The following is a 144,179-nucleotide window of genomic DNA, read 5'->3' as shown; positions in this document are numbered from 1 at the left end:
AATCAATAACGTCCAAAACTTTCACTTTCTACAATATCGACACATGGCAACTAGGCGGGGAGCGGCGCTGATGTCGTGCCAGCCATGTCAGCAAAGTTGTTAACTTGCTTTTTTTTTTATCATTCATAAGTAGGCCTAATGTAATCATAAGAATTACACTCTCAAACTGTAGGAGTGCTAAATCGCAAAAATACTGATTACTACATAGTGTTGCTTTGAGAGATTAAATGTCTATACATTTTTTATTATGTCAAGAGGAACGAATCTCGTTTGAACCACAAGCATGTCAAACTGAAGAAGCAAGTCTCGACAGACAACTCTTTGGTAACCGCATGTTGAACAGCAGGTGTTTGTCAGGAACTTGGATCAGATGTATCACTTTAACCCGCTCCGCTCAGGGACAGCACTTTGTATCATAGTGCATGAAGAGCGTCTACACTATGTGTGTACGTGTATTGTGTTTTTTTAGACAAAAACCAAGGCACTCTGACAAGCCTGGGAAGCCTTGTGGACAAAAGTGATTACAACTTGCCCAAATCCAGGATTGATTGTCCTGGATCCCCAGCGGAGTGATTCCAGTGAACAAGCTTCGTTCCGGCGACGGCAGTCATCCAGTACAATAAACTCAACGGGGACCTTCGCAGGACAAATCGATAGTTTCATTATCAACCTAATTACTTGATACCGTGATATCCTCTACGCCGCTGTCACTGTTGTCTTTTGCTGTTTTAATGACACGGAACTTGTTCCAAAGAGGAATGAAATTACTGTAAGCAATATCGCTGTCAAACTAAATTGAATCTACTGTGTGTGTGCCACTCAATCCTTTTCTAATACAGCTGCTCTTAAACTGAATACTCTCGTTTCAACAAAATAGTAAGAAAAGCTGCTGTAGCGTCTGCTGCATAGCGTAAACTGTGGCGACATGAGGGGTCCAGGCGCATTCAAGTTTCAAATGTGGCAAATGTAAATGCAAATCAGAGATAGCTGAAAAAGTAACCATTACTGAGCAGCAGCCAGCAACTATTTAAGTACATACACGATCAACTGATTTGCATCTCAAACATTGTTCTCTGAATTTCTCTCAAAAAATGCTAGGTGCACTTCTCTGCTAGTGGCTCCATAATCTAGATAAGAGCTTTCTGCTGACCTTCCCCGCCCCGGGCTGTCAGGGCGACAGATCGTTACCATCTCTAATGAATTCAGAAGCAGAAAAAAATGGTGCACAGGCATGTAAAGTGCACATTAATCTTGCAGCCTCGATGCAGGAGGTCTATTAGTAGCATAACTGCCACATACAGAGCTAGAAAGATCATGAACTAATGTGGTGTTTGGTTAAAATGGCAGTAGTTTTCTCGTATGCAACATCTTAGTGTTGCCTATAGAAATGCAGTTTTACCCTTTATATTTGAGTTCTTTTTACAAATACTAAACCCTATAAAGCTGATCTTTTAAAGTCAGATTTCTGTAGTTCTGCATTGACTTTAACACACCCTAATAAAATACGACTACCTAGAACAGTACTACCTCACAGACCCTTCTCAGCAGTTGGCAATGCGAAACAGAAAAGTTACTGTAATTATTTTCTAACTTAAGGGGACTTTTGCTTCCCTCCCCCCCATGAAAGAGCCAGTAAGCACATCTGAATATTAATGGATCAGTTGCCTTGAACAGCAGGCGTTTGTCAGGAACTTGGATCAGATTCATCACTTTAACCTGCTCCGCTCCGCTCAGGGACGAATGATGACTTCCCACAGCACAGCAGCTGGCTTCGACTTCACAACTCACACTTGAGCAGTTCCAAAAGGATGTGAACTTGAGTGTAAAGTAAAAACATAAGTTATTAAAAAACTTACTTTTAATATATGTTATCTTAAAAACAAAAAAAGCTAGTTAGACAGACATGCTAACAATTGCAGCTTACACTAAAGCCAACACAGTTTCATTCATACCTTTACAAACAGTCAACTGCAGTGCTGATCAAATATCAGCTAATTATTATAACATATTTATGTTTCTCAGCTGTTCCAGATCACCGTCTCCCTGTAGGAACATTCCACACAGTGCGTGAGAATGTGGGAAGAACAAACTTGACGCTTCTCACAATAAAGACCTTCCCTGTTGGCCTGTTAGAATCTCAGCTTCATCAACATTTACATACATGTCCTGCTCTACTGTCAACAGACTGTAAAACAATTAGACGTGGCTACTCAGTTATGCTAACAACCATTAAAGGTTGACTAATGGCTGTGTGGAGGTGTCTGTACCCTGCCTGTGCCTGGGTGGCTCAAGTGTATGCGTCAGGGAGATGCAGAGCTTCACAGCACCTCTGATGAATGTTGTGCAGTATACGGTACCTTATCGGTTATGATGAGGCCTGGATCTTTTATGTCTTTGTCATTACACCACATGGCCAAAATGATGAGGTCACCTAAACATTACACCCGTACCGTATGTGATTGTTTGACCTCCAAACCATGGACATTAAGTTAATGCTATAACAGACTTTCCACAAGATGTTGGAAACTAGGGGCAGGTATCTGCTGCCATTCAGCCACAAGAGCATTAGTGATGTTGGACGATAAAGTCCGGCCCGCAGTCGGGAGGTTCCAGTTCGTCCCAAAAGCGTTGGATGGGGTTGGGGTCAGGGCATTGTTAGTACAGTGTAGTACAGTAAGACAGTGACATGTAGCGCCTCCCTGGGGGGGAGGAGCTGGAAGAGGTGAGGGGCAGGATGTCGTGGGGTCAGAGATGATCTTCTTTTCTTTTCTCGCGTTACAGTTGTGTAAGTATGTAGAGATTCAACTGATGGGAGTGGTTTGCCTTTGATTTTGGATGCCTCACTAACAATACCCTGTTGTTTATTCAATGTTTGACTGTCCGTGCTGCCACACCATACCGTAAGAGAGGATGTGATGATGGATCAATGACTTACGGCTGTATTCTTTTAAACTGTCTGTAGAGTACAGCTGTTGAACATGTGCAATGATGTGATCAGTGTTAGTTTTCCACTTCAGGTCATTGCTAATGTGCGTTCCAAGGAATTAAATAGAGTTGGCAGTGATGACATGGTCTCCATTTATTTGTATGCACTGTCCATGGTGCTGTCCATATTACTCTAATTTAAAATGCACGTCTTGCTCCAACTTCATTTTTCTGTCTACGCGCGCTTGACTCAGTTATGCAGAAGTAAAAACATGCAACAATTTGAGTCATTAGTTTCTAAAATAAAAGTGGCTTCTATTACACTTAATGTTAAATTGGTTTTGCAAAACTTTATAAAAATGCTTATGTCAACGTCACAGTCATGACCCAAAAACGCAATTAAAGATGGCAATTGAATATAGTTCTTATTAAAAAAAAAAGCCTAACTAATCGTTTCCCAGCGATAACCACGTGGCATTGTGCGGTTTAGTAATGCAACAGCCCGACACATTTCCATTAGGAGAAACATGCTGCAGCTTCAGAAACAATGCAAAGACAAAAACAACATCAGAAATGTGCTACAAATTAAAGAGTGTGCTGCAGAGAGCCAAAACAAATACATTAACAGCAAACACGGTGCAAATACAGAAAGGATACAAAGTCAAGAACACACAAACAAATGCAACAGGAAAATGCTTCCCCTTGTTGTATTTGTTTTGGATTTCCGTATGAGTTTTTGACTTTGCATCATTACTGAAGCTGCAGCACGTTTCTCCTAATGGAAATGTTTTGGGCCGTTGAAAACGTGAAATCCAGTGACATTTGGTCAATTTCCATATCCAAAAGTGTGGTAAAGACTTTGAAGTCTATGAACAGGATGCGTGTGTAAGTGTTTGGGGATTCCAGGTGTTGCGAGATGTGGTGAAGTGCTATGTACACTGTTTCTTCTACAGACCTTTTGGCTTGGTAGACAGATTGATATGGGTCCATCAGTGGAGAGGTGCAGGGTATCAGATGCTTTCATCGCCACACGTCTGAAGTCACTGAGGCAGATGATCTTTGAAGACTTTGGCACAGAGATGATGGTGAAGCACTGAGGGACTGCACATTGGCTTAGAGAAGGGTTGATTATGTTGCAAAACAACAACGCCAATTGAGCTGCACGGTGGCTCAGCAGTGCAGGACTGAAGCATTTACATGATACGCTTACATTTTCTCCAAGACCGCAACAAATTACTGGGCGTTCCCGTCGTAGTTAAGGTTGTTCCTTTGCAGCTTATTTTGCAGGTGTTACTGCCACTGCGAGTGTGCGCCGTGCGCGTGCGGCTGGGACGTTACTGTTCTTCTGTCATGTAACCTTTTACTTCTCAATATACCTTCTTCATGGGTCGTTATGAAATGACATCAGTGCTATTATCAAACAGCATCTCTCTCTGTCTGTAGCCATTAAGCATTCTGTCGTTTCACAATGCCTCCCTTGAGTTGCCACTTTACCGGCTGGCATTATGATATATCAACAGGATTAATTCACACACTAATTTTCTATCATATATCCACACAGTACTAGGATCTTACAAGGAAGTTTCTACACTACATCAGTGAATAATGAAACATGCCAGCAAAGCTCCCTTTCTGTCATCCTCTTTGTAATTCCTGCTGCTTTGAGATGAGCTGCATTCAGACGTGCCACTGGAAAAGGCTGTCTTTCATTACCAGTCCAGGCCCGTGGATGCCGGATATCTTCTGTGGACGCCCATTTGGGAAGATTAACTACAGGAATATGCTTTAGTGTCTGATAACGGGAGAGTCATATCACATCGCCCAAGGTGGTTTCTGGGGCAACAGCGTGGCCATCAATCAGCTGGGTGTAATCTCACTAGAAATCGTTGTCAGCATGCAAATTAGTGTCACAATTTCACACACTGCCTGTGTGTACACGCCAGAAAAATTGAAAATGTCTGGTAAGTAACACTGTAAAACTACACAGGGCATGTTGTGCACTGTATGTGCAGGCAGATGTGTGATGTGGAAGTGCTTTTCCACAGAGATATTACATCAACTGGAACTGGAGTTAAAAGGGCAAAAGTAATGGAACACTGGCATCAACATGTTCAGTCGTTATAAAGCATGGCACCGGTTGTGCAGACATTATCGTCTAAAAGGCCTAATTGACTTGTATGTTGCAGTGACTTTCAGCTGCAAATGTTTGTGTGTATGGTCAATATCAGAGTGATGGATAACAGGAACACTCTTTCAGCTTTTTTTTTTACCTTGCAAGATGCATCCAGTCTACAGACTCCAGGAAATGACTGTGGCAGGCAAATAAATAGTCAAGCACATAAACTACAACATGTCATTTTCATACTAAGCTAGAAAGCATATAAATGGCATATTTGTTCCATATTGGAAAAACCATTTTCCTTAATGATACAAGTCTCAGAGTACCATTCAGAATGACAAGTGTATCAATCAGAGGAGCAGCAAACAAGCCTTGAGAGGCTACTCCTTACAGTGCGCCCAAACAAACCTTTTGGCTGAGATGAAGCATTGTACGAAGTTGTTTTAATAAAAGATGCCATCAATGTATTGGTAATGGTAATACATCTAATGTTGTCTTCCACATGACAGGAATGCTGCATTCTCCAGCATGTGCCTGCACCACAGACTCCACCACTTCCAATGAAAACTACGAGATAAAGGAGGTAAAGAAAGATGAGAAATACAGTGATGCTGGAAAAAAAAAAACATCGACAATAGATCGCATCAAAGATGATGTTTGAAGATCTTAGTCTAGAACTTTAAACTCCAGAGTTCTGGTGCCACAGTGCACTCATTAAGACATATTAACTTTTTTTATTAATGGAAGAGGTAATGATGCTAAAAGATTAATCCCTGAGGCACCAGCTTTCGGAGAGATATCATGCAACAGACTGCACACTTGTATGCACTGCAGGTCTATGCACTAAACCAGGTTAGCCTAAAGGATAGGGCTGAGTAGGCTGTTTCTTCAACATTGCACCTGCATATCTGTCCCACTTTCTGCTGTTGTCTACAGCTTGCTGCTGGTTTTAGATTGTTCTGTCTCTGGAGGCACAAAACCCATTAAGTGAAACTAATACAAACAGGCAGCAAGGTGAGGTTCAGCAGTAGTGAAATTTCAGAAAGTATCATGCTTTTGTCCAACTTTAATGATGGCTCAACTTTTGAATTGAGTCGAAAAGATGGTTGATGGCTTTACTGATCCCTTCATCTCTCTGATACCCTGACATTTAGCCACTAAACCGCTCATTATTATGGTCTATCAGTACACAGCATTGGCCCTTTCCTCTTTATCTATCTGTATTAATTTGCCAGTGTGTCCATACATGCGTTGGCTACACAGAGTGTTTTGGCTCCTCCCGAGGATGATTTATAAAGCATTGATTTGGAGGCTCACAAACTGGAGCACAATAAAAGGGTTGTTTATATTCAGGCGGCGAGTGTTCATTGTCAACCGGAACAGCATCCTGTTTTAGGGCAAAGTAGAGCACCATAGGAGTTAACAAGACAAATAATCGCTTGTTAACTGCCTGGAATGCGGGGACAGATGAAGCCTGTGCGATCTGTTATTCACCAGCTTTTTGCAATAAGTCAATAAAATCACCTCCACCAGTTATATGAAAATGGGCCGTGGCAGGGCCATGCTATACATTTCAATAAAGGCTGCAGATTGGAAGTGCACTCAGACAAGGACAGTGCTTAGAAAACAATATGTAAAAGTCATGGCCAAACCAGCAGAGTGCCAAGCAATCAGGCCAGATAGGCCTAAATGACTGCCTTATTTCAAACCATTATGTACAGCACATATAGAAGAGCGGAAATCTAAATTTTCAGTTTAAAATTCAGTTTTTAAAAAATCCACACTGGTTGCTTATCATAAGATGTCTGTTTTCTTCCTGCTCCTTTGTTTTTAAACCAGGAACTATAAGTCCTTGTTTGTGCAACACACATTCAAATGTGAGGGTTGCAAGCATGTTGGGGCTTAACTGATCACAATCAAAGAATGTACAAAGCTAATATGCTTTCACCTGAAATCAAGTGAAGTGGTTCTAATTAAAAGGATTTGACCCATGGGTTTCTTTTGTTGCAGAGACGTGCATGAGCAACCAGGAGCTAACATAAGGTCTTCAAGAGCTTAGTGCCGAAAGGCTCAGCTTAGGAGAGGGATATAAAAAGGATTTCAAAGACCTAGATATTCCCTGGAACACACTTAGGACCATAATGAAAAAAAAAAAGAGGAATTATGGAATCACCAAAAATGGTTCCACATAACAGGTCTATGTGGAAAGGTCTTTGTAGAGAGCCCTCGTGGTTCTTTAAGAACACACTCAGGAACAGAATTTCAAATCAAAGTGCAGAAATAGCTGCACTAGAAATAAATCCTCTGCCTCAACTAAAACACTGTTGAAGTCAGTGCTTGCATGATTGCTTAATTAATAGACCAAATGTCCTCAGATCAATAACAATACATCAGCTAATAATAATAATATCCAGTCACAGATTGAAGATTCATCAGCTGATAAACTGCCTTTATTGATTGTTTTTTTTTTCCGGCTGCCAAATGTTAACTTAAACATAAATCTTCTTCCAACAGAGCCTAAATCACAATTAAGATATTTAGTTTCACAGAAAATGACCCCGATCAACTATCTGGACGTACGTATTTGTTGCATCCGTATCCGTCAGCGGCCTCAGAAAGCCAGCCGACACATTTCACTTCACTCATCGTGGCTTGGAACGGCTCAATGTGCAAGTCTTAAATAAGCTACCGGCGCAGTTACAGATCCCACTCGGATAATGGGCAGAAGTGCTGTGATTCCACCACAAAACCTCTAAAGTTTAAAGGGAAGAATCCACCAACAGATACTTTGTTCTGTTCCAATTATTTTAAATAGGCAAGTTAATATCCCCGACACGATGGCCCCTGTAGGGTGGAAATCATCACTTCAAGTGACTGATATTATCCAGTGCACACTCTTTGCAATTGGTCCACTGACACTGAATTTGACATTCACCGTGTTAGCTCAAAGAGTTGTGTTTAACATACTCCATCCGAATCGGCTCGAATTGAATGTCCCAGCTTTCGATCAGAGAATGCTCCAGTCCAAAGCCCCGGTCATAATTCTATAAGAAGACGAGAGCGAGTGCCGCGAAGCAATGTGGGGGGGGGGAAAAAGAAGGGAACTTTGAGGCGGCACAGAATGAATGCAGACGCAGGACACAGATCTCAAAGTCACTGAATGTTTTAATAGACACTGTATTGTAATGTATTGACCCTTTGCAGCCTCTCGTCCCCTACTGTCCATCTTCAGCTGTACTATTATTAAAAAGACAAAAATTAAAACATATATACTATATATATATATATATGTGTGTGTATACCCTCTGTATGTTTTACATGCAGAGCCATATGAGTCACTTAGGGCAGGAGGGTGAGAGGTGATGACTGAAAGAAAGAATTACAGTTTAAAATACTAAACTATTTTGGAAGAACAGATCCGCTGCCGACTGAAAAACACTCCAGTTGGAGATGACTTGTTTTTAAGTGTGATAACTGCTCCCGCTGCACACAGACAAATCAGATCCGTATCCAGGAATAATACATTCAATGCTCATTCCCCATATTGAGCATATGAACCGACATGTTGACACATTCTGGAAGACTGAGTAATTGTCTTACACGTCTGTCACACTGCATAACTGTCAATTCTGACAAGTAATTATGGATTACATTCTTCAAGTCAAATGTGCATTTCTAGACAATGCTGAGGCAATTTCAGAAATGTTGGCCTTCAGATTTTAGTAAACGTCCACGAGTGTGTGCGAGTCGAAATGATAGAAGACTGTTTAAATAATGATTTTTCGACATTTCAGCATGGAGAACTAAAATAAACCCAGGAAGAGGTATGGCTATTTGTATACATCTCTCTGGATATCTGACGAAGGACATTCAACACATGAGTTTGCCCTGAGTGTTGTTGCGTGGGTTTAGGATTTATAAAAAAAAGGAGGAGACACAGGGTGACTGGAGAAGCAGAAAGTGAGTTTCCAGTCCCAGCGCATGTGTACAATACAACACAAAAGGATCTTTGTTCTTTATATAGTTGTAGTAATGCTCATTACATCCCGACAGCAATCAATAAAACTGCTCGGCATAAAAAAAACAACCAATCCTGTATCTGTGGCTGTCGCAGGACTGCTGTGTAGAAATAGTTGCAACCCTGCTTTGCTGTGACAGTCTATGCAAATCTTTTTAAAAAACAGCCTTACGCAGCCCTAAAACTAAACTCTTTCTGATGCAAACCACTTAATTTTAGCCTCACCATTAAGAAACCATTAACGTAATGGTTCAGAATCAGACGCGTCATTATGCACCAACTCACTGAAGATCATCTTTCATCCAGTAGAGGGCAAACGTAAACCCGACATGGAGCCCTCAGCTCTTTGCATGTCAGCACATTGCAATAATGTACTGAAGCTTTAAAGGGTTAAAGGAAGTGGTAAAAAAATCTACTTTGACAGACTCTGACAGCATCAGATACTTTACATGCAGCACGTTCAGTCTGGTTTGATGGGCACTGAGGCCTCTGGAGGCACGTACATGCTTGTGATTTTAGGTATGGCACAAGTGTCTATCTCCCAACCAGCAGCGGCCGTCTTCTGTGGAGCCATTTGTCTCTTAGGGCCTTGTTGACTGCTCGTGATACGCCACCAGATGGGCTGGTCATGACCCAAGCATTTTGCCGAGCCAACCCCTTGCTCAAAAGGGCCAGGGAGGTCTCAGTGACTCATGCAATTACATTCCCCGTGGTGTCAATCATCCCGAAGAAAAACAGAGCCTCAGCCGACACGGTGTTCGATTCCCAATCTGCATTCACGTTGTGTTGCATGTTTTTCTCACAATAACACAATAAGTAATAAAGCTACTGTTTCCTCAAGGACTTCGTCTGTGTAGTATGAGCTCAGGCAGGGGGACAGGGGGTCGGGGGAAGCAGCACCTGATGATTAGTGGTTATTACACACAGAAATGCCACTACAGCAAAATTAGCAACCTGCAAAACATTTAAGAAAAAAAACCTTCACCCAAGCGTTGTTAAAAGTGAGAAAATCTATTCTCTCTAAGAGTTGAATTATTCATTTCATAGGAGGGAGAGCGCTCAGATGTGGCTCCCAATGTAATTTCATTGTGTACACTCTAAACAAGTACGCACAGAAATACAGAGACAAGCAGGAGGTGTATTTGCTTTTCCCAGACACAGAGTCAAGATGGTCTTGATCACATTGCAAACAGACAGCAGCTTTTATGTCTTGGAGACCAGCATGAAAGAGCTACTTCAAAAAACAAAGGCTCTACATTATAGTAGGAGTGGTTTCAGTTTGACCAACAGCGGGGGGGGGGGGGGGCCCCGTCCTCAGGAGGCATCAGGATGAGAAAAAGATTGCAAGTGCTAAAGAGCGGGTAGAGGCTCCACGAGTACACAAATTCAAAAGCGCAAAGATGATTGAGATAGGCATTCTCCTGCCATTTTTACTAAGAGTGCAGGAAAAAAACAAAAAAAAGAATCAATGATCATTTCCATAGACTCGAGTGAGGGAGTTGGAGTGATAACCGTGCATTACAATGGGCCCGCAGTGTAATGAGAGCAGGGATCAATACTTGGCACATTCATGCTGGTGTTTGCCCTGCTGTTAGCCAACAAAGCCGCGGTAATTAAGAAGTCTACCCTCAATCCAAAGTACCTCTCAGTTTAGCTCCTATTATCCTTGAAATATCCATTTAGTACTTTTGCACAACCACAATAACTGGGTGCCATGTTTATTTATTTTCTGATGTAAGCTCAATAACTGCAGAGACAAATGAGTTTTAGTTTTAAAAACACACAAAATAATCCATGTAGTAATTAGATAGACAAATAAACCTCAGGAATTTCCAATTACTTGACGTGACAAGTCCAATATTTTCAACTGACAGATTGAGTCAAGTGATCAATTTTATATTTGGGCAGCAGCACTGCAGCAGCAGTGAATACATATTCATTGCAGGGGATTGTCAATTTAGTTGTTTTTTTGTCTGTGTCTCAACTGAGTCACACAAATTAAACTTTCATATTCTCATTATGAAACTATAATCAGAAGAATTGGGGGATTTTCGTTGGTCTTGCAGATGCAGAGATTAGCATTGTTGCAAATGGTACTGAAACTGGGGTAGCTAATTGGGATTTAGTGTGCGCAGCACTGCACTGCAGGGCTGTCAAGGCCAAGATAATCAGACAAGCCTGCTGTGACCGAGACAAGACAAAAGAAAAAAGGAGCAGCTTGCACCACAGTGTCAAAAGTAAGTTAAGCTCTGATTTGATCTCAGATCAAAAGGACATCTTACATATCCTAGATGTATTACATGTAGCCAAAATACAACTGCAATTTATACAGAACAAATAAGAAGTGCATATTATCACGGAAAGACCAATATAAATGGTTAATCAAGCTCAACTAAAGAAGAGACAGTAAAGGATTAAGGCAGTGGATCATGAATACACTGAAACAAAGCAGCACTCCCGTACAGGTACACGTATAGCGGTAACATACTGCCCTCTGGTGGTCATTTCATGTACAGACACTATTTTCATAGCAAAACTTTTTCTCCTCCTTATTCTGATATGCCAAGACAGCCAGTTAAAGTGACCATTACTAAACAGCTAAACTGCTTATGAGCTGCAATGTACTTGTGTTAATACTTGCTTTATTTATATATGTGGGCTGCTCTCAACAGCACTGTGAACTACTGTACAATGCTTAATATGAACTTGTATATGATCCTAAGTAATACAATCAGACTATATACTGATTTATGTTAGAACCGATGTTACTGTGGGAGGCAACATGTGTGTTGTCTATTACAAGATTTAAATATGAAGGACAAGTCACCCACTGAATCCATCACAAAGACTATCCCCACTAGATATTAGTGCTGCGTCGAATGATTATATTTAAAACCCCAAAATATTCAGTTTACAACATACACAAGAGAAAAGAAGAATTCACATACGAGAAGCTTAAAAATTAATCAAGGTATTTTAAGTATCATCAATTTGTTATTCTGAGTCAAACGTTGTATTTGTATGTGCACCTCTGCTGTTTTAAACTACTTCATGTCTAAACCCCCCCTCCATGGAGGATCTATCTGTGCATTTGTGTGCAGATAGAGCAATAATGTGAAAGGGAGGCACAACAGGAAGAAGTGTGATGGTTGCAATTACAAGAATGAGAGGCAATATTGCTGCCACAAAGCTCCAACATGTTGCTGCACTGCATGATGGTCTTTCGAAGCGACTGTTAGTGGAGTAACTGCCCGTCTCTTAAATTCTCCCTTCGCCTTTAGAAAAGCTGCTGATCTGTGATAAAAATGGCAAGTACTATTGATAACCGGATCATCATAGATGGCCAATAGCTTCTTAAAAGTGTCATTTGAAATTTCTCAGGGTCAGCCATGCAAAACAAGACGTGCACACTGCAGAAATTGCATTACATGGAATTCTCAAGGATCCTAAAATAATCTCAAAACACAGCACACTTGCTCATCTCTCATTTCAGGTGTTTACAAACCTGTCAAAACCTGTCACAAGCTGATGACCATGACCATGAGAGGCTTATCCTGTTGGGAGGCCTGCAGAACACATGCAGACCTAATCAGAGTGTCATTAATCCACGGAGAAATGTCTCTGTGGCCGACTGTCAACATGACTGGAAATAGAAAGTCCACAGAGAGAGAGAGAGAGTGAGGCAACTCATCAAAGAGAAATTCTCCGCAGCACCAAAGCTTTAAAAAAAAGGCACAAATAACAAAACCAAAAACAGTTTTGAATTGCAGACAATCCTGTCGGAGGGCTAAACGTGGCCACGGGACACATAATACAAAAGGACAATGCTGTCTAGAGACAAAAGTGTCTTGAGAGGCGTTTAGTCTAAATCTATTTTCTCTCTCAAAGTTGATGTGTACAAGGAGATGAAACAGCCCAAAATTAGAACAAGCATCGAGTTAAGTACTTGCAAATATTAAAGTATGGACACTCTGCTGAACATGCAAACAAAGACAGGACACGACAGATATCTCACAAAGGACAGTATGTAAATCCAACAGTAACAGTGAATATAGAATATTGATTTATGGATTATGGCAGGTGTTTTTGCTCATGTACTCCAACAACAATGTCAGATGAACTCAAACAATTCTCTAGCCCTTAATTTCAAATACTATTGATTATATAAAAGTGAATATTCTTATTTTTTAGCTAGGCCTGTTTCATTACTTTTAGCTAGCTGTTACACTTCTCTCCTCAATTGCTCTTATACATGCAACCCCTGGCACAAATACAAGTTGCCTGCTACCAATGGGTGGAAAACACTTCATTATGGGATAACAAATCTTTACGGTTACAGTTCTGGCTATAAGAAAAAAGTTGACATGACATTTTATAACACCTATGCTATATTTGATGTATTTAAAAACCGGACTTCACCAAAGACCTCAAACGTGCAAAACAATGCATGATTATATATAATCATATATGCATCATGTATTTTGCAGGGTCTCTGCATGCCCAGTGTGAGCTGTTAAATCCTGCATCATAAGACTGTGAAAGAAAAGAAAACTGTCAGAGTCAATTAAACAGAGCGTGTTAACCAACACAAAGCAACAGTGTGTGTTCATTCACGTCCACAACCCATTAGGACTCATTTATCAGATCATTGCATCAACACCTCCATGAGCAAAGAAGCACTTTCTCCAATCAATACACATAATATCCAAATATTTGTAGCCCGAAAATCAATATTTGTAAACACTGGGAAATCGGCTGTGGATATTCCATGTGTCATAGCTGCAGGAGATGAATTAGCATTAATACTTCATCCTCTCCACTGTAGGTGATTGTTGACAGAGCCATATGTGTTCTGGGGAATGAGAGACATCCCGGAGCTTCTTTCTCCTCTAATGGTTTCACTGGAAAGACTCTAGCATGCAGTCCCCTCCTCACTTCCTCCAACATTCTCCAGTTTGTCTTCCCTTCATCCCACCTCATCTCTTACATCCTCAGCTCCCTCTTTCTCCCTGTTGACTACACATCCACACAGCTTCAGCAGCCTTTTAATGTCACAGGCTTGGTAAAGCACTGGCAGTGTGGTTCAGTGCCATCATCTTGGGTAGGTGATGAAGAGATGTGAGCAGGAAGATACATCAAGATGTTGAAAAATTGCAAGTGAGCATCCACATTATTTTAAATTGCGTTGAGGAAGAAAAAACAAATTGGATTTACTTTGCCGTGTGAACTACACAAATTGGCTCGTCTTGCCCAAAAGCTTCCAGTATGCGTGTAAATATACGAATATATTACACTGTAATTAAGCTGATTGCTGCATCCAAAACATTGTACCCGAGACAGAATTTACAGCATCTGCAAAGCGCAGAGACGCGCAATAACCAAACAAGCTTAAAACAGCGTATACCAAAGCTTTTCCGAGGCTTGCAAGCAACCAGTATCACTGCCATGCTGCCTCATGTCCATAAAAGCACCAGTCAAAATCACAACTTCTCTGAATAAGTCTTTCTCACCTTCCCTGCCTTGGAGCATCTGCGATATGCATTTGTAGCTCCTGCCGTTTGGTTCATGGCGAAAAACTTCTGCGAACATAAACACAAATAAAGTAATGCAGTTATTTGGACTAAATTGGAGTCACATTGAAGAAGGCGAGCATGCACAGCTGATAAATGTTTGGTTTACCCCGGTGTGCTGGAATCGCCCACGCTGTCGGTCCTCTTTGTCGGCTTTCAAAGAGCTAGTTTGGTGTTCAGAGAGGCGTTATACGGTCGAAGGTTTTCCAAGATGTAGTCCAGAGAATTGAACGATATCTTCTGTTTGTCGTTGCAGGCAAAGTGCTGCTGATTAGTCACGAAGTCAAATGTTAATCCGAAGAGGACTTTTCCACCCAATCAACTGGTAAAACTGACGGTTTTTAACTCCACTTACTGTATTTTGTGACATTAACTCATTAATATTAACGCACTTCCACGATGATTTTTGAATATAACACTAATCTGCTCCCACTGACTGAGCCGTATGTGTGTGTGTGTGTGTGTGTGTGTGTGTGTGTTCGCGCAGCAATTGCGCATCCAATCTGACAGCCCTGACTACACGGGGTTGAGGAAGGAGTCTGTCAACGTTGCTCGCCCACTCCAGAGAATAAAACAGCAGTAGGTATGTGTATCATGAGGGGAAACATAATGCCAGACTGTGTAGATATGTTTATTAAAGACAACAAAGTAAATCACTGTATGTTTATGTTCTGATTAAATAACAACACCACCGCAGGTTGATTTGTCTCATCCTTTTTTTTTAAAGAGAGTGACCTCGATCACATTCAAATAAGATGACTGACACCAGCAATTACAAAGTGACAAATTGTTTGTGACAATTACAGTCATTATCCCCACATGAGGAAGTCAAGTTGTTTAGTTTCAATTAGAGCATAATAAATGAATGTTGCAAGGGCAAGCTTCTAAGCTACTGAAGTGTGACAATTAGGTGGACAGTGTGGTGTTGAGCTGTGACAAAGTTGCCGTCACTGACTTTCATAAAGGTTTAGAGACTACTTGACTGATGGAAATGCATTTGTGCACAGATGGGTGTCATGTTAAAGTGAAAACGAACAGAAAGCGTAAGGCGTTCGGCCACCATGAGCCCCCAGAAGTGCTCCTTGGCATAGATTCTCCAAGTCTCTGTAACACCACCAAAAAGTATTCCCTCATATGGAAACTGAGCGCTGTGCTACACTTCTCTCCAACATCTCCCATAGATATTCAGTTGAGTTGGGAGCTGGTAACTGTGAAGGCTAAAGCACAAGACTATTATTTTCATATTCATTGAAGCATGAGGCGGCCACTCGTGCCCTGTATGAAAGCATCATTTCTTATGTTTTTCCTTCAATTCGTCATCCATCTGTGAATTATACAGAGGCAATATCTGTCCAACACATTAATACATTATCATAAAACGTATGTTGCTGTATATTCCTTCATGCAACTCAGAACAAATCAAACATAAATCATGTAGGAAACCCTCCAAACAAGCAATACATCTGTACAACAGATTTCAGATGGCACGGAAAACAGTATCTGGGACGAGGTTTGGGTGGATGGATGGATGTTTTTCAACAAGGTTAACCAAGTAGGTTTAGTTGACCAAAAATTAAAGAATCACTGCTGGTCTTCTGTTGATGTTTTGGTAATTTGGTGCACATTTGTGTGGGAATTTGCACCACTAGAACAATATTACAAGTACACAATCAACTGGGTGGTATCCTTGTGGCCTGTAGAAGTCGCTTTATTATTTTAGTTTAAACTGTGTTCACATGGTGCTTTGTCTAAATAAAAATGTAGTTCATTAAACTACAACAAGCTGACTGCTGGGGCCAGGGAGCATTCCAGTGTTGGAGCTTTGGTAGGTTTCAGGGTCTCTGTGCAAAACATAATAAAGCTGTGTGCACTGTACTTGATAGCAACCTGAAGGCAAACAAGATTTTTTTTGCCACCAAATTTGTATGATTATGCAGCAGTTTGTCCTTTTAAAATAAGACATTTTGTCCTTTCATTTTAGTAAACCAAGTATAATCTATGTATTTAACAACCACACTGAATGTGTCAATTGTTTACCAAAATCTCACTGCTGGCATGTGATAAATTATTTCATTGTACACAATCGTACCTTATGTGTAATCACTACAGATATCTCAATGTGAACTGCTGTCATTTTAATTACATTGGGGTTCTTTACTGGAGCTGCTGCCCCCGCGTCCCGACCCCGGACAAGTGGTAGGCGGTAGACGATGGATGGATGGATGGATGGACGGACGGATGGATGGATGGATGGATGGACAGACGGATGGACGGATGGATGGATGGATTTACGGACGGATGGACGAACGGACGGATGGGCGGATGGATGGACGGACGGATGGATGGATGGACGGATGGATGGACGGACGGACGGACGGACGGATGGATGGACGGATGGATGGACGGACGTATGGGCGGACGGATGGATGGATGGACGGATGGACGGACGGACGGGCGGACGGATGGACGGGCGGACGGATGGATGGACGGATGGATGGACGGACGGACGGACGTATGGGCGGACGGATGGATGGATGGACGGATGGATGGACGGATGGATGGACGGACGGACGTATGGGCGGACGGATGGATGGACGGACGGATGGATGGACGGACGTATGGGCGGACGGATGGATGGACGGACGGATGGATGGACGGATGGATGGACGGACGGACGTATGGGCGGACGGATGGATGGATGGACGGATGGACGGACGGACGGACGTATGGGCGGACGGATGGATGGACGGACGGACGGACGGGCGGACGGATGGATGGATGGATGGATGTCATAATGCAATTTTTAAGAACTATTATTGGCATGATAAAATACAGCCGCCAAAATGCACCTCAGTCAACATCACATAGTGTCTGGGACTGTATTTGAGTGAGTATTATTATCACATGGGGCAGTTAGATGTATTATGAATGATGAAAGACAAGAACAGGTCAGCTTTCACCAGCTCGCTCAAGGACACTTCAGTAGGCTACCTGGCTGCTGATAGACATGCCATGGGTGTTTCAGGGATCTAAGACCACTAGTCTTCTGGTTGCAGGGCATCTCCCTCCCCTTTAAATGATCCTGTTGACAGAATCTATCAGCAGACCATCAGTCAGTGTTGAAGTCCAGTTGTCAGTATGTGGACAGTGTTGACCTACACTGAAAGGCAAGGACATCTGAGACTCCGGTACGCTACACCTGAGCTACGCTGTCACTCCCAGGATTAACTCTGACCTATAGATCGTCTCATAGGGAGGCTTTGGCTTCACATTAATTCCTTTCATCATCAGCTTTTCCCACAGGGGCTGAGGCAAAGTGAGACACAAACTAAAACTTTAACGAAATGATGTGTGAATTAAAAGAATCATGTCGAAGCACAATTTAAAACCACATTAAGGACATGCACTTTTGTTGTGTTTATGCTCCATTTGGCACAACTGCTGACTTACAGGTAGTTAGCCTGCTTGGTATTCCTTTTCACTATAGTGAATGGGAGTCACCATTACAGCCTTATTGATCGGTAAGCTTATGATTTTTCCCTGTGTGCAAATTTCAGTGTGAAATCAGCTGGTGCCCCTTGAAGCCAAGCATTTAATTAGGGGCCAATCTGTTCACAGAAACATGCATTCATTGGAGTGTAATCTTTGAATAGACTTTAAAAGAAAAATAACTCTATGCTCTCCAACTGTGCAAATGTAGAAAGTAAAATGTAGAAAGTCAAGAGAACAATCTCAAAAAGCTCAAAAAGGTAAATGGCCACAATTATGATAACTGACAGCTGCTGCAGCTGTTAAGGGTTGAAAACTGTAATCTTCTGGCACTCACAGGAGAAGGAATGAACTATGAGAAATAGAATAACAAGCATTCATTGGCAAATGGACTGCATTTATATAGCGCCGTTCCAATCTTTGCGACCACTCAAAGCACTTTTAAAACACATTCCCCCACACTGTGCTGCTCATCAGGAGTGGTAGACATTCACCCCCTCACTGGCCAAGCCATCGACATTCATTGGCTCATTGGGGTTCAGTATCTTGCCCAAGGACACATGTCATGTTGACTGCAGGGGATCAAATCACCGACCCTCCAACTGGTGGGCCACAGCTGCCCATGAATTGGACGTGTAGTCTTAAATCAATAGTCAGGTGTCCATTTAAACACAGAAAGTTTTTCAAAGTGGGTATCTTTCAATGTAAGAGATGATTACAGTCTTCGTTCTCAACAAATATATATTTAAGTTTATCTGAAGCTAATTTGAATCGTCAGCATTCGGACTTAGATAAATCAAGTAGTTATCTTAATAATTTAGAACCTAATTACCTCTGCAGATGGAAACAGTGTATGGGCAAACACAGAGGGAAATTGCACAAACTTTGAATTCAAATGAAATAAAACACGCAATAAACACATTCAACACTACCAAAATAACTATATAAGGTGTTAATAAAGTGACAAAACACATTACTCATGTCTTCCGCAAAGATGAACTAAATGCAAAGCTTGGAAAAAAAAAAAAAAAACCCACAATTAAAACAGTATTAAAAAAAAAAACCTCTGGAAAGAATTGTTCGACAGTGAATGTAAAGAAATTAGAAAACACAGAAGACTGTTATCTAAACAAAAAAACTCAGAAACCAACATGACCAAATACTACTTTATGAGTTCTTTGAAACTGTAAAACAGTACCATTTTCCACGCTTGCCACGCTTCAGGAGATTGAAAATGCAGTAGACCACCAGGGTCGGTTCTTGGAGACTTAGTACACAAGCACCCAATGGAGGCCTTCCACACTGAATTCTGTCAAATAACTCTAAACGCTCAAAGGAAAACAATAAATAACGCCTGTATGATATACAAAAATGGGCATAACATTTTAGAAACATCTAAATTTAAGTCCAAAACAAACCAAGAGCTAACCCTGGAAACAGTCCCCTCAGTCAGCTGATGATGAAGCTAACCAAGCAGGCTCCCATCAGCACTGATTCAAAACAACACAACAGAATAAAAGTAATTAAGAATCAATCAACAGATCTATATTTAGGACATTGGACAAATGAAACAAAAACCCAAAATAGACTAAATTGTTATTTGAATCTAAACAGAGAATATAAATTGGGTGAGATAGGAAACAGACCAAATACAGGCTCAGTGACCACCACCTGGGAAACCATGGCTGCCCAGAGAGGATGTGGTCACTGCTCTACAGGGAAGGTAGTATCTGCCTATCTTACCCTGAGGGACTCACAACCAATACAAGACCCTCCAAGTTAAGGATTTTTATATTGTTATGTCACTTTATTAAATTGTATAATTAAATTGTAATGTGACACCTAAGTATTTAATATGTATTTATAATGTTCTGCAAACTGCTTTGGTAAACAATGTGTGTGTGTGTCCATGCCAATAAAGCTAATTGGATTGAATTACATTTTGTACTATTAAGACAGCGTAGGTCTACTGAGTTCACCGCAGTATTCTAAGGCTGAAAAACAATCATTTATATCACTACATAGCAGATAAAACGTCACAAAACTTCCTTCAGCCACTGGAGAAGCTGCTGTAGTTGTAATGACCCAACACAGCCCGGCTGAGGCTACATTGACGAGGAACAAGCAACACATTTCACATCAATTGAGAGCTAACCCTACAGTTGCTTTAGTGTATGCTGCATTCGCCCAGATGTAATCTGTTGTAACTCTGAATATAGTAAATATCAATTTTCAGAAAAGTTTTCAATTTCAAGAGGTAAGATTCAGTGTTTAATAAAATGGGTGGGTGGGTTTCATACGGGAATCCTCTTTGCCTTCTGCAATTACCATGGTAAAGATTATCTCGATTTGATCACCTCTTGGTATGCAGGTCTTACGGTATATAGCAAATGTAATGTGGGGTGCTGCTTTCTGTGTCGCTGTAACTAGATAATGGATTTATGCATAATAATGTTCAGTTGGGATAATCTCATCGCTTTTTTTTTTCCCATAATAGCATCCTAATGTTATTAAAGATGCTTTTTCTGGATTTCCGTACTTGTGCAATGACAGCTTTGCAGATGCTTCAGAGAGTATCATTAAATACGTTTGATTTGAATTGGCTTAGATATGATGAGCAAGCATTTTAAACCTCAATACTGATATTTTCAGATTATGTGAGGCAGGTTTTGGTTCATAGCACATCATTTGAGGGTTGAATATGTGCACCAGACCTTAAATTAAGGTAGATGTGCCCTCTGCAGTTATTATATATCATTATTAGTATTGCTATTATATTTTCAAGTTGCACAACATAAGGGGATTCTAACAGATTAAAACAAATAATTAGGAAGAAAATCCATTTTAGAGTTCGTTATTCCTGTGATGCTGTGCCATGTTCCTTCCACAAATTAATACCAAAATATCCAAGTACGTGCCATTTGTGCTTTTATGTTTCCCTGTAACTTCAACTTCGCCTGTCTGTTCCATCATCTATAAAGTGTGCTCACCTTTTCAGCCAGGAGAGATATAATTCAATATATCTGAAATAGTAATGTGTTTGTTTCAAAATGTGTTGAATCTGAACCTAACCTTAACGGTGACTTAGAAATGTTAAACTTTCCCGTTTAACCCAATTTGAAATGTTTGGCTAATGATGTGCACTGATGTTTCCCACAGCAGTGTGTGTGTCCTTTGCAAGCCTCTTAGCTTCAGCTCCATCAGAAAAGGGATTCAAACTCACATTATTCAGATTGATTTCACCTATTTCACTTTGAAATATGAAACGCAGAGGAACGGTGCAAGCTATTTCTGAGATATGGGCCACCAAATGCTATAATTCATTTTAATAACTTCAAATTCACCTAATGCAGCTTTAAAGCTGAAACTTCTTTCTGTTGACCTATTTTATTGCCATAAAATGATGTTAAAACTTACAATTACTATTCAGTGGCTGTTATTAGCTGTTTGCTTGCAGCTTGGTACCTTTACGTACAATGATGCGCTCTTATAACAAGATTAAGGTCATCCCATGTCACTTTAGGGTGTCATTTCATAATTTTAGCAAATAACAAACATTCCCTGCATGGTAGTTTTAGTGTACACACAACTATGAGGTGATTCTCTGAACGATATACAAAACATTTCAGCTTTAAAGCAATAATCAGAATATCTGCATGCACATTAATATTCATGTTTATCTGACTTCATGGTCTGAATGATCGATACAATGTAACAGTGATTAGGGAGTTACAGGAGTTACCTGTTTATAGTAGTTAAAAGTTAAATACATAATATTTTAGAGACTAAAAAACAAGGTTGGCAGAGCTACTGAATGATGAACTGCAAGTTAGTAGAAAATGTTGTGTTTTGAGTCTCTGATCTTGACTTTGAAATGAGTGCACAGGAGGAAGAGGTCATTGCATAGATTTAGGGATTAGAACAGCTGCCGGATGAATCCCTGTCCAGATATGTTGCCTGCCGTCCTGCCTGCTAACACACCAGTCTACGGACGGCAGATTGCATACTCCACTTTATGTCTGCATGGATTCAAGGATAATTTATTGTCATTTTTGCAATACATGGTTGCACAACGAAACGCAGTGGTAGCCTAGTTTATTATGTTACACATGAAAAGCAGAACAGTCAATATGTCATTGCAAAGTACTATTTGTATAACAGATCACTCCTCAGAATGACAATAATGTCCGACCAAGACATTCTGCATCTCTGCTTGACACATCTCCTTTGTTGCAGGAACTGTAATCTGTGTCATTATCAATGTGTGATGAATTAGTTTTTGAAGCGGTGCCTTTGGAAGAATGGCTGTGAAGGGACGGTTGAGGCACAATTTAAATTTAGCTTTTTCTTTTGTAGAAACACCTGCGAGGAACTGCTCTACACAGTAGGCTACAACTTATAGTCTTCACCAGTGAGAGTCGTGTCTTAATGGTATATTCATGTGTGCCTTCATTGCATTTACTTGGTATCACAGTGTGCACATAGGAAGTCCCAAAACATGGACAAGAAACTAAAAGGGTTCTATCAAAAGAACCGCAAGGAGTCTACAGCCATGCCAGGCACAGTGGGGCTAAATGTTAACATTAGCTTGCTAACATGCGCACAATGACAATGTTGACATGATGATGCTAAGCAGGTGTATACCATTTTCGCCATCTTAGTTAAGAACATTTGATGATTTACACTTAACATAAAGTACAGCTGATGTAGTATTTGGTCATTAACCAAAGTAATGGAGAAATTAACATGTTGACCTGATGATGGTGCTAGATGAAAAGTCAGGAGATCCCCAAAGTTATTCATCCAGAGGGGAACATGAAGCATCAAATTGAACGAGCATCCTTCCAGTAGTTGTCAAGACATCTCGCTAAAACCACAAATGTGAACCTCATTGTGGTGTTAGAAGAAAAGCTTTATACAATCCAGTCGCAAGTAAATCTTTAAATATTTCATAAAGTAGGACACATTAAAAGTTTGACCTTCTGGTGGCGCTAGAGAAAAAGTTAGGTGACCGCCAAAGTCATAAGGCTTCACCTGTTGGGGAACTTTGTCATGACAATCTCAACAGATAATTCAGTATGGATCAACCAACAGAGGGACATTGCTATCCCTACAGTGACCAAGCTAGAGTATGGGGATTGAGCTATTGGACTCAGTTTCCCATAATCCATTATGTCTAGACGTTCCTTCTTTTCCTGGAACCGGATATCACCTTTCGCACCTAGGTGTGAAAACTCAGCTGATAAAACCAAAACACAGAGATGAGTTCTCTCTCTCTCTCTCTCCTTCTGCTCTGCACTCTCCCTCCTCGGTGCCACGTCCCACCGTAGTGTGGCATTGGCCTGCTGAAAGCACGCCACCGCAGCCCGCAGCATCGTTTGGCTCAGCTGATCACTGGACTTTTAACAGTACAGTTGCGAGCACTTGCCTAAAAGACTTCCAGTTAGCAAGCACTGCTAATCTTCAGTGGCAAAGTTTAGTGCATGCAGTGGCTCTCCACAACCAGCTGGACTTCACAATAGGTACAACGAGTAGACAGCAAGGAACTAACTGTATTCTGCAAGATGATCATTGTCTAATATATTTTATGAGCCACTCCCACCTCATCAGCTCACCTGGGCTCCAGCTGCATCTTGTCTCCAATCAAGCTCACTTCCTCATTGCCAGATTGTTCTTTGACTCATGAAAGACTGTCCAGCACTTAATGAACTGATTACCTGCCACTGACATGCCCTTCTCCTCTGATTATTGATTCCTGATCCTCTGCCTGGTCCACAATCTACCTGCCTGTCCCCCACTGGTTCAGTCTGCTTGGACTTTGTACTTACCTGTGCTCATTATCTGTCATTCCCTGTATCTTACGAGCACATAGTATAGTGCAGATTCCCCAATTTCACCCACTAGTCATAATTAGCTTTTGCACTCCATGACACACTGATATCAGCACCATCAATCTGCGGTGTTCCTGTAGAAGGCTAGTTATTACTTCAGATCAGTCAGCCTTTTCAATCTCATTGATGGAACATCTTGTGAATTGTCAACACACACAGGCACATTTTTGGTGATAACCACCTTCACACTTGGTTGAAAGAGTGGATAATAGATTCACAGAAGATTCTCAGCATGGGTTTAATCGAAGAAAAATATTCTGCTTCAATCCTAATTAAGTTGGTGTTTAGTTTTTCAAAAAACAATATTTTCACTGCGGTTAACACATCTGTTTGTTGTCCAGCTAGCAATCTTGCAGCACCATAAATTGTATTTATATAACCACAATACCAAAACATAAAAGCTATTTGAGGTACAACCCTATTGTATAGCAATTTTCAGCATGCATTTTGTATTGTATTTTTCTATATTGCGCATATCTAAGCAAATAGCGCTGCATGGACAACAAAACCGTTTTGCATTAAATGTATTGAATCTCTCAATTGCTCATTATGTAGCAATAAAAGGTGTCGTATGTGTTTATTTAGTTTGGCTAGTATTTTATGTATTTTAACTCTATGTTCCCTGCTTTGTTTCCCTCATTCTTACTTTCTTTCAATTAAACGCTAAAAATTAAAGGTGGACAACAAAAATGATCAGAATCGAGTCGTGCTGGAAGCACAAATATCTGCAAAATAACCTGTATCCACACTGCACATTTTGGACTGGAACAGTTTCACAATTTCACCTAGAGAAATCGCTGGGTTTTGCAAGGCAGCTAGTACTTAGTGATTAGGTCTTGTGTGTTTGAACTATAGTTGGGCTTATCATGCTTAGTGTGAAATGCTGCTAACACATTGCTGGAGGTGGGATACATCTGGTACGCTACACTAGTCTGACAAAACCTGACAAATATCTGAAAGAGACTTAAAGTGGTATTTGAGAGATTTAGAATGCCCTTTCATAAAGACAAAAAGGTTCAAAAGTAAAGCAACAAAGGCCAAAATATTTTTTTTCACCCTTGTCAAGCTAAAATAAATACTAGATACTACCATTCCCATAATGCAACCTGATAGTAAATATTTGAAACAACCTGCTTAGTTAATTAATGGTCATGTCTTTTAAACCCTTTGCCCCCCCAGGACATCAGCCAGGCTAGTTTATGATTGGTGGAGTTTACCTTTAAATTAATAGGCAGTTTTAAAAAAAATTAAACTTGAACATAGAATATTGTTTAGGTCTATGAAATATTAAAAAGTATTTGATACTACCTTTCAGTCTTCCTCCTCCTAAAATTCCTTTAGATGCATTTGGCTCTGATGTGCAGACAGTACAATAAGTCAGAGTCAGACACATCCTTGATATGAGAGCCTTGTGAATTCTGAAATCTAAAAAGGATAACCAAGGTTAAATTAATTATCACATTGGTCCTCAATGGAAACTGCCGTCAAACATTTGTTAGAAATTCCCAGAATTGATTCTGCTTAGAGAAGACGTGGTGCTCTGCAATTTAAGATTAAATCAAGACAAGGACGAAAGCTTTGAAATCCAGTTTATTGATCGACTTGAGAAAGGAAAATGAATAACAGCCTCAGACAAGGAGATACAATTGTTTCTAATTCAGTTTGAAGAGGTTCTAAAGATTTCTTCTTTGCAACCTTTTAGCTCACACTTACTTTTAGACAGACAGTTTAATGGTGGGACATTTACAGTAAAGCGTTCTCCTGTTATAACAGTTGCACCTGGGATTAAATAATAACTCGCTAGTAAAAAAAAAGTGCATATTTAAATAAAACCATTTCAATTATATTTTTTTTTAAACATAATGTATATGTTAATTCCACAGTGATGTCAGATGTGACACATCTCTGTCATGGCTTTCAGCAATTGCCTGTGGTTGATGTCATTGTGTGATTATATGTGGGTGTAGTATTTGTGTTGTACGTGGACAGGCATAGATTTCACTGAGAGCTAATCCAATTTCCTTAGCATCATTTGCATAAAGATTGTATAGTTTCCTTTTGAGGTCACATTTATTTTTCTCAGTTCTGTGTGCAACACATCACCGCATTAATAAAGTCCTATCTCACACAGATAGGACTTGAGTATTCAGGTCACTTTGCAGAAATGTAGAAGTGTTACGGAAAACAGTCACATTAAGGAGAATGTGTTTTATCAATTGGTTAGAATAGTGTGAAGTGTAATTGGGCAATGTGTGATCATATGTGATGTGTATTTATTTATTTCATATGTATGTGGTGTTAATATTTGCCCGTATCACTTTCAGAACTTCCACAAGTGTTTTAAATTGATTTGGATGGAAGTCATAAAACCCAAACAAGACCTTCATATCTGCTAGCATAGTGCAAGATTTGCTTTGTAGGGGGAACCGGTGGTGCAAGTATTTCGATCATGTGTTTTTGAGTTAGTGACAAGAATGTGTCAAGAAAGAGCGATGTCATCATGATGCCCCAGCAGAGTCAGAAGCAGCACAGATGATGCATCTTTCAGCACTTGCACTTGCGTTGCACTGTAACAAAACAGTGATACTAGCTGAGCTGTCAGGCTTTCTCCTTCTCTGCTTCATCAGTAACTTCGGCAGCTGGCATGCTAAAGAAAAAAAAATGAGACACTTACAGAGCCATGACGCAGATTAGTAATGGCTTTGCAAAGTCAGCACACTGTTGAGTCAGTTACTGTGCCATACAGCCAAAAGTTAAAAACACCACATAGTTCAACAAATTCCTCAACGGTGCCACACAGCAGTAACATACAGTAGTTAATATTTTAATATTAGTTCAGTTAATCAAACAATATTTGCTTAGCCTATTTCTAAACTCAATAGGCCTATCCTGCACTAACAAACAAGGATTGGAATCAATTACAATGGGCACAGCCCACACCGTCTATCCTTTAGTCGAGCAGCACAATTCATTCCCTGCTGTAGCTAGCAAGCTAACAGCTGAACATGCTAGCACCTGAAAACTATAGACTGTAGTGGATGTAGTCACTGTGACATCACCCATTGGTATGTGTTTTGAAGCTTTGAGTTTGACGTTTTGGCTGTCGCTATCTTGTTTTGTTTTTTTTGCAACCAGATGGGACTCGAGAGCGTGGAGCAAAGTACAACCGAACGCTGAAGAAGACATTTTTAGGCGTCCAAAATGTTGCAATTAACTTTCATGAATTGAAAACTCACTGTAAAGGGTTAATTCAGCGAAGCAAACAAAGAGAGCACTCACCAGACAACGGCGTGGTAGCAACCTGTCACTCACAAGGTAGTCACGGCCAAACGTGTATTGCCTATTTTTGCTCTAAATTGGACCATAATTTGTCTAATTGTGAAAATTTGAAAATGTTTAGTGAGGTAATAAATAAAGTTAAGAAGCAGGGTAATTTCCTAAACAACCAGACTTCTTTTTAGAGCGAACACAAGTTTAAGGCATTTCCAGTTAGGCTTCACTTTTCAGACCCGGAGGTTGCCGCCTGCCCGTAACATGCTACAGCTAGTCAGTCACAATATATGCCCTAGAAGCTTTTACTTTCTCGGTAGACTACTTTGCTGTTTCACCTTTTTAAATGCTGGTGTGACTGGATAAACTCTTTGATTTAGATACGAAAGAAAATCACAACCCATTTTTTCTCTAATGCACTCTACTGAACTGAACAATACTGCACTTAGCTGAAAAGACTGCAGTTTCTTTTGTATGTTTTAAGAAATGTTTGTCAAAATAGGGCTTGAAGCACTTTTGCTGAGGCAGGTGTATGTGACCTTTTACAGTAGCTCCAAAACATCCATTTTTAACTAAGTGACAACACATAGTCCTACTGATACTAAAATTAGGACAATGATCCATTCCTCTTTGACGGTGGTAAAAGCCTGTTTCTTGATTACATTTGCATTGGCGGAGATGTGACAAGACTTTGTGAAAGGACATTTGATGACAAGAGATGATGAGTCAAGATAGAGAGGAGATTAAAGTGTGTCTGATTTATTCCACATTGCTTGAAGAATAAAATAAAAGAAATTGGCTTTTATCTCGGAAAGTAAGCCAAAATGACTTTCTTGTGATATAAATGATTCTGAATACACAGACGGACAGGATTTGTTCTATATTAAACCGACAAAGTTGGAAAAAGTAAATTGGGATTTTTTTTTTGTTAGAGGAGCTTTGCAGGATTTGCTGGGACTCAGTTTTGAAATCAAAACAGCCTTTTATCAGTGCCTGAAATGGAGTCTTTTTTAAGATAAAGACTTTCACTCTCCGCCTCATATCCTCCATCCCCCCCCCCACCCCTTCAGCTGTGGTATCTCCTATCATGGTATTTTAATGGCTCAGCAGTTCTCATGCATGATATTGATGAGAAATCACGTCACAGTGTCATCTATACTGTAACAGTGATGGATTGTGCTCGGGAAACTCTCTATTAAACGAGGGGTTAAATTAAATGCTGGAGCCAGCAAGATGAATCGCCACTTGCTGCAGCAGAGTCGTTACCATGGTGACCACTTTATTGGCAAATCATAATGTTGAATCTGAATATGCATCTCTGGGCTCACATGCTAATATGAAGACAGCACAGGAGAGGTGGCCCTGATGGAGAAACACTCATAAAGCATACAACGATGCTGATATGACGATATGAAACGAGACAAGGCAATCAGAAACATATGTCTCTATAATTCTAAAACGGTGTTTCCCAAAATATCTCCTGTTGAGTGAGATATACATCAAGTCTGTTATAATGCAGGATGTAGAACAGATTTTAGGAGCACAATAATGGATTTCTTCAGCTGTTCTATTTTTGCATTGAAGTGAAATTACGTCAATTGATACCATTAATCTCAGACTTTATTCTCTCAACAGATTATGTCTGAGAGTCTGGAAGTTGCTTTATTGCTTTTCCATCTGCCCACATGAGAACCTTTTATGGCTCACTTGGCAACTCATCTCTTTTAGTTTCTGCATCAGAATACTTCTATAAAATTAGGATTTCATGGATTTCCCAGCTCTAGTTAATCTAACGATCCCACAAAATACATGAATCCTTGCTATTGACTCGGAGATTGAATAGTATCGAGTTATTTTTTTAAATATTAAAGCAGCTATAATTGATCATTTTATAATAACAGTGCATCACTATGACAATGTGAAAGGGGTAGCTCCTAGTGCTGAGCATACAGAGAATTATTAGCTGAATCTGCAGCTCCCCTCAGCTTTATGGAGCTTTATTAGTGAGTTTCAGCCGTCCAGCTGCATCTGTGTGTTTCGCTCACTCTCATCGCTTAAAAAAAAGAAAAAAACATGAAAACCCAATGAACACTACCTGCTCAGCACCAAACAGCAGACAGAAAAGTTAGAAACTAAAAAACAGGATCCAGGAACGGGTTGGGCATCAACAAATTAGACGGTAATTAAAAACAACCGTATTTCCTTCGTCAGTATCTTATTCTTAAAAGTAGCTTTACCAAAAATAACGTTTGAAATCAAACTGATGACCAGCAAGTAGTCGTACTAGTGAGTGTGTGATTTAAAAAAGCACTTATGAGGCTGAGATTTGCATAGCTGAACATTTATATTTACATGCATTTTAGAGTCACCTTGTTTTATAAAATTCTAACGTTTGATCATCTGTAACTTTTCTTAAGCTTGGTAGCGGTTGTTGCTTGCTAGCTAGCTAACGTTAGTTGATAACCTTTTGCCCCTTGTTAATAGCTGTAAATAGGACTATAAAAAACAGAACAAAGATGATGGTTGGAATGGTGATGGGATCATTTCAAATAGAAAGGTGAAAAATCTTTGATAGGAGCTGATAGTGTTTAAATACAATTAAAACATTCATTTCTTTCAAGAGAAATATATTATATAAATATCCGTATGACAGAGTCCAAATACGTCCAACGTCGGATCGGAAAAGTGAACATATACAGATACGCATGTCTAACCTATTAATAGCCCTTCACTTACTTTTTCAAAATGTATCAGACGAATGCCCAATGAATGCATAGCGTATACAAAAATATGGTGGATACAAAATATCGGCAACACGCATGGTGTACGTAGATATAAGGTAAGGTATAAGTATTATTCGTTAAGAGCTCACTGTGTTACGCTGGGGTGCGTTGTTGAACGCTGATGTTTTGAGCATGTTCAAAATTACCGGACGTACCCGACGTGTGCTTCATAAGATATGCAGACGTTACGTTACGTTAGACATACGTGAATAAGGAATAATTACGTGAATATTTACCTACGTAAATACCTACGTGACTACGTTAGAGGTATGTTAGATATAGGCTACGTCGGCTGACGGTGAACCCTACAGGCAATATATTGATAACGAGTGGATAACCTATTCCTACCCTATGTTAAACTTATGCCTGACGACGGAGTAACTTATTAAACGTGTTTCTACAGTACAGCTAGCGTTCAGCATGTTAGCCGTTCTCCAGCATCAGCATGACGTGAACCAGAGGGCACTTTTCCAGCTCCGTTGGCCAGACGCTCTGATACGTTTTAAATAGGTAAGTGATACACTATCAATAGGTTAGACATACGTATAATAATTCCTTATGTTATCGTTATGTATACAGCTACAACACCGCTGTGGAAAAGTTGGCCTCTGACAAATTTTGAGCTACTTTTCATATACGTACATACGTTTCTACCATCGGAACTGTGTGACAGGGCCTTAACACACTAAAAACATATTGAGTAATTCTGCTGCTTAATGCTCCTGTCCGATCTCTCTATATCTTAAAAATATTTTCTTTGTTGAATAACGCTAGTCCTATTACTACATGATGGAGCCAATTCTCATATCACGCTGTCCTAAAAGCTTGAATAAAGGCGTTATATGTGATCGGGCTCCATTGCATAGTAATACACTGGCAAAATACAGCAAATCAAATAGATCCAAGATTTAGAAGGGTCTGCATCAAGCAGAGAAATTCCACAAAACATCACATGATATCACAACCTGTTAGTAACTCATATAACCTTATCTTAGAGAACCCAAATTACCCCTTTTTAAGACTAATATTGTGTTCCTAATAGAGACTAGCTGGTGAGCACAGATAATCCTTTAAGACAGCGGTGTCAAACTCATTTTAGTTCAGGGGCCGCATGCAGCACAATTTGATCTCAAGTGGGCCGCACCAGTAACATCACAGCATAATAACCTATAAATAACGACTCAGGAGTCGGTAGAGACCAAAAACAGAGCTTGAAGAGTTCATATTGAATTCAAGTGAACACAAACACGAATGAATGATAATGTTGCTCTGTGGCTGCTGGTTGTGTAAAGAAAATGTTACAAAATGTGCCATTAACACGTTAAAAAGGCGTTAACATGTTGGAGTTTTGTTAACAACATGTTTCTGCTGCTTTAATATACCTCTCTTCTCTGTAAACTGTTAAAGTATTTTTAATAATGACTCATCTTGAACTTAAGGAGTTTCATATATTAATTCCATCAAAAAGGATTTAGGATTTGGCATCGACTTCACTGTGCTTTTACAATTGGTAGATGGGTTTTGAACACAGCGTCTCTTTTCACCCGTGATAAGCAGCTATAACCGATGCACTCAAAGAGGTTCGAATATAGAAAAGAACAAACTGAAGACTTTGCCTCGGCCTCAGTGTATACATTGTAATGTACATTGCTTACATTGGAGACTTTCACTACCAAATGTACTCATTTGATTTGATGTTTGGTCTTTGATTCCTGAATGTGAACTGAACTAATATTTTTCTTAAATCTCCCAGTTGGACAAGAAAATGTTATTGTGGCTCTGTTAATGTGACCAGGCAAAGAAGGTCTCTCCGTTGCATGTCATGTCATTTCAGAATGTCCCCGTTCCCTCTGCTTCTGGAGGGAAAATAAGCAACGATGCTCTAAATAGTTGGTGCAATATTTTCTGTTGAAATGGAAAAATACTCCTAACACTGTGTGACTATGAGAGCACACAAATGTCATCTGAAAGGAATAATATGTTTCAATGTCAGTGCAACTTGTTTGTTGCGGGAGAAGAGCGAACCACGCTTTTCATATCCAAGATCAGCTTTACTTGGTTGTGAGGTTTACATGCAATAAGCAAGTTATTTGGGGAAACTATGCTACATGTATGTAAGCTCAGCCAGTGACTTTAAACAACGAGTCTTCAGAATCATTCGTTCATCAACATCACATTATCTCTTCATGACTTTAAGTGTGCACAAAGCAAAGATAAGATCTCAGAGGACAAAATATTGCAAAACATATAAGCACCACTATCTACACTCTAAAACTCGCAAACCCCTTAAATGTGCCATAAATAGATTTTGGAACATAAGACGAAACGGATAAGGCTAGTGATATTCTATATTATGTTGGGGCTTAGTTACATTATTTTAGTTTTTGTAAATAAGAGATGAGAGAGATTTGATGAATTAGGTTATTGGTGAAATCCCACGACTTCAAACCATGTTAATCCTTTACTCAAAATAATACCTTAAGTTGATTCTCCCAGTAACAAAAATAGAATTCACATAAAATCTTTAAATAACAAGTACATTTAAATCGGGGGACGTCATACTTTATTGTAATGTCTTTTTGCTCATTTCTCTTCAAGAGAATAATACAAAATAAATAGAAAAGATTATATTTTGTCCTTTCCTCCAAAGAGTTACCATAGTTCTGTGACAACATACTGTCCTTAGTGTCCCTCCGAGCTACTACTGTTCACAGCTTCTGAGTGCATAGGCTCTCAATCACTGTGAAAACATCCTCTGTCACACTCACTCTGATAGGATTAGCACAAAGCTGTGTGTAGGAATGTGGAAAACTGTATTTTACATAATGTGTTTCTGTGCCCGAGATGTTTCTGAATTGACATGTGGTAGCTTAAATGGAATGTTTACACAAATGCCTCATACACCTCCTCATGGACATGTTATCAAAGATGATACCTTGTTCCTGTGGGTGTTGGCGGTGTGCAAACAGCAGTGAGAATGAGCCAGAATGTCATGCCCAGTATATTGAGTTACCAGTGGCTTGATAGCAACTGGTAACTACTGTCGCAGCTGCCAGCTTTGGGACAAAATGATGAAACTGTGTCCTACTTTCACTGTTTCTTGAAAACTACTTATGAAAAGTAATGTTTGATAATACCATGGCCTTCCTCAGCCATTCTTATCCTCCCCTCCCTTGCCATGCAGCCATGGTTTTGCCCCTAAATAAAATTATTTTCGTTTGTGTAATATATTCATAGCACAGGAAAACAGGCAGAGGATCAAGATCAAGCAGCCCAGAGAATATCAAATGGGATTTATTCCTGGGGCTGTGTAGGGTCTCTCTGTGGCAGGCAAAGAAAAATCAAGAATATTTTATATATGGGATACACACCAACACTACTTGGAGGCTGTTACTGGTATGTTCGAAAAGCAAATAACCAGAATATCGCACCATATCAGCTGCGTTGATCGAGAGAGATATTTTTGAGCAGTCTGGTTTTATATTTATGTAAAAATGTGCAAAAATGAAAGCTCATTACTTTTATAATCACTTATATGTACAGTCGAATTCTCTCAAAATCAGAATAGTCTATATTATAAATGTTATATTTTTATTGGTGAAATAACCATAATATGCAAGTACAAATGTATGTACATTATAAGATTTACATTTGATTCCAGAGTGTAAATAAGTCTTAATGACACTTTAGGTATTCCCCAACAATAAAGGCCCGTTATAGGTTTCTAAATCTTATTTTTCTAAGAGCTAGAGAAGGTGTAGAAAAGATGACGCATTGATTTGAAGGAATTTCATTATATGCACCAGAGTGTGTAAACCCTCCATCACTGCCTGTACCTGTAACTTGATAAAGCCGCAGCCCCCGCTGCATTCCCCCTCTTGTCTCTTCCTCTTGTCTCTTCCTCTTGTCTCTTCCTCTTGTCTCTTCCTCTTGTCTCTTCCTCTTGTCTCTTCCTCTTGTCTCTTCCTCTTGTCTCTTCCTCTTGTCTCTTCCTCTTGTCTCTTCCTCTCGTCTCTTCCTCTCGTCTCTTCCTCTCGTCTCTTCCTCTCGTCTCTTCCTCTCGTCTCTTCCTCTCGTCTCTTCCTCTCGTCTCTTCCTCTCGTCTCTTCCTCTTGTCTCTTCGCAAATAGCGTCTCGGTGCTCCTGTGCCATTTGCTCGTATTTAAAAAAGTAATATGAAGCAACATACAATAAAGCAACAAGCAAATTAGCTCCAAGCTAACGAAACATCATTGGAACCACAAGTGATTTAATGTTAATGAATTCATATTCCATATAATTAAGTTACTTTGAATAATTACTAATGACTTCTTATGTCCATTTTAATGCCTTTTGAGCTCCTGCACCTATATCATTCCGGTGACCCGTTATCAATACCTCTTAATAATTATGTTAATATTAATAAATGTATCAATATTAATCTTTAACAGTTCCCAAACATCAGGAAAATGCAAACTTAAATATGCTTCTTTAAAGGAACCCTGTGTAGTTTTCTTGTAAACAAACAAAAGCTGTTTATATTCAGTGTTACTCATCAAAGCACATTGTGTTCAATCCTTGAGCTCTCACAAATGTGGTGAAAGTCGTTTCTTCCTCAAACATTTGCAAAGCCGAAATAATCCATCATTTTAGATTTAGAAATTAAGCACTGTATTTAAAAAGAAGAAATGGCTTTAATAGTCTTTGGACTGTATGCCAAATTATTTGTATTGTATAGTTTTTAAAAGGTATTTTAAAAAAAACATTTGTAATTTGGATTCTTGTTTCCATACATCTCTCTAAAACAAGATCAAGTACAATATGCATTTCACGGAAGATGTGGGGAATTAAACCTATGACCATAGTAATACAAGACAAAAGGTCACATAATGCACTTCTATATTCAACTTTTGTCGCATTCTGGATTAATCTGTTATCTATGCAAGTGTACACGTAGACAAAAAGCCACTCCTAATTAGTCCATCTAGAAGCCCATTGATCTGACTAACGTGCAGTCTCCATCAATATTATGGATCACAGGGGATGCAATACCAATACACATTTGGATGCCAATTAAGCTTTTGTCTCCACACTGCCATGCTCTGCTAGTCTTGCGTGCAAAACAAAAAGGGAAACCTGTCATCACCTGCATTCATTAATATATTTTTCCATTTATTCACCTGCATGTCATTAGTGATCCTGGAGGGATTGAGCTGCCATCGCCTTTTCTCTAAATGTATTGCACTCATGTTATGACTCAATCTGATTTCTTTTGATTTGGCAAAAAAAAAAAAGCCACACTCTACAAATGCCTTGATAAGCAATGGCAGGAGGAGTCTAAATATAGGAACTCAACTATAGCAGGGAAAAGTTGGGTTGCCACAGAAGAACAGAGGGAAAAAACATTTCCAACACAGTCTTTGAACTTCATACCTATGAATTTGTTTTAAGTTTAAAACCGTGGTGCACCCTGGTTCTTGCGGGTCTTTGATATGTTGTGTCTCTTTGACTTCCAGATCAGAGGGAGTGTAAGATGTGAACCTAAGAGAGATCACAATTGTTTACTGTAGGCCACCATAAGGTGAGAAAGAGGGGAACTGAAGCTATACGTGCTTTATAGTCACTCTACCTGCAAAAACACAAACCGGGCAGTGGACATCAAAATGGATTCCAATTCTAATCTCCAGGTGTAACAGGTAAGCTACTGTGTTGCTTATAATGGGATTTAGAGGTATGTTTGGCACCGATGGCAAAAATCCCACCTAATCGCGTTTCATAAATGTCAGGAACATTTTTGAAGACGGGGGCCTCTGTGACTAAACGGCTGCAGAGGAAGAAAGGCTCAGCGGGGACTCTGAGAGAACGCTGAGCAAGCACGGTAAAAAGGTTACACGTTTTATAGGGATTGTTGCTTTTCCCAATTTGACATTTCATTGTGACGATGATGACTTTAATGTGAGTGATATGATAATGTCAAGAATCTTCTGCTCTGCGGACGGCAGAGCAGTGGCATGCAAGGTTCTCGCTTTCAAATCCATTCAGTATCAAAGACCTCCAGCGTGCATACATTATAAACAAGAGGCATGCAAACAAAGACATGAACCAATGCAAAAGCTTACAGTTGGCAAAATACACCATCCTTTGATTTGAAAACCTTACGAGGTGGTTGTTCACTCTCTGTAACCTCCTGAATTTGGACTGCACATTATTGCACAGTGCTGACTACAATTTCAAGATTCCCCTCTCCTTTGTTTCTTATTTCCCCTGAGAGCTTTCACCTCTCTTGATACTCACTGGGTGCCTTCCTGGTGTACAGATGAGAGATTTTACCTATAGTCCCAAATGAGCAGCACTGACAAAAATACATCTAAAGCCAAACTTTTGTTCTCACCATCAGTGCAATGCGAGTGCAGATTTTAGAACAAAAGCATGCCCTCTCCATGCCCTATCTGTCTTGGGGTGTGTTATTGATGTGGGAATGTCTGTACCTGCTGTAGACTACTTTGCTCCAGATGGGGGTATACTCATAGACTGTAACGGCAGTGGATCTCCCATAGTCTTTTTAGCAGCTACATCCATTAGAGTTAGAAGTAGTCCCTCGGGTGTTGTACAGAGTAGGAACCTGGAGGCTTAAGGATCTCCAAAATTAAGCACCAAGAAACCACATTACACTAAAAGCAACTTGACAAGGGAAGTAAATCAGTATATCATTCAAATTCCTGCTGAGAAGCCAAACTCCTATGAGATTACATTGTTTCACTTTTGGAGACAGTTCTTATGCAGCCTCATTACACAGTCAGTAAGCAGCACAGTTGACCAGTCCTCTCATGAAGTGGGTGTGAATGTCGGATCGGCAGTTTCCAAAACGTACAAAAATGGTTGGACACGGCCCACCCTAATCCGATGTCGGAATGGTGTTTGTACTAAACGCAAGTTAGCAGGACTCCAGACCAACGACGTCCTCTCATCCGTGACAAAATGGATCTTTTGTATGCACGTATAAGTGTCACGTAGCAAAGAAACCTAACAGAGCCCTGATTAGTAAGGAGCATGTCTTCTCATGCTGTTACGGTCACTGGGAGGAATCGTTGTCTTAATAGAACCATAACAAAACATCATCCTTTACTCACTAACCAGAGTCTGTACATGTCACTGTGATGTCACCCATTGGTTTGTGGATTATAGTTTGGTATTTTTGGGTGTCGCCATCACGTCCAAATCCACTGAGTTAATGATAAAAAGTAGGACTGTTATTAGTTAGTGCGTTAATTTCGATTAATTAATCACAGAAGAAATAACGCGACAAAGAATTTACGCAGATTGATCACGCTCTTAGATGCCCCTTGACTCTTTATGTCAGCGACGCGGCGCGGCCACAGCAGCCTCGTCAACATGATGAAGCGGATGAGAAAACGTTACTTGGCCCAGTGAATGGAAAGTTTACATTTAATAAACTCCCAGATGTAACTGTTGATGCTCCGTTCTGTGAGATTCATGCAGCAAAGAATGTTCGAACCATCGGAGAACTTCAAACCTGAAATATCACCTCAAAAGCAAAGCACTTAGCAGCTAGCTCGGAGCTAGCTAACGCCGCCGCTGATGCTAAAGTGAGCGACCCGTCTCGTCATCTCTCGATCAGGCGTTCAGACGCAGAATGAGTCGGTCTACCTGAGACACATTAACAACTCAATCGCGAAATGTATTGCAATGGACTGCAGGTGGTAGAGGACAGGCGGTTAACGGAGGCTTTACAGATGGCGTCAAATGACACAACTTTTAAGCCGCCACAACATATCGTTTATTGTGCAATGAAAGATGTTAGGCCAGATATTAAAATGCACTTTATGTCAAACTGATGGTCTGTGTTGTCTAAGATAATTGTGACAAACAAGATATTGGAGAAATAGTATTGAAATAAAAGACATGTTGACAGTTTATGCTACTTATTGATTCACTTATCTTCTAAAACCCATTTGAATATTTTGAAATGCTTCTCACAGCAAATATTGATATATGTGATTCATTTAGATTAATTAATCATAGAGCATGTCATTAATTAGATTAATGTTTTTAATCGCTTGACAGCCCTAATAAAAAGTTATGCTTTAAAGTGCATTTTAAGGGCAGTCAGTTCTCTTCGTATTCAAATTAAACAGCCGGTTTGGGATTCAAACTGCCAAACTTCTCATCACAAGCACTCTAATACTTCATATTTCTAGGCTAGTGTCCTCAATGAAACGGCTTTTTGAATTAATATTGCATACACAAAGGAAAAAGTTAATAGCAAATAGCGTTCCATAAGGAGCTGAAACACAGGGAAAAGAGGACTTCTGTGCTTCTTTATATTAAGCCCCACGAGGTGAAGTTTATTACTATAGTTTCAAATAGACTAACAATTCACCCCTGTTACCACCTATTTGAACTACATTGAGATCACTGAACCTCTGCCAGATTAATTGATGTTCCTCACTTACTGCAGTTAAAGGTGAGTAATGGCAATCTCATTCTGCGTTGCTGTTTCAGTCTCCATCCCGTAACGGCTCCTCCGAGAGCCAAAATGGAATCTGAGACGGGCAGTCGACTGCTAATACTCTTTTCTACTTATGGAAACTGGACTGACATTGTAGGCCCCGTGCTGAGATACGCTATTTTCTTCAAGGGTCGAAACGATGCTCAAAGGACCCACCCCCACCAGGAATAACGGCTGTTGGAAGGTAGACACGTTTGAAGTGTAAATATCCCACAGGTCAAAGACTGCAACTGAGAAGTCAGATAATGGCATATTTATATCCATGCACTTTGAATTATTTCACACACTTTATTCTTCCAAGGGTGCAGACAGTGTTAGGGATCTGCCAGTGGTGGATATGAGTAATTTGTCTTGTTTTTATGTTGTTGGTTTGAGGCTATATTAAGAACAGACAGCTTGCGAGAGTTTTCTTTAGAAACAAAAGCTAGAGGGAAGGTCTGGAAGTTGCAGAGGCTATCCTGTAAATAAAATAGCACACATCCAGGAGCCAAAGTTAACAAAACAAATCTCTATTCGAATCTGGTTTCTATCGCTAGCGTCTCCATTGTGAGGGTCGGGAATGATGCCTGAAATAGCCAAACTAAACAGTTCATCGTCTATAATCTTTTCAAACTCGTAAGAACCACTTAAACCAAATATCCCATTATTCCAGGAAACTTGTTGTGAATCCGATCTGTGGAGACATGGCTCATTTAGTATTCATTAGAAGTGCTCCCATTGAGCCTAAACCATACTCATTAGGAAGATGCTGGCCCAAAGTAAATGTTTGAGGCTACATATTTAAAGCATAGATCCAGCTAATTCAATATGGGCTGTAATTTCCTATCTTTTGACATCATGAAAATGTCCTTCACTTAATTCAGAGTGTAACCTTGCCCATCACATCTAGGGCAAATTAATCAAAACAAGTCCCTTCAACACAGTGGAGTTACATTTCTAATAGAAATGCAGAATTCAATCATATCTTCCAGTAGATAGAGGACTTGTTAATTTGCATTGCTCAAACATTTCCTTGTTTGCTTTGCTTGTCGCCGTCTCCCTCAGCCTTCATGCTATTTCAAAAGAAACGGACTCTTTGCATGTCTAAACACTGAAACTCTCACATCAAACGTCATGTATTCCTGCATGTAAAAGTAACCATGAATAAAAGAGACTGAAAAAATAAGGCGTCCATTGAAGGAAAGGCAAATAGCAAGACATAGCAACAGAGCATCATAAGGCCAGAGGTCAGGTTGGATGGCTGTTCATCTCCAGTTTCACAGTTTCACAGGATGACCTGGTTTATACATAAGCTTTTGTTTTCTGCCCTCATATACAGTAAAAGAAGCTTTGGTGCATAAAGTGCGTATAATATACAGTGTGGCTTTTGTGCCAGTGTTCCTGTTCCTTAACCCCCTCAGCTAAACACCAAAGCATCCCAAAGAAAATAAAGTGTGACCTACTTGGAGGAGAGGGTGAGTGGACTTAGTTCCCTGAGGTGTATGTGATGGTGATGGTCATGCAATGATTCTCATGTTTTTGTTTTCATGCTGCAGTTTGACTGTATGGTGGAACGTCAGGCTGCTCATTAACCGTAGGTGATTTTGATGGCTGGCTAGTCAAACCAGCCCAGTATTAATTTAAAATGACTTACATAGTTGAGGATTCTGCACCTCCTGATTTATGTCCAAAAACATAATTGACTACCAATACCAGAGGAAGTGTCGCCTACAAGTAATGAGGTGAAAATTAGGATATTGAGGTTGAGTGACCGGAGTCAAGTTGTTTTTAACAGAGTGTTTTAGCCTTAATCTTATTTTATTTACCATAATCTTTCCCAAATGTATCCATACAGTAGTTGTTATGCCATTTCTCTATGCAATACAGAATAATCTAATATTTCCATCCTTGTTTGGTAATATAGGCTGGAATCACACTGAACTCAAGCAAGACAATCCCAAATGTGTGTGGCTGGAAGAATACTTTGAAAATAGCATCTGCCAAATGAATGTAATCTAATGCAATGTGTGCTGTAATTCATAAAAGGCTTCGAAGAGGCTTCTTTGCTTCTGGATGGAATTGCCGAACACAAGTTTAACTAACAGCAGTATTAACAGCTGCAGAATACCCGTTAAGCTTTTACCAAATTGACTTTAATATTAATTTAATTGATGTTTCACATATCAACTTCTGTGAACTTTGCTGTGAGCAGCCCTTCCACCCACACAGCATGGAAACAACTGCAGTGTTACAGTGATCTTCATAAGTGTGTTTCGAGCTACAGTAGCAGTATTATTGCCTTGAGTTGTTTTTGGAGTGATAGAGACAGACTTGCAAGAAACAGAAGCTACATTGCATGTGCCCTTCTCATTTTCCCAATCGCCTTCACAACATTTAACATAACATTCACAGCATGGTGCGTAGTGAATTAGCAGATAGTGAACTTTAGAAGAGCAGGGGAGCTGCATTTACGTTTAAGAGAAAATGTTTGCAGTTGTTGTTGAATTCAATATTGCCAGTTTATATTTATTTAAACATAACAGGCCTCGATTCAAATCCCAGAAAGTGATAACAGTAGACATTAACATATCTAAATCTGTCATAAATAAGCAACTCTTTGATTTGAGATGCAAGAGATTAAATCAGAAGATGTGCTGCACAGTCACCAACAATGAATGCTTGTTTTGGTTAATCAAAACCAACATTTCTTTAACATGTTTTGGGAAGATTCTTTGTTACACTCCACATCCCTCAGATGAATATTTCATCAATTGCTTGGGGTAGACACTGCCTACCATAATATAATATTGCACAATATGTATTAAATCCTCACACAGATGTGTGACAGCTGGTGGCATCATCCTGTTTAGTGTTTCCAGCAAAGCAGATGCCTTTTTCAATCTACTTTAAGAGAGTCAAAATGTACAGCTCTCTGCTGAGGATTAGTTATTCAAAAATTCATTGAATATTTCCTGAAATGTCCTCGGTTAGCGATAGTGAATGATGCTCGTATCGGAGTTGTACTGAAGTCTGTAACGCACAAAATAAAGTTATTCATTAAACACATTTAGACAAAGTGACAATATCAATAATATCAAGCTTTCAAGAACTGTATTGAATTCAATGCACCCGTGTGTTATTTGCACTCCATACCAATCTGATGTAAATACTATATAAGAGTGAAAGTCTACAGCAGGGTTATGGGCAAGATTTTAAGACCAGGAAATATATAAATATACAGAGAGAGGTGGACAGAGAGAGGTGGACTTAGCACACAATGTTTCTGTAACCACGGGACTTGCTTATGACTACTGTATGTCATTTACATATTTTTTCATACATCAGAAAGGGCTCAGCCTCGGATGTTGCTTCTGGACCAGATGTGGCCAATTGAAAAGGCCCACAGTAATGCTGGCAGCTCTGTGAGGCTGTACTTAGTGATTTTAGCTAAATGCTAACATCAGCATGCTAACATGCTCACATTTACAATGATTAGATACTGATAAGCAGGTATAATGTTTACTGTGTTCACCAGGAGTTTAGCATCTCAGCATGCTAACATTTGTAACTAAGCACTAAGAACAGCGGAGGGTGATAGGAAGTGTTGCAGGTATGTGGTCATAAACCAAAGCATTGGACAGATAATCTCTAAACTCATTTTTGCTGTGGGTCATCACAAATATTACAACTCATCCTGAAGGGGACATAATGACAAACAATCCAATAGTTAGTAACCACAAATGTGAACCTCATGGTGGCACAAAAGGAAAAGTCAGGGAACCATCAATGTCAGCTGGATTCATCCACTTAAAATGTCTTTACAAACCAACCAATAGTTGTTGAGATATCCCAGTCTTGACCAGAGTGATAGTGATAGGAAACAGTGGTGACTAGATGCACAAAGAACTTCAATAGTTCAGCCAGTAAGCCTATGAAGGTCAAGGCTTATTAGTCCTATAAGTCACAAGGTACAAAAGTGTAAGTGTAAGTTTACATGCACTACAAATGCAATGCAGTACATGTAAATCAGGATGAGAGTGTTTGTAGTCTCCAGATGAATTGCATCTGTAACTAACCTTCTTTTAATGCTGTTGCTGAACCCGCAGCTCTGAGCCAGTGGCAGCATACTTTATCTAAAACAAAAGAGGAACCCCATAGAAGCCAAAGATAATTGTGTTCTCACTAATTAAAATGTTTCAGCTTGATTTATCGGAAAATGCTCAGATTTTATACCACCAGGCCCTACTCGTGAACTAATCCATACCGCAGGAAATGCAAATGTAGTTTCCTGTCTCAATGCTGCAGTGCATTGAATGCTGCAGTGGAAAGCCCGGAAAGTAGCAATTACATTATTCACATTATTGTAAACTCATGTGTGAAACAATATGTAGGACGGTAGTTCAACAAGGGAGTGGACTGAAGTTGCAGAGTCCAATTCAATGTGTTTAATTGTTCTCCTCTCTGGCTGTGAGATCCATTTGAACTGCTTTTCTATAAGAGGGTAGGCCTGACTTCTTTATGAGACCAGAGATGGCTTCATTGGCACAATCTTACTCCAGGCTATTTATAATGCTTTTCTATAGAACACTTGCAACGTGTGCACAGAGCATTCTGCTTAACTTAAAAAAAAACTGACGCCTGCCATGTGTTTCACTCGTCAATACACTACTGAGAGGGATATTTAAGTTTAGTTTTCTAAACTCCGTGTCAAGTCCATTGTCTAAAAGTTCATGCTGCACTGTTGGTTTACCTTTGATACTGTTCGTTCAAGAAAAAAACAACAGTATTGTCATTTGTTCAAACATTGTTATATAATATCAGAAATATGTGCGACCTCTTGTGTCTATGTGAATAACGACTGCTGTCTGCAACAGACTTATGCCACCAAGATGCACCGCAGAATGTCACAGGAAGTCCTTTGTCCCTGTGGCTGTATGACTTTACAACACATCCACCTCAGGTTGCCGGGCAACCAAATCAGTGTGCCCGGCCAAGAAACATAACCTCCCATGTTTCCACTTTTAGATACGACGATGTGAATGATAAGTGAATTTACCCATCTAACTCGTGTAGCGTGAAGATGCATTTCCAAAACATCAAACTGTTCCTTTAACTAAGTAGTTTTAGTTGCCTAAATCAAGCCACACGTACATTGTAGCTTAACCTACATTGTTCTCCTACACACCCATGAAGTGCAAGTAATTCAACATTTAGTCTCATGTTTTTTTTCCTCTAGACATGTTAAATAGGTTTACACACACCTAAAGGTGCCGTGCACTCTTTTAATCAGCGTCCTGCTAAGCTCTGTCACATGCACGCAGGAGAAAGAGTGTGCGTGCTGGTTTGAAAAACAATTCATAACAGTTGGTTTTAAAATGATTAGGACAGAGGTAATCAAAAAGTACTGGCGTGTACAAATGAACTCAGCCCCTATCCTCGACATGGCAGGAAATATTTCTCATAAAAATATCTAATATAAATATATTATTTCTTATAAAAAAAGACTCAATCCCCAGTCGCATTGCAGTGTCCTTTACCAAACTACATCCACATGCTTCCTAAAATGATTACCATCAGCATGGACGACAGTCACTGCAGGTGCACTCACTTCCACACACTTCACATTTTTCATTAATTCAGAAGATGCCACAGAAAGCAGTACGGGGAAGTTCAGTAATAAGCTCATTATTTGTGCCTCTAACACTTTAAAAGTACCACATTTTGTCCTCCAGCTGCTCAGCTTCCAGCTATTCATTGACCAAAAACATCCCTCATGAATTACACATTACACACTGTAACCACCATTTAAAATACTTCTTTTAGGGAAGCTATAATGTCAATTTATTTCAAACAGTCCTGACCCGTTTATCATAAGTTTATTATATAAGGCAAACTGCTTTGTTTGGTCAAATGTAGGTTTTAAACTGTGATATGTTGTTTACCGTCAGACTCCTCTGAGCTACTTTGGAGCCCAGCACAGTTTGTTTTCACAGATAATGAGACCTGTGATTACCATCTTATTAGGCATTAATTAATAAGAAATGAGTGATGGCACAAGGCATATTTGCAAACAGTACACAGAGAATGGAGCACCATGGAATTAAGTACACTCGGGAAGGGAGCTATAATCTCATAAAAATTCAATTAGCCCACTTTAGAAATGGATTATGCTCAAGAAATACAATTAGCATGATCGGGCGGGAAACAAGAGCGTATCATGGAATCAGATAGCAGTTGCCACTCTGACATTCACTCATACAGTTTCACAATTGCATTTCCCCTTATACATTTTTCATGAATCGCAACACAAAGCACTGTAGCAATTTCAAGATACGATATTGTATATGAATATTGTATTCAACTGAAATAAATATGCATTTGTTTTGATTTCTTTGTCTCACAGAGTAGTTATAATGGAGGATACGATGATGGCAGTTTGTCTAAAATAAGTTGAATCATTGACATTAAACCAGAATAATGTCAATGGTTCTTTCTGTTTGGCTTCAACATGTTCCAACAAGAGTTGTGAGAGAATTGATAATCTATAACAGATCTCATGACCAAATGATCAATATGTTAAAATAACTTAGCAATTATTGAACAGCAGCTACTTTGACTGTCATCAGCAAAGTCAACTATAATGTGTTTCATTAAATATATCTGCAGAATCTCTTTCAGAACACAAAACTTATTGATTTGAGGCTTCAAATCACAGCTAAAATCATAATGACGACCTGAAGGAAAAGAAAAAGTCTTCTGCAAGGAGTAAGGATTTCAGAGTTTGTGATAATGATGTGGACTGGGCACAAATTAAGATGGTACAGTGGGCGGCAGAACACTTTTCTTTTGATTTGAGCTACTGCATGCAGAGCCGTACAGAGGGTAGAAAATGAATTGTCATTGGAATTATGGTTTTATTACTGGTTGTTTAATGACTTCTGTTTACCAAACTCTTATTTATATTGAAGGTTCTCAGTTGTCTCTTGTCTCTTGTCCATGGTCTGTAGTGTTTTGTCTGTTGTTTCTTGTCTTTTGATTCTTCTCCTGCCTATTGTGTCTGTTGTCTGTTGTATTTTGTCTGTTACCTTGATTCGTTTCTCTCGTCTCGTCTTTTACTTCTTTCTATTTCCTTGTTTCTTGTCTTGCTGTTTTGACTGTTCTATTTGGATTTGGGGGGGGTTTTGCCTATAGAGACACAATTATAATCTATTCTGTGTGTTTGCTGTTTTTAATGGTTCATTTATCCCAAATGTATTATTTTCAGAGTCTCAAGACAACATGATATGTATATGATGACGTGGTTTTTTCTAGTCTCTGCAGTTTTAAAGAAGTCTACTAATGCACAACTACAATAACGTGTAATTGTCCACGGTGACCTGCCCTACTTTCCACAAACCAGCACAAACTCTCCTTAAACTTGTCTGGTGATGTTGATGTTGGGGGGGGTCATATAGTGTGTTCCAGACTTTAAGCTTTGGACCTTTATTTAAAAAAAGTTATTTAAAAAAAATGAAAGAACTAAATGTAAGTTTTGAGACAGATTTACAGATGTCAGGGCGGAGTTCTACTTCACAGGGTTGCTGTAAAAGCAAAAAGGGTCATTTTTAGAGTGAGATTCTTTAGAAAAATGCTTTGATTTCCAACAAATACACCCCAGTTAATGTTGTCCTATAGTGCTAAACATTGGGTGGTTGAGGGAGGAATCTTGTCCTTGCTGAGGTATGTAGAGTGTAACAGATCAGGAAGAGGAAGAGGATGCTTAAATACTGCATGACCTATGGGGAGGCCATGAATAATAGATGAGTTAGCTCCTATGGATTCATGCATTTATTTAGTCTGAATATATTGATATTGAAATTGTGGATACAAGACAAACATATTCTATTCAACCTTAACAAGCATTTATTCTTGCTCTTTAGAACATGGGGTGAATTACTGTAGTTTTAGATAAATCAAAGGTTGCAATGATTTAAACAAGTATCGTCTGGAAATGCTTGATAGACATAACTATTAACGTTGTTTAGTTCTTAGCTGCTTTAGTAAAAATGTAACATGCCTCCATGTACAGCTGAGGGGGAAATGGATTTTAATGGCTGACTGCAGTCACGCAAGTCGTCATCAATCATCCTACTATTTGGCCTGACAGCATTTTCCCCAATGTCAAATTACAAACCTTTCTTTTTCGTGTGAATGCCATTACCCTATACTTACACTATAATTGCAGAGGTCAAACTGCCAGTCAAACAGATTCCTCAAAGAAGACCTTTCCCCACAGCAGTGCTACACAGAAATGCTCACTGTTTCATCTTAGTTGATGCCATTTTAGACAGTGTTACACATTTCTTTATTCATGAGCAACACTTTGGCTTTTCTATTTCCGTTCAAAGATACTAGTGGCGAACTGACTGCGGGAGTCTTGTTGTCAGTCATTGGATTTGAAGCTAGCTGAGTCGACAAAGTGAGTGTAGTCAACCGTAATGCTGGGTTCATGGGGAAAACATGAATCAAGAAAGTGGGTGTGTGTGTGTGTGAGTGTGTGTGTGGTACCGTGCTTTTCCTTTTTATCACAACGAATTTAAGTATCCTCAAAGGAATAATTCAAAGACACAGTTTTTGCTTTCTTGATGAAATTTACGTGGGACGATTGATATGCGTCTGTTAATATGAAGCTCGACGAGGAACTGGTTAGTTTAGCTTAGCACACAGCCAGGAAACCAAAGTGTAAAGACAGCAAGTTGTGGTTTTACAGAGGGATTATGTGCTTGATTATTTATTGGATGAGCTTCGTGGAGTCTTGTAGTCACTGTGATATAGCCAATGGAGATTCAATGATGTCAACCAAGAATCAACATACTGATTAGCGAGTTGCTCCCTATACATATAGATCCCTATAGCTCCGTAGGTCACTGTGTGGGTCGGTCGTCCACAAACAATTCCTCACCATTTGACCAGCGAGGTTTAGCCAACAACACTACTTGGTGAAGTTTAGGAAAAGGGTGAGGTAGTTTAGGTTTAGTCAAAAAAGGTTAAGAAAAGATTGTGGTTGCACTTCAGTGTCATCGAGTCACGTGACGAGCACTGTCCAAGCTTCTGTATTTGACGCATTGGAAGGCAGAACGGGTTGGAGATTGCTGTTGATCTTCTCATCTAACTCTCGGCAAGACAACAAATAAGTTTCCTTCCCTAAATGTCAAACAATTTCCTTAAAGTTGAAATATTTTAAGGGCTATTTTTAAAAATCCAAAGCACTTTTGGCTTTCTACCCGACTTGGCTTCTAAAAGAAAAAACGACTGTAGGGACATACAACAAATAACAGATTGCAAAAGGTAGGCAGTTAGAGCTGAGGTTGGCACTATATGTTGGCAGTGAACTTAAAGGGAAGTATTAATAAAATATGGTATCTGAATTTCGGATACTGTTTATACGACCTCTATTCTTACTTTGTTCTGTTTTTTGGCCGCCCATAATGCAGGTTTGTAAAATAGATAGAGCACACGAACACATCTAGCATTTGAAAGAGAATTCTGCTTTTATCTCATGACCTCATTCACACCTGTCCTCTCAGTCTTCTGACCTTTGCCTGCAGCCTCTCTCAGGGACCAATAATACCTGATGAGACAAAGCTTCACCTTCAGATGATCTCCAACAGATCTCATACAAGGTATATTCAGGGTACACAGTTCATCATACCCAAACACAATAATACTATTATCAACACATCCTTCCCCGGTCATCCAATGTTTATAGACCACAAAGAAAGAAGGAAATGGACAGACGTTCAAAGAGAGAGTGAGAAAAAAACTGTCAGATGGAGAAAAAACTGGAAAGAGATAAATAAGAATAAAAAAGTCCATTTAATATCTACAAACTTAAAAAGCAGCCAATTCAAAGAATGGAAAAAAATCCCATGAAACCAAGTAGTGAAAGCTGGAAACCAAATGAGACCAGGCTCTGGCATGGCTCTGAATATGAAGCAAACTCTCTGGATGAGCTGCAAGTTAAATACCTTTGATCATTAAAACCTGACATAATATTTTTTGGGGACACTAAAACTTATGCAATTCAATAGACAGGTTTTCCCTCTATTTCATCGTCTCTAGAAAAAGGTGTTCCACTAAGTAGCAAAACTCAGGAAGTGAGAGAATACATACCTGATTACACCTTTAATGTATAGTGCATCTTTGTGGAGCTGCAGTCAGATAATAACATTGCCTCCGCTTGACATGTGCCCTGTTAAGAGCTAAGAATCTTCAACTGTGTTTTATATCAAACACATGTTCTTCTTCAGTAAGAGAAAGCTGTTTACGAAGCAATTTGCGTCAGAAGAGAAGCACTCTTGAAATTGCAGGTCAAGTGCTCCTCCAGAAGCTGAATCTGTTAATAGCAATGTATTATACAAGAGAGCAAAACCCTGGCACACACTGCCGTTTTGGGGGAAAGTCTTGATATCTATAACCTCCAGGACATATTGGATGAAAGCGCAGAGGAAACAATAAATTATTTGGCTGTTTTTTGCATGCGAAAATGAAATTATAGCCAATGGCAAGGTCTTTATGATTAGTACATTTTGGCTTCATTAAACTGTAATTAACCTGAAATGTGCCTTTGGAGACACTCAAGTTAACATGATTACCGTGACAGTTCTGTCCTTCATTTCAAATCATCATGTGCTCAGTAATGACAAAAAAACTTTGTGCAAAGGTCATTGACAATCTGAGAGTAGGATGGTGGGTCTTTCCTCCCAGAGTGAGATTTCCATGCACTGCTGAGAGGGAAGATGAAAAGAAGAACCTTCATGACAAACTCCCAGAAGTGATTCAGTAGTTTTTAGAGAACAACCACAGAACAGGCAGACAAACACTTCAAGTAAAATACCTTGCTTACACTGTGAAATGGAGATGGGGGAGAGGAATATAACCATGGTGTAGCAATTTAGTGGGATTGTACAGTAAAGGCCATTGCCTTCACAAAACTGTACGATCAGAAGAAAGCACTTCTACACAGAAAAACATGAAGAGTCAGAAGCTGTGATGAAAGCCTCAGAAGCATCAAACATCAAACTACTATAGTTGAAATTCTGACCAACGATTCCAATGTATTACTATCACTATTACTTAGTATCTCTAATATAGGTAAATGATGTGGTTGAGGACATGGCTATGTGTGCATGTCCTCCAACTGAAGGGGCACCTTTGGTGGAGGATTCAGAGAACAAAGTTAGACAGACCCTTTGAACACGCTTTTAAATATTTCAGATAGCACTGATCAGATTATGAATGAGAGCCGATCTAGATCATATGGAGCAGATCTAGATCACATACGTAGATCTCAGGTTGTAACCTCACACCAAATCAAAGTAACATGAGACAGACTTTGAACCTCGCACAGACTCATCCAGATGACCTTGGGATCACATTTGAAATGCTCCATTGTTATTGAACATGCAACAGAGATAGCACAGCCAATGTGTTTGTAGTTTAATCAATGGGAGGCCTTTAGCGGTTTCTCCTTTCTTTGACATAGCACACAATGTTCCATTACTGCAGATAAAAAAAATAAGGTAGAGCAGGCAGTGATTTTTAGCAAATCTCAAGGGATTTGACGCTAGAAATAAAAATAAGATGTGCGATGTGTTGTGAGGAAAGAGAAGGTCAATGTGTAATTTGCAGAGCTGGGAAGTGAATAGGAACCAAATTGGAATCAAACATTTACTGTATCTGCCTCACTGGCAAGGTGTCCTGCGTGAATTAGTCGTTTGTGGAGATATTTTGCTCTGCCTCTGTCACATAAACAACAGGACAATGTAAATGAGGAACATAGAAATGCACTGCATACATTTTCATGTGATCAGATTACACAGCTCAATGCTTCCCTCCTCATGTACATGTTTGAGCCTGCCAACCTCAATAGCTAGAAGAACAATATCAGTTCCTAGTTGCAAAACTAGAGATAGGCTTCTAAATGTTATGTAAGATTGAGGAGCATGTGTTTGCTTAATATACACCTATGTCCCTATTGGTTTTCACAGTATATCTTTAAGTTTGTAAGTTAAACCTTGGCAACCATAACCCGGCACGGCGAGTCTGTCGATCTTTGGATTTGTACAGACATCGCTACAATAACAGCAGTACTCAGCATCTAAAGAGTTAGAGAATGGTCTTTTGGATGGCAACAGTAACTAAGGGGATCAAGTGAAAAACATTGATTATAAAAATCAAAGGTTATGGTTATGTTGGTTAAAACTCCGTTAGCAGAAATAATAATACAATAACTGACTAGGTGGGGAAATGTACTGTAAGATGCTTAATCTCCTTATTTGGTAGGAAAGGGTTGATACACCTGCAACATGAAAAATATAGATATGTTTTTATCAAAATCATTATTTCAAATTCCTAGATTTGGTGTCCCAGAGTGATGTCATGCTGAGAATATTCATACTGTAGCCTATAGAGTTGTTTTTTACTTTTTGAGGACATACTGACAGACAAATAATGAGTTGTTAATGAACCCTATGACAGCAAAACAACAAATACGATGCGCCATAATCAACCAGTGATGAGATAATTACTTCCTCTTAATGAACAGTTCCTTGCTCTGATTTACTGTCCTGGGAAAACAATCACACACATTCAGAGCATCTCTACAGCACTGCTTTCATATGAGATCAGGAGTTGTGATATATTTCATATTGTGTAACTGATGAGCCTCTTATCACAAAGCACATGCATTCCCATCTCACCATCTCTTATCTACAGTATTTCTGGCCCTGGGAAATCAAATCTGAGATGAATGCATAACAAGCATGACAGCCCAAAAGTAAAAGCTTGCAAGACAGAGTGAGAGGCAGCACAAAAGGAAGGGCCAGCGTTGAACATGGCAATCTGTTGACCTTGGTTTTCCAGTAAAGACCAGCTGAAACATGAACAGACATAATGGATATTCTCAACGTAGTAACACTCTCTCTCTCTCCGTCTATTTCACTCTCACTCACTCTCCTTTTCCCAGCTTTAGCTAATACGTCTCCACTTCTAACACACAAGGAAAGCCCAAAGCCCCCGAGGGTTTTAAGTCAGGGGCCAGAGGGGCCTCTTGTTCACTTGACCCCTCTGTATATGAAGCACAAATGACACACAATACAGTTACTCAAAAAAGATATTCACATAAGGTGCAAGTTGTGAGTAACCTAACATCTGAAAGGAAAAGCCGAAGAACTAAAGTCTCTGAATAAAGTAGCAAATCTACCTTAGGCTACGCTAAACCTCATCACTTGGTAAGGCTTAGGGTAGCCTGCTCAACGGATGTAGACTGTGGGTATAAGCTTGCATTTGGACTTGTATTTCATGGGGCATTTTCATCCCCTTCTACAATCTGCTTGTTACTGTTTTACCCCATCGCTGCATCCTGTACTACTACTATTTAATTAAGGTTAAGTTAGATGGCTCCTCTATATGAAGATGGTTATAATAATACCACAGGATACGAACAGCAGTCGCTTGTGTCCAATGTTTTGTGTCCAATGTTTTGTTGGCCGCTCCACTGATTCCTCCTTTGCTAAGGACTTCGTCACGGGAACGTCAACATACCAGGGTTTTTGGTATTTGCCGAAATGACTGGTGCTCTCGTTAATAGTCTCGACCGTCTCGTTAAATATGAAGCTACAACCAGCAGCTTTTTAACTTAGCTTAGCATAAAGATTGTAAAGGTAACAAACATAGCAAAGGCAACACAATCCACCAACCAACACCCCTAAAGCTTAATAATGAACAACTTACAACCTGTGCAGCTTTGGAGACAGAGCCTTCTCCAGGGCAACACCCAGGCTCTGGAACTCCCTCCCCAAAGATATCTGTGCCTCTCAGTCCCTCACTACATTTCAGTCCCACCTCAAGACGCACCTCTTCTCAACTGTAATTTGCTAGCCCCCTGTTAACCGTATTATTTCTTTTTCTCTTTTTAGTCTCTCGTCTCAACCCCTCCATACTCCTACTAATGTAAAGTGGCTTTGGTCTCGAAAAGCGCTATATAAATTAAATTCATCATTATTATTATATGTTTTTTAATGCATATAATAAACATGTAAAAATCTATATTTTACTCGGGGGGGTTATGACGGGTTATACAGGTTGGCCACCACACAAACCCACATTAATTACCACCAGTAACCTTGTCTTATTTGTAACTTGTTTTTGCATTGAATAAACGAACGAGATATAATCTGTTAATTAATAAGATTTAGAGTTGATAGGTGGATGTTAGTCAGGCTAGCTGTTTCTCTTTATGCTTAGCTAAGATAACTAGCATCCGACTGTGGCTCAATATTTACCAGACAGACATGAGAGTGGTATGAAAGAGCATTTCCCAAGATGTTGAATTTATTTAAAGGAAAAAGCCAATGTTCAGATCCTGAAAGTAGGGAAAACATATAAAACATTGCCTGATACAGAGACAACATTTGTTAAGGTCCAGTATTAATGTCACTTCTTAAAAAAACAAACATGCATGTGTGTTTGATATTGGGACGTTGACAATCCTTTTTTCAAAAGGCAGAGCTGTGACATGTCTGCACATCACTGGCTCTGTGCAACATCATATTGCAAGAGCTGCTTCAGGGAACAGAAGATCATGACTGCCTATTGCTTCATATAATGACAGCTTCAATTCAACACCTAGGAAATTACAGTAATGTACCACACAATGTAATGAAATGTTTTAATCAGCTTGAGGCTTTGGAGAATATTCTCTTAATCAATAGAGCTCCCGCTAATTATATATGTATTACTGTATTCGGCATTGATCAAAAGTTTCTCACAGACTGTCACGTTTGGATTCTATTGGGGCGACACTTGCCTGTAATGGTGCCCTTTTCTGTGTTCTGAAAACTCCATTAGCTTTAATTATGAATCAGACTGTTAACATATTGATTTTCTTTTAATTGGAAATGTTATAAAGCCCATATAAACACAGCTCTCCATTATTTTTGGCACAGATACGGCTGATTGAACAGAATAAATCAATGTGTCTTTGAGTGATTTGTGATTGTCAGGGACAACCAAGTAGATCACATTATGGCATAAGAGGCAGTGGAGGGGGAATGAAACACTTGCATCATCCGGAGAAAGAAGTTTTGTCTGTCACATTATGCTTTCTTCTTTGGAAAATAAAGAACTAATGGATCTTAAAAAACTGTGCAACTCAAAACTGCAATACCAGTAATATCAAGAAATCATTAACATTCACATAAAACTTCCCCTCCCCCCCTCTCTTGTCTGTCGCTCTTCTCTCTGCATTAAAAAGTAAGACGTCTGATGCTAACGGACATGGTAAGCATGTCAAATTGACAGGCTATATTTATCCCAAAAGCAAAGCATAAGGGACAGGACAGTCCATTTATAAAAGCCTTGCCTGAAGGTAAGGCTTTCAAGGGACAGATAATGCGAGTGTTTCCTGAAGGAGAGATTTAAGCAGCTTTTTTTATTTCATTTATTCTTATTTTAGCTGAACTTGAACTCAAGGTTCGCTTAGAAGTCAACACAAAACTGCAAAGCTGCCTGCAGTTCTTTATTGCAAAGTCAATACAGCTGGTCTTCCAAGACATTGGTTCACCCACCCATGTGTACGTTTACAAGCTCTTTCCAACGATTTTCCCCTTTTCAAACTTTACACGATTCTTTGAAAGAGAAATATAAAGAAAGAAGAGAAAGAGAGAGAGAAAGAAAGGAGAAAGAGAGAGAGAGAGGAAAGAGAGAGAGAGACAGAGACAGGCAGAGAGACAGAGAGATGAGAGACAGATGAGAGACATAGGAGAGAGAGAGAGAGAGACATGAGAAATAGTAGAGAGGAGAGAGGAGAGAATACAGGAGAGATGAGAGAGAGGAGAGAGACAGGGAGGAGGCAGAGAGGACAGAGAGAGCGAGAGAGAGAGAGAGAGAGAGGATGAGAGAGAGAGAGAGAGAGAGAGAGAGAGAGAGAGAGATGAGAGAGAGACAGATACAGAGAAGAGACAGCATACAGAGAAGAGAGAGAGAGAGAGAGACAGAGAGAGAGAGAGACAGAGAGAGGAGAGAGAGAGAGAGAGAGAGAGAGAGAGAGAGAGAGGAGAGAGAGAAAGAAATAAGAGAGGAGAGAACAGAGAGAGAGAGAGAGAGAGACGTGGAGGGAGAGAGAGAAAGTGACAGAGAGAGATAGAGAAGAGAGTGAGAGCAGAGAGAGAAGAGAGAGAGAGATGAAGAGAGAGGGAGAGAGAAGAGGGAGACGAAGAGACAGAGAGAGACCGGGAGGAGACAGAGAGAGGACAGGAGAGAAGACAGAGAGAGAGAGAGGAAAGAGAAGAGAGGAACAGAGAGAGAGAGAGTGAGAGACAGAGTAGACGGAGACAGATACGAGTAGAGGAGAGTACAGAGAGAGAGACAGGGGAGAGAGAGAGACAGGAGAGACAGAGAGAGAGACAGAGAGAGAGAGAGAGAGAGAGAGAGAGAGACAGATGAGAGAGAGAGAGAGAGAGAGAGACAGATGAGAGAGAGACAGGTGAGAGAGAGACAGGGGAGAGAGAGACAGGGGAGAGAGAGAGACAGGGGAGAGACAGACAGAGAGACAGAGACAGACAGGAGAGAGACAGAGAAGAGAGAGAGACAGAGGAGAAAGAGAGAAGACAGAGACAGAGAGACAGACGAGAGAGGAGAGAGAGAGACAGACAGAGCAGAGAGAGAGAGAGGACAGAAGAGACAGAGAGAGGACAGGAGAGACAGAGACAGACAGCAGAGACAGAGACAGAGAGAGATACAGAGAGAGAGAGAGAGAGAGAGAGAGAGACACAAGAGAGAGAGACGAGAGAGAGAGACACACATAGAGAGAGAGAGAGAGAGAGAGGAGACACAAGAGACAGAGAGAGAGAGAGCAGACCAGAGAGACATAGAGAGGAAAGAGGACAGGAGATCGAGAGAGCGAAGAGAGAAGAGAGCAGAGAGAGACAGAGGGGAGAGAGACACAGAGTTAGAGACAGAGAGATAGAGAGAGAGAGAAGGACACGAGAGAGAGAGAGAGAGAGAGAGAGACACAGAGAGAGAGAGACAGAGAGCGAGACACGACGAGAAGGATAGAGGAGACAGAGAAGAGAGAGAGAGTAGAGATCAAAAGATAGAGAGAGAGATAGAGACAGCATGAGAGAGAGAGACCAGAGAGAGATACAGGGAGAGAGAGAGACACAGAGAGAGCACAGGAGAGATATGAGAGACACAGATGGAGACACAGAGCGAGAGAGAGAGTACAGAGGATAGAGAGGAGAGACACAGGGGGAGAAGAGAGAGAGACACAGAGAGAGAGAGAGAGAGACACGAGAGAGAGACAGAGAGAGAAAGCGGAGAGAGGAGGAGAGACACAGAGAGAGAAAAATAGGAGAGGAGGCAACAGGAGAGAGAGACAGCGGAGAGAGAGAAACAGAGAGAGAGAGAGACAACAGAGAGAGAGACAACAGAGAGAGAGACCATAGAGAGATGGAGACAGAGAGAGAGAAAACAGAGGAAGAGCCGAGAGAGAAGAGAGAGGAAGAGCGAGAGAGAAGAGACAGGAGAGAGAGAGGACAGAGAGAGAGAGACAGAAGAGAGAGGAGAGAGACAGAGAGAGAGACGAGAGAGAGAGAGAGAGGCGGACAGAGAGAGAGAGACCAGAAGAGGGAGAGAGAGGGGAAATACAAGAGAGAGAGAGGAGAGACAGAGAGAGAGAGAAGAGAGAAGGAGACAAAGAGAGCGAGACAGAGACAGAGACAGAGAGGCGACAGAGAGAGAAGGACAGAACGGGAGAAAGAGAGGAGAGAGAAGAGAGAAGAGAGACAGGACAGAGAGAGAGAGACAGAGAGAGAGAGAGAGGACAGAAGAGACTGAGAGAGCAGAGAGAGAGACGGACGATAGAGAGAGAAGAGAGGATGAAGAGAGAGAGGGTGAGAGAGAGAGAGAGATGAGAGAGAGAGAGAGAGAGAAGAGGAGAGGCGGGAGAGAGAGGAGAAGAGAGAGAGGAGGAAAGAGAGAGAGGGGAAGGAAGGGAGGGATATAGGAGAGGAGAAAAGGGTAGAGACATATATAGATAATAGAATATAAAATATAAGAGAAAAGAATAGATAAAAGAGAATAGTAATGATACAGAGAGAAGAGAACATACATAGAAATATAAGAGATATATACAGTAAATAGAATAGATTATATATAGATATATAAATATAGAAATATAGATAGAGAGAGATAAATATATATAGATATATATAGATATATATGAGAGAGATAGATATATATATAGATATATCTCTATATATAGATATAGATTACATAGAGATTATACATAGATATATATATATATATAGACATATATATAGAAAGATATATATATATAGATATATACATATATATAGATATACTAGATATATATATATATATGAATATATATATATATATATATATATATATATATATATACATATATATATAATATATATATATATATATGTATATAGTATATATATGTATATATTATATATTATATGTATATATATATATATATATGTATACATATATATATATATGTATACATATATATATATATGTATACATATATACATATATACATATACATATATATATATACAGCTACTAGACATATAAATTGATCAAATTCAACCACTTTGTCTGTAGCTTCTCAACCAAATAACTTTATTTTGTCTTTATGGAACCCCACTGGGTCTGTTTACAGAACTGCAATCAGACTGTAATACACTGGTGAAGCACATCCCCACCGTGTTAAAATGGCACAGTGGCCGCTACCATCCCACAGATTTGTAAGGCTGATCAATGCACAATCGTGCTGTCCGAATTGCAATTGAACACGCGATTGATGTTTTAATATCTGCATTTCAAATGTCTCTTTATTATCCTGCCAACAGTACATGGCACATCCTCTCCCCAGGACAGCTGACAGCCAGCACTAAGAAGAATGTTATTTCCCCGGGTCTCCAGCTCAAGTGTAGATGAGCCTGCTCGTCAGAAAACCAGACACTTTCAAAATATGTTTAATAAAGAAAAAAACTGTTTTGACAGTCATGTCAGATGTGTCAAAGTGAACTATTAAAATTGAGTTTGATTGTATGACATTAAACTTCTTTAGTATTTAGTCAAACACATTTTAGCGTAAACAGTTTTAATCATGAAAAGAGCATTGACAAGGGTACATCCAAGACCAATCTGGGTCCTCTCCATTCATGTCTAAGAAGAATGAGACTCGATAATTGTTTGGAGACTACAGTTACACTCTAACAGGTGTAAAAATATGTTTATAATTGTATATATTTAATGTTTTTGTACTTTTGCAGAGAATTTTATTTTTATTATGAGTAACCGCATACTCACATAGGTTGTTTCTTAAACCTTTCATGACATTCACATTCCAGACAATCTGATGTAAAAAAGAAGTACTACAACGAGACAGACAGGAGTGGGAACAAACACAGTTATACAAAGTTATACAATAAATTACGAGACAGAGGAAGTGTTGCTAGATACAGGGGAAATCGTATTTAGTACCTACATATTTGTACATCTTGCACCTGGTGAAAAGCAGGTGTTCATCACTAACGAAACAGAGATTAGTAGTCCCGGTGAAGAGATAGGATTATTAACAATACATATTTCATGGTTTGTTGTCTGGTAATATACGAGTGAGTGTTTTTACTGCATTTACAGTAAAACATAGGAGGAGGAAATGTGAATGGTCACATACAGTACATGCAGACATATGGGAGGCCTATGTTAGTTCAAGGCCATCCCAAAGAAGGCCTCCCCGCAGATGTGGCGTTATTCTATGGAGTAAAATAATAATTTATTGTTAATCATTAACTCTACAATCCACAACCTATCTTTGACAAATGCTTTACATTTTAAGTATAGAAGTCTGGGTCGGATGGACAGTTCAAGTTAACAACAGAAAAAGTAGTTAACAGGTTAATGATAATAAATAACAACTAATACGTTCCTTTGGGAACCCAGTAAATCATTAGTATTTATACTGTGTAAAACAGTGCATCACAAAAATGTAGACTTTTCATGAGCTAAAAAAAAAGGTTTTGTCACGATACATTTTCTAAATAGTCCCATGGGTTTTTTTGTATTATTTTGTAATATAATAAATATACGTTTTCCAGTTCTTACTGGATGGCGGTGTAATTATGAATACCGTTTTTGTTTGTACACACATATATTTTACGCATTCATTTGCCACTGTTAAATGTAATAAAATAAATGTGTTTGAGTTTTTGCTTGACCTAATCTTCAGTTAAAACTGTTCTTTATGTAAGGTTCTTTTTTATAATTATAATTTAGGCTTACTTACACAATATTCAACTGACAAAAGAGAATATTAATAACTCCCTAAAGTTATAACAAACAGCTTCAATGAATATTTAAAAGTATCAAAGTACAAAACAAAAGCCTCAGCAGGAGGTCTGCCACTAGCTGTCCTCATGTACTTCATGTTGTAAATAAACATGTTTTTGTCTGTCTTTCATACCAGCGGATAAAATAAATTAAGAGCTACTGCGGCTGCATGTCTCCAAGACAAGCTGTTATCACACACCTGCAAGCACCAAAGGCAGAAGATAAAATATAAAAAGTTGTTTTCTTCAATAAGTTTGACAGTAAAACTTCCTGTGACACAAAGCCACGAGCCACCACAAACAATCCTTCCAGTAACTGTGAGGAAACTGACACTCTTTCCTTGTGAGAACACAACACTTGTAATCAGTGGATGACATTTAAAATCAAGCAAAACACGCTCAGCGGGGGATATGATGAATGAACTTAGCAGAAACTTTGGCACTTAGTATAGGAAAAAAAAAACTTGGACAAGCAGGGCACTCATTTGGAAATGAACTCCCACTTTCAGAGTTGCCTCCGTCATCTCTAATCTGTACTTTTAATGATTTGAATCTGAAGGGTGAATCATTAGATGTCATGCAGTACTGTGGTAACAAGTTACTTCTGGGAGCAAACCAGACTGTAGCAAATGGTCAAGTCATTGATTATCAGTAAAAACAAACCACTACAATTTAAAATAAACCAGTGGCATTTGAATGGCTCATCTTTAGACAGATAAACTGTCTTTGGTGCTGCTTTTTAAAGTTAGACTTCAAAGTTCCTCTCCAGACACGTTTTAAAGTATAGAAAAATACTCTGCTATGAGTCTGTGGGGAAAATTCCCCGTTTGCTTCGAATGCAGACAGTATAAGTTACAAGCCCAGATTTTTTGTCAAACCCCAGGAATGCTGGTCAACAAAATATTATGGATTTACAACATCCTGCTAAACAGCAACACTCAAGATAATGAGACCCCTTGCTAACTGGTTTCATCTTTAATCCCACTGTGGACTCTGATCGCTACTAAAAATGTAGTTTAGATTTTGTCAAAGGACAACTAACATTGTGTATTAGTATGTGTGTGTATATCACCATCTGTATTGTTTGTAAAATGTTGTAATTGCAGAGTTTAATAAATGCGGCTGTAGTATTAGTATTACCTGTGTGTGCAACTAAAAGTGAACTTGATGGTGTTAGCATGTGCTCAGTCACTCAATCTACCTACTAAAAATACCTAGGCCCTTGAACAATTACAATTAAGATTAATATTCATAATTCTAATTGACCATTTCCCGATGATTGTACACACTTTAATATGAGTTATGTCGCTTGACAAATAATTTAATCTTTGTAAGCACAAAATAATTCATGATTCCCCTTTAAAATCATAAAACTATTGGGTGAACAGATGCCTACAATTAATATTTGGTTTGTGTTTTCCCACATAAAGTAAAAAAAGGGGGGGAATTGGAAGCACATCTAATCTTTCTCCCTAGATATATTCATATTAAATTCTAGATCTATGAATATGCAAATATCACATGCCTCAGGCATAGTGACCCACCACTGCTGCTTGCACTACTTTGTGTAGCTCGGTTGACCTGTGAAGGAGCAGTGCGCATTAAAATGGCTTGTGTTAAACAAACATCAGAGAGATTCAGCCATACATGTTTGAGCTTCAGTCTGACCCTGACTCAGATAAGAGTCTGTTGTGTACCAAAATCAGCAACTAGCAGACATATCAGAATGGTATGAGTCCTTTTTTTTATGATGTTTGACTGACACAGAGCTAGTGGTTGTGAAACATACAATAGTAACTGCTACAATGTTATTGTGTTCACAAAGTCATATTGTGTCACAATGTAAAGACAGGGGAGGACCCAAATGCAGAAAAACAGATATTTAACAAAAGAGAGCTTTATTTAATAAAGCTTACAAAAATACAAACAAAACAAGGCAACACGTATAACTGAAAAAACACCAACCAGGTAAGACACAAGGGACCACGACCGAAGCACGAGCCAACATGGGGGTAACATGAAAGATGATCCGACAGAGAACACTGTGACAGACAGGGATATATACACAGACACTAAACGAGGGAACGAGACACAGCTCGGGGAAAAAGGCAAAGGGCAGGGTGAATGGACACAGGAGGATCAAATCAACAATCACAGGGGAGGGAAAAACACACAGACAGGAAGTACAACTAGACATGACACAAGGGGAGTGAACTTTACAAAATAAAACAGGAAACACAAAGTCAGAACCGTGACATATTGTTATTCCACAATTATATACCGGGGGCCAAGTCAAATTTGCAGAAATATATATTACGTTTGGTTGAGATTTTCATGCTGATAAAAACTATTGCTCTCTGTAGGCCTACCGACAAGTCCGGTCTGCGCTGCAGGTTTCCACTGCATTTGCATATAAGTCAGCGATTGGCTTTTGAATTTGCGACTTACCAAAATCTAGCTTGCCCAGGGAATGTTTGAATCTCAGATTTTAGGCAAGTGCACATACATTCCTCCTTCACAAGAAGAATGTGAAAACACTTTTCTAGTGACACACTTTGCACAGATAAAAGTCAGTAAAGTCAAGGTAGGACATTTAGCCTGTGAATTGCTTATGCTAATCACCAACACCTTTTAGTCCTTGAACTGCTAATGCTAATCATTAACACTCATCGATATTGCTTCCAGCACATAGGCCTACACATATCCAAGCCTTGCATGTAAACTCAAATGTGTCCCAAAAATGTTTAGCATGTTTACAAGAGGTAATACTGTATTTTGTCACCCATAACAGTCACTTTACAGTCTCTGCCCTGAGGGCAAAGAATACAGTTTCAATTTTGAAATAGGGGGCTTCCGATATGCATGAAGTGTTTTGTAAACCACCATTACTCTAAAGCAAAGGCTCACTAGCCACCCAAGTCTTCCCAAGACTGCACAAAGAGGTAACCAAACTACAACATAGCTCACCCAACCAAGACATGAACTGTAGCCAAAGCTAGCAAGCCGAGCTACCAACTTGCAGACACCAACACATCAAATGGCAGGTAACCACTTTTCTCCTGTAACCATCTACTTGTCCTTCCATATGAATCACCGTAACCTCCTGCACTCCGAGCAGCAGCCGGCTTCATGTTCTCAGTGTAACACCTTCAGTGTAACTGGGTACAGAACTACAGAAACCTTCCCAGTTAGGACCAACAGCAGTTCTGACACAACAAGCGGTGCTCCAATAGCTCCTCTGAATGAGATTCCCCACAGTAGCCATACCAGAGGAAAAGAACACTGTTGTGCTAACTTACGTGCAGCCAGTGCTCAAATAGCCCAATGCACAGGCAAAACATCCCCGCAGCCCTGTCCCTCTCGCTGCCTAAACAGGAACTAAACTCCCTCATAATCTTTATGTGCTACTTATGCATTGTAACAAACAAGCCGCTTAAATCAAACAGCAATTGGCGATCTTGCTGCAGTTTCGATTGTGCTCCAGCCACACTACCAAAACCCCCAACACAGTCCAAAGGGAATTCACTCTTGGGCCTAACAGGAACAGAACAGCAATTTACAAAAGGTGTATACAGGACCAACCAAAAGTAGGCATAGACACACCTGCATAATCAGCTCAGCAACACTAAAAAACACACCAAAACAAATATCATTATTGTTATTTAGTACAGCTTCTTATATTCACCAAAAACAGCAAAACAGCCTACTCACCAAGCCTCCGTTTTTTTAAAGCCCGGCTTAAAGGCTGCAAAAAAGCCCAGAGAAGTTTAAAAGTAATGTATATTCAAAGTATATATCCATATACCTGTTCCCTAAATGATCTAGTCCTTGTGACAAACAGCATGTTTATAAGCTCTGGTTGTCTTGTTACTGACCTGCGTGCAACTTAACAAACCTTAAATGCAACCCAACACATGTGAACGCACATTTTACATTTCTGAAACTTTAAAAGGCCTGTAATAGCTCGAGGACAATAAAATCACATAAGCATGACTTCAAATTCCAAATTTGCAGAACAATAACAATCCTGCTGATTCAGTGACTCCCTTCAATCAACTTTTGATTGAGAGGTTTGCCTCATTGATCTAATGCTTCCCAGAGGAACCTTTTATTTCTGCTGATGCCGAGGAGTGCACATGATATTAGCCATTCTGTTTGGTTTCAAATGAGACACTACTATTTGTGTGTGCTGAACTACAGTTTACAGCTTTTATATAAAAAAAAATCGGTCAAGATGGAACAACTCTGATTACGGTATTAACGAGTATTTCAAACGTCATAAAGACAAAAAAAGGAAGTTCAGACATTGTTTAGACATTTCTATATTTAGAAAATGAATATCAAATAAAATATATTTATGGACACAAAGAAATGAAAGCTGATTATTCTGAGTTCAGATTTTACTGCCCTCCATTGTCACATAAGTTTACACAGCCAGTGCTGCAGACACAATTCCTTTAATATACTGTTTGCATATCTTTGATAATAAGCCATGCTCATTATGTATGCGCTACTGACATTTATCAAACATCATGATAAGGCCACGTATCATTATCTGCGTGAGTTGTTAAAAACAAAGAAGTGTAGTAAAGAAATCATATATTGAGTAAGTTAGCCCTCCAATACAGCTGCCATCATTTCTAGTACCAAGAAGCCCTGTATCAAAATATTTCTTGTAAGGACAGAATATCAGTAATATTTCATTTTATTTGGGGGAATAAGTAGATGCAATATCTTCATATCTCAGTGTCATGTGAGCTGTGGGATGTAAGCTGAGACATTTTGCAATCTGAGGCCCGCAGGCGGCAATATCTCAGAATTAGTTATGCGATTTCACTTAAAAGCGACACATTGTATTGGTGCTGAAAACAGAACTGATAGCATACTTTCCAACATCTGATGTCACAATCTACCCCAGTGTGCACTTCTCATATTTTAGGTTAAGTGTATAATAATGTATTTTTGTATCCTTGGGGCTCAGATTGCGTACATACTTTGCCTTTGGAATATTTACCTTAAAAAGGACAGACATCAAGTATGACACAAACAGCTGTGGTAGATTAGGTTGTAATGTGAGGAGTGAATATTCAGACCATCTGGGAAATCAGAATGGGGGATTTGTGAATGAAGAAGATATATGATAAGAAGCCAGCATTCAATAAATAGATGCTGAAGTGCCAATGATCAATACACTTTAACTGTATACAAGTATACAGTTAAATGTCTGTGCTCTTCAATAAAATACATAAAAAACATAAATAAATCAAGAAAAAAAATACATATAAGATGCTTCAAATCTGTCAAATCTGGTAGACTTTGATACACTTTTCTTCAAACAAAAGGAAAGACTGCTGGTGTGATTTGCTTGAAAATGCTGGTCAGGTGTTAAACTACAGAAACATCCCTTAGGGAGAGACAGCCCGTTCCTTTGACCTGGATTAAATATTGATGGCCTGTTATAATAGAGGATAAAGAACGTCTTTCATTGTCACAGAACAGTGAAGCATACCAGTCCCTTTGTTAATGATCTTTAGGGGGTATTTATGTATGTTTTCCAATGCCCTGAGACGAGCTTTAAAGTGTCCATTTAGAAATAAAACGTCCATCAATTGTGATGCATATGTGTATTTCTTCTCTCCTTCACCCTTCACACACATCCTTCATTATAGGGGAGTTGTAAAAGCATGTAGGACACACTTGCACTAAAGGTTAACCTTCAAATCTAATTAACACTCCAGAAAAAAAAAAAAGCTTCCCCCTTCACTGGTGTGTGATTAGTTAGTAAAATCTGCAAGAAAATTAGTCAAGTGAACCAGAAGCAGCCACATTTAATCTGCATCTAAAAAAAAATGGGACAGGATCTCAACAGCCAGAAAAAAAATTATTCATGTACATATATGAATAATCTACAAGGAAATAAGAATTTAGGGATTATGTAAATCAGTTGTTTTAGGTAGTTCTGACTGTAACAAATGCATTTTTTTATTTTAGCGATAGCACTGTTTTGTATGTATTGTATGTATTGTAACCTACAAATGAAGAGAAATTTGATTGCAAGTAAGACTTTTTCTTAGTCTTCTTTCCCTGTATGAATAAGAGTTGCTGTGATGGGTTTAAAAAGGTGTTGGTTTACGCTGACATCTGCTGGAAGATGTGTGAGTTTGCAGAGTGTGTTTAAGCCAAATTATCCATCTGTTAATAATGTTATTATTCAGATGTCTGGAATGCTGACACATTAAACCCTTGTGTTTTGTTGTACCCATGCCATACCTCATTAGAAAGCTTAGAATATCGTCTATTTAGATTTTGATATAACAATCACAACAGCAGGTACAATCAGCTCCTCAAACTAGCAAGAAAACTCAAAATCAAAATCATGACTTTGAGCCAACTCATCTATGAAGCCTCATAATAATCCTGTAATCAGTAATAATAATTAAAGGTCCAATACATTGAGTTCATTAAAAACATATTGATCATCAACATCATCACATCGATAAAAGCCCATAAACAGCTGTTGCAATTTTTGAAATCAGCTGATCGATGTGTGAGATTTCCTGTTTATTCTCGCTAACAACTTTATTCCACGCTGAGCGTCTGAATGCAAAATGGAGAGCGGCCTCTAAGCGTTCGATTGACACCTTATTTGAGCCAATCGGAGCTTCCATGCCTTATCTACAGCCTTCAATAGCCAATGAGTGCCAACTTGATAAGGAAGTGCCAGCCCCTCTTCTTTTGTTTAAAGACCGAGCCAATAGCAACCGAGTCTCCCGATGACTGGCGTATCGTGTAGCCAATGAAATGCTGAAGATTTAGATAGGCGACTTGAATGTGTGTTTTTTTTTTACAAATGTTATTTATATTCAAAATTGTATTTATTATTTATGTATATATATATGTATGTATATATGCATACATATGTATATGTATATATTATTCAAGTTCAGAATAAAATACAAAGAAAACACAAAAATATGTGTTTATACGTAACTGTGTCTTTACTACTAACAGGGAATATGGCTAGTTATTTATGAGCAATACAAATAATATGTTATTAATAAATATTATAATATCTCCAAATTGCTCAGCTTGGAAAAGTCTGGTGTTACTCTTAGAAAGACCTGAATAATAAAAGTGTGGTTATCAACCGTAACTTGAACACTGGATGGAGCTAACAAAATATTGAAATTGAGATATATGCATAAAGCATTGTTATTACACCAAACAAGGAAATGTTTCGGCACGTACTGGCTACTGGTGAACAAGTCTGACATAGAAATGTATGATACATAACACTATTCTCAGAAAGTTAGGACAAGTTAAGAAGTGTCAAGTAGATAAAACACCAGAACAATAAGGTTAACAACAATGCTCACTGATTACTTCAAAACAAATTCAAATCGTTACAACATTTTCTCATCTGCATGACCTCTCTGCCTCTCCATTATTCACACAGCGTGCTCTCTTATTTGGTTCACAGTAGCGGTCACACTGTTCCGAGGTTCAACCTCATGTAAAACTTTTAATAGTTAACTGCTGCCAGCCTCCGGGGGCCGGCCTTCACGCGCTGTGATTGAACTGGGTGGGCGTGAGAGGCTCTGCTGAAGGTTACACAATGCGCTGATGAGAGGGGAGTCCGCTGGGATTATAATTGGTGGGATTCCCTTGAACAGGTTTGATTAAAGATGTAGAGATGTCATAAAAATGTGAAACTCTCTGGCTCAAAAAAGACAAACTAGACAGGTAATGAGCAGAAGTTTTATTATCTCCTCTTTCATGGCATGCACATGTTCTTGCACAAGGACATGGTCATACTCCAGTACACTGCATGACCATACATATCATCTTTTACATTTAAGAAAATAATCTCTAATATATGAGCAATCTAACAACTCTGAGTCAACACTTTTGTAGCAAAATAAAGCAATATCTCACATTAAAGGAGGAACACACCCTCAAATACTCTTATGAAGAAAGATATAGTTTTTCCTTTCCATACTGTCTCTACTAATAGTCAGGGAATTTAACTCTTTAGTGACAATAAAAAGGTAACGGCCAGTGGAGCATTGTAAACATACTAGAAATGTCTTCATTTTTTCCATTTATGTTTATGTAAAAATATATATATATATATATATATATATATATATATATATATACCAAAAGACAGCAAATAATATATTAAATGTTGACAGCATGCCACATTGTAGGCTACTAATTAAATGCAATTTTGTATTTTTAACATGCAATAATCTTTCTTGCGGACTAAAGATAATGTTGCCATCACATTAACAGTAATAACTCTAAAAGCTTTGAAACAAGCTATAAAGTCTACACACTAAGTCAGCTGGAACAGTGAAATAATAATTGTATTCAGTCACAAACACACCTTTCTTCACCTCCCACTGCCAACCAGTCGCTTACATTATTTCTGTGTTCATATTTTCTACTTTTGAAAAGGCATCAAGTCACACTTGTTGCAATAATCATACTTATCCTCGCTAAAGGTAATTCAGTCTCACTTCTTCCGTCCTTCATTACACCGTGTAAAACTTTCATCTTGCGTAACACTGAGGATTTCTGTGAGCATCCACTCCTGTGATTACTATTTTAGTTTACTCGAGCTGCAGGAGATCACTAATCACTCGTTGCGTCCGTGTCTTTCTCAGAGTAGATCATTATTGTAATCACAAACGGATGCTTGACACATTTGTCAGGTCTCTCATTACAGTGACGGATTTCTTCTGTGGATCTCGTTGAGGAGAGTGTCGCTGTTGGAGCCGTCAGATATTCCGCTGTCTGCAAACACGGAGCCTGCGGGAGACCGATACATAATGTATAATAATAATGTGCTTGCATAAAGTATGAATTACTATAAAAATGAAGGTCAGACATTGCAACCTGTGAACATACCATTGCTATTGGTGCTATCACTGATGACGGAGGAACTTCGAGAGGTGAAGTGGGGAGCTGAGGTGAATTCCGTGGCAACCGACAAATTCTTCTTGTTATGTGTGGCAGTCCGACTCCAATCTGCCAAAAAAGTGTGTATGACCAAGGTTATGTCAGCTTGTTTCAATAAAGGTTTTCATAATCTGCTGTATTTATCATGATTGCATAACAATAAACATTAACATCAACATGAAAACACTCCTATGACTCGTATTAGTTTTCGGCATCTCACTTCTACTTGGTCAATAATCATGCCCTATGTTTGCAGTATATTTGGGCAATCAGCATGCAGCTGTACATTTCACCTCATGCAGTATATTGTCTTATGTCAGTCTTTCTTCACAGTTTGAAAAGCCCTGCCCTAATCTGTCCATGATTGTATGCGGGTACACATTTAGGTACCCACCTGAAGTTCTGAGCCAAACGCAGTCTCCCGCAGCAAAGATAAGTTCTCCACTGCCTGCGGACATTCTCCTTCACAGCACAGTGGAATATAAAAACAAGGAATCCTGTACAGATGATGAAATGAAATCGTAAAAACATAGCTTTCGGAATACATTTGCATATTACCGCTGGAATAATATGGATAAGCTCATACCAGTTTCATGAGAAAAAAGTATATTTATAAAAGTCTCACCTTGCAGAGAGTTGAATATGGAGAAAAGGTAAACAAAGGGTAAGTAGAGAGGTCCCCAGGCAAACAGGGCGAACCCCCAGGTGAGGCCGAGCAGGATGATGAGGCCAGCGATGCTGCGCAGATCTGTCAACACTCCCCTGTTGGGAGGCTGGTTCTGGGGGTTCTGCTTCTTGATCCGGGACAGCTGAACCATAACAATGATGAAGACCAGCAGGCACAGAAAGAAAATCAGGAGGAAGTAGGCTACTACGCCCACGTAGAAGGCAATGTCATTACGCAGCCAACAGCTACAGGGGGACAGATAAGCACACAGAACAGTTTAGACTACAGTTAACAATTTTAAAAAGTTTACTTTTTCAAACTAAAAGCTCTGACTCGCTGCAAAAACTCGGAAGAGAATAGTTGGTCCACCTTAGAGTGGTGTTTAAGTGAAGGTGGTAGAGTTCATACTAGTCAACGACCTCCCTGTAGTCAGATGTGTGTTTTGTGTGAGCATGGTGCTGTTGATGACCTGGATGCCCTGGGGCTAGGGTTGTGGGAGGGAGTGAGGCCAGAATTGAATCTATTGAAAAGCAAATTAAGTACTTTTGCCCATTCCTGGTTTTAATTGTTTTCCGTCCTCTCCACACCTCTCTTGCATTATCCCGTTTTAGGCGCTTCTCTATTTTCTTAGTCATTTCCTTTCCATATTTTCTTGTTGAGTTGCCTTTGTACGCTCTTCTTTTTTTATTCAGCACACGTTTAGATCAGCCTTAGAGGTTGCAGCATCTGATATGCATTTACTTTACATGTGTGTTTCTGTATGTTTTTAGCGTAATACAGTTTTTTCATACTGAATATTTTAACCTGAATGGTGTAAAAGCTTGAAAAGATTGATTTTGAATGTCTCAGCACCATAGACAGAGCACAGTGAACATTGTCTGGCACTCCAGTAATCAAATGTGTTAATGACAGCAATAATGGAATAATTGTTCCATTCCAATAATCCTTCAATACACGTGTAATGTTCAGTATTCATCGGAGGAAAATCTTAAAGAAATCTGAAACCACTGCTCTACCATTTGACCAAAATACAGCAATACCTGTGAACAGAACTAATATATTCACAGATATGTCAAAACATACATTCAGCTCGGACACAGGAACAGTCTTGTACTGCTTGCTCTATTATGGGCTGGTTAGAAAAAACAAAATCAATGTGTTTAAAAAAAAAAAGATCAACAAGATCTAAGCGTAACGTACAAGTCATCTGAAGTGCCATCTGTGAATTTTCCATATGTGACCAGACCATAGTTGTCTTTGTCCACTGATATTACAACGATCACCACGAGAAGAGGAAGGCCTGTAAAGACAAGGATGTTAATCAGCAGAACCATCTCAGTATATCCAATAAAAGGTTTGAAAAGACACATTTTAGAAGTGCATTTATATACAGAATTGTAGAAAGCATTTAAAAATATATATTATATAACATATTTCTAAACATTTTGAGCTCTGTGTTACTCACCCCAGCCTATCAGTGAGAACTTGAGCATGTATCTGCTGAGGTAGGGAGTGAACACCCGGACGATGCTCAGGTACATGTGCAGGGCCTCAAGCCCCGCCCAGGTGAATGATGTCAGCAGGAAGTAATGAAGGAAGAAGGCGGTGCTAATGCACAGCCCGATTGCTGGGTAGAGCGCCAGCCAGCCGTCCAGCAAGAAGACCAGGTTGAGCAAGAGGAGGGACAGGCAGAGCTGAACTAGGATCTTGGCAGGAATATCCCGCAGCAGTTTTCTGCATAGAAAAAGGTTTGTTAGGACACTAGTATGAAAAGAGATTTGGTTTATACTTTTTTATTTTAGCTTTAAATATCTCAAGCTAAGCTTTAAGCAGTCTTGGTAAAGACAGATTCTTACTCAAATGAAAGATATGTCAGTAAGGTGAGAGCCAGGAAAATGGAAGAGATTCCACAGCCGATGTAGGTGATGAATGTAAGAATTTGCGCTTGCTGACGGTCAATAATTCCCTCTCTGGACAAATCCTGTATGGAGGACAGGGTATATGCACAAATATACAGTAAATACATAGTGCACAACAGCAGGTTGTAAGCTTTATCATTTCTCACTTTAAGCATGTAGAAAAAGAGAAAGTCAGATCATTGATGTTGCCTATAAACCTGGAATTTGAGTTGTTCATTTAATTCCCTATATACATGTTTTAAATGTCATTTGAAGCACTTTATTGATACTGTTATTGTCAATATATCACACACATATAAACACATATGCACACAAACCAGCAGAATCGCAAAGGATGTAAGATGGTTGCAGCTGCAGATTGTTTTTTCTGCTGTGGCATTGACAACAAAGCAGCCAACAGAGCTCCAGCCTCCTCCACCACCTGAACACAACACAACAAACCCAGATTTGAACACCTGTTGAAATTTAACCAACTTAACCAACTCGATTTTGCATGCATGCACTCACCATTCTGAGTTAAGTCCCAAAATGCACAGGAGGCTGTGTAGTTGACCTGCGGGGAAAAAACATCACAGAAGAACATTGCGTGATCTTTTAACCATGGTTAAGTTTATCGGTAGGTGATTTACAAGAAATCCTTTTATTTTATTTTAGTTAAACCTACCTACAATTTTTATCTGACCATCAACATGCAATTACTGGTGGCATTGGAGTTATGTGTGATTCTTTTCCCGATAACATAATGATTGTTATGTGTGAACACTCACATTTATGGGGTTGATGTTTCGGATGGTAAACTGAATGTTCTCAGCCAAGTTGCTTATTGACAGATTTGCCACACTGGCGGCCAGGACTGGACTGACCAGAGTTTGGTTGTCTAATGCTGCATCCTGCAAAAAAAGATAGATAGCTGGAATCATTTTACAGGAAGGTGATATTCAGATAGCATTGCATTTCATCACAGACATTTCTCTATTGTAAATAATATTTTATTACTAACATGAACTAACATTATCAACAGAATGTGAAGAGGTAACAGTGTTGACGTTATGTCATAGACCTCTCTGTGTTGCGTTGCAGAGATATCTACTGAAATTAGGATGCTAACTGACAGTCTGACCCGTAATGTCTAGAATGAACAGTGAACCACTGTAGCGCCAGTCTGCCCTCATTACAGAGGGAGAAGAAGTACAGCTGGCTGACTTGGGCAGATTGACTGACAGACAGGCTTACACAGGAGGGAAGAAATGTATAGCTGTAGGATACAATACACAATATAAAGAATACACTTTAATACTTTAACACTTAGAATAAAATAAATGTGACAAACTATTACAACTAAAATATAAACAGGTGAACATAAATAAATGATTCAATATTCTATCAAATCTGTAAGAGATGACAGATGAAGAATCTAAATGCAGAAGTACCTGGAAGAAGGCAGGTTTGGTGTAGAAGTTGAACTGTAGCCTGTTGGCCTGCTTCTGCTGTTCAGGACTGAGACCCGTGGTGAGGGAGGAGGGCAAGGTTACAGACCCCAGAGCAGAATCTGACCTCTTGGATCTGCTGAGTGCACGAAGCTGGATACACAAAAAGTTAACAAATGGTTAATGAAAAAAGTTTGTAACTCCCAGTTTCCAGTTGTGTCTCTTTATCTGTTTAAAATCACTTCATGTCACAGGTATTTGCATCTGAAGACATTTGTACTCATGTTTACTTTTTTCTGCAAGGAATACTTGTACAAGCGTTCACAGTGGGATTCACCAAACTTTCTGAACTGCACAAATTTAAATCACTCGTTTCAACATGATGAACATGCCACTTGTTCATGAGTGGGTGCTCTGTGACATTTGATCAGTAAAACATAATTGACGCCCCTTAAATGGTCATTTAAGGCGAGCTGCTCCCCTAATTTTAATTTAAAGAAATGAAGGAAGAATGAAGATATGATGAACAGAATATTGATTTTGTATATAGTTTGTCTTTTCAGTTCTGTGTCAGATTAAATTCCAAATTCATTCAGATCGAGGCAAAATTATTCTTTAGTCGAACAAGTGTTTTCTGCCAAGTGAAGTCAGTACATGACATGTCTGGACCACTTGTGAATTTTGTTCGTACATAAGACAAAATTAAAAGTAAGTAAGACAAAAGTACGAGATAATCGATGAATGACACAAATTCTCGTAATTTGCTCATTAAATAAGAGGTACCGTTTTTAAACCTTGAGTTTGGCATTTTGGTCGTCGCTATCTTAGTTTTTGTGTCTCGCCAGCTTGTTTTTTTGGAAACCAGAACTGACACGAGAGGATGGAGGTAAGTACAACCAAATGCTGAAAAATAAAATTTTAAGTGACCAAAATGTTACAATTAACTATCATGAACTGAAAACAGACTGTCAAATGGTCAAAGTTCAAAGACAAAAATACAGACATTCAAAACCGGACAATGCTGTGGTAGTGACCTGTCAATCACAAGGTAGCCCCGCCCTAAAGCATACCGTGCTTTAGAATTTATTTTATTCTAACTAAGACCATAATTTACCAACTGAACATCATGCTGTATTTAAGAGGACTTGCGATTTAAACCATAAACTCATTAGGTAATACTAAGGTAATAAATAAATTGAGAAGTAGGGTCATTTTCTTATAGACCTCTTTACAATTGGACTTCTTTTTGAGACCAGTGGAGTCGCCCCCTGCTGGCCATTAGAAAGTGCAGGTGTAAGACACTTCTCCATTGGCTTCACTTTTCAGGCCCGGAGGTTGCAGCATGGTGCCACATAAAAACTAATCTGTTCGTAAGAGTGCTTGCTTGAGGCCCATTGTGTCTCATTAAATGCAGTGAGAACAGATGATTTAGTTCAAATCTGGACTACCTGGACATTATCAGTGTTGAAAATGTCAACCGATGTTAATGGAAAGTTGGTCCCATCAACTTTCCTCACTGCCAGAACCAGAGACCCTGAGGAGAGGATCTCTCTGTCACCAGTGACAACCAACTTAAGACCCACATTGTCTACCAGTTGAATCAGCCTGTACAGGAAAGAACACAAAACATTTTTAGAAAAAATCAAAAGTATGTGAATATATGTGTTTATTTGGTTGTGGGTTGAGTAAGATGTACCTGTTAGCAGATGCAGAGAGGGCCTGTGAGTTGCCCTCCATTAGGTTGCTGATTATGCTGATGGCCTTTTCTCCCACTGCCTGAGAGACAGTGGGGCCATCCAGAAGCTTATCTAAATTCCCCACCAACTGTGCCAACTGCAACACCCATCAAATGATAAAGTTTACTTTGAAGGACTCCACAAAAGTCATTGTTTAATGCTAACATTTTTTTCTACTACTCCATACGGAAATGAACATTAAATTCACCTGAGAAGAGTTCAGCTGAGACGCATCTTGTGTTTGATTCAGCAGCTCGTTTGCTTGTTCCTCCTGTGCCTCTTGGCTCGTAGTTGTCTCTGCAATGGTTGTGGACATAGTTTCAGTACCTTGGCAAGCAGTACATATAAATACGTTATTCATGTATAGTGACCATTTTATTGATCAAATAGATCAATTTAGTAAAGGATATAAAATCCTAATTTTCTGCTCTACAGAAAATCTTTCTATCTATCTAACTTTAAAAGGCTTTCAAAAAGGCAAGCTTTTCCAATATGAACCGCAGTACTAAAAACTTTATTTGCAGCTTCTACCAAGCTGTAAATGTTCTCAACTATTCATACCTGGTTTTGTAATGGTTCTGTTGGTGATTTGGAGAGTTGTTGTAGAAAAAGCCTTTGCAGTAGTGTTGTTAATTTGGGCCGGAATAGCTGTAGTAGCTGTGGTTGAAGTTGTAGCTTCAAGGGAAGTTTTAGCTGCTGTAGTTGTCCAATTGCCTCCTGGTTCTTTCGTTGTCAGGTTGAAGTCAGTGGTTAAACTGCTGGCAGTTGTGTTTAGGTTGATTACTGAAGTTTGATTGAGATTGATGATGGTATTGACTACAGTGGCAGCTGTAGTGAAGTTGTCTTTTTTGTTGGTTGTTGTGATATTGAGAGTAACTCTTGCTGTGGTGTGATTTCCAGTCTGGTTGTTCAGTGGAGCTACTGTGGGTTTAGTAATATTGTCAACAACAGACGTCATATTGTCCACAGTTGATATGTACACTGTCGTGTGATTGTAAGGGGTTGCTGTGTGATTATTGGCAGCTGCAGTTATATTATGAAGTACAATGTCATTGGGAGAAGTCTTAACTGTTGTGTTGGTCGTTTTAAATGTACTATTGTTTTGTTTTCTGTTGCTGTCAATTGTAGTTACATTGTACTCAGTTGTGTGATTGGTAGAAGGTGTAACTGCAGTTGCATTGTACTCAGTTGTGTGATTGGTAGAAGGTGTAACTGTAGATACATTGTATGCTGTTGTGTCATTTGGAGAAAGTGTAGTTACATTGTACTCTGTTGTGTGATTGGTAGAAGCTGTAACTGTAGATACATTGTATGTTGTTGTGTCATTTGGAGAAGGTGTTAGTATAGTTACGTTGTACTCTGTTGTGTGATTGGTAGAAGGTGTAACTGCAGTTGCATTGTACTCTGTTGTGTGATTGGTAGAAGGTGTAAATGATCCAGTTGTAGTTACGTTGTACTCATTTGTGTGATTGGTAGAATATGTAACTATAGATACATTGTATGTTGTTGTGTCATTTGGAGAAAGTATAGTTACATTGTACTCTGTTGTGTGATTGGTAGAAGCTGTAACTGTAGATACATTGTATGTTGTTGTGTCATTTGGAGAAGGTGTTAGAATAGTTACGTTGTACTCTGTTGTGTGATTGGTAGAAGGTGTAACTGCAGTTGCATTGTACTCTGTTGTGTGATTGGTAGAAGCTGTAGTTGCATTGTATTCTGTTGTGTGATTGGTAGAATGTGTAACTGTAAATACATTGTATGCTGTTGTGTCATTTGGGGAAGGTGTTAATGTAGTTACATTGTACTCTGTTGTGTGATTGGTAGAAGGTGTAACTGTAGTTGCATTGTACTCAGTTGTGTGATTGGTAGAAGGTGTAACTGTAGATACATTGTACTCAGTTGTGTGATTGGTAGAAGGTGTAACTGCAGTTGCATTGTACTCAGTTGTGTGATTGGTAGAAGGTGTAACTATAGATACATTGTACTCAGTTGTTTGATTGGTAGAAGGTGTAACTGCAGTTGCATTGTACTCAGTTGTGTGATTGGTAGACGGTGTAACTGTAGATACATTGTATGCTGTTGTGTCATTTGGAGAAAGTGTAATTACATTGTACTCTGTTGTGTGATTGGTAGAAGCTGTAGGTGCATTGTATTCTGTTGTGTGATTGGTAGAATGTGTAACTGTAGTTGCATTGTACTCTGTTGTGTGATTGGTAGAAGCTGTAACTGTAGATACATTGTATGTTGTTGTGTCATTTGGAGAAGGTGTTAGTATAGTTACGTTGTACTCTGTTGTGTGATTGGTAGAAGGTGTAACTGTAGTTGCATTGTACTCTGTTGTGTGATTGGTAGAAGGTGTAAATGATCCAGTTGTAGTTATGTTGTACTCATTTGTGTGATTGGTAGAATATGTAACTATAGATACATTGTATGCTGTTGTGTCATTTGGAGAAAGTTTAGTTACATTGTACTCTGTTGTGTGATTGGTAGAAGCTGTAACTGTAGATATATTGTATGTTGTTGTGTCATTTGGAGAAGGTGTTAGTATAGTTACGTTGTACTCTGTTGTGTGATTGGTAGAAGCTGTAGTTGCATTGTATTCTGTTGTGTGATTAGTAGAATGTGTAACTGTAGATACATTGTATGCTGTTGTGTCATTTGGGGAAGGTGTTAATGTAGTTACATTGTACTCTGTTGTGTGATTGGTAGAAGGTGTAACTGTAGTTGCATTGTACTCAGTTGTGTGATTGGTAGAAGGTGTAACTGTAGATACATTGTATGATGTTGTGTCATTTGGAGAAAGTGTAGTTACATTGTACTCTGTTGTGTGATTGGTAGAAGGTGTAACTGTAGATACATTGTATGATGTTGTGTCATTTGGAGAAAGTGTAGTTACATTGTACTCTGTTGTGTGATTGGGAGAAGGTGTAACTGTAGTTGCATTATACTCTGTTGTGTGATTGGTTGAAGCTGTAACTGTAGTTGCATTGTACTCAGTTGTGTGATTGGTAGAAGCTGTAACTGTAGATACATTGTATGTTGTTGTGTCATTTGGAGAAGGTGTTAGTGTAGTTGCATTGTACTCTGTTGTGTGATTGGGAGAAGGTGTAACTGTAGTTACATTGTACTCAGTTGTGTGATTGGTAGAAGATGTAACTGTAGATACATTGTACTCTGTTGTGTGATTGGTAGAAGGTGTAACTGTAGTTGCATTGTACTCAGTTGTGTGATTGGGAGAAGGTGTAACTATAGTTGCATTGTACTCTGTTGTGTGATTGGTAGAAGGTGTAACTGTAGATACATTGTATGATGTTGTGTCATTTGGAGAAAGTGTAGTTACATTGTACTCTGTTGTGTGATTGGGAGAAGGTGTAACTGTAGTTGCATTATACTCTGTTGTGTGATTGGTTGAAGCTGTAACTGTAGTTGCATTGTACTCAGTTGTGTGATTGGTAGAAGCTGTAACTGTAGATACATTGTATGTTGTTGTGTCATTTGGAGAAGGTGTTAGTGTAGTTGCATTGTACTCTGTTGTGTGATTGGGAGAAGGTGTAACTGTAGTTACATTGTACTCAGTTGTGTGATTGGTAGAAGATGTAACTGTAGATACATTGTACTCTGTTGTGTGATTGGTAGAAGGTGTAACTGTAGTTGCATTGTACTCAGTTGTGTGATTGGGAGAAGGTGTAACTATAGTTGCATTGTACTCTGTTGTGTGATTGGTAGAAGGTGTAACTGTAGTTACATTGTACTCAGTTGTGTGATTGGTAGAAGATGTAACTGTAGATACATTGTACTCTGTTGTGTGATTGTTAGAAGGTGTAACTGTAGTTGCATTGTACTCAGTTGTGTGATTGGGAGAAGGTGTAACTGTAGTTGCATTGTACTCTGTTGTGTGATTGGTAGAAGGTGTAACTGTAGTTGCATTGTACTCAGTTGTGTGATTGGTAGAAGGTGTAATTGTAGATACATTGTATGATGTTGTGTCATTTGGAGAAAGTGTAGTTACATTGTACTCTGTTGTGTGATTGGTAGAAGCTGTAGTTGCATTGTATTCTGTTGTGTGATTGGTAGAAAGTGTAACTGTAGATACATTGTATGCTGTTGTGTCATTTGGGGAAGGTGTTAGTGTAGTTACATTGTACTCTGTTGTGTGATTGGTAGAAGCTGAAATTGTAGTTACATTGTACTCTGGTGTGTGATTGGTGGAAGGTATAACTGTAGTTACATTGTACGCTGTTGTGTCATTTGGAGAAGGAGTTACATTGTATACTGCTGTGTGATTGGCAGAAGGTGTAACTGTATCAGCTGTTGTTACGATGTACTCAGTTGTGTGATTTAGAGACAATGTAGTTGTGTTAGGTGTTGGATCAATAGGAGCAGCTATGGTAATTTGTAATGTTGAGTTGACAGAAAATCTCGTTATGAATTCTGATGTGTTTTGCAGTTGTGTATTGTCAGTGGGTGTCAACAATGTTGTGTTATAAGACAATGTTGTGTTTTGTACTGTTGTACTTTCAGAGACAGTCATAGTCGTGTTTTGCGAGCTGGTTTGGATAACAGGCTGTGCTGTTGAAGACTGTGTACTGTTAACTGTTGTCAGGGGAGTATTCATGTTAGGCTGAGCTGTTCTTTGTGATTCATTTGTCTGTTGAACTGTTGCAGTATTTTCAGCCGTCGTGTTAGTTTGTTCAGTAGTGTTGGTCACAGATGGTGGTAAAGCTTCAGGAGTTGTAGTGATGTTGCTGCTGGTCAGATTGGAAGGCTGTGTTGTGCTTTGCATGGTTGTAGGAGGTTCCGGAGGGCAGCTGTCAGTCAGAAGTACAGCAAGGCTCTCATTTGCCTCACTAAAAAAGGACACATAGCAAAACATCGTATGAAAATATTGTATGAACTTTCTTGTATAAGTCAGTGCCTTGTTTAAAGGCAATGGCAGGAGTATTATTATTATTATTATTATTATTATTATTATTATTATTATTGTTATTATTATTATTATTATTATTATTATTATTATTATTATTATTATTATTATTATATAATATTATGCCCTTAAATTAATGTAATCTGATAAGCATATACATTTTGATAAACATATTCAAAAGTTCGACATTTTGGGAAATGTCTGTAGTCAGCTGAACTTAGCACAAAGAGTGGAAACTGGGAAACAGCTAGCATGGCTCTGTCCAAAAGAAAACAAAAATTGCCAACAAACACCTCTGCTGTGTATAGTGTTAGGTAAGATCCATATATTGTTCCATGCATACCAGCAGTTTTTTTGTAGTTTATATTTGTCTGACTGACTCATCAACAGTTCAGCATTGTGAGTTCCTGAATTTCACAGAATGACTATAAACATTATCATAGACATCTATTGTTTCTCTTATGCCCAACTTGCATGACTGTAAACCACAAGAAAACATTACAACATACATTTTCTAAAGCCAACACAACAGAAATGTTTTACAGATTTACCATTTAATCAGAGTGGGGTCAAGTTGACAGACGTCAGAGGTCAGCAGGTCACTGGCAACCCAGGTCAGGTTGGATGCCAACAGAGTACGAACAGCCAACCCAGGAGGACCACAAATGACTAAGGAAGCACAGAGCACCGGCCAAAAATATATTAACATAATAAATGTTTATATATAATAGAGGCTTCATAAGAAGAAGACATAAACCTGTAGACTAACCCATGCGTGTAAGTGGCCTTTCGGTTGTTATGCCACTGCTGCTGTCAATGACTCGCTGCAGAAGTTTTTTCAGGGTACAACCATTGACAGGTCCAGACATCTCCAGTATCACCATGCAGCTGTACAACCTAGAAACCAGCAGAAAAGGGGTTAAAAAAGAAATCCACGTTCAGATACTGGGATTTAACATCAAGTACATTATCATCAGTGGTGTATTATGCTGCATTGAAATGTTAAGATGTTCTGTATTATGCTTTTGTACTTTGAATTTCTTAATAGGCACAGGAATTTTAAAGACAGTCATTGATGCTTATTTTTATACTACACAACAGGAAGAAACATCTCTACCTTTGTTTCGTCCCGTGGCATTCCAGATGAGCTTGCTGGATAAAGAAAATAATTTATAAAGCATGATTAACAGTGACATCAATGTTAGTAGATTAATGTGATTTTATAAGGTTTTGAGTTAGTACCCAACTGTTACTAAGACTTACCTGGTAGCGCTTTAAAATATCTTGGCAATCTGACCTGGAAACAAAGAAATGTCCACATGTAGTATTTAGCTAAACTGCTCAATAACTCCCCATGGTCTACATGATGTACTGTAAGTGATTCAATGTGTACAGAGACTTACACTTTCATTGTGTTACACATGCGGGCTACACGTTGTCCAGACAACTGTTAAATAAGGTTAGAAAGTCAGTACATGGCATGTATATACAATAGGAAGTAATGTTAAATTATACTGTGCTGTACATACCAATCCTTTTAGGATGTTAACATGAACATTGACACTGTTAATATTAATTCTCATGGCAAAAAACTGTACCTGAAGAGAAAGAAAAATTTGTCAGGGGCATGTTAGGACATAGTTGTTACAAACCTTCTGAAACTTGTATGTTTCAGTTAAAGGAGTAGTTCAATATTTTCGATACTTTTCTCATGTCACAGCCAGGTTAGATTAGCACAATGACTGGAAGCAGGGGAGAAAAGCAACCTGTCTCTGTACAGAGTTAAACAAAAACAAGTCTACCTAACCATAAACTATTATCCAGTCTTTGTGCTATGCTAAGCTAACCGGTTGCTGCCTGTAGCTTCGTATTTAGCATTCAAACACAAGTTTGATTTCCCAAAATGTCTAACTATTCCTTTAACGTTTGTATAACATGCCATACAGTCAAAATACACACTTACGTATCACATTTACCACATTTATGTTTCTGGAGGGATATGAGCCCATGTACAGTATATACACAAATACATGACATTGCATTACAGACATATGCAGACAATATTTGGGGTGTTTTTCTTACTTGCAGAGTCACAGAAAGCAGTGCAGTCACAAAAGCGAGGCGCTTCACCTGAGGCACAGACAAACACGTTACAGAAGCAGTGGCAGTAGGGAATTCTGGTAAATATAATGGGTGTCTGTGTTTTTGATACTCACTGCTGCAGAATTCTGTCTTAGGTTGTGGAGCTGGGTTGGAGTTGGGCTCTATGAGGGAGCTAAATGAGTGAAAACATTAAGATAAGATACAGAGTGTGCATATTCGGATACACTCACTCAGAAAGAAAAGGTGTTACTCACCATGTAAGCTCGGAGTGTTTGTTTGCCTGACAAATATCATCCAGGGAAGATGTGGATGTACACCTCACAAACCTGCCACTGGAGGGCTCCACATCCCTACAAACAACCCGACCTGATGTAAACAAAATCAACATGAGTAAGCTAATAACCCTGTGTGTATGCTTTTTGGGGATTTATGTTAAATGTAGGGTTAGGCATGGAGCTATGAGTCATGGTCTGGTCGTAGGGAATGAATTAATGTCAATAAGGGAAATACAAATGTTTGTCTGTTTTTGTGCTCTCGTGCTTCTATTGCGACGGCAAAAAACACACAGACACACACGCACACACGCACACACAAACAAACACACACATACACACACACACTTTGACTTGATAAATGTGTGTGTGTCTATGTATAATATGTGACTGCATGTATTCCTGTTGGTGTTTTGCATGCACACGGGTACATCTGTATTTGTAAGTGTGATCTAAGCATGGGTGTATTTTGCATGTTTGCAAAATAATGTATTTGTGTCTGTTTTCACTTGTATGTTACTTAAAGGCACAGTGCAAATGTAAACTAAAGTCAAATGTAAATATAATGTTTTTCTCATACAGGTTATTTACATCACTGTGTTATCATGTTTAATTACTAACAGTTGAGAAACACACAAAATGTTTAATTTTATATGTGGATATATCTGTGTGTGTGTGTGTGTGTGTGTGTGTGTGTGTGTGTGTGTGTGTGTGTGTGTGTTTTTTGACCATGTATGACGATCATTGAAAAGGAACACAGGTAAATTGATTGATTAAAAAATGCTCACCGACTCTCTCCACCTCTCCCGTGATTCTCGCTTGTATTTGTCCATCTCCAGCTTGCTGCAGTGCAGAGACTCCAGCGCGCTGCAGTTCACAAGCTGAGACAGCGTGGCTGAGCTGCAACAGCACATCGCAGGTTGTTTGTCTGGAAACAATATATTCACACCACTGTGAGGAGGTGAAATCTGAAGTATATGTAGATGTTAACACAAAATACCTCCTGACATGCTTTTACCTTATGTTACTTTTTGCACTGCAGTTCACCTGTTCTACCTGCAAAGAGAAAGAGAAAGTTGTAGTCGTCTGCCTGACTTGTAGTAGGAATTCTATTCTGAAAAGCCAATGGGTGTTGCCTGTTTCTGGGACAGACTGACCTGAAGTTGTCTGTCACCCTGACAGAAATATATAAAGCCTGTTTCTCCCTGTGCTTCATCACCTCTGTCACTGTGGCAACTGAAAGCATTTGACACCTGAGAGAAAGATGCAGAGACAAGGGCAGACATGCTGATACTGTGCGGGGTCAAGGGAGCTAAACACATACAGTTTAAGTATTAGGACAGTGACAAATGCATCATAACACATCAACATCAGATGAAATTTGTAGAAAGGTTGACCCTTTTTTATACACAGTTCCCTATTTTTAGAGGACCAGAATGCATAAGACAAATTATGTTTACTTAAAGCGACTATGTGTTTATGTGTTTAATGTATCTTATACATCATTCTGATGGCTTAAGGTTTTGTTTGTACAAAAAAAGAGACAACCTCTGGGGAAATTGGTGCTGTCTATGTTTTGATTTCAGCTATTCATGCTCAGCTTTTGAGTAGGATGCTACTTCCTTGAAGGCAGTCAGCTGAAGCTACAGAGAAAATCATACAATAACTGTTCATGGGCGGTTGCTGAATTAAAGCACAACCTGTATTACACTTAAAAACAGTGGTTTTATTGGCCTAGATTTGTTATGATCTGACAAAAAACAGAATGAAAGACTGACCCGAGGAAAGTCAGAAGCAACACTTTAAAGTCACAATGTTATCAACAGTTATATGGTCGCTTCATGGTGAGCGTTTCAATTTGATTTAACTAATGGAAACCTATTCTTTATTTGCAGTAAAACAAAAAGATAGATAATAAAATATGCTCATGGTAAGTCAAAGTCAAATTGACTTAGTAAGTCAAACTTATGGTCTCCATATGGTGGATTTGGTTGTTTACTTCTTCTACTTGTACAATTTGACTTGATTCAGGTTTTAGACTGCACTCTGCACTCTGATGGGCATATTCCACTATTTGCTTACACTTTATAGACAGAACGATATATTGATTCATCTAATTAAATGTTGATAGACTGGAATCGGCAAAGGGAATTTTTACAACAGGTTTAGCTTTGTATCCTAAAATTGGGGGAATCATGGACCTATGTTTGACACACCTATATTTTATATTTTATATTTTATATTTATATTTTATATTTATATTTTATATTTTATATTTATATTTTATATTTTATATTTTATATTTTATATTTTATATTTATATTTTATATTTTATATTTTATATTTTATATTTATATTTTATATTTTATATTTTATATTTTATATTTTATATTTTATATATATAAATTTAAAAACTCAACGAGTTAAGATTGTGGACACATCATCCAGGATTATACAGCAATACATGGTTGAAATAAATCTCAGGTGCATCACAGGGTTGGAATGTTCTTCTCCTACAACATAATGTTGACCCGGCAAAACTTGTTTGTGACAACTTGACATTTAAAGATATTAGTGGCATGACACGATAAAGGAGTAGAAACCCAACAAAGTGGATGAGAAGACATTGTCACTCTCACCAAGTTGTGAACATCTTGTTCAGTTGTACTGCCGCCCTCGGCCTCCACACTTATGGACATCCAAAAGTGAGCATCTGCAGAACGAAAGATATTATAAGGCCAGAAATATGCCTAAATATAACACTTTGATTGGACAAAAGGTGGATATTGCTTACTGTTATTGGAACAGAGTTGGCTGATGTCACAATTTACTAATGAGGACCCTAAAACAAAAGAGGAAATATATTTATAAAAGAGAATTAAAACATAAAAAACACTAGCTTTAGGTATTATATGTTTGTTAAGTCAGTAACAGAAAGAGACCGTAATGATACACCCGCACACATATGCACTAAACATCCAGACTAACCCGATGTAAGTTTTCTTCCAGACGGGGTTTGGTTAACAAGCAGAGTTGTGATTGGAGAGGTTTGGGTACTGGCTGACATCTGATAGGCTGAGCTGGCGCCGGACGCACGAACAGCAGTGTAGGGCAGGACTGTGGTGTGAGATGGTGTCCAGTCTGCTGTTGGGGAATCTGTACTGGAAGCTGAGGTCGGGTTGACTGGGGTGAGTGTCGCTAGTGGGGCGACACTTGTTGAGTGTGTAACAGATGAATTCTGGAGGTTGGCTGGCTTTTTTTCTGGACTTAGATTGGCCAGTGGTGTCGCTGACAGACGCGGTGTTTGGTTGCTGTTCACTGTGGTGCTATCAGTGGGTGTTGAAACTGAAAATGAAGTACAGACATCAGCCATGTCTTGAATTGTATTGTATAAAAGTTTGCATTAACTACATCATTTAAAGGATCATTTTGACTTTGAATTGAAATCATCCTTACATTTCTGTTGCTTTTTATCATTTACTGACATGTTATCATAATCAACATGGACACAAATATAAAAAGCAAGCTCAAATTGAAATCATCCTACATTTGTTATTATTTTCTGACATTATAATGTAATAATTACTGAAACAAATGAAGGCCAAAACTTCAAAATGCAGGGCTAAATTTAAATGATGCTTAAATCTGTTACTTTTTTATAATTTACTGACATTATAATATTATCATAACATAAATACAATACAATTATTATTTTTTTCCTTTCATTAACTGACATAACTTGATTCAACCGATACTGATTTTGACACAGCTTCACTCACATGTGACCTTAGACGTCAGGTTGCTCACGTGAGTGGCAGGGGTTGCTATGACAGGACTTGAGGTAGTTGTAGGAGGAAACACTTCTGGTAAAATAAAGAAGGTAAGAAGGATGTTAATTAATAATCAGATTGAAGCCCTGTAATTTAGATAATTAGAGGTATTAATTAATTGGATATAATCGTCTTGTTACCAGGTGGAGTTATTAATAATCGTCCAACTCCAGTTATGGATTCTGAAACAATGAATGTGGATTAAAAATGTCCCTCCGCCCTTCAAAAGTGTTCTTTACTTCTGCTTTCAAATCTATCTGTCTCTTGTTGTCTCTGTCTTGTACTTAAGTTGTGTCCCTTATCCAGAAGGTCATTTTTCCCTACTAAAACAATCTTTAGAAGCATTATGGTAAAATCACGTTAAAGTTTTCCACCCGTTTTTTTCTTAATTAACTCATTTTAACTGTATAGGTAATTTTGACAATGACTTGGTTAAATAAAAGTCAAACAAAATGCCAAATACAAATCTGTAAACACATTTTGTTTTGTAACATGATCTATTTTTATGTTTTGAAGACAATTTTCCAATTTTGAAAGGACAATATAACTGTGCATACATACATACAAACATATACAAATACACATATACATTTAGACAAATACACACAACATGAATGTTAATGTGTACGTCACGTGTATACACACCATTAGACAAGCTTCTGAAAGAACGTGCCCCTCGTCTCAACCGTCTGTGGTCTACAAGACACATGAAAACATGCAACATTCAACATACAACATGCTGTAAGAACATGCACAACTACTGTGTGTCCAGTAGACGAGTGTAAGAGATGAAAACACCACTTAAGTGCTACTATTAAGAGGAATGTTCTGCATGCACTATTACTTACTTCAAATTATTATTTGAAAAATACAAATTTCACATTAAAATAGTCAGTTACATTTGTAAATGTGACGAGAAGAGAACACTATAGTAATACAGGATTAGATGCATGCTTAAGGACTTTTATACAACAATTTGCAAACATGCCATGCTATGCTTTAGCGTGAATTAAAGTTATGTTATGTTCTGTTATAAATGCAAGGAAAGTCATATCTGTCTCACCACACAGAAGTTCGGGGTCTCTTTGTCTGGCCCTGGGACTGGTCACGCCCCAGTACTGAGCGCTCCAGCCAATCACAGTGCCGTCCTCGCAGAGGCCATGGTCGCCCAAGTCTGCCCACATGCGGAACAGGTACAACTCCACTTCCCCAAGCGCAGCTCCTGGGCGTCGGTCTCTTGGACGGCAGCCCAGCCACAGGGAGCCGGCAGGGGGGATGGCCTGAGCGATGACTGTCCTCTCTGCCACCATTTTCCCATCAACCTGAAACATTTACGCGGCTTGGGTTACTAACGTTGCAAATAAAGAGTACATTATTAAGCCCACACTGCCCCCACATTTGTTCTAGCTTATTAAGGGGAATTCTGGTTTATTAAAACTTGGGTCTTATTGTCATAGTTTTGGCCATGATTTCAGAAGAATAAACACATTGCACTCAGTCGATCATACAGGTTTTAAATAAACACTCAGGTTAGCTTCAATTATTTGACAAAGAGTAGAATTATTCACCTGCCTTGCTTGCCATTTTACTTAGAAACAAAGTTGTTAAGATGACTAAACTTGGCTACAACCTGTCTGATACAACCTGTTTCTTGCCCTCTCATGCACTATAATGATGTTGCTATGTTCCCTGTACCTTTGGTGTGTAGCGTACAATGCCATAACTGATAGAAATGATGGCCAAAACTACAAAAATAAGACCAAAGTTATACAAAAATGGAGATACCCTTTAAGTTGTTGTGATTAGCTTTGCTAGCTTAATACCCAAAAGTAAATGGTTTGCAAACTACAGGAAAAAGCCAGAGGTAATTTTTTGATTTGCTTAGAATAGTACAATAGGAAGAGCAATAGGTTTTTTTATCATAGCAGTACCGTATCTATTTGCATGTATGGTGCTCTGCTGTGTGAGTCTACTACACACTTATACTTCAGCGTGCCTGTCAAACTGTTCGTCTTTCAGTGCATTTTGCATAGTGTCTTTCATTCCAAACCTCGTTTATTAATTAGTAGTATTACCTCTAGGCTAAAGGAGTTGCGTGGTACGTCCCTCCTCAGACACACCCTATGCCAGTATGTTGGGGACAGCCGGATAGGAAATCGGTGTCGGACCCCTAGCAGCCATCCATACAGTGCCTCATCGTCCCCCTCCAGACCCAGCTCAGGTCTAGGTGCGTGGACCGAGCTGTAAGAGTAGGCCACCCAGGCTCCGGGGACGACCACACGGATGTCCACACACAGAGTCATCTGAAAGAGCAACGGCATGGAGACCCTGTCCTGCAGTGTCCAGTGGTCCTCACAGCCATTTAATACTGCCTTAGTGTCTCCTAGGAAATAGCCATGTGCTGGAATGGGTGAAAGAAATGCAGATATAAAGTTTTAATTGCACTTCAGGGTTGCACTGTAAGCAGAAATAGTCTGAATGATTGAGTTAAACATAAGAGCCAAATAACAATGACATATTATAACTTTAAAAGTCCATCCTGGCCGCATTCATTTGAAATATTTACAATTCGATATCCTGTAGGTTCACACATGCTAGAAATGCTAACTGGTAGATTACACAAAATAAATTGCACCTATTACATTTAAAATTACCAATTGTATCCATAACTGTAAATAATTTAAAAAAAAATTGTTTTTTGGTTCTGTTTACACTGTTGCTATTGTTGTGACCTCCGTGTTCTAGCCAAAACCCTGATAAACATATACATAGCATTGTAATTGTGTGAGTATACTAGCATGTTGACATTAGCATTTAGCTCAACGTGGCTAAGTGCTGCCTCACAGAGCTGTTAGGTAATAACTGTAGACTTTAAGCCTCTCATATTAATATTTTGATCAGTGTTTTTGTGGGTGTTATTTCTCTAACAGTGTAGTTGGTGGTTTTGGACAAGCTAGCATGCTAACTAAAGACAACACAACTACAACTGAAAACAATTGCCTTCAGTAGGCCTAAGTGTGTTAGTTCAAATCTAAAAGCCTCTTTAGTGCATAGAAATATAATTTCCATAAATTTAAATCAATATATAAAACTATGTAGCCTATCTCCTTCTCTGTTTCCTCTTTATATGCTACTGTAATTACCTTTGGGTGGAGGGGCTGCCAGCACTGAAAGCCAGATGACAAGAAGGAAATGATGTGTCCATCTCCACCGTCCTTTAAAGCAAAGGCCATGCATCCTCCTGGAAACAAAGGGAGACATGCAAATTACATATCTTCCTCTTTTGTGGTTCTATTTGCCTTTGCATTGTTACATGTGTCAGCTACTTCTCCATCACTCACTCATGGATTTGCAAAATATTCACATTTCATTTCAAGCTTTGTGAGTGATAATATCAATTTCCCTTGCGTGCAGTCTGTGTTTCTGAATGTGGATATGATCATAGTGTATCATTGTTTCAGCTGTGAGAGAAGGCTACCCCCTAAATGCTCCTTTACCGCTGGTAAACTAAAACTATCTAATATTATCTGTGGCTTTGTCTACACTCACGGATCGACTGCAGGGCAGGGGTGGACACAGCAGATTGGGTTACACCTCACTGCATTCACACCTTCATAAATGACAGGTTATTGTTGCATGTGGTGTCTTTATGTTGTTGACACACCTCACGTTTGTGCTTTTTAAAGAATGTAGGTAATACAGTATCTCACCAAAACATTATTAATTTAGATAACAAATTGTAGATACACTAAGGCACATTTTCTACTCTTTCATTCTCTTTCTCTTTAATAAACAAAAGTGGATAAAACCAAGCAGCTATAGCTCTTATGTACTCACAGCATGAGTGTAATCTTTACTGGCCCTTCAGATGTAAATGTAGTTGGCTCAGTGTTGTTTATGATTATGATTATAATTTTCCATTTAATGTTCTATTTTTAACCTGTACATTAATACATTTGTGCGCATGTTCATTTATACACGTCAATCTTATTTCTTGATGGAACTGTAATACAGGGAGTGCCTGTAATAAGGCAGAACTCTATTAAAAAAATGTTGATATACAGGCTTTAATTATATAGCGTGAGTGCATTGTATTTAATAATTTGTATAGATACAAACTATTCATTTATTTTTGTAAGTTCATATTCAATAGTCCATAGCGTGCTTCACTCCACTGCAGTGTTGCTTTGTTTTGTTCCCAGGCTGACCTACACCTATCTAAAACCTTTGATAGAAGATGGATTAAGATAAAGAGAGCCGTACTGTTATCGTCATTTCTATCCTCAAGTTCCCACAGTCTGACTCTCTATATTTGAACTCAAAACAATGTCAAGACACTTCAAGAATTGCTTGAAACTTTTCCTATCTGTTCCCTCTATTTAGAAGCATTGCACCTCTTTGTATGCCCCATCCACAAACTGTCAGAACATTTTACAGACAACATGTTAAAATTATTAGCAAGTTGTTTTCTGAAGTTTGGTGTCCAAACTTACAATTACAATAACAATTTGAGTAAGGAATCTTTAAATTGCTTACCTAATGCTTTTCAAAAGCATCTGCAGAGTCTATGTAGGGCTTACGTGTGTGAATACATGTACATGTGCACATGTCTCTCCATGATTCCGGTAATATCATTCATCAATCAATCAGTCCAGAAACTGCCACCGTTTTAGTATCTTTCGCAACTTCTCTCAGTTTTCTTCTCTCGTCTTTCCTTCTGTTGCCTCCTCTTCTCTTCTCTTCTCTATCGTGAGTCGCTCTCCCTCATCTGTCCACCTGTCTCTTAACAAGAGCATTGTCTGTAGTATGAGGTGTCATGTGTGTGTGCGTGCGTGTGAGAGAGAGAGACCGAGAGAGAGAGAGAGAGAGTGGGTGTGTGCAAGGTGCGTTCAGGAAATCAGAATTTTTGAAAAGACAGCATACATGACATGTTTATTATCTCTATATCTAACTATCTATGTATCTGTCTGTCTATCGATCTAACTGTCTATGCATCTATGTATGTATGTATCTATCTTTCTATCCATCTATCTATCGTATATCTGTGTATCACTGGAGGGCAACAGCTGGTCTTACAGGATGCAGGACCAGACAGTTCCTGGACAGGGGATTAGCCTTTATCTAGTGTGTGTGTGTGTGTGTGTGTGTGTGTGTGTGTGTGTGTGTGTGTGTGTGTGTGTGTGTGTGTGTGTGTGTGTGTGTGTGTGTGTTTGTCTGTAGAAAAGTATGCATGCTGCAGCAAATTGCAAAAGAGAAACATGCAAAGATTACTCGGTTGGCAAAAGTAAAAATGTAGGAATCAGGTTGACAAACCGGTCAAACATCTTCCCTCTCACACACACACACACACACACACACACACACACACTCCCATACACATGCTCACACACAGATACACTGACAGCTGGGCTGTGAATGTGAGGAATGGCATCTGACGTCAGCTGTATAATGAATCTAAACAAGAGACCAGACCAACAAAAGAGAAGAGCAGCCTCAGGGCAACAAGGATCTTCAAATATCAGTCTGTCTTTACTTGTCTGTACTGTGTCTGTCTGTGTGTGTGTGTGTGTGTGTGTGTGTGTGTGTGTGTGTGTGTGTGTGTGTGTGTGTGTGTGTGTGTGTGTGTGTGTGTGTGTGTGTGTGTGTGTGTGATTGTGGTGCAGAGGCATCCAGATAATAAGTAAGTTGTTGACCATTGGCCACAAGGGGGCAATAAGGACAACAGCGTTTCTTCCCACCACAGATCAAGTGTCAGCCTTTGTTCATTTTTACTGAGGGGTAACAAAACAGTATCAGATCAATGGAGCAGCGCAGAGCAGAACTGCAGCATGCCAGTGCTCTTCTTCAGTGACACAGGACTTTTTAGGTGAGTTAGTCGTCAGTGTGTGTGTGTGTCTGCGTGCGTGCATGTGTGCGTGCGTACGTGTGTGCGTGCGTACGTGTGTGTTAGCATAGGTCAAGCTCAAGTTAATCAAAATCCCAAGGGCAAGCTTTTCTCGCTCTAGAGCATCTGGACTGTGTGGTCTGAGTATATTAGAGAATTTTGAATATGTATATGTGATGGTATATTTCCTCTACCTGTCTCTAGGAGTATGCGGGGAATTAGCAATCTGACAGTCTCGTGCAGAAAAGGTCACCTCGAAAGGGTGTGATAAAGTAAATACCAAAAGTACCTGTTCATAGTCTGTTTCAACCTCAGGATCAAGAACTTTACTTGAATTTCAAGCAGAGAATTGAGGGACTAAATTCAGTTGTTTGGCCACAGTTTTTATCTGCAAAAAAGAAAAATACTTCTCTTAAGTGGTACTTTCCGATTGTCCAGGAAGTATTGGGCCAACAACACAGATTTGTCTTGAGGATGAAAGGGGAAAGTATTGGATGTACGGCTTGTGTAAATCTTTCAAATTTAAGTTAAATGAGGTCAGAAACTACGGTAGCTGGTTGATGGACTGAGATAAATTGAGGTTCAGTGTACTCTAAGGAGAGTGCAGTATTTTGTTGTTGTCTTTTAGGGGTCTAATTAACCTAAAAAATGAGAAAGAGCAAAGCAAAAATAATTGAAAACTAAATTAGGCCCTAAAAGAGGTCAACAAAATAGAAACTGGCAGGCCAAGCTAATAAAAAAAGAGAGAAAAACACAGAAACTGCAAATAAACATTGGACAGTTTGCTACTAACTAGATATTAAAGGGCCTACGAAATGATGAACATGAATTTCTGCTGATGATAGTAAATTCTATTTGTGGTGTAAAATGATGTGTCATTTATGACACAATGATCGCAGTATTTAATAAATCATGATTTAGTATGTCGACCACCGATGTTTACATCGCCGCTACCGGAAACACCCGACGCCGTGTTCTGACGTCACAAGTAGAAAACAGTCCACCAGTTGAATACACAGACATACACAGACAGAAGCGGCAGACGTGGCGATGTCGGACTCTGGCTCGGATATTTCGACAGAATCGAGTGACAGTGAGTCGTCAATAGACTCGTTGCACCTTCAAGAAGAGGAGTTTATTGAAGAGGATGCCGGTGTCGTGGATTTAGATCATGCGGGCGAGTTTAACGTGGTGGAAACAGAGCAGCGCGAGACACAGTGTTCAAGATGGAGACACAGATGGGAGCGAACATGCGGATGATGGTGACGGTGATCCTGGATTTGGCGGAGATCCTGTGCGACAACAGAACACAGACAGGTATATATATACATTTGACTATAGTTCATAGAACTTCTCAATATATAGTAAATACATCATAATAAAACGTAACATTATCCTCGATCGTAAATAGATCGCAAGCTATCGATAGCTTGCTATCGAGTCGATAGCTTGGTTTCCTTGAATTGTTATGAAACCTGACTAGTTGTCCGCAAATTGCTCGATCCCTAAATATTCAATTACTTCTCTACTTGGACACATCAACGTCTGTAAAGCTTGATAACTTGATTCTTTCTCGAAGTTTCTGCGGTTAAGGTTCTATCGTTGTGTCTGATGTCAAACGTCATATATTACAAGCTGTATATAAAGCATTAGCTATTAGCTAACAAACAGACCGGAGGACAGCGCTGGTTTATAAAGTATAGTCTGTATACTGACGTTGACGATAATGATAATTATAATGACGTTAATATTGGCCTTTTTTCTGGATATTGCATATTGTGTACATCCTTACCACTCTTCTTTTGTACATTTAGGTGTACATGTGAAAACTGTACAATTATGGAAGCAATTGAAGAGCTGCTGCCAAGAAAAGGATGTCATGGAGGAACTCAATGAATATGAGGGACATGGTGCAAACATAACCTGCATAACAGATCACCCAGGATTCAAATCAAAGTGTCTGGATGTTTGGGTGTTGCAGACAGCCTACCACATGTATTCGAAGAGAGACAGACAACAAGCAGGTGATCAGCCACGTAATGAGTAAGTTACTTGTGTGCAAAAATGTGTAGAGCTCAGAAACTTTGATGTATTTATGGAGAGTCGAATGGTCACTCTGGCACAGTCACAGAATAAATAGATAAATAAGCAAATAAGGTTGAAGTGATTACCATTGACATGTATTATCTTGTATGTTACAGAACGTATCACTATGTGGCATACCGCCAGCTGGTGAGATCTTGTTGGGGATACTGGTAAGAACCACAGAATGCCATCATGTGCCATTCAAAAGATCTGTGCTACGTTTCCATCTGACAACTACACGTCGTTCAAGTATCAGCACTTTATTAGAGTCAATAACAAAACACAATATCAGTTCAGTGATTGAATCTGCTTCTATACAGCACAACAGCATCCCTCTTGTTTGGTTCTTCCACCGACTGCTGAGTGGAGCTGGGACTTCCAAAGGTTCCTCATCAACATTGTCTTGGCACAAGCGTAGAGTCGGTCAAGAGTTCAGTAACATACTCTGCAAAAAAGATGTTTAATAATCAAGAATAATATATAATATATATAAATATATAATATGTATGTGTGTATATATATATTTATATATTATGATGCTGACCTTTGGAACAACCAACATGGATTGGAACTTGCAGTCCAGCTGACCTGACACGTGGTCGCGCCTGCATGGACTTGTGGTGTGTCCGTGGAGGGGGATCCGTCTGCACAGCAATTCCTCTCTGACATGTCTGAAATGTACAAAACACAACTTTACTAATAAATCTTTCAAACCAGCTTGAAATTGTATTGCATGTTTATACATGTCTGCGTAAAGAAAATATCTAATAATATTCATAATAAAAGATGTGGTTGAAGTGATTGAGAGAGCAATGATATCAAATTAAACAAATATATGAATTATGTACATGCATGTGGTGATGCTATACTTTGTATTTGTAACACGTCATGTGCAGGTCTACTGGTACTACAACTGTAATGTACAGATGACGTACAGTCTGTATACTTACTGGTGTACACACAGCTTCCTCCCCAGTGTGGATGTCCAATAGATGGTCGCTGATCATACAGGTATCCTCAGTTCTGTCAGTGGCTTCATTCACCAATGTTTCAATACCTCTGTAATAATAGGGTGATAGTTAAACGTTAAATAGACTCAAGCTTTTACTCAAACTACAGAATAAAATGGGGAAGCCTGTTATAAACATTGAATCTATACTGAATTAAGCTAATGAAGTGTAATTAGCTAAAGTTATTAATACTACAAACAATAACACACATATCGGCTAGGGCCTGGTGTAAACTCATTACATACAATAGGCTAGACCGATTATGGCTTTATGCTTGTAATAATAAACAGTAAACAAGTAGCACGGCTTACCTTCGCTTCTCTCCCTTTTGGCGAATGCATTTCGTCGTCTCTTTGGTTGGAGGACTCTGCATCGGCGGACGTGTTTGAGTCGGCGTGCTGGCTAGTGCTGGCTTGTGCTGGCTGGGGTCTCTGCCGTATTGTAGGCACAGCATCTGCGTTCAGTTTTAAATTCTTTTTGAATCTCATTTCCTTGGCGAGCATAGTTTGTTCGAAACACGATCTCTCAAAGTGCTGCCCACAAATCGTCGGTTTCATCGACGCACTTGTCGACATTTTATCCTCTTTTGGCCACAGAAAGCTAGATTTGGAGACGGCCCCACATCCCCATACAACACATCGCTTCACAATTATTCTTGGCGATCTATTGTTGTCCGTTCTTTCTCATAATAATTGACATCAGTCTTTGCTGGACGCTTCAACGCAGACGAACACTGGCGGCTGTGTTCTACTTGTGACGTCATCGCCCAAACATTGCCGAAGTGGATGTTCCCGGCGCAGCGATCGATTGTTGTTAGCGGAAGTCATTTTTATGCTGTTATGATCGTGATTTATTACGAATCCATCAATATTAAAAATATATATATGGCACATTTCACAATAGATATGCAACCTCTATCATATACCAAGCCCAATAACACTGACGAAATATCATTTTGTAGGCTCTTTAACTATGATAAAAATAAACAAAATAACTTTACACTATGTAGAAAGAAATGTATGTCAAAAAATGCTAATAAACTTAAATAAAAAAATCTAACTTTGTAGGCTGTGTGATTATGAAAAGTGTGTTACTGGAATGAGTGAAAAGCAGTGAAAATGAGGCTGATTGGAATCACCAATGGCGACACCCAATGTTTATCTGACACAGCCCAATGTTTTAGTTTCTGAACAAATACCTACAAAACTAATGACATTCAATCACCCTCAAAAGTCATTTGTGTTGGCAAACGTTTGCATGCTAACATGCTAAACTCATGGTCGTACAACATCATGTAGTGCCATATTATAAACACTGAACCTTAGATTGTCAGTCAACATGAGTCCTGCAGTTCCCTTTCTTCACAATCTCTCACTAGAGACCCAAAGCATTTGCAGAAGCCTTACATGCTAAAACCTTATAGATTTATTGTACACATTTGAAATGTCAGTTGTAGCCCATTCTTTTACATCTGACATGCAACTCCACAACTTCTACATGTATCCACTATACTTAACCTAAACAGCAATTTCAGAGGAAGCGGCAGTAAACTGCATTGGGATTGACAGCACCATTGAGCGTGGGAGGTGTTGGTGTTTTCTGGCTGCCACACCATGTTGTTTCTACCCGTAGGGCTCAATCCTAGGTGTGAACTAATGGGCTGTTGGTTAGGCAGTTTTATTTCGTAGGATGGGATTTTTTTTAATTAATTTATTATTTGGGATTGTGAGTTACAGCTCGGAGTTCAGCGTGAGTTTCCAAGAATCTGCAGTTTTCCAGAAACGTCACACTTTCCCACTATCTGCTATGTCGACAGAACACGCATCAGAGCAGTGCCCTTTGTGTGTGGATTATATTTAGAAAGAACTGTATTCAGCCCTGTAACTGTGTAACTACCGTGTTTCACAAAAGATGACAGAGCCCACAGTTAGTGGTACCTCCAGCTTGGAGATGCTCTTAAGAAAAACCAATTGGCAGTGCTAATGGGTGGGAAGATGGCGAGGGATCTTGTCGTTGTCTCACTGATGGTTGTGGCGCCTGCACAAAGCCTGAAGAATACTTTCATTCAGGCAAGTGTCAGAGAGGAGCATGGATTAACAATAGGAAGCACTCCCACACACAGACCTTCAACCACTGAGATGAATCCAGGAATAAAAAGAGTAAAAGGCAACAAGCTTTTTTCCTTTCTGGAGGGAGAATCGCAGGAGGTTGAAAGAATAGTTAATTCACACTGATGTATGGATAGAAGGACAGAAGGAGAAACAGTAGTTTAGGTGCTGACATGTTTCCTGATGAGAAAAACGGATCTCAGACCATATTATTAATCATCACATAAGGTTATAAAGGATTAAACATTGATTAAAACCTTTATCTGTATCCAGATTGTATGTATGGTCCATAAGTATGCATTTTTTACAGTATTGTCTTTAATATTATTGTGTTTCTCTCACATCAAAGTGTGCTTTATCACGAGGAGAGCTTTGAGGATTGTTGTGATTGGCTGACTAATAACAGTTGACAGTTACATACTATTTGTACCTTAACATTGACTATACAATCATGATAGTAAGGCCTACTGTATATAGCACCAGTCTGTCTCTGTAAGGGCTGCTATGAATTAAACCTGTTCACACTAGGGTCAAAATGCCAGACCCACACAGTACTCACTTTTGTGGTCAAAGCCAAAACCACTTAAAACATGTTTTCTTGATTTGACTTTATTTGTCCAGCATTAAAGTAGAAATACTTGAGTCATACAGATGATTGCCTCATGTCATTGTAGCTGTATGTAACTGATATGGTGAACACAGATAGCAGTAGCCAAACATTGTGATCAGATCTAAAGCACGTGACACGTGGAAAATCTGGCACTTCCTATGTGATAACGTCACAGCCAGGCCTGACCTCAGCTGATCCTTAACTGCTGATTGGCTGTTTGGGAAAGAGCTCATTCACATTCCACAGAGCACTAGCAACAAGCAGGTAACCATGGAAACACTGCATTGGACAGCCGTCTCACTCTCTTCTCGTCTTCACTTGCCTCCCACTCTCCTTTACCGTTTCCTCTTGACCCTCCACCTCTGTGTTTTCTCCGTTCTTTCTCTCAGTCGCACTCTCCTCTTCTTCCTCTCTTCACAAGGATCGGCATTCTTGTCTGCAGCATGCATAGCGGCTGCTCAGATTACAATGAACCAATTCCCAGCCGGCAGTCACCAGGGCAACCAAGAGCCCAAAAAAAAAAAACATCATCCCATGCTCATACAGTGGTGATCTGGTCGACCACTCGAGTGCTGTCGTTCATTTCAACGCACTCCACCTCCTGTCTCTGCTCATCTCCTTCAGGCCGCTGTCCCTGGCTCTTGGAGGGAGGCAGGAAAGTGAGGAGGGTGGGCAGGAAAGCAAGCGTGTGAAGGGCCGAGCAGCCGGCCGTGAGGGTGAGGCAGCGAAACAGTGTGTGTGTGAGGTTGGAGCGTACCGAGCCAACAGGCACCAGGGCGGCACTGTAGCAGATGAGCGTCTGTAGAGAGGGAACCCCGTGTCTCTCCAGCGACACTCTCACCCAGCGAGTCCTGCTGTCGCCACGACCCGAGGCAAAACCGCAAAGGAGGGGGCCGCTGCAGTCTGCTGAATGTCCCAAGGCTGAGATCAGACACAACACAGACATGCAGTCCAGCTCCACACCCCATAAGGTCATGAAGCCCAGCACCCCGAATTGGACGGAGAGCAGGGTGAGGCCCAGCCACACGGACACCAGAGGCTCGACGACGGCCAGAGAGGACAGACCCAACAGGAAGAGCACCGCCAGCAGTGAGTGTCTGAGGGGGGAACTGACTGCTGCAGCGTAGCGGTCCAGGTAGACGAAAGAGGGGTTGAAGATTAAGAAGCGAACACGCGAGGTCAGCGACAGGCGTCGCAGCGTGTCCAGCAGCACTGACATCTCCTCCCGCTTGTTCTCTGTTGTCTTGGCCACCAGGAAGATTCGAGACGCTGCCACATCTGGCTCCTCGCCTTGACCACGCTCCGCAAATATGATGTCATCAGCGAAGTGGGCAAATTGCGGCTCGCGGAGGAAAGAGTGGCGGAGCGTGTGGGTGAAGTTTTCCCGAGGCTGGCTGGTGGACTGGTTGCAATCTGACAGGTAGTTCAGGTAGGCTTCGAGCCAGCTGATTCGCTGGAAGCCTTTGGCGTATTCCAGCAGGTCCCGCTGCACTGAGGCATTCCAGTAGGGGGCGCTTTCATAGATGTAAAACCCAATGACAGGGGAGTACGAGCTGAAGTAACGCTGCTGGGCACGGGTGTACAATACTGTCGCCGTATCCATGGCAACCAGTGCACTGGGGTCTGAGCCCTGGGTCACCTGTCGATAAAAAAAACATATTTGTTACAGGTAGAACAGTGTGTGGCTGCATGTGTGTGAGTCTTGTGTAAAAACTTTATCACTTTATACCCCCATTGACCAAACAAACTTAGGTAAACAAACAAAAACAAAAAAGGTGCAACGTGTAGATCTGAGCCACCTGCTCCAAAGAAACAGGGGGCAGTGTTCCACTTCTCCTACGGGCTCCATACGATCTACATTTGACAGAAATGGAGTTTTTGGACTTGGAAGAATATGAAGCTATGATATTAGTAAGTTGTTAAGTGTAATCGTCTCGTAAAAAATAGTGACAATACTATCATGTATACTTGTGTATCAAAACAAATTCCAAAACTATATTACCAAATGCTACAACGCATGCAGCATTTGTGCAAAAATGTTAGTGTATTAGTCCATTTAAATGTTTGGACATGAAGCTTTTATTCTGAAGGATTTATGCTGATTCATGCATGTCTCATTCAGATAATGATGTGGTTAATTAGTTGACATTACACATCCCCTTAAGTTATGGTCGCATTAGCTGTCCATCCAATAAAATTGCCCCGCACTGACCAAAGACAAGGATATGATGGCACCGTTCCAATATGGGTAATAAATAACTATTTAGCAGAGTGATGTCAAACCAAACTGTCTGAATGAGGCTGATGGTGTGGTTTGCACAAAATGAAATATTTGTGTTTAGGGTATTGTCGCCTCACCTGCAGGAAGCCCATCAATCCAAAGGAGATATAAACCAGATAGAGAAGAACCACAAAGGGTTTGACATAGGTGTTAGTTATCCAGTCTCCATAGCAACGCCTCACACACCCCAGCAAAAGGTGAGAGTCCTGAGGATTAGGGTCCATGTTAGCTGGGGAAAGTGTTTGTGGGTGTGGGTGTGGATGTGGATGTGTGTGTGTAGAGTTACCCACAGGCCCGAGCCCATGCTCGTCAGAGTTGTTTGCCGTGTGTGGGTGTGGGTGTGGGTGTGGGTGTGTGTGTGCATGTGTGTGAGTAAGGTTTGAGTTTGGCGTGTGAGCGGGACCGACCACGTGCGGTGGTGGGTTGGTTGTTTGAGCCTCATCTTGATAGCGAGTGTACATGAGACACCTGTACCAGGCCGGTTTAGAGTCCAGTCGGTCAGGTTTGGGGACTCGCCGGCAGAAGCAGCCGTGTCTGTAGCCAGGTCTCCAAGTATCCGGTGAACACCAGACAGGAACTGTAGAAGGACAGCATGTAAACATAGCTAATGGTGACAGCCAAGGTGGCGGTGCGGCAGAAGAGCCGGACAGCCTCCATGTTGGTGAGTGGCGAGGCGGCCAGGCCCAAGGTCATCAGGTGGAGCATGGTAGAGCCAGAGAAACGCAGCATTACGTCCTCGAAGACGCTCGCCACGCGCTCCTTCACATGCTGGTCCTCCCGCGTTCGCCTCCATGACGACAGCATCTCGAAGGAGCCGAAGAGCCCGTGACCTGATTGGAAACAAAACGTTAAAATGTATAGGATTAAGGGGAGGTTGTGCTATATTGCCTACTTAAATAAAGGACGACTCTTTTATCTGGCATCATAAATGCTTGAGTCTGATTAGTCAAATTCTACATTTGGACGACAGAGAAATGGTCAGAATTGAAGAAGACAGACATGAAGTAAACACTACAGGGAACACGCTATGGGCTACAGCAGTGATTACACACTGCTTAATGGAAAAGACAATGTGAACAGACTTTGACAGAAATGGGCCAGAAAACCTCAATCTGTGCTGCGGTCATTTCATGCATCTGAAGAACTGAGCCTACTCGATTGCCAGTTACACAGCAATTAGGTCGGGGATATGTCGACACTTCTCAAAGTTTGACATGATACGAATTGCTAATCTTAAGAAGGCTGCAGAGTTACGTTGCTATCGCCGCAGATCCAACCGTTGCTTCACAGTAGAATGCAAGTGAAGCAATGCAATCATTATTAAATCAATAAAAATCCTTTTTTTAATCAATATCTTGTGTCAAATGATTGATTAATTTAGTAAGTAGCCGTGTAATAAGCGTGATAATGTGCAGCAAGCCAATCGTTATTGCAAAATTAACCCCGACAGGGTGATTCAAGGAATTCAAGACGCAATAATGACAGGCTCGCAGCACATTATCCCTTACTTAAAGCAGCACTGTTCGATATTTTATATTCAAATTGCTGCGTGTTATATAAAAGGGGGTAGCTCGTAATGATAAACCCACGGAGAATTATGAAGTCTGCACCTCTCTGAAGCACTGCAGAGCATTTTAGCTTATTTCAGCTCATTGTTTCGGTTTTGCAGCTCACAATGTTACTGTTTGTCTCTAAACATAAGTAGTTATTTCAAACCAACCTGTTTCCTTTCCCTAGAATGCTTTGATTGCTACAGACTCGCCTTCAATGTATTCATTTTAAGGACGTTGCACAAAGGAAGTGAATTAAGTGCCTGCTTTTGAACAGCTGCCACACCTCAATACAGTGTGAACTAGAAATATGTGAAACGACAGATGTAAGACACCATGACGTTGCAGTTATGACTTCAACAATCCTAGTTGAGAAATTGGAACTTTGCAGCAGCGGGACATGATCATTTCACTTATAAAGTCAATTCAGATCGTACATTTAAAAAACAATTTTGAGAGTAGAACACGTTATTAGGAACAATCCAGCCGAAGCATATAAAGAAAGCCTCCTTAATGAATTCATTTATGGCTTTAAACATGAGTAATATCATGTAAGAACACTTTTTTTGACGCTGTATTCAATAATTCACATCAATGTCCATTTGAGGTCATTCAAATGCACCCCACCTCAATGTGCAGTCCAGTCTCATGGGCATCACGCACATGCATGTTTATATACATGCAGCAGATGGCTTTTAATGGTTTCCTTTACCGTGGTTGCCATGGCATCCGTGAGTCACCAGTTACACTCCCCCCCCCCCCCACCCTACCCCCCCTTCCAGTGACCTCACCATGGCAAAACACTTAACACCTTAGCAGAGGCGTAACGTACCGTGGGTGGGTGAGAAAGTCTGCTGATCTGTGAATGTGTGTTTATTTGAAAGAGAGGGAATTAGACAGTGAATGACAGTCGAAGAGGTGGGGAGGTTAATGTTGCAGAGAGACGATGAGAGCGAAACGAGAGGCTGGGGACCACACTTGCCCAAGGATTTCGATATTTACCAGAGCTTGAGACAGGTTAATATGCACTCACGGACAAACATGCAGGTACTAATACATGAAGAAATACGATCAGGGTGTGTCCTTTTTGCCAGAACCCTTTCAGACCATTTATATTACTGTCATAAAATGGATTTCAGATAAAGAAAACTCCGTTTAAATTGTTGGCTGTGGCAAGAGCTTCACACATTCTGAATTGCAGACATGCAAACACTAGGCTGGGTATAGTTTGTACATTTGTCATACTGGTATCACTGTGATACTTGTTTCAGCACCAATACCAAACCATTACTATCTCAGCACCTTAACATTAAGGAATCTAAAAAGGTGTTTATATTCCTCAGATGGGAGGTGCTGAGGAAAAAAAGAACCTACTCAACTTCTCAAATGTATCCGTAGTGGACTTAAAAGGACTTCAACTATAATACACTGTAAAGTGAGTAAAAACGGCCAGCCACAATTTAATTTCAACGTTTTGAAAATGAACAACGTTAAAAGTAAACGTGTGCACAGATGATGGAGATATCATTTCAAAGCGGGGAGTGTTTTGTGTACAAGAGGAGTTCATGCAACAGGTTATGTGTCGCTCTATACCCCGTCAATACATCCGTTTGTTTATTGCGCAAGCTTTGGAAGTTAATAAGCACCTATGAGAAAAACATTTCTCGTGTCTGATTCTGAAAGAGAAAAGATGCCGTGTTTCTCCCTCTTCCTCTCTTTCATGTCATCTGTTTCTTTACTGTGTAATCACATCCTTCTTTCTCTCCTCACACTTCCTCCTACCTTTTTCTGTCTGCCTACTTGGTTCTGAAAAACCCTCCCTGCCTTCCTTCCTCCCTTCTAACCACAGTTTAACTTCATTTTTTTCTGCTAAGAGAATCCTTATCTCAAGCCCCAGTTGGAGTGATATTTCATCGAGCCCCCTCTCTGTCTCTATTCCCCTGTCTCTTCTGTTCTCGCTGTGGTTATTTTAAGCCTAACAGCAGCCTTTCCTCCTCCGCATTACAGAGTAATTATGGTATAGACTACATGTGTGTGGTAGTGGTTACGCACGGCACATCCTACAGTATTTAGTATGCAAGCACTCAAAGATAAACTGTCAGTACGCCTTCATACAGATGGTATGCACTGTGTTCACCAGGGGGGTCCTGCATATAGTTTGTTCCATTCTTATATTCAGCGCCCTGGTAACTCACCCGGCTTCAATCCGACTATCGGCCGTTTACCGCATGTTTGTCCCCTTCCTCAAACCGCTTCCAAACCACATCTCCACTCCAATGAGGTGCTTGAGACTCCTACTGTAGCGAGAACTACCGCATAAGTTTTGAGCACTTTGTCATGTCACTTCAATAGCAGTGGTTTGTTAACCTGCTGTCTTACTTACAAAGGCAATACTCAAACCACTATCAATGTAGTTGGGAATTAAAAAAAGATAGTATTTCCTCAAGTGTATCGGTTCTTTAATAACACTGCCGCAGTCTGTATAAGACACACTTTCTCATTAAAGTATCTTAGTTCCTATAATAAACAGAAAATGTCCACAGCAAGATTAGCACTCCCTTGAAGGCCTTCATCGTGAGTACTGTGACACGGTCACCGTCATCCCGTCAAGTCTGCAATATTTCTATGAATTATGATTAACCTTCCAGAACAAAGTCTGCATCCCGCATGGACTCTACTGACCTAAGATTAAGTGGTGGTGATGGGATCGATCTACATTAAATACAGTTGTCTTCATTGCTTTATGAAATTCTGTGTTTCTGCTATAATTTAACTCCATTGAGTCACACTTGGCAGCTGTTTTTAGTGCCACGGCAATCCCTGGCCTCATGTTGCCTTACATAAAAATGAATCGAAAACGAGAGCACTGGCATCAGATTGGCACTCGGTATTGGCGTAGACCCTGAATTGAGCTATATGAATTGTTATTGGGAGTGAAAATTTGGATTTGTACATCCTTACTTTTGTCACGCATACTGTGAAATGTCTCCTGTGCTCACCGTCGTCACATCCAGTCTGCAATACTGCCATAAAGTGCGTTTATAGTATTTAAAAAGGTGGCGTCCGACTACGTCTGGAAATGGGCAGACCTCTCCACACATAACAACTTTGATGTTTCTACCCCCAGTCTGAAAATGCATTGTTACTGCCAAGTAAAGTTCATGCCCCGCCACTTGTCACTCACTTTGATGATCTACTTTAAAATGGCATTCAGCCTGGAGCTGGCATCAGCAAAACCCATCACTGGTACTGAAGAACCAGACGGGGAACACATGCAGTCTGAGACATAAAAGCAGTACATTACATTTACATTTGTCGTTTAGCTGACGCTCTTATCCAGAGCGACTTACAGTGAACTAAGTACAGGTAGAGTCCCCCTGGAGCAACTCGGGGGTTAAGTGCCTTGCTCAGGGGCACAATGGTGGCAGTCCCTGGTATTGAACTCACAACCTTCCGGTGTTCTAATAGCAATGGCAATGTTCACCATGGCCACCACCTGCAGCTTCGCTTTTCTTTAATTTGTCTGCGCTTCAAATGTGCAATGTGTAAGAAATAGCAGAATTTCAATTTGAAACATTAAGAAAAATGAACTTTATCAACAGAATGTGAAGAGTTAACAGTGTTGATGTTGTGTCAAAGACGTGTATGTATTGTGTTGCACAGATATCTACTGAAATTAGCACGCTACCTGACTAGCACCGCTCTGTCCAGCCTTGTAACACCACTTGTTCCTCTAGAGGCGATAGTGAGTCACTGTAGTGCCAGTCTGACATCAGTAAAAGGGGTGAAGAAGTAAAGCTGCCCAGATTGGCTTGTCAATAATACAGTTTGTTTTTTTGGATTAAATTAAACGTGGCAGAAATGACTTGCATCATCGCCTCGCCCTCACAGCCACTGGGAGGCTGTGTCACCGGGCGTAGAGTAGTTGGCAGCGCCAGGAGATGAGCATAGCTTCAGTTCGCAGTTAGCACTTGAGTTGTGATATTCTGACCGCCTCTCAGAGTTTCAGTCACTTTGATGGAACTCTGTTAGTTAATTTGAGTTGTTTTTTTGTGACTAACTCATGACTGTAAATGTATATTCTATGGAGCATGTAGTAGAGGTGAAATGCTGCCCCCTATTTCTTTGGAGCAGCTGGCTCGGAACTACACGTATACATCTGAAAATGTCATGAACTGAAAGACTATGAGCAGACAAATGGAGGATGAAAACATGGACATGCAGAATTATAAAGACAAATATATTTGATCAAAAGTATTAGTTTTAAACCTACCAAGCATGACAAAAGGGATGCCCAGGTATGTAGAGTTGTAGGTGGTCCCGGTCAGGTTAAGTATACCAGCAGCAGTGAGGCCTGACAGTGTGATTGACAGCAGAGCCAGCAGTCCCAACCAGGGTTTAGACCTCACACAGTCCCTCATAGAGCAGCAGAGGATGGCAAGCACCCCGCACGCCCCCAAGCTAGCCAAAAGCGGGCGGTGTGCCAGCACCGAGGAGAACTGGAAGTCTGTCCTCAGAGAAGAGGAAGTAGAAGGGTGCAGCCCCAGCGTAGGGTGCAACGCTGCAAAGTGCTGTAACTCAGCACAGAAGGCATTTTCCCATTGGCTGGCCACCCGGTCCATCAGGCCGCCACGGGCTTGGAGGTAGTAGGTGAGCTGCAACGCCCTAGCAGAACGTACACCTTCTCCCTTGGCTCCTGACCCCTGACCCCGCACCGCCCCACTGGGACCCCAGCCTTGCACGCCACCCAGCTGGTGGCCAATGTACGCCTGCCTTCCGTCTGCCAGCTGCGTGATCGGGTACCGCAGGATTGGGACGGAGCTGTTGGAGATGCGAGCAGACTGGATCTCCTCCATGGCACGGATGATGTCATCGATGATGCACACGTTCTTGTCGTCGGGGAGACAGAGGTAGGAGAAGGAATAGTTGAAGCTATTGACACCTGTGGCCGGGACTGTCACTTGCATTTGGTAGATCCGCTTGTGGAGCTGTGTTCAGAAAAAACACACACATGCATACACACACAAACAAGGAAGAAGTTAGCTTCCCAGTGGCCCAATTTAGGAAGCATAAACTTTGGCAAAAGCAATACAACTCCTGTCAATGTTTTTCAGTTTGCAGCAGATCAAAACTCAGTGTGTGGCTCGTTCGCTTCCTTTGTGTGCTTCGACTGTTGCTGTTCATTTGTGTGAAAAAGAAAAACAGATATGTGGGGGAGTGTGTGTGTGTGTGTGTGTGTGTGTGTGTCTTACTTGACAGAGTAACAATAGTGGTCTTAGAATCCTCCACCATTTCTATGGCGAGAGGACAACGGTGCCAGCATCCACAGAACTGGTTACTAAGCAACAGGCCTGACGCCAGTCTCTGCCACAGAGAACATGGGCAGAGCTGTCTCCCACCTCAGAGTACTGCATTGACTTCAGAGAGGGAGGGTGTGTGTGCGTGTGTGTGTGTCTCAGTGTGTGAATGTCTTTTGATGAATGTTTTGTTTTGAAATTTCCTTCAACAAACCATCCTATTGTTAAATTTACCAGTTTTTTATTTAATTTTTGTCGCCTTTTACTGCCAAATTATACCAATCTTTCATTATTTTGTATTAATTTCCTGGTAGGACAAATTGCAATGCCAGTGAATATAAGATACAACATTTGTCCGATTCAACGTCACTTCCTGTATAAACCACGCCCACATCAGGCCTTCAATACAGAAACATATAATTGTGTTGGTTAAACAGATACAGATAATTAATGTGCTGTACACCTCTAGTTACAGCTAGATTACATTCTGAATCATATCCACTCTCTCTTCACAAGTCTTTGTAACATAGAAGCCTGTCAAAATGTTTTTTTTGTATTGGGCAATTGTTTGAGTTACTGCTACTGTTTACAAACTAAAGAACTGAGAGATATTTTTTGTTTAGTTTTTACTTAACATTTGAAGGCAAACTCAAACTTTGCAATTGCATGTTCCCGAAATTAATAATAAAAATACATTTTTGCCAAATCGCCTCTGATTCTTGTGGGTGAGTGAATACCATGTCACGTCACACCAAAGTATTTCCACCACATTGTAGTTTTATCGGAAACGACAAAATCAGCTTTCTAAACAACAGCCTGAAATCCAAGTTTGTGTTTTGACTTATTAAAAATCAAAGAGCAATAAGGGAGTCATTTGACCAAGTGACAACCTACAGCTGAAAAATGAAGCCAACGCAGAAGTATCAAAAACTGTAGAAAAAATAATTTCCCCATTAATGACAACCTTACAGGGGGTGAATTTTTATATAACTCACTCGTTTAAATGATATTAAACTATGCATAATTAAGGCCGTGCAATCACAAGTGAATAGCTGCTAGCAGTCTGCTAGGCGTTACTTCAGCTTATTATAGTCATGAACTTGACCTCTCGGCCGTGTTTTTGGTGTTGTTGCCTTTTGGATCATTTTTCATGCAAATAGTCGGACAAATAATATTACATTACATTACAGGTCATTTATCATTTATTTATTTATCACTATGGCTAGCTGTGCTGTTTTACATTTTACACCGGGCATCTCATCTCAACCTGAGCTGAATTACCTCCGTGCCAGCATCAGTTTCCAACGGGACATCAGGAACTGTTATGACCTTGTTTCAGCAAAACTTGGCTGAATGTCTGAATACGGGACGGCTCTATTTAACCAGGTGACTCATTTTCTAAATACCAATCTGACAGAACAGAGGACTCCACAATAGGAGGTGTGTGCTTTATGGTGAATAATCACTAGTTGTACCTTTCATGGCACAAATAACATTGATTGGTTAATTGATTGAAGAAGTTTGTGATGCAGTTCTTTTGGTGAGTGATAATGTTGTATTATTTATTTATATATGAGCACTAACAGATGCATCTTGCTATCCAAGTTACAAAGCATTTGTGATGCTATCAGTACCTGGCCTCGCCGGGCCTCGCTCCACTCTCTCGTCCAAAGATGGTAACTTCAGGCTCAAAAAACCAAAAGGTGACGATTGCATGCATGCCAACACCGAGGCTTCAAAACGGTAGTCCACAAACCAATGGGTGACATCAAGGTGACTACGTCCACTTCTTTTATACAGTCTATGAGTTTGACTTACAATCTTGCACAGACACTAATTAATCATATTTAAAATGATATCCATAATAGAAGCGGAAGAGTTTCCGCTTTCATTCACTGACAGAAGCTAAAATAGACCAGAATTCAATGCAGTCATTGGGTGTGACTCACAATTTTTACTCTTGCTGCAAGTGGGGATCCTGTCTATTACTGGCTATCACTGCTATTGCTGTCTCATGCAACAAGTGCAGACCTGTTCCTACACTCACAGGGATGTTCGATGGCAGGCTGAAAAGGAAAATTACTGTTGAACCTCACATGTAACTGTGTAAGATTATGTAACCGTCAATTTCTTTTTCACTCTCTTTTATGCATCAATCCGTTTCTCTCTCACAACCTGTTGGCAGTAAATAATGCACATCCATTAACTAGCCTGTCCTTGTGGCAGTGACAGTCCTCTGTGGACCAACTGTGTATTTTGAGATTCACAATAACCACATTTGACAAACAAGCACACAAAAACATGCATGAACAGAGGGTATGTACACACAGCCTACACAATAGAGCTGAGTGTCTCAGAGCTATTAGTCTGTAAGCTCTAAATACAGCCGCATAACTTCATGAAATAAATTTGCTAATTACTCCAGGGGTGTCACACTAATACTCATAAATCCATTAAGGAATACCAATGCAGAGATAAGAGTCCTCCGAGCTCCAGCTAACTCCGCTTTGAAATTAAAATGCCTTGCTTCATAACTATAAAGGTTGTCGGGGGTTATTTTAAATGGGATTGTGTTGTTCTGTGTAATGACTATCAATCACTGAGAATGAGGCATCTTGCATATGTGTTCTGACCTGCAGGTACTAACCGTTACCTCTGTGTGTATTGTGAATGAGACTAGGAATTGTTTGTTTTTTTCAAAGTTGGATTCTGAAAATGCATTGCAGCCTCATTGTATGATGCAAACTGTGATTTAAATGGTACAGAAGCTACATTGTCATATAGTCTACCTTTCCAGTGTGTACATGTGTTTTTAGATGTCTCTGGCAGCATCTTCCTAACCGTTGAGTCCTTAAATCACTGATTGTGAGTGGGACTATGTTTGTGATTGTGTCTGTTCTTAAACAAATAATAGCCTACCTCTTAAAGATTACAAAGGAGGAATTAAAATGATTTGTATTATTATTGTTATTATTAACCGTTGTCCATTATCATAAGCAGTTGTCCTTGTCAAGGGCTTTTTTTCCGTGTGCATTCTGTGTATATTATTTTTTTATGTTTACTGTATGTTATTCATGGTGTTACTTTAAATCACATTTTATTTATTCTGTTTAATTTCTTATGTGTTGCTTCATCTGTTGTCCGTTCGCGTGCATACCTTCAGTATGGTGTCCAGATGAACCGGGTCCAGCACGCTCCCCTTTCGGGTAGTGAGGATCACGCGACCGTAGCGGCCCGGCGTTTGCAGGTCTGAGTAGAGCGCGTGCTTGGAGCGGTTCACGGGAAACAAGCTGTCCACCAGGTTACCCTCTATCTTGGCCAAACTGTGCTTGGGCGCGAGCAGGCTCTCAATGTCCTCCTCCACGCGGTACCGACTGAAACTGGCCCCCAGCAGGATGGAGATGAGCACTGGTGCCGAGGCGAAGAACACCGGGTGGCTCGCCACGAACCGGCCAAGCGCGTGGAAGGAGGTCCTCAGGCCCGCGTGCAACACCTGGCGCAGCATTCTAGCGCGCGGCCGCGGCTCGAGCCTCTCCCACCGACCGGAAAGCCCCGAAGCACTGCTGAGCATCAGGGGCTGCCGGAGGCATCGGTGAGCTCCGTCGCTCTCAGTCTGCTGGAGGAGAGGTGACGCCAGGTGATGGGAGGATTTGTCCCCCGGAGCAGGAGGTCACCAGCCGGGGAGAATCCAACCCTCCTCCGGTCACAGGGGCGCCTCTTTCCCCGGGGTTCGCTCATCCGCTGGAATAACGCAAAGAACAGAAAGCTGCTAAATGAGCCAGCATTTCTCTGCTCTGCGGTTAGAAATAATATTGATAGCCTACTTTACATGTAATAGCCACTACCCTGCTGCGTTCAATGCCTTCTGCAAGCTGCATGGCTCTGTGCGCAACAGAAAAAAATCGCAGAGCCAAAGTGGTCTCATAATTGCACCTGTTAAGCTTGCTCCTAAAACTGACTCATAATTTCTGTTGTTCTGTTCGTTCACTCGGACAGGTTGCAGAGGAGACACACTGTAGTTGCACTAAACTGAAGCCAGACTGTACATACCTAAACAGGGGGACGGGGGGACCGAGATGACGGAGATCATCTAAAACGCATTCAGAGCAAGATGTTATCCCGCCGGCTGTCCGTGAGTCCAGTCCCACCCTACACCAGCAAGTCACCACCCAACCTGATGTGTGGTCGAGGTGGGTGGGTCGGTGGGAGTCGCAGGATAGGTGACGCGGTGTGCACGCACGGGGATGCCGGTGGAGCGGTTTGTCAAATCAACCTAATCTGGGTTTCCTCTGCGGCAGAAAGCTTTCTGTCGTCCGTCCTCTCCTCTCCTCATCTCCCCGGTGGTCTGACGGAGCTCCTGTTCATCCGCCACCCGGCTGCTCTCTCAGCAGCAACTGCTCTCCTCGTTGGGAAGGCAAACCGGGGACTGTTTCTCTCTCTATCTGCCTTTTTTTATTTCTATTGCGCCGCCCTCACGACCCACTCTGAGCCCGTTTTCTGCCCCGCCTCTCGCCGTTCCGCGCCGCTACAATGCAGAGAAACAAACGCTCCGTCCACAGGATGCCGAGTAAGTGGCAGTGTGTGAGACAGAGAAAGAGATTTCTAGGAATATATCACATTCAAAGTGGAGCCAGCATTATTAAAAAAAAAAAACATGAATTCGGGTTGGCTATCTCAACATCTCTCTAATATGCACATAGATTTGTTTTTTTAAAGATACTTAAAAAACAAAAGGTTATTTGAAAATGATTGCATGCTGCATATTTTTCCTGATAGAAAGATAGAATGAAAACCTTTTGAGATGTTGTCATAACACATTGTATCTCTTTTTCCTACAGGATACAAATGCACATTTTATTCTGTATCCTGTAATTTTTCTCGCACAATTATAAATAATATTAAGTGTCCCTAACCTTGTTGCAGATACTTGAAGCATTACGTTTGCTATTGTGTAGCACGTTGCCATAGAAACCAGACAAATTACTTTATTTTTTACAAGCTAGGTTCCCATGGCAATGGTGATGCCACCCATCCCCCTAAAAATCACTACCATCCACAATAGTGCACACACACAACAGTACATGACATATACACACTCTCTCTATTTCTCTCTCTCTGTCACACACACACACACACACACACACACACACACACACACACACACATACACACCTGCTGACTCCCAATCTGCTTATTGTTTGGAGGTGTCTGAAACAGTGACATTAAAAGCAAAAGAGGCAAAGAGAGAGCAAAAGAGCAGGGAGTGGAAGAGATGTGGAGATAATAATGAGTGCAGACAGCCTGAGATCATATTCTGTCTGTCTGTCTGTCTGTCTGTCTGTCTGTCTGCCTGTCTGCCTGTCTGCCTGTCTGTCTTTGTATTCAGACCCATGAAATAGCCAACCAGCCCTTTGGTCTGTCTGCACGGGACCAACTAATGGCTCCTTCCTCTCCCTAGATATCATAAATTAAAGGCTGTTTGGATTAAAATCAGAAAAAAACATATTTTTTTATTCCCTCAGCATGACAGTATGGTCGGATTTATAAAAAAGAAAATGTCTTTTAATCTGGTGGGCTTTGGCTTTCATTGGTGTTACATGATAAAAGACAAGTTCCCACTGTTTTATGTGAGGACTAGTAACACGTCCACATGCAATCAGGTAAATTAGAAAGAAATATTTGTATTATAGGTTTATTATAGTTACAATTTGGTGTTGTTGTGACAAAGCAATCTAGTTTTGTGTCATGTATCTTCATTATGCATTGGTAACTAACCTATATTCATAATTTCTACTGATAACGAACACTTAATTATCCTGTCAAGCATCAAGATGTCTCATATCATAGGCTCAATAGTGATATATTCTTAGCTGCCAAGATGGAAGTCCTGGACGTTAGACTTTCCTACTGGAAAATAAGTACCTTAATTGATAAAAAAAATAAACTGGTAACTAAAATAAACTTGCAAAAATATTACAATGTGTATTAGTGACAGCATGTGCCACTTCATATTCAAAAGCAGGATCATAAAAAACTGAAGAGTATTTCACTTATCACTTCAAAGACCACATCGACATTTAATTAAAGTCATTTGAAAGAAGGGCGAGGAAGCAAGTAATGCTCATAAAAACTGACTGTCTAGAAGGTCTTGACCACTCGACCCTCAACTGCTTATTCAAGGCGTGAACAAGCACATGCAACTATGAGTCAGCGTGATTAGAAAAACAATATGCCCATGACGAATATTTCCTAGAAAAAGTTAGATTAAAAAAACATCTGCGTGCATGTTCTAATCCGTTATTCAATTAAGCCTCAATTAGCCTTTAATCCCCATTACCAGTCCAGTGAGAGACGAGCGGTGAAGGAATGAATGAGTAAGTGTCTCCCCGGGGAGGAAGGAAGAGCAGAATAGGAAATGAAAGACTGCAGAGATATAAGGGGCTCGGGGCAGTTTCTGATAACAAAAGTACTAATTACTGACGCTAAATGATTTATAGAAATCACAATGTGTGTGGTGTGTGTGTGTGTGTGTGTGTGTGCAGGCGTGTGTTGGGGACAGGGTGGGGGGAGTGGGGAGGATAATGGGGTGTGGAAAGAGGTAGGTGCAGAGAGTGGATGGAGTCCTCTGAAAGCATGTCCATTTTTACCAGGCTATTTTCTGCAACTACAGAGTCGAAGGGGGTAAATCCTCTAGGGATTGAAGACTGTAGCCACTTACACACTTAGACACTTTCACGCACGCACACAGTCACACACACACACACAGGCATACAAGATTGACAGATGAGAGAAATAGTATAGGCAGCAAAGAGGAGAGCACCTCCTGTGACTTTACTTGCAACAGCCTGTCATTTTGCATGTGTCCATATTTGGCATGCACATTTAATTTGCTCTCGTTTGTCCATCTGCTTGACATCGTCCCTCCATTATTAAAGATAGCTATATGAACACACAGTTGGTCATCATGAATAAGGCTCCTCTCTCAGCTCCCACTCCTCTAAACTCATCCACCATCCTTATCTTCCAGCCCCCCATCCCTCTATCCATCTGTTTTGGTGGAGGCCATCCATTAATAAAGAGTTTGTCCTTTCATTTCTATTTCCCCTCCTTTTGTATTATTTATTTACCCATCCAGCTACAGTTATGGTGAGCAGATATGGATGCTGGATTGGGATGCAGCAGATCCAACCTTCTTCTTGGATCAAAGCTGAGAAAAACTTGATGAAAACTTGTGGAAACATGTATTCCACTAAAGCTTATACATATATAATATGAGTTATATATAACCCTAACCCTGCCACAATAACATTTAGCACATGCCCTGATTGGCAGCTCTTCTAATTTTATGATGTCAATTTGCAGAGCATAGGAGTTACAGCTGCGGAGTCACTTCAAATGCAGAAAACATGCCTTATTAGAGGAATTGTTGCACTCCAGCCCAGAAGATTCATAAGGCTGAACTTAGTTAGCCTGACACCGCCAGACCGAATCGTAAATGTGAATTAGTCTGGAACCTCTCAAGGTCATTTATTAGCAATTTCCAAAGACCGCAATCAACGGGCGTAGACCAAAATGCCTCTGGAAACAATTGGATAAACCTACAACTAATTAGAGCAACAAAATATGTGCTGAGCGACCGAAAATGTGAACAGACTACAGCGTGCAGAACAGGGAATTTGAGCGGAGTGGAACGGTGACAATCTCACTCATTGCTAACGTAGCTGTTCGTTCTCCACGCTCAAAGCCGCTCCAGGCTGCGCTGTTGAATATTGTTTTCAACTCAGATTTCCCCCTACTCCACTCAAATGGTGCTTTTCCAATCTTTACGATCACTCAAAGCGCTACAACACATGTCAGCATTCACCCGTTCACACAGATTCATACAGAGTCAGTAGTGATAACCATTCACACACACACTCACACACAGTTGGCCAGGCCATCGGGGGCAATTTGGGGTTCAGTATCTTGCCCAAGGTCTCTTCGACATGCTGACTGCAGGGGCTGGGGATCGAACCTCTGACCTTCGGACGACCACTCTATCTCTTGAGCCACAGCCGCCCTCAAATTACTCACCTGTAACGACCGTGGCAGTGCTCCAGGCCTTCTCAGTGTTTGTATGTTGCCGTGTTGTTGTGCTCTGTCACATACCGTTTCTCTTGTGTCCTAGGATCACTGCCTTCTCATCTGCCTTTCAGCCTGCCTAACCTGACCGCTCATCAACCATCCTCCTCGTCGCTACTTCGCTCCAGCCCAGCCACACTCCCGACTTCAGGTCCCCAGGTCATCCTCAAGACGGATCCTGTCTTTGTGGCTATCCTCCAGAAGGGTCCCATCTCTGTCTTCGTTCTTCAAAGGGATCCTGTTTACGTCACCGGCCTCCAGAGCAGTCCCTCCTTTGTCTTGGACCTCCAGAGCAGTCCTGTCTTCATCACCGACCTCAAGATGCGGTCCTGCCAACATCGTCGATCTCCAGGTCGCCCGCCAGAGTGGCCCCGCCTGTCTGCCTGTCCTCAAGAGTTGCCCGTCTGGTTGTTCTCCTGCCCATCCTCCAAACATGCTTAGCCCTTCAATACTGCGTCCTGGTCGTCCTCCAGATCTGTTCCCAGGACACTTTCACTCCAGCCATGATCTGGCCTTTAGCCTTTTCATCATTTCCTCCTGCAAACCTCTGGACATCATTCCCCCATCTCGATCTGCCAACCTCAGCAATAAACCCCACTCCCCGTGTCTGTCTGGTTTTTTTTCATCCAAAGTTTCTACTGAGGTTTTCAAATGAAGCTTTGATTCTCAATTTGAATAAATTTGAATAAAGTGCTGGTTGTGAATTTCTTTAATTATTACATTATGTTTTTTCAATAAATTCTGACTTGGATCACACAATACACAAAAACAATCCTACCCTCCCACCACTGGAATCTTATTCTGCAAATAGTATATTACAGAAATACTGGGTTTAAACAGAGTGAATAGACATGCTTTTTTATAAAAGCTATGCAGCATTTGAATGTTGATTTAGAATATGAATGTCAACTATATTCTTGGTCGGGCTCGGGCATGCTTTGAACTTGAAATTGGAGCAGAGCGGTAGATAAGGCAACGATCCAAGTGTATCTGCCAGAGCAAAAAACTACTCAGATTGGAACTGGAGCTCTTCATGAGCCCATATAAGTTGCAAACCTCCAGACCAAAGCATTTAACTGGCCCGCAAATAGAAAATTCAGAGCATATCTATGACTGATCATTAAAAGAGGATTCAAAATTCTCCATTTCCATACTTACACCTGTATTAATTGATTGCTTTGGCCATTTGAGGGCAGCAGAACAAGCTGTAAACACAACATATTGTCACTTTATGAAGCTGATTTGGCCAATGTGTTTGCAAACAAGTGCTCCATCCATTGCGGAACAACATTATCACTCATATGTTTCATGTTTTTAGCTAACTGATGAATAGAAGTCCATTATTCACTGTCCTTTAAGCTCTGTTTTTGGTCTCAACCAACTCCTGAGGAAAGTATCTGTCTCTTTAGTTTCTAAATGCTCCATATTTTCATCAGTTAATTGTAGTTACTGTGGAATAAAAGATAATTCAGATATGGTCTGGATCAGGTTTCTTCAAGATTTGCAAAACACTGCAAAAAATAATGTCCTCAATTTCACTGTTACCACCTCCATATCTACTATTAATACATGTCTATTTTCCTCATTGCTATTTTGTCTATTTAATGTCTGCATCCTCTTGATGGTCAGCAGCATTCATAATTTCTAAATGTAATTTGGACATTTGGCTCATGATGCCAGGAGGGATGCTGTAAGTGGGTGATGGAAGAGGGAGGTCGTAGGGAGGAGCATGAGATGAAAAATACAGTAAAGTCATCTTCATGGCCTCTTAGAGACTCAAATATTGGATTACAGTTACAGGCCAGAAACAGAGAAGATAGATGCAGATGGATGCAAACATAAAGCTTATCACGTGACTCACTCTTCTCTTTCACAAGATTGATAGCTGAAGGCTCTGGCTCCCATTGTACGTTTGGAGACTCTAGGAACCACAAGTAACCCTGCATTGTTGGAGCGCAATGCTCAATTTGGGTTATAAGGTACTATGAGATCTTTAAAATAAGCTGGAGCCTGACCATAGGTCAAGAGAAGGATTTAAAATGCTGTTCTATTCTGGATTTTACCTGGAGTCAGTGCAGAGCAGCTAATACAGGAATAATATGATCTTGTTTCCTAGTTCTTCTCAATACACGTGCCACAGCATTTTGGATCAACTGAAGAGTCTTAAGAGATTTTTTAGGGACAACCTGATAATAAGGAGTTGCAGTAATCCAGCCTTGAAGCAACAAATGCATGGCCTAGTTTTTATGCATTGTTTTGAGAAAGGATGTCTTATTTTCGCAATGTTACATAGACGAAAAAAGGCAGTCATTGCAATTTCCTTTATGTGAGAGACATGATCAAAGATAACACTGAGATTCCTTATAGTGGTGTTGGAGGCCAAGTTAATGCCATCCAGAGTTACTATGTCATTAGAAAATGCATTTTGGAGGCTGTTTGGGGCAAAGTACAATAACTTCAGTTTTGTCTGGGTTTAACATCAAAAAGTTGCAGGACATCTAAGTTTTATTTCCTTAAGGCATGCTTGAAGTTTGGCTAATTGATTGCTTTCATCTGGCGTATTGATAGATATAGAATGTCCGTAGAAATTCCGAATACGTTACGTTTTCCATGTTGGGTTTGAAAGCGTAAGAACAAGGCTTTCAAAGGCGTTATAGTTTAGTTTAGTTTAGGTTTAGGATTGATGTTCAAAAATGAAAATGTTTGTCAATTAGAATATTCGTCGATTACAATGTTCGTCAATTAGAATGTTCGTCAATTAGAATGTTCGTCAATTAGAATGTTCGTCAATTAGAATGTTCGAGAATTAGAATGTTCGAGAATTAGAATGTTCGTCAATTAGAATGTTTGTCAATTCGAATGTTCGTCAATTAGAATGTTCGTCAATTAGAATGTTCGTCAATTAGAATGTTCAAAAATTAGAATGTTCGTCAATTAGAATGTTCGAGAATTAGAATGTTTGTAAATTGGCATGTTTGTCAATTAGAATGTTCGTCAATTAGAATGTTCGTCAATTAGAATGTTCGTCAATTCGAATGTTCGTCAATTCGAATGTTCAAAAATTAGAATGTTCAAAAATTAGAATGTTCAAAAATTAGAACGTTTGTCAATTAGAATGTTTGTCAATTAGAATGTTCGTCAATTAGAATGTTCGTCAATTAGAATGTTCGTCAATTAGAATGTTCGTAAATTGGCATTTTCGTCAATTAGAATGTTCGTAAATTGGCATGTTCGTCAATTAGAATGTTCGTCAATTAGAATTTTCGTATATTTGAATGTTCGTCAATTAGAATTTTCGTATATTGGAATGTTCGAGAATTAGAATATTTGTCAATTAAAATGCTCTCAAATTTGAATCCCTATATTGGGTATAAGGGAGGAAAATAGGATAATAGGATCTGATGCACTTCCATGATATTAATTGGAAAACTAAAGAAAAATCTTAATATTGTTATAAGTACCAAGTGTCACTGACTTTGTGTTGTGACAATAGCTACGACATATGCAGACTTAGGGTCAGCTGCCGCACCAACTTCTACACAATGGCATCAAAACCAGGTGGTTTTTCCACAAAAAGAGGGGCCGTAGACGTTGTTGGAGATTAAAGGTACCAACACTGAGTGGCTTTCAGATAGAATATCTTCCTTTTAATCTCTGTCTTTCCATCCTATGCCACTCACTGTTTTTGGGACAGATCGATACTAATCAAATATTATTTCTCTTTAGACGCCTCATGAGTATGGAGTAGTCGTCGCAAGCGAGAGCTATTTCAACTCCCTAAATGACATGACATTTTGAAAATGTTTTCCACAAATCTGTTACTATGAGATTTTTACAGGGATCAGCAGCCCTCCACCAGCAGCGCCAGCATGGACCAGTACAACATCCCCTGCTAGGTCACTCCTGCTTGGTACAGATGCCAAGAGCATCCCATCATACTGGGGTTCGCATCAGCCGTATCCAGTACCCTCACCATCCAGGAGGACCAGAGTCCATCGCAACCATAACTCAGCTTGTCGGTTTACGAGGAAAATCCACTAGTTGATTGAGGCTCAATCAACAAAGGCAAAGTTAGACCGGTGAGGAAAATGAAGATGGACACTTCTTACAGAGAAGCCTCACAGAGTAGTTACAGGTTGGTGTTGTATAACCAGAGTAGTTAAGTAAATTACTTAACGAAGTACTTTACTTTACTTAGGCGAGACACCTAAGACAAAAACGTTTTTTCATGCAATGGTCAATTGTCATTGTCAAGTGTTAGCATCAAAATACACTTAAAGTATCAAAGTTAAAAGTACAAAGAAGGACAACGGTTGAGTCCAGAGTGACCAAGGACAAATCAGGAGAAAGGAGCCAAAAGGACAATGAGGTAGCCAGAGTGACGAAGGGGTAGCCAGAGCCAGGGTGACATCAGGAGTTTTGTAGGTCATTAGTAACACCTGTGGAGGGATAAATCACTTGCCCAGTATTACTTTTAGCTGTTGACCAGAAGAGAGGAGAAAAAACTGGTAGTTACTTTTCCCTCTTATGTGATCCTTCCGAAGGTTTCTCCCAGCCTTTCACGTTAAAGAGTTATTATGGGAGTTTTTCCTTGCGGGAGGTGTCGTAATCACTTGGGCTTAAAACTACTTGATAGTTTCCATCCTGGGCATTTAATAGCATTTATTATCACATAGTATATCATTTTACAGCTAATAATAGATAGTTTATAGAACAGAATATAAAGTTTGGTGTTCAGGCATTACTCTTGACATGTAATTAATATAATAATAATACATAATAATGGACTTGTATTTTAAATGTATAAATAAATATATTAATGTAATGTAAGGTCTGCCATTCTATGTATTGCATGTCTCTTCAAGTCTACATTACATCTCACCATTTGTTTTTCTGTAGTGTTTACAGTTTCAATTGTGCCCATAAAATTAAAATATAATACACATTTAATTCAAGCGTCTAATTAATTTAAAGAAATGCTGTAAAGGAGCCACAGTAAAAAATTATACATTGTTCCATGCGTCATCTGTAGCCACATCTGCAGTCCAACAAAATTAAAGAAACAGAAGCAGATCTTGTCCAGGGTTAAGACTGCTGGCCATATCAAACTAACTGTGTGTAAAGGTAAAGCACTTTATAAGTAGAATTTCGATCTCGAAGATTGAAAAGAAAATATTCCTGCAGATTTGATTTTCAAAATTGAAGGTCATGTAAGGTATAAAAAAAAAGCCTTATTTGAAAATAAATAAAGTATGATAAGTCCTAACTTTTAAGTTGATGTCTAGACACATTAGAAATTATTATCATTATTTTAACTCTCAGTGTATTCTTATTGTGTTATCATTTCACAAAATGTAATCAAAAGCAAACTAAATGAGTTTGCATTACAAGGTTTTGCTTTACTCGTGTGAAGAGTCTCAATCTAATGTAAAGCACAAGAGTGGGTACACTATTAATTGCGTTTTTGTACGTATGGAGATGCATGACAGTGGTTCTCTTGTGGAATGAGTATTCAATAATACTCATAATAATCCTGCAATAGGGTCCCTTGAAAGTGCATTAATCAATTTTTGAATGATAAACATTTAAACAAGTTGACGGATACACAGACACCACCATATCACGCCTATACAGTAAGTTCTTATGGCGAACACGATTCAGACTAGAAATATTTTTGCATAGTTAGCTTGCTAGCTGTTCACAAAGTTTGTCTGCAACTTCCCTTTGGTACTGGGTAGCTAGTGGTTAAGCTAAAAAAGGGTTGATAAGAGCATTTAAATTTAAAAGAGGGAGGGATAGGAGTATAAAAGACTGTGATTGTTTGAACAAAACTAAAAGTCCCAACCAAGCTTTGCTTTTCCTATAGTGATATTTCAACATGTCTGCTGTGAAAAAGGCGTATTGTTACACTTGCTGTTAACATGCTGATATTAGCACCTGGCTACTGTTAAGCTCACAGTCTACATAGCATGCTAATGCTTCAGAATCAGAAATCCTTTATTAGTCCCACAAAGGGGAAATTGACCTTGTTACAGCAAAAGAACAAGAATCTAAAGTGGCGAGTACACAATAATTAAATAGAATAAAAGTAATATAAGTACAAAGTGGTTGATAAAATGTTGTAAAAGTGAATATTGCGCATGGCAGAAATAATTGCAGAATTTATAAAAAGTGAATATTGCACATGGCAGTGATAATTGCAGAACATGCACTTAATGTGAGGTGACGCTTACTTATTCATGTTAAGTGCCCATTTGAACACCCACTAATGTGGTATATAGACTTTTTAAGTGGAAAGTACTGATCTACAGCAGTATATTTTAGAAAATATCTGCTCCAAGTGTCAACCTCCGGGTCTGAAAAGTGAAGCTAATGCAGAAGTGCCTTTCATTCCTCCTAATATCCAGCATGAGTTGCAAAGAGAAGTCCAATTGTATTGAAGTCTTTGAAAAAATGACCCGATTTCTCACTTGATTTATTACCTCAGTAAATATTTTCCTAATGAGTTTATGGCCTCAATCATTAGTTTCAAGTCTTCTTCAATAAAGCATGATACTCATTTAGTAAATTATGGCCCCATTTAGAGTAAAAAAAAAAAAAGATGAAGCAGTGTATGCTTTAGTGCAGGGGTCGGGAACCTATGGCTCTTTCGATGACACAATATGGCTCGCAGACAATTTTGGGCTGACATTTTTAGTAATCAAGTAATAAATAATTATACTGTGTCATTTTAAAGTAAAACTTTTAGCAGCAGCTTTTTATTTTTTAGTTCTCCCTTCTCCTTTTCTCCGCCCTGTCTATGACTGTGGGTGTGTTTCCACATGTGTGTTTCGGCAGTGAAGCCCCGCCCTTCGCGAAACCGAGCAGAGGAGAAACTGCACAAAGCAAGCAGCCAGGGGTGTCAAACTCAATCACAGAGAGGGCCAACATTAAAAACTGGGACTACGTCGAGGGCCAAACACGGTCCACATTTAATGAACAGGATACACATATTGGATGAAGTGCAAAAAGATATGGAACATATTTAAGTCAACTGCAAACGGATTGCTGAGCAGTTCAATTTAAATTTCTGAGCTGCAAAGTCGGCAAATACGTTCAGTTGATCAGCAGAATGCTGTCGGGAACACAGCGGTGGAGATGTTTGTCAGTGTTTGGAAACACGCAGTGACCAAAGTTTCCTGCTGCATCTGAGTCTCCCACAGGCAGCTTGGCTTGGAACGCTCTCACTGCATCATACATGTCTGTGATCACATGGCCTTGAAGCTGGAGGTTTAACAGTGAGATGCATCGTTATGTCGCACAAACAGTCCAGCTCTCATCGTCCCAGAGATCTGTGGTGTGTTTCCCTTTGCTTTCCAAAAACTGGCAGATTTCCTCACGCATCTCGAAAAATCTATTCAGCACTTTCCCTTGACTCAGCCATGTTCAGAAAAGACTTAAATGGACTCTTATAATGTTTCCTTTCTGTGTTACGGTGCTTATTACATGTTCCATCTCCAGAGCTTTACAACACAGCGCTTCCTGGTGTATGATGCAGCTGACGTGTATCTTCTCCCGCATCCTGCCCACTAATACGCTCTTTTCATCACATCGCATGATCTCCATCTGTCGTCAGTCCCGTCAGTTTGTCCCGGGACAGTTTCATTCCTCACACATTTAGATACTTCCTCGAAATATGTATTTTCCCGTGGTTGTGCCATGCATTGATTTAATTACCAAAACCGGCGGGTCAGTTATTATAGACATGATATTTTCTCGCGGGCCGGATAGAATTGCCTTGAGTTTGACACCCGTGCAGTAAACACTGAAACGTGCTCATAAATGAGATAAATAACATAAGCGTTTAGTTTATATAATAAAAGAGCACCTGTTCAATGAAACACTGATAGCGCTTTTAGTAGAGACGTGTTATACTTAAAAATGCGAGCATAAAGTTGCATTCAATTTTATTAAATATATGGCTCTCAAGGAAATACATTTAAAAATATTTGGCTTTTATGGCTCTCCCAGCCAAAAAGGTTCCCGACCCCTGCTTTAGTGCATGGATGCTTTATGATTGAAGTTGGTACCACTACGATTGTCAGGCGTTCAGTTGTACTTAAAGTGCTGCATGGATGACATATTTTTGTAGGCCAACCCATATGTTAGCTTAGCCTGGTAACCTCCACAAAAAGACAATGGGATATTTCTGTTCAGCAAGATAATCTTCAAACAAATGAAGATTTGACGTTAGGCTATAAACAAACCACATGCATAACTTTAACGTCACCACCACTAAGCTAGAGACAGACTCATGTTCGGCATAATGACATTTAGTAATTTAGCCGCTTGTTAGCAACCGCCTTTTTTTAAATATGTAAAAGCTTCAAAATTCCCAAGTGGGGTATTAACTGACTATACTATTGTATGTTGTAGAAAGCGTGAACATTTCTTAAGCTTGTGTTAACCACAGACATGCATCAGGCATCTAACCAAAACCCATCCAAAAAAACGAGAGACCCTGAAGTGCAAATAGGCTCACCCATTTCCCGGGTTTTAGGACTCATTCCTGCTGCACTTCATTGGGAAAGCACAGGTGTATATAATATAATTAATTATGGCTGAATTACGTGTAGCAGCTTCATTTTCCGGGTCCTGCTGTTGGGCATGCTGGCTCACTGTCACATTGTCATGGCTTAACTGGGACACTTCAACAGAAAGGAGACACAGTTAAGGTTATTAGTAACACCTGTGTGATTCCTACCACCAAAAATGTCTGCTGTGAAAATGGTCTACTCAGGGGGTTTTGTATTAGAAAGTATAACTTTGGAAGACTCATTACTTATTTGGCCAACTCAGACTGTCGTGAACACATATTAGCTTTGTCTCCTATTTCCTTCATTGAAGCTGCACTTGGAAGAGAGCCAGTGAGAAGGAATAATTACAGCGGCCATTAACTCTTCCAATGAGCATATGGGCATGTGAGTTATGTATTAAGATGAACAAATCTGAACCTATCCAATAAACCAGGACACAACATCTCATTACCATATGTTCAGCAAACAAGCTCCTAGGCCAGATTCTGTTCTCGTTACCACGTGTTTGTTACAGAGCTAATTAGACTTGATACAATTTAGTATGCGCGTATTGAGATATAGGTCATAAAATGACCCCAGGTCTGCTAATACAAACATGCCGACTCTATTGTTTTGGTTTCAGTTGTTTGAACTGTGAATGATGGAGCATCATTGAATTCACAAAGTCAGCAATTTGATTCATGCATGGGTCCCTCTGTTCTGATGATATAAGAAATTTCAATTGCATGTGTCTTGTACAGCTGTTAACATAAACTAACACACAAAATATGTTTCTGCTGCTCTAGTGTTTCCTTTACCACCTAGTATTTGTTTTTAATAAGTAAATTAGGTGAGTGCTAATTATGTAGCATTAATACAAAATAAAACAATCCCTAAGTATTCTTCAGAGCTTAGATAAAAAATAATGACAACCATTATTTATTATTACTTACAGCAAGCTTTTCATTGCTGTAAGTTTTTATTCCTTTTGCAGTCCCTGTAAAAAAAAGAAAAAGAAAGGAAATTAATTTTGCAATGAAACAAAAAATCACTGAAATTCTTCTATATAGGCTATATATAGGATATAGTTGACTATGAAAGGTCCTGCTGTAGGCAAATGTGACTTTCTGTTTGTTCAACTTTCCAGAGTTGGCTTTTCAGCGGGTGTGTCGCTGAGTGGGGAGAACCTGTTAGAAACAGGAAGCGGTTGGTGGTGAACCGTGGGGCTTCTGCTTACACTTGAGTCAACCAGTCTGCCGGCTGCTCGGGAACTGCCGGGGGACAGCGAACAGGAGTTACTTCTAATCGGCCCGCACCGGCTACAGGGGACTTGCTAACAGCTACAGTAGCCGCGATGCTAGCCCTCTAAAACTCGCCTCCAACCCTGCATATAAACTACATTTAATACATGTACCATTAGGAGACCTGTAATACACAACAATATATTTATGTGTTTTGGGTGGGTTTCATTGAGAGTGGGTTTTAATGATACAGTGATGTGTTTCTGAACACTAGGTGTTGGGGTTCATACACCTTTGCCATCCCCCTTGGGAATAATTTGGAGGACATACAAGACAAGGTGAATTGTTTTTTGGTCTGGCCATCAGACCATGTTTGAGCCTATGGAAGCAGAAATAGCGGCTGCTTTTTGAGCTGAGCCTCACTAGCCTCTTTCTGCTTGGTTTGACAAATCTGCAGGGTTAACATAATGGGGCATAAGGCTGTGCTTTGTCATGTACCGTAGGTTACAAATGCAGTACAAAATACATAGGAAACTCTCAACATAAACCCAAAACTGAGGATAACGCAATGAAGAACTCAAACAGGATTTTAATGTCCGAAGCAAAAATGCAGTTTCGACAACCCTGAAACACATCTGTAAACTTCACCTTTGTGAGGCTTCTTTCAAAATCCACATGGCTGTAGGAAGCCTAGTGAGTATGATGCTCTCTGATACTCCCTCTTGGTAAATGTACACGTTACAATACTAGATTCTGTGATAATAATCCTTGCGGTAGCAGTAATCGATATTTTTTTATTACCAACCGTGTAAATGAGCTTAAAGAAGAGGGATTGTTGGACTTGCATTCAACAGGTGGCTAGAAACCTGACTCCAAATGAATGATAATGTGTCTGCTGGATATATATGCAACTTTTTGTTTTTGCACTATGAGATGTGATGAAATGTCAATGTTGTATTAACAGCTTGTTCTGCTGCCCCTAAAGCTGCTTTCACATGATCAGCTGTAAAACAGCTCAGCGCTGGCCGTGCTGTTGTTTTCCTATGGCGAGAGCGGTGCGGAAGCACTACCCTTGGCACGGCGCAGCGCTAGAAATGGCCACCGAGCGCTGCGCATTTAAATTCTAATTATTTCAACTTTGACCTTGATTGCTGCTAAACTTTCAAGTACGACCTTCCAATGAGATAACAGCCGTATGAAGAGGCACAGTACCCAGAGAAACCAAACTAATCAGCTGCCTTCAACGCAAGGCTCTGTGCCTGACCTCGCGGTGAGCGCAGAGAACATTTCCTATAATGTGAAGGCAGCCCAATAACCTTTGATAATGTATCATATATAATTCCATAATATTTTTTTGACTTCATGTAACCTTTAGAAGCAGGGGAGATATAAATATAATGCTCAAAGAAGAAAATCTTCTAAATTAGTAGTACCAGTTAGCACAATGTATTCAGCACTTTCTGTAGAGTCATTCTAGGGGTCAGTCTTTGCCCCTCGGTGTTTTGATTTACTAATGTTTGCAGACTGGATCCAGAGGACAAATCAGTGGTTTAATCACTTTAGCTGTCATTTCTACACTGTCCACTAAAGTAGATCAATCAATTCAATGAAATAATGGCAAAAAGTGAGGCAGTAGCATTATTAACTGCTCTACTAACACAGAGCATTGAGGTAGCTGCAGGGACTGACTCTCATGCCTCTGATTCACAGAGCTGACTGCAGGGGCTTCGGATTAGGTACGCATATCTGATGTATGCATACTAGTAATAAAGCTTGAATCTACTCAAGTCACAGATCCTTTATTTAAATATTTAAAATACATTAAAAAAAGAGAGAAAGAAACACAGTTCAAGCCTATAGAGTGTATATCATTGTAGAATTGTTAACTAAATTATCTTTTATATTACGGACATGCTTGAAATGCATTCAAAGTACTATTTACATTTATAAGATATTTTTTAAATTAAATATACATATTAAACTATATTAAACAAGTATTTCTAGTACAGCAAATATATATTAATACTTGTACAAACTACAGTAGGCAATAGAGTGCTGGAACGAGTCCTAAAGCCTGGATACATTATGCGTTCGCATTTTTGCACTTCCGAATCCCTCGTCTCAAAATCAATGGGTTTTATTGAATGGATCTTTGGTTAAATTAAGATGGCAACTTGGCCACATGTGAAGATTGTCAATTAGCAGTGTTATTTTTGACCGACTTTGAGTACAGCAGTTTGTATGGGCCCAGTAGTAGAGGTGAAATGCTGCACCACGTTTGTATAAAGCATGTGGCCAGGCATTACACGCTGCACCTTTTAAAGGTTTGTACAATAGTTTCAGGTTTTGAAAAGGAAACTTTACTATAAACCTTGCCCTAAAATGATATGAACATATTATTGTTTTTGTTAAATGTTTTTCTTTTAATCTATTTCATTTTAAACAAAGACATTATTTAATTGTTCTTACTTTTTAGTCACTGCTGCTTCTGATTCTTTGTGTATGTTTTTATACGGATGCAATTCCTATATGTGGACGCTGGAATGCTAGTGTTGTTTAATGACTGAATAAATTAAAAGGTTGAACACAATATGAAATATTTGCAGCGACTTCAGATTGCACAGCAATTCCATTAGACTTATTTCAATGCTTTCAGGACTCGGTCTTAAACATGTACATAAAGAACAAGTATATAAAATACAGATAAGAATAGAAATAAAACTGTAAAAGAACAATTGAACTCTAAATGACAAGGCAAGAGTGACAGTGTGTGAAGAGTAGCAGCAAAGTTATACATACAGCAGAATAATATGATTAAGTAAGAATAAGAATAAACTGTATTACATTACAAATATATTAGTATATAATATATTAAAACTGTATACCATATTTACAAAACATAGTACAGTATATTAAGGGATATCAAATATAATGGGTGAAATGTATTATAATATTACATAAATGATAGTATAGTACAGCAATTAAGCTCAAATGTTTAGTCTGAATGTTGGAGGGGGCAGGAAGAGGCAGCAGTGACCACATGTCTGTTGTTCTTGTACAACAGGGGTCGAATCTGCCTTTGAAAATCAATATCGAACTGTAAGAATGGCCGGCCGCAGGCCTGATGCATGCTTACACATCTAAGGACATCTCTACCAATTATCATCCATCTCACTTACTCCCTCTCTTTGTCTCTTAATCACCCCAACCCCCCCCAAAAACACACACATTCATGCACGACACAATAATAGACTGGGGCACTGGACTGTTTTTCTAATTGGTGTGTATTGATGAGACTGCCACTGGTGTTGCCACAGATACAAGACATTAATGTTACCCCCCTGCCAGGCAATGTAAGACACACTGAAAGACACAAATACATACACACAGTGACAGGTTCAAGTTGCCATGGGAACTGCTGAAATAAAATAATGAGATATGATGTGGGTAATAGCAGGTCTAAAGGAAAATCAATAAATGGACATGCATTCAGTTGCAATCCCAATCTCTTTACGTCTTTTGTCCTCCATCCATCAGCACTCTCCCTCCACTGTCTGCCAACTCACTTCGATTCTCTTCCTAACACACACATTTTCTAAATCACCTTATCAATCACAGCAGAGTTACAATGTGAAGGAACAGCGTAATGTCTCAGAGTATTATTAAAACAAACCTTCACTTTGATTAGAGTGATGCCATTTTGTAGGGCTGAAATGTTAAATTGATTAGTCACATGACAAAAATGAATTTCAATTAGTCGTTGAAATGCGTAAAAATGTCTGCTTTTTCACTGTTCTGTATGTTTTCAAACTGAATATCTATGAATATCGGGACACTTTAAGACATCACAATGGATCTCTGGGAAATTATGATGTGCCTTTTTTTAGACAAAAAATATTGTTTCAGTAATTGACAGATCAATCGATAATGAAAGTAACTGTTAGGTGCAGCCCGATCAGTCAGTGTCCAAACTATGAGCGCGTTTCAAAAATAAGTCTGGTAAATGTGAAATAAAAAGAGAAACAGATACAATTTTCTGGTGACAATTATGAAACAAATCGTGTATTTTAATGATTACTCCTGATGAACAATATTTCAGAAGACACTGCATGTCCTTCACATTTTCTAACTAACTCTGTGAAAATACCTTCCAGAGAGCAACGTCAAATACTACAAACAAGCTGATGTGTGAGTGCACCTCAGTTCAGTAACAGAAAGACAAATGGAGAGAGCACATCTTGTAGTTTGAGTGCTTGTAATTCTGTTGAGTTCATTTGCCTCGGGCTGAACCGCAGCACAATGACAATAAATGTCTGACAAAAGACCGAGATTGAAACAACGCGGTACAGAAACCAAGGCCGGACTGAGACATATCAAAGGAGAGCGCACACACACACACACACACACACACACACACACACACACACACACACACACACACACACACACACACACACACACACACACACACACACACACACACACCAAAATTGCAGGTCTTTTATTCCAAAAAGAAGATTTTTAAGACTTTTAAAATGGGACTGTCCTGCTCATATTTATGTTCAAACATACATTCATCTTGGGGGATTTATGGTAATGAATATATGCAGATATTGACCTGATATATTTCTGCTTAACACAGTTACAATAACATTTGACATATACATAGGTTCCATTGTGCCTTTACTTTAATATATACATTTGTATTCCCATAAGAAAGGTTCAATCTTTGTCAAGTCACACTTACAGTGTAAGGAGGTTCTGCCGTTGTAAAAAGGGGACAGCCTCTTTTTTCCAACATTTCTATAATCCATAATCTATGGTCCATAACAAATGACTTCAGTCATAATTTAAGCAGTAACTGCAACACATGCATGAATGTACCCGTGAAAAAGGTTACATTTTTGGTGCAGTAACAATATACAGTAGCCCATTATTAATGGCCACAGTCTACCATTTTCCACTCTTTCCCTAACATGGTAGTTTCTTCTGTGAAGTCTACTTCCTTTTTGCAACCCTCCCACAGCATGTAAACTACTGCATGTCCATCAACCTGTTCAACAGATGTCCTGCTGATAGCTCCTGGCCTGGTTCAGGGTCAAGCTTAGGTCAAAGGTCACCACACCCGACAGGACTGCGCAGCTCGGTTCATGACCGATGACTCGGGGCAGCTGAACGCTTTCTGAAACTCTTCATAGTTGCTCATCGCGCCGATAACTCTGCAGGGCAACAGTGATAAAAAAAAAATGTCAGGTTTTAAGGATTGTGTGTGCATTCATCAGTGTGTGTGTGTTTGTGCTCTCACCTGTATTTTGGTGGACTGTGAGCTCCACTCTGGATCTGGTCCCTGGCTGCTTCTGGCCTGTATGAGTTACATCTCACCTACAGAGTACATTGTATAGATGATTTCATTGTCTGTGTGTATTTTCACTTTCCTGCGTTATCTTTTGCGCCGGCCCCAGCAATCAGTTTGTGTTATTGTATGCAATGTTATGAAGTCATGCATTCACAATCATGGCATTGGCAGAGTGACAAAAATAGCTCGTATCTGTGTGTCCTTACATGTGCGTAGCTCAGGAAGAACAGTTGGTTGTTGTTCAGTCCGACTCCAGGCAGCAGAGGCTCCTCCACACCACCTCTGCTCTCATCTACCCACCGCCTGTACGCCTGCACACAAATATAAAAGGGAATGTTTTCTCACCTGGGCTTCATAACATGACAGGACAAGTTTTATAAATAGTCCTTTCACACAAAGGATATTTTGAGATGCCAAATACAGGTAGCTGATATCAAACACAAACCAAACTAATAATAAGCACGGGTGAAACTATTAAAAGCATCAGTGCTAAATGACTGGTATTATTATTAGCATGTCTTACTGGCACATCTGAATGCAATAAAACATTATTATAATTTTCCATAAGGTCAAAATGTTGGCGTTATGCAATTGCTGCAAGATCAAGAGACGCTTGAGAGAGTGTCATGTAGGAAGACAGATCATACCCTAAAAGACTCTCTTATTCCTCCATTGTCTGCTATGTTTTCTGCCAGAGTCCTCTTGCCCCGCACCTACAAAACATCCACAAAGCACAGATGTCTTATTCCTTCACCAAGTATTTACAAAGGTTATGATCAAAAAAGTGAATTCTGAATCAGGGTGTCCTGTATTCACAAACACAACATTACATTATTTATTTTAAGCTTGGTCTAAAACTCTTACATTTAGGCCTGCCTCCAACCAGTGGTAGCCATTATACTGCTCAATCATACACTGGGTCTTCTCGTTGAAGGCCGTTTCAGACGAGTTGCTCCACCAATGGTCAAGGTTGCCGTTTTTGTCATACTTCCGACCTGTCCATGAGAAAAATCACACACAAAAGAAACCCCCGAAGCTATGTTAGAAATCTCTGACGTTATTGCGGAGGTCATTCTTGGCAATCAGTATTTACCGTTATTGTCAAAGCCATGCGTTAGCTCATGTCCTACTATCACCCCGATGGCACCGTAGCTTAAAGATCTGGAAGCAGATAACAAGTGGATAAAGTTAAGTCCTCCTTATAAGCTCCTTTTCTAAGTAGAATCAGACCGGCTTTTAGAGAAGTGAGATTTTGTGACATAATAATTGAAGTGGAATCGCTGCAGATTGACTTAAGAGTAAATACGTCTTTCGAATAAACTATGGCTAAAAAAAAAAAAAACGCATTTTCTAAAAAAGTGTTTGAAGTTTCACAGTTTGCACATATCTATGTCTTTAAACATTAACGTCGCTGCCGTATTTATGCCTAATTCAGATGAGGGTATTTTCAGTGTTGATGGAGCATCTACAGCGTTAGCATAGCTCCGATTGATCCAAAGTCAATACGCTAAACAAGCATTTAAAGAGTTGTTAGCTTGTCGTCTTGCGGACAGACATAACGTTAACTTAGCACAGCACGAGTTCAGACTTTATTACAAAACTGGCAAAATCATGTAGTTATTTCGCCATCCTCTTGATCCGTTTATTGCAATTAAATTAAAGCGTCTTGAGTTTGTATTATTATTATTATTATTATTATTATTATTTATTTCTGTATTATACCGCTGTAGATAACAGATTAATTCAACCGCGAGAATAATGTGAATAAACACAAACTGATGCTGCGGTTTCCAGTAAGTAGCTCTATTTCTTAAATAATATAGGTACTTAAAATGTCCGTGATTAAGATATTACTACATCGTAGCAAAAACCATTTCCAACTCCAACCTTTATTTTTAGGAATGTCACTTTCATTGGCGGTATTGATTAACGCACATTATGATGTTATTAAGAAATTAGCTTTGAAAAAAAAGACAGTTTTAGAAATTTCTTGTTAGGATGAGGAATAATTTTAGTCTCTGGATGACAAAATAATGAATCCTTCAAATTTCGGACAAAAGCACGAGGTGGCATTTTTCTTGCGGTCAGTAGAGCGTGTCACATTTGTTTGATCTCACCTTGGATACTCTCTCCCCCAAAAGAAGGGTTTTTGTAGCTCTCCAGCAGGAAATCCTAAATGAGAAGATCAAAAATAGTTTTCATTTGTGTTTCATTAGCTCTGTCCAGACAGGATTTGTTTACTGCAGAAGGTTTGGGTCACTTTCAAAGGACCTTGCTCTTTTTGTTCTTTTCTTTTTTTTAATGATTTTTCTTTTTGTCCTTTTGCCTTTTTTATAGAGATAGAACAGAGAGACTGGAAAGAAGAGAGAGAGAGAGAGGATGACATTAAAGCAAAGAGCCTCAGGTCGGATTCGAACCCGGGCCGCTGCAGTAAGGGTAAGCCTTAGTAAATGAGCCGCCCACTTTACCAGGTAAACCGACCTTTTTCTATTTTCAGCTTGTGTGAGGCAGTTATTTGTGATTTAATTAAGCTTAAGTGTGATATCCCAAGGGAGTAAGTGTTATAAAACAGATCACATTTGACCAGTTGTAGAAAGCGCTCATCACATCCTCTCTTTCAGTTTAGCTAGTTTTTAATGCAAATGTACAATTCTTTCTGACACTGAAATGCTTACTCAGCAATTTTAAAGGAATGATAATCGCTCCAAAAATGTATGCTAGGCAGATATTTAATTGAAACCCCTGAAGTGCAGTGTAGCGTCATCGTGTCTGTACAGAACTTCAGAAGTCAAGAATTCAATAATTAAATTAAATATTGGCGTCTCCGTAATATATCATATTGTCTCTTACTGATTTGATTTGTGGAGGAACTATAGAAGGCGTTCACCGTTGTTGGGTTTGTAAACCACCTACAAAACACACGCACACACACACACACACACACACACATACACACACATTAAGGCATGTCATCAAAGAAGTAAAACACAAAAGGTTCAGAGATTAGTCCTGCCACTCACTCTGTTCGTGGGACTGTTTTTCGGAGCCAGACAATATCAGATTGGGCGATTAACTTCAACGTCTGCATCACATTTCCATAGTAGTCGTTCTCACTGAAGCCCAGCTTAAACATCCACAAATGCAAGTACACATGATTAAGTACTCCAATTGTGAAAAAAAGTAACCCCAAGCTGAAGATAAGGTGTGCAAATATTCCATCAGGATAATGAATACAGTTTGAGCTGCCTCTCAGGATGACATGTCAGTTTAGCATCTTTGTTCTTCTTAACTGCTCAGATATAAAAAAATAATATATATATATATATAAATAAATATATAAATAAATATATATATAAATAAATAAATATATATATATATATATATATATATATATATATATATATATATATAAATAAATAAATAAATATAAATAAATATATATAACTAGGTATTCAGTTTATTTTTCAAGAAAACATTGCTGCATCTTTGACAAACATTGTGATAAATGTGATAAATATTTCAGTTCACTGGAAGTCACATTTATGGGCGAGTAGATGAAAGCACACTTATTTTAAAATTTAAAATGTTCATTTCTGATCCCATGTTGTGCCCATTTTATTCTAAAGCAACAGGGATAAAAGCAGTGTTATACAAACCGTCTTTAAGTCTTCATTGAGGTAGGTGTCGTTCAGAATAAACTCGGGGTAGCCAACTTTAGCCAGGACCGCGTGAGCCTTGAGAGAGTGAATGTGATGGAGAGTTTAAACAGAGTCACTGCAAACGTTTGTTCCTACAACAGCTTTGTTACATAACAATAAAGATGTAGCATCTAAATGCTATGCTGTTGGATTTTATGAGGTCCCTATTGAACTGTGCAAGTCTAACATGCTTGTGATAATAACAAAAGCTAAAAAAAGGTGGACCTGATTTATTTTTTTATGTTTTCAATACTGCCATAACAAAGTTTGTGGACAAGGAGTGGTTTGGTTTAAAAAGAAAAGCACTCCCTGAAAGGAACATTTAAAAGTCAATTGTCCTCTACGTACAAAGACAGATAAATGAAGGACAGCGCTGGAAAACAAGGTCTTAAATCAAAATAAATGTGTGTTAAAATTAGATGAATCAGAGTCCACAGACATCAAAGTTAGATTCTCATTAAAGGTTTGTCAAGATTCTGGTTTTAGGCTCCAGTATTTAATATTTAAATGAAGAATAAATTAAATGCTCTAATGAGCACATCGTTTGGGCTTTGCGTCACATTTATCAGCCGTTTCTTTGACATATTTTCTCAGATGTTGGTGGGCACTTAAACAGAAATGCCACTAATAAATCAACTGCACGCTACCTGCCCAGCGCCAAACAGTAGGTCAACAAAATTAGACACTAGCTGGTAAAGAAAGTCAAACATTTCGCAGACAAAGAGACAGATATTTAGCAAAAAACAAAACAGTGCTGCCCCCAAGTGGCCACAAAACATTAATGCAGCTTTAATTTTAAAGCAAAAATACTTTTGATTGGAGAAATACAATTTAGAATTGAGAGTAAATAAGAGGGAATAGGAGCAAAGACGCTTTTTTTTGTGATTATTACAGAGTGGAGTTACTATAGAGAGGAAAAAGAAGAAACACGGCGATGATGCCGTCAGCTGTTCTTGCCTTGTCTATGGCTTTATCCTTCGTCGTGTGATCCATCCAGACGTTCTCCTTCTCCAGTATGTCGATGAACGCCCAGCGTATGCCCTTGATCAGCTCCTCCATCTGAGAGACACACACACACACACACAAAATTAAAAACAAAAAATACAGTGCTCGGCTACATAAACATATAAACCCAGACTGACCCATATGACACAACATTAAATGTCTGACATCATTTCCAGGTGACACACAGACAAAACACACTCAACACACACATCTATTAGACATATACAAAATGTAATCACTTTTTTTAGGATTTAGGACATGATGTCATTTCAAGAGCACACGCACCATGTGTTTCTTGTCCTCCTGGAAGTGTGTGTTGACAAAGAGGCGCCCAGTGGCATAAACAAGCGAGTTCTCGACGTAGTTAACACACTTATCCCAGCGCGGGGTCAGAGAGGTGGTTCCCGTGGTTACCTGGTGAGAGACAGAGATGCAAGGTGACATTGTGTCTTCCTCCACGTGACGCTTACACTGGTAGAGTCTCTCTCAGCCTCTGGATACTCAGTTGGGGTGGGACATTTTGGGACTGATATTTAAGTATCACTAATTATTTTACATATATCATAATTTGTGTTTATGGCATGGTATAAAGTTCATTTGGAGCTCACTCTAACGTCTTGAAAATAGAAAAACGTAGCACTCAAAATCACATATATTTCCCCAGCTCTCCAATTACTGTCATGAACATTTGGGGACATAAAAACAGAGCTTGAGAATTAAGAGTTTGGGTTTGCTTCTTCCATTTTTCAGGATTATATACAGTATATGTACTGTATATGAAGATGAAGATGAAGATGTGTCCTAATTCCAAGCAGGTTTTCAGTAACTCAAAGGTCTGTCCATTGCCCTCATTTGACTTTTCAACACACGATGCAATGCACAAAGGAAATAAAAGCACAAATAGCTACAAGATGTTTATACAAAATGCATCATCATTCAAAAAGTCTGTTTGATTTGACACCCTGTGGCTCACACTGATATCACCTGAAGAAGAAAATCAAAAAAGGCTTTTTAGGATATGAAAGGATTTCATTAATGAAATTATATGTAGATTGTATTTCCCATGCTGCATTTGTTGATTTATGGCCCAAAAGTAATCAAAATGTAATATATTGAGTAAAATATATACTTGAATTATCCTATAAAATATCCACCCAACTATCCCCGGATGTTAAACCTCAAATACAATGTCCTTCGTACAAGTACATGCATGTCTTGTATATTAGCTATTAAAAATGGCATAATATGAAAATCAGTATGTAGCACATACTGTGTAATCTGGACACAGCTTCAGTGGTACATGAAAGGCTCGCTTAAAGACATCTGTGGTTAAGTTTAGAAAAATATTAAAGGATAAACTAGGAATGCAGGCCCCTTCCTGTAAACAGTAGAACTACATAGTATAATTAAACACAGCCAAACACTTTCCAAACATTCTGTATAGAGTGGGAACCACGTATCTGCAGAATGTCAAGCCCTGTTTTTAAGCTTTGTTTCTGTACCAACCCGAGCATAGTCCAGGTATCTGTACAGGAAACGACGGCTCAGAGTGGTGATCCTGGAAAAAACTGTTCTCCATTGTATGTAGTTAGCTACAGTCCTGGAAAGAGAGAGGAGGGACATTAATTAAATGCCAACATGTAATCTCATTATACACTATAATATACTTATAATGAGACACAGGAGCCCTCGAGCCCCACTGTGTGCTCATCTGTCTGTGTGTGTGTGTTCTCTGTCTGGCTGTTGGTGTGTGTGTGTGTGTGTGTGTGTGTGTGTGTACCTGGGATCTGTGGCGTTAATGAGCTTGAAAAGTTCCTTGAAGTACTGCGGCGCTCGGACGATGACAGGCTCAGAGGGGGAGATGGACCGAACCGGGTCGACTTTAGACTCCACCACAGTTTTTACAAAACCCAGCCAATCAAACTGTAGATAGAGGGGACATATACATTAGAGGTTGTTTATATAACATATAGGAATACAAATAATTAAAAGAAATTGTGTTCATTTTTTTATGATAAGTAAGAGTTGATCTCAATTCCTCAAATTGTGCACACTTAATTTCAGAAACAGGGGAAGATATTAATAGTTTGATTTAGTTATTTTGTGTTTGTTGATGTGTCTGTATGTATTTAAAGTACCTGTGGTATGGTGCGCTGCAGGCGAGAGAGTGAGAGTTTGTTGTACATGTTCTCACTGGTGCGGTTTTCATAGGGAATCAGGATCTGCAGACACAATAAGCAATCTTGACTGACACATGACGGATTACATTCAGAAATCAAATAGTTTCCCTTAAAGTTTATGAATCAATTTCATATTTCACAGAAAATAATGTTGGGTTTTAATTAGCCATCATGGTCTATCAAATCATCTCAATACATTCAGTGGATTATTTTTATCTGATATGACGTCTTTACATGAGCCAGTTTGGTCTCGAAGGCAAGAGCCTTTTCCATCTGGGTCAGTGCTGCTTTCTCTGGAGCGCCCAGCATGACGGCAGTGTCTACCATCAAACTCAGCAAGGCTGCACGATACTGTGGAAAGAGAGAGAGAGAGAGAGGGAGAGAGAGAGAGAGAGAGAGAGAGAGAGAAAAAGAAAGAAAGAAAGAGAAAGAGAAAGGGAGAGAGCGAGATAGAGAGAATGAGAGAGAGAAGAGAGAGAAAGAGAAAGAGAGAGAGAGAAAGAGAGAGAGAGAGAGAGACAGAGAGAGACAGAGAGAGAGAGAGAGAGACAGAGAGAGATAGAGACAGGAGAGAGAGAGAGAGAAGAGAGAGAGAGAGAGACAGAGACAGAGACAGAGAGAGACAGAGAAAGAGAACAGAGAGAGAGAGAGAGAGAGAGAGAGAGACAGAGAAACAGAGAGAGAGAGAGAGAGAGAGAGAGAGAGAGAGAGAGAGAGAGAGAGAGAGAGAGAGAGAGATATGCAATCAGACATCAAGCAAGGACTTACATCTGCAGTTAGATACTAATGTACGACCATATCAGTGCGTTTAGCCGAAGCTAAATTCACATTATTTGTTCCCAAATGGACACAGATGTACAAATCTAATATGGAAGTACAAGTACACAAAACAAATGACAAAAAGTGGCATCACGGTAGATGACATCATAAGTCTCACCACAGAGCGATGACCAATGATCTGTCATTAAAAATGAGTTCTCTTTGGATTTTACTTTGCAAATATTAAGTATGTAGCATATTCTTCTATACATAAGATAACATTTAGACAATGAAAACAACACATTAGGCAAAATAAAATTTAGCATCTATTATTATTTGTAGTTGCTATGCCAATAAAGAGTCCTTATATCTACTGGTAGCTCCCCGTTGCAACCTAAAGCTTTTTCTTATGGAGACCCTTTTATACATGTGGATAAAGAATGTACTTCAGTACCGATAGTGTACAAATTTCTTGAATCGCGACAGTCTAGCATTTGTGAAAATGTTTAGTCTGGAAAGAAGTTATTATTACGATTAAAGAAACAACATAAACTGTTGATATTTTAAGCGGCTGGAATTCTATTCTGCTACATTTTATCACTCAAGCAGGAAATAAATAGCTTCTGCAGGAAGAGCACTTTTTAGGTGACAAGTAAAAAGAGATGAAAGATGAAGCAGAAACTCACCGCCCGGGCAGAGGAAGTGTTGGTGATGTAGTCTTCCCTGGAGGCCAGAGACAAGGACGTCTGATCGAGCTACGTAAAGACAAAGAGCACAGGTTAACTTCTGCTGATTGTTTGTATCTTCTAACTTTTTTGCTGCAGCAATAAAAACCTGAAAAATGTGCAAGGCACTTAACCTGTGCCAACATGTCCACACTCGTGGTTTACCATTGTAGAACTACAAATTGTGCAGATATTACATTCGAGATGACTTTTTTTTACTCTTTTCCAAACATAACACTGTTTGTAGATTGTTACTTACCTTCCAAGGCAACCATTTTTACTCCTCCTAAACATCTCGCTCATATATCTTCATTGCTTCATCATTTGAATTGTAGAAATGACCATTTCCATGTCCGACAAATAAGCATGTTTCCCAAAAATGTCTAAAACATCTAAGTGTGGAAAGCTTGCATGCATTAAGGGTAACGAGAGTGACCCGTGGATGTCTGACCTTGATGATGTAGTGTAGGGAGTTTTTGTCATCGGGGGAGACGTACATGCGTATCAGGACGCTCTTGCTGTGCTGGTTCCTCATCTCTGCCAGAGTCTTCAGGAGACTCCACTCCCCCGCCGACCACCGATACTCCCCTCCGAGCCCATCGCCCACCACAGGCCATCGAAATTCAGGCTGTTTAAGTGTTTTCAACATGGGTTTGGTGTCCAGCTGCTCCAGTATAGCTATGGAAGCACACACACACACACACACACACACACACACACAGATATATTAAGAAACTGAACTTAAGTACAGCATTTTGTTTGATTGAGTGTTATTATTGTTCATGTGTGCATTTTCTTCTGCAATGACCCAGATCTGCCATGGGGATCAATAAAAGCCCATCTTGTCCTACTTTATACTATCACTGTGTCTTTGTGTGTGCGCTTTTGACTCGCAGCATCTTTGTGAGGACCTGTTGAAGAAGACATGGGGAGTGGGGACAGTTTTTGAATCGTGAGGACATTTCGGCTTGCCCTGATTTATTCAAAGAGCTGTTTGAGCGTGTTTGGGGGGGTCAGACATGTAGTTGGGATGGTTAAAGATGGGTTAGGAGCTAGAGGCAAGGGAAGGCATTATGTAAACAACAGTCCCCACAAGGGCTGTACAAATGCTTGTGTGTGTGTGTTTGGTTCCATTACTCTCACACTGGGAACCAAAAAAGTTACATTATCGATGTAAGTCCTCGGGGAATTAATGTATGCCAATATAATGTCCTCTGAAGTGACACAACCAAGTGTGTGTGTGTGTGTGTGTGTGTGTGTGTGTGTGTGTGTGTGTCAGACTCACTTTCATTCATACAGGAGCGGTAGAGGATCTTAGCCTTGGTCACTGCCTCCAGTTCATCAGGGTCTGAAGGAGCTTCTAGTAACTCTGACGAGAAAAACAATTTGAACCTTAACTCTAACGATTAACTGCAGCTGAATTAAAGACATATACAGTCTTAGCTTGTGATAACATAACAATTTAAGAGTCACTTTAAAGTGGAACTCAAATGTACACATCAACCAGAGCCTGCTCCTCATCTCTCTTAGAGGCATTGCTGGGACACTTGTTGGCAAACACACCTTTGAGTTGAATGTCTACATGCTGCCGCAGCCAGGGGTAGATGCCATACGAGGAGGAATCTTCAGGGATGGGGTTCTCCTTTAACCAACCGCCACAGGAGAAACTATAGAAGTCATCGCAAGGGTTAACGGACCGATCTATTTTACTTAAAACAGACCCCGCTAAAAACAAGGAAGAAACCAACACCAGTGAGTCCAAATAAAACTTAAATACCTCATGCTCAACTAGTGAGTGTTTAGCAGCACTCCTTACCTGCTTCAATGCATTCTGGGGTCAGACAGAACTCTTCCTGACTAGATTTCTGAGAGACTGAGGAAGAAGAAAAGAGTTGAGGATGAAGCTTGACAACTGAAAACTGTTTTTATTATTAACATTTAGTTTGCGAAGCTCTGCCCCACTTCACAATCCAGTGTATACAATAGTCCTCTACTGCTTGGTGGCCACTGATCAGTGTAGGGATGTGTATTGTTTTGCAACAGAACCTCAAACATAGTTTTTGAGCAAACATTCACAGAATCAATAGATGACCAGAAGTGTTTGTGTTAATAGAGCTGAAACATGATGTGCAGGTCAAGATAACCTTTCTAGGCCAATGTGATCTCTATGACAGGTGGGCAATCTGCTGATGAAGACCATGGTGAGTGCATAATGCAAATGTGCCATTATTGTGAAAATCTACTTTTCTTTAGTACCGTTAGTGTGCAATGCCACTTTTATCAACACACTTTTTTTCCAGCCGTGTCGTCTCCAGCTTCTTCAAAGCAGTACATCGCTGTGAACAATATTTTAAATTCCAAAAATAACTGTTACATTAAAGAAAACAGTATTTGTATATTGTATTAGTGAAGAGGCTGCAACATGAGTCAATTCCTATCTCTTATTATATTAATCAATGAAGCGTAGAGAAGTGTCAGCTAATCATACTTTCATATTATACTGATTATCAAAAGGGACAATTTAATCTTCATTCAAAATAGGACGAGCACAGAGCACAGGAGCACTTGTGCAGTTGATAGAGAGCAGTCAGATAGACTGAACAGTTCGTGGATTCAATCTTTAACGTTCAACAACAACAACAAGGATAGTTGACCTACAACCCCTACACAACTTTTAGCTGTGTGATATACAGCCATGCCTTCAGTCACAAGCACATCTCGAGCGCTTTCCAACATACACATCAGGTTCTTAATTTAAACCTCACTGTCGGTGAGAAGTACTTCACACACACACACACACACACACACACACACACACACACACACACACACACTTCTAAAAAAAAATAAACAAGCAATCAGAACGCAGCAATAAGACAGACCCATTGTGTACTTGTACTCGCAGTGTGACCACAGGGTCACTTGCTTTCCTAGAAGGTGAACACATGCCAGCTTCTCTGACCTCTTGGTAGAACCCACTGTGATGTGATGTGATGTGGCTCTGAGGGCGAACAGAGGCGGCACAAACCCGCAAAGTGAGCCCACAGATTTAGAAACCAAATCCCCATTGGGAACGGTTGAGTGGAGCGATATGGAGCTGCCTCAATGTCTGACCTCGCAGGTTGACTGCTTGTGTGTGTGTGTTGCTTCACGTTGTGCCCACACACTTCAACCCTGCGTGACCCGCTTGGCCTTGAACAACCTCAACCCCTGACCGCTCCGTCAGATACACCAACACAGATGTCTAAGGTTCTGGTGTCACCGCTAATACCAACCCCATGTTTATTACTGACACCAAAACAGGCCCCACAACACAAACACACATTTTAGAAGCACACTCTATAAACTTATTAAAAAATCAAACACTTGAGCATTCCTGCGTGTGGTCGTTCACATGGCTGCAGACTTCCATTAGAGTGGGTGTGTGGCACTGCATACATAACATAATTACACTTCAATCTTACCACAAGAATGTTGGCTTCCCTCAATAACAAAAAAAACAATACTTACCCAACCCCAGACACACACACACACACATGCACCCCTCCCAGCCACAACCATCCCCACACTACGCGCTCGTAGTGAAACCAACTGATTCTTAAAAAGGAGTAGTTCAACATTTTAGATGCAGATGCGTGGGCCGTGGGTGTTGGCGTCTAACAGACGCACATGGCAGAGTCTGTACGAGATGCACTAAGCTTTCAAGTAACTCCAATTGAAACCCATCCGAGCTGCACGTGAGAACGCAACATGTCCAAATCTCAAACATGTTTTACCTGCAAGACAGGTACGTGCACCAAAACACCAAGGCACATGTGTAACTGAAGAAATGACGAGATTTCTGTGGAATATTTAATGTATCCTGGTCGGTTTTTTAATTCATATTCCACTTTTAAGAAAGTTATTAAGTGAAGTTATTAAGTTTGCACGGTTTAACGTTTGATTTGCATTTCATCTTTTTGTTAATACTGTGGCTAGTCCTTCATTTATTATTATTATTTTTACAGATTTTCAAGCTGTGTATGTGGACTTGTTTCTCTTAGTTAGGATTATACTCGTTCTCCTTTGAGCCAGTTCCCTGAGCTCATTCACAGCAACATGAAAATAAGAGAAGTTGCGAGAATCAACTGCTTTGCTCCATTCAGACGCAGAAAGATTGGCAAAACAGAAAACAGCCTCGTCTCTGACAGCAGGAAACTGGAGTCCTTCATCTTTTGCTGGACAACAGTTGGAAACCATCTCCTGACACATCTATGTTGAATTTTCTTCCAAAAACATCAGTGTTAATTAATTACTATAATTATTACCCCCCCCCCCCCCCCCTATAAATAAACAAAAACAAATCCCACACCCTGCCCATTACTCTGCCACACAATTCCCCGCTAATTAATTTCACATTCTGCAGGAGATAATACCCATAAAAGTGTCAACATACACACTCTTTCCTCTTTTCCCACAGTTTCACTTGACTCCCACGGTGCATTATGGAGAGTAGAAGGTCCTGCGTGTGTATGTGGGCGTGTATGAAACCTTATATGAACCAAAAATAGTTTGACACAAGTTACCCACAAGCCCTCCACAAAGACCTTTGCTCCCACTGGCTGGCTTGCTTGTGTGTGTGTGTGTGTGTGTTAGACATACAGTCTGCATGTACTATAATCTGAGGACAGTTTGCGATACATTTCCGCTGAATTCCTTACAAATTATAATGCAGGTTGAAGAAGTGTGTGGATGTCTTTGTGGATGTGTGTGTGTGTGTGTGTGTGGTAGACTTACCCAGTATGAGTGCAAGCAGCAGAGCGGCACAGAGACACACACACATGGCCAGTGCTATCCTGTAGAGACGACTGTTGCCCCTCTCGGGTTTAACCCCACCGCCACCTAAACGCTCCAGTTCCATAACTTACTATGTTATATCACACACTAACAGCATGAAAACACACACTCACACACACTCTACAAATCTAACTTTTAGGTGGGGAAGCACTGACGAGATAAATTGATGAAAACCAGAAAGCAAAAATATCTGGTAAAAAAAAAGAGAAATCACGTTAATGGACAAAATAAATCCAAAAAGTTAAAATAACATCTTCTTAAAATGACACATTTCTAGATGAACTCTGGTCTCTTTCCCAATTTAACAGCACATACTTCATTAACCTTCCCAGTTTCTCTCTGCTGCTATCTGTAACCTCTCTAACTTCACCCCAGCTCTTCCTAAATGTTCCTCCCTTCATCACTCCTCCTCTCCCCCAACACTCCTCCCATCCCTCCCTCCCTCCCTCCCTCCCTCCCTCCAGTACAGAAGGGACCAGGCTTCTCAGTGATAACCAGATAGCCTTTAATAAAATCACTAACTAAAACCAGAACCCTATCTGTGTGTGTGTTACTGTGTAGCATTAGAGGCGGCAGACCTTGTTAGTGTCCTACACGTGAAGTGTGTGTGTGTTTAATGTCATGTACAAAACAGCAGGGTGCTCTGCTCAAAATGTTTATCACATCAGTCAATCAACCAGAACAAAATTAGATACACGCACGCACGCACGTACGCAGGACACTGATTAATGATTACAATCGATTAAGCTGATGATAATGACATGGCCGCCTGTAAAATCACATCAGTGCTTTTGTCAGAAAGCATCAATAGTTTCTTTGAATAGAGTAGACAGAGGTGGTGATGACAATGACACCACAGCTCCTGATTGGTCCTTCAGCCTCCCCTGCTGTGGGAAGAAACTCTTTCCGCACATGCTAATTAGGGTTTGGGGCGTCGGCCGCAAAGTCCTTATATAGACACGACTTCCTGCACTGCTTAAAACACCCATTCATCAAGCGGACACGTCGACCACGATGCTATTGTTCACCATCGTGACTCACAATCACTCGTGTTCTGTTTTTATTCTTATTGTTTAACATCTCAACTGGGATCCTTTACTCTAGTTTGTATTGTCTCCGTCAGTCGGTCGCTCCAACACTTTGGTCCAGACTGAAATATCGCAGCAACTTATCGGATTTCTATTTTTGTACAGACGTTTGCGACCCTCAGAGGATGAATCCCACTGACTTTAGTGATCTTCTGACTTCACCTCTAGTGCCACGAGTAGATCGCCACTTAAGTAGTTCAACATCTACCGCATGGATTGGCTAAAATTGGATACGATGACCTTTTCTCCAGCGCAAAATTGCATACACGCATTTATGTTTCACACAGAGAAATCCTGCTAACTTTGGTGATAACGTTATTTTTCCCTCTAGCGCCACCTGGAGGTTGGACATTTGTGTTTTTGTTTTTATTGTAATATCTCCACAACTGTTGGATTGCCATGAAATTTGCAACAGACATTCATGGTTCCCAGAAGACACCATCCGATTGACCTTTCCTCTCGCACCAACAGAAGGTCAGAACGATCACTTACTCAGTGAACTCTCTCAGCGTGGATTGGCTCAAACATTTGTGCGTCCCTTCATGGTTCACAGATGATGTATTTTAATGACTTATCCTGGAGCACAACATTTTATACAGACATTAATGCTTCCCGCAGGATAAATCCCGCTGACTTTGGCGATCCACCGCACACGAGGTTCACACTTAATGAATGTATTGCCATTAAATGTGCGACAAACAGTCACGGTCCCTAGAGGATGATTACTCCTGACTTTTCCTCCGAGGCGTTATCTGGATAAAAAAAATGGGACCAAACACGAGTTGATTTCCTTTGAATTTGTTTAGTGCTAACTGGCAAATGTTAACAAAAGAAGAAGTTGAACATGGTAAACAACAACGTCATTGTGAGCATGCGTGTGTGTGTGTGTGTGTGTGTGGCCTCACAGAGCAGCTAGCATGGCTGTTAGTCCTGTTAACATAGAGGAGGTCACAGAGTTAAGGTCAAGGGCCCATCTCTCAATAT

General features: G+C 39.8%; 3 protein-coding genes and 1 long non-coding RNA gene across 5 annotated transcripts; all 4 read right to left on the bottom strand.

The window, feature by feature from the left end:
• Positions 1–67,142: 67,142 nt before the first annotated feature.
• adgrg2a (adhesion G protein-coupled receptor G2a) lies at positions 67,143–80,169 on the bottom strand. Of its 2 annotated transcripts, none has more exons than XR_003834239.1 (21): positions 80,131–80,169; positions 80,005–80,048; positions 79,865–79,898; positions 79,719–79,753; positions 79,371–79,498; positions 79,153–79,270; positions 74,239–78,524; positions 73,886–73,974; positions 73,638–73,774; positions 73,390–73,546; positions 71,945–72,094; positions 71,282–71,404; positions 71,022–71,067; positions 70,832–70,935; positions 70,452–70,576; positions 70,061–70,329; positions 69,796–69,895; positions 68,554–68,840; positions 68,323–68,425; positions 67,878–67,997; positions 67,143–67,778 (listed from the first exon to the last, which is right to left on the bottom strand). XR_003834239.1 is itself a non-coding variant. In XM_029458261.1 (21 exons), exons 2-21 carry the CDS (start codon positions 80,022–80,024, stop codon positions 67,690–67,692), a joined length of 6,519 nt encoding a protein of 2,172 aa, XP_029314121.1. In that variant the 5' UTR covers positions 80,025–80,048; positions 80,131–80,169; the 3' UTR covers positions 67,143–67,689. The 2 variants fall into 2 exon arrangements, 1 of the variants encoding a protein (XP_029314121.1); XM_029458261.1 differs by having other exon boundaries at positions 67,878–68,000; positions 68,327–68,425.
• A 1,608-nt stretch (positions 80,170–81,777) lies between these two features.
• On the bottom strand, positions 81,778–82,224 carry LOC115025814 (uncharacterized). Its single transcript, XR_003834243.1, has 3 exons — positions 82,134–82,224; positions 81,995–82,032; positions 81,778–81,904 (listed from the first exon to the last, which is right to left on the bottom strand). It is a non-coding gene; the product is annotated as an uncharacterized LOC115025814 (long non-coding RNA).
• Positions 82,225–96,265: 14,041 nt separating this feature from the next.
• On the bottom strand, positions 96,266–109,821 carry ptchd1 (patched domain containing 1). The gene is given in 6 exon segments (XM_029458096.1): positions 96,266–98,142; positions 98,862–99,326; positions 99,328–99,614; positions 104,608–105,322; positions 108,789–109,372; positions 109,682–109,821. Coding segments are annotated over 5 exon segments (2,982 nt in total). The 5' UTR covers positions 109,203–109,372; positions 109,682–109,821; the 3' UTR covers positions 96,266–97,041.
• A 16,993-nt stretch (positions 109,822–126,814) lies between these two features.
• On the bottom strand, positions 126,815–142,461 carry phex (phosphate regulating endopeptidase homolog, X-linked). Its single transcript, XM_029457446.1, has 22 exons — positions 142,048–142,461; positions 139,088–139,144; positions 138,835–138,996; positions 138,557–138,640; positions 137,723–137,949; positions 137,233–137,301; positions 136,022–136,138; positions 135,746–135,829; positions 135,388–135,530; positions 135,114–135,207; positions 133,893–134,021; positions 133,560–133,661; positions 132,561–132,638; positions 131,925–132,028; positions 131,755–131,813; positions 131,022–131,076; positions 129,998–130,065; positions 129,769–129,899; positions 129,552–129,617; positions 129,111–129,215; positions 128,854–128,930; positions 126,815–128,767 (listed from the first exon to the last, which is right to left on the bottom strand). Exons 1-22 carry the CDS (start codon positions 142,169–142,171, stop codon positions 128,665–128,667), a joined length of 2,238 nt encoding a protein of 745 aa, XP_029313306.1. The 5' UTR covers positions 142,172–142,461; the 3' UTR covers positions 126,815–128,664.
• Positions 142,462–144,179: the final 1,718 nt, after the last annotated feature.

This window comes from Cottoperca gobio, chromosome 20, assembly GCF_900634415.1.
Source record: "Cottoperca gobio chromosome 20, fCotGob3.1, whole genome shotgun sequence".
Lineage (NCBI taxonomy): Eukaryota > Metazoa > Chordata > Actinopteri > Perciformes > Bovichtidae > Cottoperca > Cottoperca gobio.
The sequence above is the reverse complement of the archived record's forward strand: the minus strand, read 5'-3'. Positions and strand labels throughout refer to the sequence as shown.

Coding starts and splice junctions, on each gene's coding strand:
- adgrg2a (XM_029458261.1), bottom strand. CDS start 80,024: ATGTGTAACACAATGAAAGT. Junction 71,068..71,281: donor GAAACATCAACCCCATAAAT/GTGAGTGTTCAC, acceptor TTTTCCCCGCAG/GTCAACTACACAGCCTCCTG. Junction 69,896..70,060: donor GTTCTCACTGATAGGCTGGG/GTGAGTAACACA, acceptor TTGTCTTTACAG/GCCTTCCTCTTCTCGTGGTG.
- phex (XM_029457446.1), bottom strand. CDS start 142,171: ATGGAACTGGAGCGTTTAGGTGGCGGTGGGGTTAAACCCGAGAGGGGC. Junction 135,208..135,387: donor ATTAACGCCACAGATCCCAG/GTACACACACAC, acceptor CTCTCTTTCCAG/GACTGTAGCTAACTACATAC. Junction 129,216..129,551: donor GAATAAGAGAGTCTTTTAGG/GTATGATCTGTC, acceptor ATTTGTGTGCAG/GCGTACAGGCGGTGGGTAGA.